The sequence below is a fragment of the Filicampus tigris genome, chromosome 5 (genome assembly GCF_054856515.1).
Source record: "Filicampus tigris isolate MCC_2025a chromosome 5, RoL_Ftig_1.0, whole genome shotgun sequence".
In the NCBI taxonomy this organism is placed as follows: domain Eukaryota; kingdom Metazoa; phylum Chordata; class Actinopteri; order Syngnathiformes; family Syngnathidae; genus Filicampus; species Filicampus tigris.
The window spans coordinates 1563993-1708171 of record NC_141221.1 but is presented as its reverse complement, the minus strand read 5'-3'; the positions used below and the strand labels follow the sequence as shown (position 1 = coordinate 1708171).

The 144179-nt window shown below is 42.4% G+C and overlaps 4 protein-coding genes and 2 long non-coding RNA genes across 8 annotated transcripts in view; 2 read left to right on the top strand and 4 right to left on the bottom strand.

Moving 5' to 3' along the window:
• cfap299 (cilia and flagella associated protein 299) overlaps nt 1-44329 on the bottom strand; it is a 48597-nt gene extending 4268 nt beyond the window's left edge. For both annotated transcript variants that reach the window (XM_086031514.1, XM_086031516.1), the window contains exons 1-4: nt 44146-44329; nt 42224-42348; nt 33218-33308; nt 7392-7534 (exon numbers count right to left, since the gene is read on the bottom strand). In XM_086031514.1, the coding sequence (XP_085887640.1) occupies nt 7392-7534; nt 33218-33308; nt 42224-42348; nt 44146-44253 (467 nt within the window). In that variant the 5' untranslated portion in view covers nt 44254-44329. The remainder of the gene's footprint in view (nt 1-7391; nt 7535-33217; nt 33309-42223; nt 42349-44145) is intronic.
• LOC147146805 (uncharacterized) lies at nt 44326-66565 on the top strand. Its single transcript, XR_015086921.1, has 3 exons — nt 44326-44436; nt 62885-63130; nt 66172-66565. It is a non-coding gene; the product is annotated as an uncharacterized LOC147146805 (long non-coding RNA).
• fgf5 (fibroblast growth factor 5) lies at nt 47062-52910 on the bottom strand. The gene is made up of 3 exons (XM_086031227.1): nt 52657-52910; nt 51263-51366; nt 47062-48584 (listed from the first exon to the last, which is right to left on the bottom strand). The coding sequence occupies exons 1-3, from the start codon at nt 52907-52909 to the stop codon at nt 48213-48215; spliced, it is 729 nt and encodes a 242-aa protein (XP_085887353.1). The 5' UTR covers nt 52910; the 3' UTR covers nt 47062-48212.
• Nucleotides 58188-65066, bottom strand: prdm8b (PR domain containing 8b). The gene is made up of 4 exons (XM_086031513.1): nt 64831-65066; nt 62878-63114; nt 60876-61104; nt 58188-60221 (listed from the first exon to the last, which is right to left on the bottom strand). The coding sequence occupies exons 2-4, from the start codon at nt 63100-63102 to the stop codon at nt 58975-58977; spliced, it is 1701 nt and encodes a 566-aa protein (XP_085887639.1). The 5' UTR covers nt 63103-63114; nt 64831-65066; the 3' UTR covers nt 58188-58974.
• Nucleotides 66566-83611: 17046 nt separating the features above from the next.
• Nucleotides 83612-143368, top strand: antxr2a (ANTXR cell adhesion molecule 2a). 2 transcript variants are annotated; one of them, XM_086031082.1, is made up of 18 exons: nt 83612-83651; nt 83741-84131; nt 86304-86375; nt 91741-91812; nt 91926-92007; nt 92092-92196; nt 92291-92359; nt 93458-93538; nt 96564-96624; nt 97925-98020; nt 99346-99415; nt 108354-108432; nt 109026-109121; nt 115093-115143; nt 115495-115584; nt 117850-118023; nt 118104-118184; nt 142434-143368. In XM_086031082.1, exons 2-18 carry the CDS (start codon nt 83938-83940, stop codon nt 142467-142469), a joined length of 1509 nt encoding a protein of 502 aa, XP_085887208.1. In that variant the 5' UTR covers nt 83612-83651; nt 83741-83937; the 3' UTR covers nt 142470-143368. The 2 variants fall into 2 exon arrangements, with proteins under 2 accessions (XP_085887208.1, XP_085887207.1); XM_086031081.1 differs by lacking the exon at nt 83612-83651 and having other exon boundaries at nt 83662-84131.
• On the bottom strand, nt 108950-112503 carry LOC147146804 (uncharacterized). The gene is made up of 3 exons (XR_015086848.1): nt 112035-112503; nt 110259-110351; nt 108950-109116 (listed from the first exon to the last, which is right to left on the bottom strand). It is a non-coding gene; the product is annotated as an uncharacterized LOC147146804 (long non-coding RNA).
• Nucleotides 143369-144179: the final 811 nt, after the last annotated feature.

Sequence of the window (144179 nt, the reverse complement as noted above, 5' to 3'; positions counted from 1 at the left end):
ACTAGCCAGAACGCTATTGATTTTGGATGAGGTCGCTGCCGCTGATTTTTGTCGACTAGAACAGAATCTGACGTCGTTACAAGCTTCTCACTGTCGCTCGGGTATCTTGCTCGCCTTGCTTGTGACCTTCATTTCAAAGCCTAACTTGAAACCCAAACCCTGTCTTAAAATTCTAAACCTGGTTTGAAACCCTATTTTGAAACCCTAGCCCTCACTTGAAATCCTAATTTCAAAACCTAATCATCTTCAAATCCTTACCCTGGCTCAAACCGAAGCCCTAACAAGAAACTCAGACTTGAGGCCCTAACTTCAAACACAAAGCCTGGTTTGAAACTGTTGTTTGAATCCCGAACCATATCTTGAATCCCAACTCAGGCTTGAAAGTCTAGCCCAGGGTTTAAACACTCAGTCTTGTTTGAAACCCTACTTTTAAACCCCATCCTTGACTTGAAACCCAGATCTAAAATCCTAAATCAAGACGCCAACTCTTGTTTCCAAACCCCAGTATGAAACCCGACACGCTAGGCTTGAAACAATAACTTGAAACCCTAATTCTGTCTTCAAATGACTTGGAATTAGGGATGTTTGATCCCACTTTTTTTTCCCCTGCCAAACGATACCAGTACGAGTATTCCCTCTTGCGCACTCACTGACACATTTGATACCTAAAATTGAGCTCAGCACAATGACACCCTGTCATTGTGAAGAGCATATTTCTTTCTTTCTGACACACATGACGATTCGCCGATGTGTCAAAGCGCCGCGGTGCTGCTGAGGAGGACTTAGCTGTCAGACTTTTTTGCCATTAGTATCGTGGCTGGTATCAGCAGCTCTCACGAGCACCCGATACCTTGAAATAAGGCTCGTATATGCCCGATAACTTTACCTGGTATCATCTGGCTTGAATTCCGACTATGCGGAGGTCGCTGGTATCAAAAATGACTTTTCAACGTTGATTCTGGAGATGACTGAGGAAATGTGTCAAATGATTTGAAATTGATTTGATCAATGTTATTGATCCTGAAGTCGGGGGAATTGTGAGGAAACGTTTAGTCGCCAATCCTTCTTTCTTCACCTTGTATTCGGTCCTCTTTCAATCGCTTCCGTGTCGACGTCGAAGAGACCCCCCCCCCCCCCCCTTGTGGGGAACAATAACAGCCAGTGTGGTTGCCGCTAAGAGGGAGCAGATGTTGCTGGATATGCTGGAGGTGCTGCCCACTCGCTGCAGTCAACTCCACCAAACCACACGCACTCGCAATCCTGTCCCTCCGCCTCCTCCTCCTGCAGCCACTAAGAACACAGAGCGAGAGTCGCACCGGCGGGCGCGGCGGAAGGCTGGATCGCTTCACCACTGACGGGCAGACGCCAGCTTGTTAGCCTGAGAAGCTAACGTAGCAGTCTACAACTTCACTTGCTGCCTTCTTGGACGAACATCACTGACGAGATGGACTCCAAATCACCATCAAGAACGAAATTGAAGTTCTTAAGTTTGCAAAAAGCTGATCCACAAAAGAGTCCAGTTGTAAGCGGCTAGCGCATCAAGCTAGCTTAGCAAGAAAAAAAAAACACTCCATACCAACAGTCTTTTCAAGACAACAGGTAGTAGAAATCTTCCAAAATAAAAGCAGTCACATCTTGAAGCTGACTAAATGACTAAACAAGGCGACTCGAATGCATAAAATCATCCGAAAACAACCCACAATCCAAGTCCCTTGTTCACCAAAAGCTGCGCCATATAGCGGCTGAGAATTCTGTGCTAGCATGAGAAGCCAACGTAGCACATCACAACGTCAATTGCTGCTCCTTCTCGAAAAACTTTACAGATGAGATGGACTGAAATGCGTCGAGACCCAAAGAAGTGTCTTTGAAAACCAGTCACGTGAGATCCAAGGTCTAGTGTTTTTGTTTTCTTTGCCAAATTGTGAACCTTTTTTTTCCGTTTGTAACCGTAAGCCATTTTGCCTCCAGCTTGCCAATCTTGTGTTGCTCTAACGACTTAGTACGTGTCTATCATCAGTGTTGTGTCTTTGGTGTTTTCTGACCATCTGTTTATGCACTCGCTGCCCACTAGCCAGCCAGTGAGCGAGCGGCGGGTCACGCCCACGTGGTTGCGTCGAACCTAAAACCGTTTCCTTCTGAGCAAACAATCGCCCCACCGAGTATTTTGGTCTCTCGCTGAATATTCCGCCAAGCAAGCAAAGCAAAGCAAAACAAAGCAAAGCAAAGCGAAGCGATTCCTCTGGCTTCTCTGGCTTGTCGGTAGTGGTGGGAAGTAACTAAGTACAAATACTTTGTTACTACGTAGAGGTACCTTGACTTACGACTCAAGCACATAACCGTTTTCATGAAACTCAAATCAATTTCCCCACTGAAATGAATTGAAATGCCATCGATCCGTTCCAGGCCTTAAAAACGTTGTTAGGTGTTTTACATAAGACCATTTAATTTGCTGGACAAATCCATCATGGGGAGACCAACAAACAAGTGTCAAGAATAGTATTTCGTTTCGGAAGTAGTTGGAAGTCACTTCTAGAACCCTCAATGTGATAGACAAACCCATCTAATTTTGCAGAAAAACGTAATTGAAATGAACATTACGCCTGTTTTGAGTTTCTGCTTCTGTTTGTTTGTATTTTGAGCTGAGATGATTAAAAAATCAAATAAAATACATTTAAAAAAGCAAGTATTTTTCAAGGTGAGGTGGCGTCACTGAAAAAGTGGTTGCTTTGAGCCAGTGGGGGGCGCAGCATTGACGGCTGTGCCAAAGATGAGAATGGTACCACCTCTGCCTCAAAGTGCTTGCTACTCTGTGTTACTGACAGTAAGAATTGGATGTCGCCCTCAAGTCTTTGTTACATTTACTCCATTTGATTTCGTCCAGTGGTTGCATGAAGTCAAATCATCAGATACATGTTTTAAGTAGACTAAACATTTACTTAAAACATGTATCTGGATTTAGATGATTTTATTTTGTGCAACCACTGGACGAAATCAAATGGAGTAATTTCAAGATGTCATTTTTTTTAGTGTAATGAAATGAGCTGAATCAATATTTCTACTTTTTTTTTTTTTTTTTTTTTACACAAGAAGCTTTACTTCTACTTAAGTATAGCGTGTGAGTACTTTTGCCACTTGTGGTGGTTGCGGTGGGAGGGATGGGGGTGAAAAAAAAAAGGAAGGAAGGCGGCTCGCTTGCTCGGCGTGAAACTTGGACGCTGACAAACAGCACATGGCTGCAGTGCACCTGCGTGCCTGACTTCATTCCGCGCTGTGAAAACATTTGCACCGCTGTCCTCTCGCATTAACTTTGCAAGCGATCTCGGGTCCCGCGGGACTCCGGCGTTGTGCCACGGCATTAATGGGAACTTGCGGCCCACTTTGCGGCCCCGGATTGATAAATATTTGCCGGGGAGGAGAAAATATTCCACATGCAGAGGAGCTTATGAGTTTTGTGTTTGAAGGCGAGTTATCAAACTTCACTGCCATGCTCTGTTTGCGTGCCAGGATGAAAAGTAAAACATTTTTGGGGTGTAATTTAGCATTGTCCATATGTGTAGTATACGAGGTTTCAATTTGCTAGCAGCCTTTGAAGGACACTTGGAAATAAGCCTAAAATGCCAGTTTCAAAGCAAAATGGCGGATGTCCTGTGTCTTTTTCAGCACGACACTTTCTTGTGGGTCTACTCATTCTGGACATGTCTACCAAATTTCATTTTCCTCAGAGAAAAGAGCTTTGGGGGCTGAATTTTCACTGTTTTTTTTAGGACCACCGGAAATGACCAGGTTAATGTAAAATGGCCACTTTAAACCGAAATGGTGGACTTCCTGTGTCTTTTCAGGCATGTCTTCCTGAGACTTTTATGTGAGTCTACTCATGATAGACAAATCTACCAAATTTCGTGGTGGTAACTGAAACTGGCTTCAGGGGCTGAATTTTCCAACATTGCGGCAGACACGAGAGAAGCAATTATTTCCAGGCACTGACAGCCTTGGCCGCACAGATCAAAAACCACACGAGCAATATGAACTGATCCATTTTTAGATAAGTATTTATTATAGAAAGGATGATTCAATTGATTGACACCAATCAAAAGTTGACTTTCATCTATCACGATGCTACATAAGCAGTAAACGCGCCCTAGCGTTGGGAACAAGAGAGCTTATCCTCTGCATCATTGCTTCCACCAAAACGGTCCTGTCACACTTTTTTTTTTGTAACTGGCGCATGTGTGCCGGGGTGCGGCGCTGCACAGCTGCCGGAGCGTTCCAGTGGTTACCATGGCAACACCCCGTCCGTGCAAATGCCTTGCAGGGCCAAAGCGGTTGACCGTAGCACAAAAGTAGTCCGCCAGAAGAAATGGGACATTTGAGTAAATTCAGATTCATTGTCAAAGTATGCGTGCATCCGTGGACCAGTCACAGACAATGTAATTTTCCTTCAAGGAGAAAAACCTTAATTAGTATTCCACAATTGGGCCAGTGCAGTGCAAGCATTCTATTCCCGAGCCACCCGAGCGAGTGCGCCGGCCGAGCCAACCTCTGCTAGCTTATAATTTAATGCATCAGTGTGCTGTGTCAGCATTCTGCTTCCTTGCCATGTTTTCACATTCTGTTTGAGCCTCCTTGGACTTCGGCTGGGTGGAGGAATTCGGTCAAGCACTGACCGTGTGGAGTGGCCTTGTTAGGGCTTGGTGTTTTATGGCAAGTCATCAAGCTTCGCCGACATGCTCCGCCCACAAACAATGAGGAAAACTCATTTTTCATAATCGAGCAATGTTTTAAGTTTGCTGGCAATTGAACAAAGGTCATGGCAGGATCACTGGAAAAGACCAAAATGACCGTAATATGGCCGCTTCAAACAAAAATGGCTGACCTCCTGTGTCTTTTCGGTAATGGCTTCCTGAGACCTTTTTTTGTGGGTCTACTCGTGATAGACATGGCAGCCAAATGTCATGCTGCCAAGTGAAACTGGCTTTGGAGGCTGGATAGACAAAAACGCTCTTTGAAAGATTCCCGGGAAAGTGTGACTCTAACTACCTTGATGAATTTTCCTAAACTCTCTTGGATGACCTCTGCAAATAGCCCAAAAATGACATTGAAATGAAGCAGAAACAAAAATGTCAGCTTCATACTAAAATGGCAGACTTTCCTTTGTGGATGTACTCATGAGGAGGAGTTTTTCTTTAAAGGGCTTCCAGGAAAAGAACACCTGAAATCTCGTACAGGGCCACTTCAAACCAAAATGGCGCTCTTTTTTGTGGGTCTACTTGGGATAGATGTGCCTACCAAATTTCACTTTGCTGAGTCAAAACTGGGTTTGAGAGCTGAATTTTCTCTCCCGGAGCCTCTGAATTGTGACCCAGCAAGCAGCAATGATGTGTCGCCAAATGATGGGAAGGGTCCAGAAACAAAAGCGCACATGAGAGAGAAGAAGCAGTTTTATCCTTTAATTGTCCCCCGAAGACTAATGAAGTTTGCTTGAAATGAATCAAGTTTGGGCGTAGACAAATGATGAAATGATGAAACGATGAAATGATGAAACAAGATGGCGACAGTCCAGAGAGCAGCAGGTCAGTTCTTTTACTGACAAAGTCGGACCGGTCACATGGACCTTCTCGTGGCCAACGGGGCTTTGTGGGAGTATTTTTAGGTGTTGTGATGATGTTTTCTGGGTTATTTTGGGAATGTTTTAGGGTGCTTTCAGAATGTTTGAGGGTGTTTGTGTTTTTAGGTGCTGTTGGGATGTCTTTAGGATGTTTGCGCTGTTATGGAATGTACAGGACCCCGCTATTCATAGGGTAAGACAGCCCGCGAAAAGCGAAAATGTGTATTTATAATTCCCAATGAAATGCGTTGAGGGGAAAAAGTATTTATTCACATATAACAATAATAGTAATAATTATATATATATATATATATATATAAAAGCCCTAATATGCCTTTTCTACCAGGTTAACCAAGGTACCCTAACTTTTGGTTAATTACAAAACAATATTGCAAACAAATCCGTGGCTTTATTCCTTCAACTTTTCATGTTTGCACTTCTTATGCACAACCTATGCAGCCACTACATAGAGAAATAAAATGATTGATACTAATATATCAAAAATGAAGCGTACATTCTTTCCCCCCCAAATTGCATTCAACGACACTGTGATGTCGATTTGAATTCGATGAATTGTTCATACCTACTATCACTTTTCCAGCGGTGGGCTGTAAAATCGGGGCGAGTTTATTTAGCAATGGGAGCCTTTCTTTGGTATCATGTGCTTATTAGCCGCAGCTTAGCTTTAATGCTCGCCGTGCTCCGGCACCAAATTGGAAGCAGACCAGGCTGTGACCTCTCCATGCAACCAAGCGACCTGCCGCTGCGCCGCGCCGTACCGCTGCGCCGCACCGCGCCGCTAGCTGCTTGAATGAAAAGAGCAACCAGCGGCGATGAGGTAACGGCGTCACGCTGAGACACGAGCGCTCCTTCGCTTTTACTGCTTCAAACAACCGTGAACTCGACATGAACTCACATGGGACTCCATTAAAAGAACGCGTACACATCCACACACAAGGTTTGAGTTTCGGAGTAGGGTTTCAAGCCAACGTTATGGTTTCGAACAAGGCAAGGATTTAGGGTCTGGGTTCCAAATGAAGGTTTCAGGAGATGGTAAAGGTCTCAAGTTAGGGTCAAGAGTCAGTTTTAAGTCCCAAATAACTTCAGGTTTCAACTTCAGGTTTGAAGACAGTGTTCGGTTTTCAAGTAGGGCAGCACGATATTGGAAAACCTTCCGATATGAGATACGAATGTTGCCTATAGTGATATGGATATTATTGCGGTATTAAGAAGTTACACTTTTTTAATCTAATGAAAGAAGTTCATTTTTTTCATGTGGTAAAATAAGCAAGCTCAATGTGTTCTTAGCCAATGAAAAGATTTCAAGCCAGACTTAGGGTTTTCATTTAGGATTTCAAATCTGTGTTTGGGTTTCAAACAAGGGTTTGAGTTTCAAATGTGCTTCCAAGACAGTGTTAGGGTTTCAAAGTAGGATTTCAAAACAGTTTAAGGGTTTGAAGTTACTGTTTCAAGACATGGTTAGAGGTACAAATAAAGTTTCAAGATAAAGCTTTCAAGCCAAGGTTAGGGTTTCAAGGTCGGGTTTAAAATTTGGGTGTCAAGAATGACTTTGAGTAATTTGCTTTATTTGGCTAACAAGAAGGTCAAATTATTAGGAACTCCCCTGTCTCATTTTCCTGAGTGCTGAGGCCTCGACAGTGGAGCTCCGTCCGATCCCTGCTCACATTGAATCTCCACTAATAAGATTTCCTTCCTTCCCTTCAAAGTCGGCGAGCCACCCACCGGCCCCTGCGGACCCCCCGATCCTCGTCCAAGCAGGACTCACCATAAATCCTGGGGTCCTGGCACCAGCTTCTTTCTCCCGCTGAAATACGGCGCAAAGTCCTGCATCTGCAGTCTGTGGGCGTAGTCGATATAGCCAGACACTTCCTGTCCCGCAGCGTTTACGTCCCGGATGAAGATCAGCGACTGCGGACACGCACGACAACAAAAGGTAAGAAGAGCAAGATGGGACAAGAAAAAGACAAAAGGATGAGACATGAAAGACAGGAAAACAACAGAAAAAAAAGAAGATGGAAGAAGAACATCAAAATGGAAGAAAGATGGGAGAAGATAAGGACAAAAGAAAAAAGATGGGGAAAAGGATAAAGGGAAGACAGAAGAAAGAAATGGATAAAAAGACTAAATATGGGAGGGTAAAAAGGATTACAAATAAAGACAGAAGTAGACAAAAAGGAGAATGAATATGGGAAAAGTAAAAAGAACAATGACAGAAGAAAATTAAGAAAGAAAAAAAAGGGGAAATGAGAAGAAAAAAAGAAAGATGGAAAAAATAATTAAAAGATGCAAAAAAAATGTGGAAGAAGAATTAAAGAAGACAAAAAACTAAGATGGGAGAAGAAAAGGAAAAAAATCAATGAGAGGAAAAATAAATATGAAAAAGAAAGATAGTGAAAAAGGATAAAAGGAAAGGTGGAAAGGAAAATGAAAAAAGAAGAATGTGGAAGAAGAGGAAAAAATAAGACAGGAGGAGAAAAGCAAGAACAGAACAAAAAAGAAGAAATGGTGAGAATGAAAAAAGAAAGCCAGGCTAAGTCAAATAAAAAAGAAACGTCATGAAGAAAAAGGACATAAGAAGACAGAAAAAGAAAAGAACAAAAAAGCCAGGACAAAAATCAAGATGGAAGAAGAAATGGGAGGAAAAAAGGACAAAAGAAGAAGAAAAATCATTAAAAAAAGACCACAGAAAGACGGAGCAAGGAGTGAACAAAGAAGAAATGTGCATGTTCCTATGGAGCCGTGCGAGGAAGGCCGCAAGAACCTGCCCACGATGGAACAACCTGAAGGACGCCGCTCGGAAAAAGATGCTTGCCTTCCTTCCAAGACGCCCACCAGCTCACAGCAACCAGTCCGTCGCTCGCCCAGGACACGTCGGACAAAACGGACCACCAAACGTCCATCACTGGACGCACATTCCCCCCAAAAAGTCCGGAATCAGCATTTAGTCATGCTGCCATTGGCCCTGGCCGTGATTACGCAGCAGGTTTCCAGTTTCCAGTCAAATTAGGGCTTCAAGCAAGGGAGAGGGTGTAAAGTTAGGGCTGCAAACAAAGGTCAGGCTTTCCAATTGAAACAATGAGAGTGGGCTAATTCCGTTTTTGGCTGGTGATTCTTTTACGCCGCAGCTTTATGAGTTAGTTCTCAGTCGTTCAATTTGTGTTTCAAAACAAATAGTTTGGTCATGTGACGTTCACGAGCTGAGCCGTGATTGGTCGTTACCTGAGCCCTGACGTCATTTACAGTTGACAGCAAGTGGCAAAATGGAAAGTGGTCCAAGTTTGTAGAGGGAAACGCAAACGGAAGCCCGTTTAAAACGATAGTCGGACCGGCCTATAGGCGATTACTATTTGTTCTGGCGGGACGAAAATGTTTTAAAAATGCCCAGCTCTGGTGTTTTCCGTATATTTCACTACATTTTTTATCTGAATTTGTGCTCATGTTTTTGTTATAAAAAGTCGCAATAAGAAGTTTGTGTTAACAATTCAAGCTTAGAAAAAGTGTACAATTAGGTCCTGATCCAAATTGGCATTTTCTTGGCCTTGGCTGGGGTCTGCAAAGCACAACAACAGGGTGGGATTTCTTTAAAAAAAAAATTTTGTTTAATTCCCAGCCTTGAGGGGGACCCCCGCCCGTCACCTTGGCAACAAGCCTAACGTCACCTGGCAGCAATTAACCCAAACAGGTGCAGTGACCTCACAACCTGCCCAGCCCCCGCCGAGGCGAAGGTCCCAGGTGGACTTCCTGCTCTTTGTGACACCCAATACAAGATGGCCGCTCGTCTTACACGCCACGGGGCCGTGACCTTCAAGATGAAGGTTACGTAAACCCCACAGACAGAAGGGAAACACTCGCTAACAGACACGGAAATACAACACTGTTGACTTGTGAGTGGGACTATCAAGACGTTGTACATTCAGATAACAGTCTTGTAAAAGCAGATTTGACATGAAAACTTGTAATGTTGATAAAAATTTGAGAGGGCAAATTTAGATGGATAAAAATTGGAAATTCAGATGAGAAATAAGCGTAAAAGTAGATAACAAAAGTTGTGAATTTAGATAACCGACTAACCAAAACAAAAGCTTAAATTGAAATAGATCAAATAAAATATAAAGCTCGATAAAGATTTGTGAGCGTGAATTTAGATAACCAAAATTTACTAAAACTTAAACTTAAACTTTAAAACTTTGAGCTCACAGGTTACTGTGACCTGAATTTACAAGTTTGTTATTGAAATGCACTTTTTGTGATCTAAACCTGGGCACCTAAATTAACATATTTTCACCTAATATTAACACACGGTTGATGTCTAAACTCACACTCACTGGTTTTCATGACTTTTTGTTATCTAAACTCGCCCGAGAGGAGGCTGGCGCTCTCGGGCTAACACAAGCGTCAGAAACCCAGAGTGAGTCTTTTGTCAACATCATGTTGTGTTACCCTGCACACGACTACATAAGCACGTTTATTTTTTACATATACAAACAAATACAAGAATGTGGTTTACATTGTTTCACCCGTGGCAAAAAAAATAAATAAATGGTCACAGTAAGAGAGAAAAAAAAATCAAGTGTTTGAACGACCATCGAAAGTATTCCGCCTTTGTGCGCTCGCCGGGAGAGTGGAAATAATGGGAGGCCATTTTTATCCGGGCATTGGTAATTACAGGGTGTGTCAGTAGACAGATGTCTTGGCAGCGTGCAGAAAAAATGCGGACGAAAAAAAAAATGGACGCTTCAAAAGAACCTTGCTGCTCACTGCACTGCGTTTGCCAAACGTTTTATCTGAACTCCACGCGCAGCGCACACACAAAAATACTCACACTTATTTTTACATAAAAATATTCTAATGTTCTCCTTTGATTTTGTGTAGCAAAAAACAAGCAACACGACTTTGTGCAGGGCTTTCAAAGTTTTTGGTGTCATATTTCACAAGTTTTTAATCAAAAATTCCGCTCACAAGTCTGCTATCTTCACTCATCTATAATTCACAACTTTTTGTGGGCTAAATTTGTTTTCGCAATTTTGTTAGCTGTAATTATGACATTTTTAATCATAAATCATGATCACAAATCTGTTTTCTAAATACACAACCTTTTGTGAGCCAAATTCACATTTTTAAAACTCTAAATTAGTGCTCACAAGTCAGGTTTTTGCAGTGTAAAATCTATTTTTTTGTTTACATTTTTCATGTGTCGCAGGTTTTTGTTTCCGCAATTCACAGCACATTCTCAAATTCTATTTCATTCTCAGGTTTTTGTGATCCAAATTGTTTAAATTGTGTTATCTCAATTTGCGAGTCTTGGCTATCTAAATTCAATTTTGAATCTAAATTCACAATACCGTCTTTGCTATCTAAACGCGCAAGTTTTTGTTGTCCGAATTTACTTGCATAAGTATAAATTTATTATCATCCAAATTTCAATTTAAAATTTTTTTTTTTTTAAACGTTTTCACACTGACAAGGTCTGGTCTAAATGCATGCTTACAAGTCTTTATCTAATTCACAGATCTTTGTTATCTAAATTCACATGTTTGTTATCTAAATTTGTACCTACAACTCTTTGTTGTCTAAATTTGTGATGAAAAGTTTACATTTGTGCTGACAAGCTTTTACCTAAATTGGCACTCACAACCTTTTATGGAAACGTACACTTATGCCTTTATATCTAAATTCTATCTAATCTAAATTCACACTGTTTTTACCTAAATTTGAGTTAGCAAGTTTTTATCTACATTTGTGCTGACAAGTTTGTCTCATCTAAATTCCCTCACTCACAAGCCTTCATCATGTAAATCCGCACTTTGAAGCTTTAACCAAAGTTCAATCTGCTCTAAATTCACACAGTAGTTTTTGTGATCGAAACTCAGCAAACGTCCACTTAGTGACAACATAATACTGTAGATGCGCCAACTTTAGATGAAGGTGTGTTTTGGGATCCTTGTGTTGTCCATGTGGGTGCGTGCATTGCATCTGGTGGGCAGGTGTCCTGCTGAGTTTCGTTAGCCTGCGGGGCCGCCGTGCACATACCAAAAAAAGCCATTCGGTGGATCGGGCCTCGCTCTTTGCCTTTGAGCTACCCATCAAGTCGCGGTGAGAAAATAAGAGACTTGAACCCACGCACTCCAAATTACAGGCCACTCGCAATCACTAATTTCAAGACGGCTTTTTTGGTTACTTTTTCCTGCTTTACAATTTCCATTAAAACTTATACAACTTCATCATCCACCTGTGTCACTTTTGTGGGTCCAATTTATGGACACTTAACAATGATTATAATGTCGTGAACACACTTGATCCCAACATAATAGATATGATAAATTCACTTTATGACAACATATGACAACCTTCAACATCAAAACGGTAACCATGTAGCTGACAGCATAATAGACAAGAGTAACCTCCTAAATTCATTTCACGACCCCCACATATCAATAGTTCACTTTATGTAAACATCGATATGATAACCACGTAAATCCACTTTGTGACTACCTAAAAAACTATGACAAAGCCACTTGACCACAATGACCATATTTGATATTTTTATGAATCCACCTCAAACATATTGATACGATCACGAAGTAAAACCACTTGCGGAAACATATCGACATGATAATCTCGTGAATCGACTTTAAGACAATTTAACCGATAGGGCAACTCTGTCAATCCACATCATTACCACATGTGATGAAGGTGGGCATTAGTGGTAGTGCTGTAGAGTTTAGATCCCACTGGGCAGGCAGTATCTTTTGTGTTAGCCTTGGTTGCTAAGAGTCCAGCTCTGCCCTACTGTCCTATGGTGTTCCACAGGGTTCAATTATGTGGACCCTTCTGTTTTCATTGTAATTGGTGCCCCTGGGTTCCGTCTTAAGAAAGCATGGTATTTCCTTTCACTTCTATGCGGATGACAGTCAGAGCTATGTCCTGCTGAGCAAAAAGGACACTTTCACTTTAAGGCCACTTTTATCCTGGATAGCACATTAAGGCCTTGATGGGACTGAACTTCTTGAATTTCTATGAAAAGAAAACAGACGTTATGGTGCTTGGTCCCAGTGGCCCTTGTGCATCCCGCTCTGTTGACTTGGGTCCCCCGGCGCCTTATCTAAAGCCAGCAGTCTTGAACTTGGGTTTTAAATTGGACCGGCAAATTGGTACTGTAGTTAGATCCATTTTTTTCCCCATCTTAGGAAGCTGCTAAAGACAAAACTTCTCTTTTCTTCATAGAAATAGTAATCCATGCCTTCATTACATCTCAGCTGGATTCATGTAATGCACTTTATGTTGGAGTCAGCCAGTCCTCCCTCAAGCATCTCGAGTTGGTCCCAAATCCTGCTACTTGCCTCTTAACTGGAGCTTGTAGGAGGGAGCACATATCACTGGCTCCCTGTACATTTTAGACATCATTTTAAGATTCTTTCATTTGTTTTTAAATCTTGAAATGGTCTTATCCCACCTTAGCTCTCTGAGCTCCTCCACCCCTAGGCACCTGCCCGGTGCCTCGGTCCAGCGGACTAGATGCTACTGGAGGACTAAGTGGAGGCTCAAAGGGGATCGAACTTTTTCCACTGCCGGCCCCTCCCCTTGGAATTAATTGCAGTTAAATGTTAATCAAGCCCCCTCTCTTTCCATTTTTAAAATGGTTTAAAGTGCGCTACTCTTGTTTTTGTGTGTCTGACTTTACGAGAAGTACAGCGCTTAGTATGCAGCAATGGATGTTTTTCAAGTGCTCTATAAATAAAGTTGAGTTAAATTGAGCATATGATAATCTGATATGAAAACTTGGTAAGTCCACATGTGTTTTTAGGTTTGCCAAATAAGCTGTCAGGGTGACAGGTGGCATCGTTTCCATTCCAGCACGGTAACAAAGACTGGGAGAAAACAGGGAGAAAGCAGTAAATGTGTGGCATGCCTGATTCGTCGGGAATAGCAGGCGACTCCGGCGCATGCGGTCCCTGCGCAAATGCGTCCTACGCCATTCGCCGCCGTATCTTTTTTTTTTTCCCGCCTCCGACAATCATTCCCACATTCCGCTGGCTTTTAAATTACCAGTGGGAAGCCGAATACAAGTCCAGGGACCAAAATACCCGCTCCGTGGACAAGGGAAGGGAATTATGGCGGATCTTTTCGATGGATTTTCCCGACGTGTGACGGGGCTGCGCCTTTTCCTTTGAACGCGGCGGAAAAAGAGCAGGAACCGTGCCTTCGTCCTGCATGTGTGTCTGCCACAAACATGCTGCGCAAATACCTCGGCCAAGGCCAATTGAAATACATGCAGTCCGTCACAGTTTTGGGGTCAAGAAAGGCCTTCGACTTAACGGGAACTGCCTTGTGATCACAAACATACAATTATTTACAGTTACTTGGAACAAGGAGCACAAAGATTTTTCTTGAAATTCAAATGTTTTTAGTTATTCAAATTCATGCTCCCAAGTTTGTACCTAATTCGCACTCATGTTTTTATCCCCCCAAAAAATGTTTACAGTGAGATTTTGCCATGTTCACAGAACTTGTGGGCAACAGTTGCCGTTTTCTGGCGCCTTCCACTCTGGTACACGCGTGTGAAAAAGGGGGCGTGCCAGGCAGGTGTCGCGCTGCGGTTTGATGCCGGCAAAGCGCCCGCGTTGGCCGACTCCAACGCCGCTTGTTTGCACGATGCCGCCAGAGGCGTCCATCATCCCGCGGGCCGAACTTCCCAGCACACGTGGATGACGGGAGCGGTCGCCCGCAGGAGAGAAAGAGAGAGGACGACTGGACCTCGGTCGTCTTTCCTGGCTCGCAAACTTTATTGACCCTGCGAGGGTTTCAAGTGGTCTTTTCCTACACATTCTTTCCTTGACGTGTGCTAAAGGGAGCTGCATTAGTTTCAGTGCTGTCTGTTTCCATGCGACTCATATACTCTCACTCAAAAGAAATCGTATTAAAAAGTAAGATCTCAACTCTTATTGACAGCATTATTTTCAACACTGTCTGGTATCAATAACCTTAACGGGCAACCCTCACCTCATACAACGATTGCACTGCGTCAATGGTCCTTGTGATCACTTATGGCATTATTACAACTTACAGTTTTTGTCGGACTGAATTCCAACACCGGCTGCTGGCAACTCCCATTCAACTCAACTAGTCCTGCAGATTTGAATATATGTATTTAAAAAACTAGACATAAAACTGAACTACTTGAATACACTGTGACTGGTCCTGGTGAGCCTCAAGTTTTTTAAAACATTTTTTATGACATCAAATAAAATAACTACTCTCATTGGAAGCATGAATTTCAACCACTGCTGCAAACAAAGACCTTCCCATGCAAGTCAACGACTCTCAGCCACTGCTATACACTTGAACTGGTCCTATCATGTATTTTATGATGTAGTTAAAACACAAGTGAAATACTCTTTTTGGGGGTTTTGAAACCATGTAACCTCTCAATTATTACATTTCAGAACTCAGACTAAATTTGGGCGGAAAGTCATAGAAAATTCAATGAACAATGTCACACTTTGGCTTTCTACGTCTTTTTTGGCGGTGACATTCCAGAAAGAAGTACCTTGAAATAACTTGTTTTTTACGCTTGTCAGTGTCACCTCGTGGACAACACACTCATAAAGCCATCAGTTGCACTTACCCACAATGCAGCTGGGCACAAATTACAAGGTGGCACCAACACACATGCATGCACACGCACACTCACACGCAGACACACACCACAAGCAGTGCACTCCCTTCCTGTTGTTGCAGCAGCAGATGTTTCAAGGCAGACCAATAGCTGCGAGATTGTTTGCCGCACTGCTAACACTCGCTAACTTAAAATGTAAACACATTCCAACCTGCGACCAAGAATCAATTTAAAAGGGTGACCTATCGAGTGTGGAACTCCAATTGGGAATGTCACCGCGAGTAGTCGCCGCAACTCAGGAAGATTGTCACTCGCGGGATGACTAAATTAAGTTGGCTATGTTGACACATCAAAGACGTCCATTAAAACCAGGAAGCTTTAGCCACCTAACAGATACAGTGCTCTTCTATTTTACATGCCGTACGTTAGCGTTAGCTTGAGCTTTAGCCAGCTCCCGTGACCAGGGTCTACCTCCATATTGCATACATACCTTTACATAAAGGTAAAGGTACATAGCTTTAGCCAACTCCATGAAAACTACACAAAACACCTCTATTTTCTGTCCACTGTTAGCGTTTCTGTCCACTGTTAGCGTTAGCCTTAGCTGCCCATCAGTGTGACCGTTCATCTCAGAAACACGATGACCTTGCACATTTGTGGCATGTTACAACGACGATGTTCTGTTGACATGATGTTATTACGATGACAGCACATTTTTTTGCCGTTTGCCATCTTGTAGTGGAGGTGCGAAAGCCTCCAAATGCTGGCCGCGCGTAGGCGGACCGCAACGGTTTGTGTGAGAAAATGTAGGACAAACAGCTCAACAACGCGAGGAAGGCAGCCAAGGTGTAAAAATCTTCCCTGGAGCTCAGGTGTGGAAAACAGAAGCAAAGAGAAAGCGGGGGGGAAAAAAAAGCAACAGTGATGGGAAGGGGATGACCCGCGGTTGACCCGTGGTTTACCTCTGCTCAAACACGGGCACTACAAAGCTCAGCAAGGTGCGCTTCTTTGTCTTGGACCACGTTGTGTGTCAGTCAAGACTTTCAGGATTTAAGGAATTGAGTTGACTTTGTAGATTACTTTGAAGCACCACATAGGCTTCCATGATTTTTCATTACACAGTGGTAGCTGGTATGAGTGGCCGGAGAGAAGCCAAACACCCAAGTACGAAATGAAAAGAACTGTAAGGAGCATGGAGCAGAGGAGGAAACTGGCCAACAGGATCTGAAGTCCGGGCTCCTGATGTCACACCCCGTAAAGGCAGAAAGCCAGTCTTGGTCTAAAGGCCTACGATCCAAAGACCAGCCACCAGGTCCAGTGAGAGACAGTTTGGTCCACAGACTGTCTATTTGGCTTAAACACCAATCCTGTAGTCCAAAAAATTGCCAGTTTTGTCCAAAGAGCAATCCTCCAGTTGGGATAATGATCCCCTAGATCCAAAGACCAAGTGTTGGGTTTGCAAATCCTGCCGTGACCCAAAACAAATCTGACTTCAAAGAATGTGGGCTTGGTCAAATTGCCAACTGAATATTTTGGAGATTATCCAGATGATCTCAAATTGACCAAAACATCATTAACACATCAAAGTGGTTAGCTTAGCACACGCTAACTTTTCACACTACAGAAAGTGTGTGTGTCCCTCACACACGCACGCACGCACCAATACACGTACAGTACCACCTCAAAATGAAGCATGGTGGCGGGACTGACATGACTTGGACACGTATGACTGCAAATGGAACTGGTTGTCTTGTATTTATTGATGATGTGACTGTTGACGAAAGAAGCAGGATGAATTCTCAAGTCTTTCAGGGAAAATGATCTGCTCATACTCAGCTAAATGCTTCAGAACTCATTGGAAGGCGCTTCACAGTGCAGATGGACAATGTCCCGTAATGTTTGTTTTTCTATATTTAAGCACAGTGTTCATGTTCAAAAAAGAAATATTTGTGGATGCCATAATATGTAAATTAATTCAAATAAAACTCACACTAGCAATATGCACTTGTACAATCACAAAAAATCATTAGCTTAGCATTGTTCCATTCAAATTAGGTCTTTGTAGGGTTTTTTAAATCTTGCAGTGTGACCTACAGTCTCCTGTGTTCAAACTTTATCGCAGATCATCATTGAGATTTATTGTCAATCCGCAAAGCTAATTAAAGGTTGGCGGTCGAGAGGGAGGGTTATGATTAAATGATTTGAAGGACGACGCATGAGGCGGTACGGGCCAGATGAACCGTGCACTTCAAAGTCGCGACGCGACCAATCGCCTCGTAATCGCTTCAGGATGTTTGTCTTTATCATCTATGTTTGAGTGACATTCACTGACCAAAAGACTACAAATAAATACATCTTTTAAAAAGAGGATAAACACACACACAAGAATACTGCATACTCTTTCAGATTAAAAATGTTCACTGAAATATAAAAGTAATAAAATAACTTAAAATCTGCCTTTTTTTTCAAAACCAAATATTGTTGAGCTTTAATTTTTTAAAAAAATAACTGAAGAATTTCACAATGATAGTGTTATTGCTTTGCTCAACATATTTGAAAACATGAAAATTTGGCAATAAATATATGATCAACATATTTGAAGAAGAGATCATGAAATTGCCCTTTTGAGGAAAAAATATGGACACCGAACTTGAATAAATGAGATTTTCATAGTTAAAGTGTCCTCATTATTGCAGGGTAAATACAGTCACCATTTAAAAAAAAAAAAAATCCACACAAAAGTGTTATGAATAAAAACAGAATATGGTCAATATATGTGAAAATTTTTTTGAAAACTTCACAACAAAAGGATCTGCATGCTTGCAAACCAAAATGTGGTCACCCCAGTTAAAAACAAGAATATTTCAGAATAAAAGCATTCTCTTTTTTTTGCCACACACCACCACTTGGTCACACTCGTCAAAGGAATGTGAGTTTCAAAATAAAAGTATGCGCTCTGTGAAACAGCCCGCAGCCCGGTGGCACTGGTGAAAGTGCAAAAACAAACAAAGCGTGAAAGAATGCTAAGTGTCCTTTTGTGGACAAACAAAGAAATGTCAAACATACCAAAGCGAGCTGCCCAAAATCAAGTCAAGTGTGGGCGGCACCTCAAAACAAAAGCGCTGAGCTCCAGGTTAATTCTTTTGACCCATCACTATGGTGACGCATGCACCTGCGTTGACAGAGGCTTTAGCTTTAGCCTTAGCATTGGCGGCGCTACGCAGCAAACAAGTTGCAACAATGACAAATATCCAAGCTTGGACCACCAACATGTGGAGGCCAAGAGCCCTTTATAGCACGCAACTGCAGATTCTGTGTGTAACGTATTACTGGAATAATATTCAACAATGTTAGCGGTATTGTGTTGGGAATTGTACATGATGTTCACAGTGCCTTTAGCTCGCTATCTTAGCATTTTTCATACATTGCCATGCTGGTCTAAAATCGTCTTTGATGTTCAAGACAAATGTAGGCTTGGTTCCACTTTCACATTGTCATTCGAGACAAAATTGTTCGAGATGTTTACACAAAAAAAGTATGTTTCGTTTCATCAGAGACTCAAAATAGACTTGGATGTTGACAAAAAATAAATTAAGGATGATCTTTGATGTTTAAAAAACATGTTAGGATCATTGAATATACAAAATTGTCTTTGAGAAGGTGTCATCAAAGACTGGGATATTTGTCTTTGATATTTCCAAAAACCAAAAATGTAAGGAAATTAATCCAATTTACTGCCGGCAACGAGGACCAAACCAACATTGGTCGTACAGGGATCCAGCTTTTTGCAGATGATGTGGAACTGTTGGCTTCATCAAGCCGTATGTCCAACCCTCACTGGAGCGGTTCGAAGCCGAGTGTGAAGCGCTTGGGATGAAAATCAACCCCTCCAAATCTGAGATGATGGTCCTCAGTCATAAAGGGTGGAGTGCCTTCTCCAGGTTGGGGATAGGATCCTGCCTGAAGTGGAGGAGTTCAAGCACGTGGGGGGTCTTGTTCTGTTTGTGAGGGCAGATCGGAGCGTGTGCAGTGATGGGGATTCTGTATCGTCCGTTGTGGTGAAGAAGTTGCGGAGCTGAAAGATCTCGATTTGCCTGTCGATCTACGTTCCTACCGCCACCTAGGGCCACGAGCTGTGGGTTGTGACTGAAAGAACAAGATTCCAGATACAAGAGGCTGAAATGAGTTTCCTTTGCAAGGTGTCCGGGCTCTCCCTTAGAGAAAGAGTGACAAGCTCTGTCATCCAGGAGTAGAGCCACTGCTCCTCCACATCGAAAGGAGCCAGATGAGGTGGCTCGGGCAGGCATTTGGCTAGGATGTTTCCTGGACGCCTCCCAGTTGAGGTGTTCTGGGCAGGTCCCACTGGGAGGAGGCCCTGATGTCAACACAGCACACCCTGGAGAAACTGTGTCTCCCGACTGGCCCGAGAACGCCTTGTGATTCCCATGGAAGAGCTGGGTGAAGTGGCTGGGAAGAGGGAAGTCTGGGCTTCCCTGATTAAAGCTGCTGCACCGCGACCCGACACCAGATAATAGGAAGAATGGACAGGTGTGGAAATGGATGGACATATGTGAGGTTCATTGGATGGAGACGTTGACATTTACAAAATACGTAGGTTGGCCCATCAAATTGATATTCTTTGATATTTAAGAAACAATTATGCTAGGTTCTTCTAAAGGCGTAAATACTGTTCTTCAGACTAAAATATCTTTGATATTAAAAAAACCCAACATATCTTTCAAGATTAAATTTGTTTAGGAAAGAAACATGTTAGGGTCTGACTTTTGAAGAAAACATTCATTGATCGATTGGATGTCTTTGATGTTTTCACTACTGCATACCTGTAGGCGGAGTGACGCTGCGCTTTAAAAACAACTTGACTTGAGTTACGTGAGCGTCTCGCAGGAGTTCACGCCAGTCAGATCTCCTTTTCGCTACGCCATTTTGTTTTAGAGCAGCAGAGTGTTTATTTGGAGTAGCCGCTATTAGCCGTGTTTACCCGAGAGGGCCCCCTCTTCTCCTCTTGCCCCTCCCGAGTTAAAACGTTACATGGCTGGTTGAGCTCCCTCTTAACACGGGGCTTAAGTTGCAGCGGAAACATTTGCGTAACAAACATTTGCGTAACGCGCTCCACGAGAGCAAAAACCAACTCGAGCTCTCCGGACGCCCTTGTTTATCTTAGCAGAGAGAAGTGAAAGCGGCCAATGACAAACATTTGCACATTCGAGTGATGGACGGCTCGCAGCTGAAGTCTGGAGAGAAAAAAACACCATCTCAAAAAAAAAAAAATTATCATAAATTGAAACAGTGAAAAGTAAATTATACTTGCTCGTTGGGTTTTAAGCTTCTAAGCTTTGTCAATTGAAGACTAGATTGCAATTGATGTTTTAAATAAAATCTTATGCTCAATGAAGACTAGATTTTCGCTGATGTTTGCAAAAATATCAACACATTTGTATTTGATTGTTGCAAAATGCACTAGATTCATTGCGATTGTCTTTACAAACGGCCCTAGATTTGACAAAAAAAAGCATAGGTTAGATTCAGTGAAGCCTCTAAATTGTGCTTTTTGATGCCAATAAATTGTATCTTTATTTTTAAATTTATTTAATGTTTCCAAAAAGGACCATCTTTGATGTAATCAACGAGCAACTTGTTGCTGAGTGACGTCCGCTGATGGACGGCCGTAAAGCGAGCGTAAACAAACGCGTGGCGGCCATTAATGAGCAGCTTAAAATTCTTGGGGGATTTGACCCGACGGTGCCGTGTCAAGTGGTCCCACCTCTTGAGCAAACACAAGATGGCCGCCCCGCAGCGTGACACAAAGCAGAGCGCCTCGACTGGACTTGACACCGCCACCCTCGTAAATTCTCCCGTCCGGCATCATTTTATGATCGGCTACGAGCCGGCTAATGAGTGTCAGCTACGAGTGTGTCGGGAAAGGAAACATGGCCTTTGCGGTGGGCCTGCTCAACGTAGCTTAGCGTCGCTCTTTGATGACCAGCGTCAGGAAGTGTCAGCTAATCCCGATTTTCCGTAATGACTCACAGGAATTTTTAATATTCACCTTGTATTAATCATCTTTGATGTTTACAAGTACGCTTCCATGAGCTTTGATTTGTGTAAACATTTAGATGACATTCATTGTTGACTGGTTTGTCTTATATTGTTTAGAAATCATGTAGGTTGGTTTCATTAGTAACAAAAATGTCTTGGGGATGGTCTTTGAAGATTACAATAATGCAGACATCATCTTTGTTGAGGAGTCTAGATTGTGTCATTGTTTACAAAAATGCACACGGGAAAGAAAGGGACAAGGAAGGTCGTCTCAATGAAAATGTTTGATAATCCTGATCAGACAAATGTCTTTGATGTTTACGAACACAAATATTAGCTACATCAAAGATCTTTACAAAAATGTATTTGGTTCACCGAAAATAAAATTGTCTTATATGATTAGAAAAAGACATACAATAGGCTCATTAAGGGCTTATGATTATCTTTCATGTTGGAAAAAAGGTTAATTCACGGCAAAATTCATCTTTTATGTTGACAAAAAACGTACGGTTTCTTGAGGCCTCCAGATCATCTTGGAGGTTTGGAAAATAATACATTCACACTTGAAGACCAAGTAGTCAGTTGATGTTTACAAAAAGGTGGAAATTATGTTAATTGGAGACAATTCTCTTTCATGTTTAAAACAACAATAAAATATAAATATAGGTTCATTTTTGACAGGGTTACCCGATGATTTCATAATCCACATTGGGATCTTTGAAGCAACATTGTCTTTGATGTTGACAAAAACATGCATGTTAGGTTTATTGATGACTAAAAAACATACATTAGGTTCATTGGAGACAATACAGTCGATGTTTACAAAAGCACGCGTTAGGGTCATTGATGAATATCAACTTTGATGTTTAGGTAAACATGGATATGAAGTTAATGAAAGCAATATTGATTTTTATGTTGAAACAAAATTTTTACGGTTTGCGAGAGACTAAATCAAATTTGATATTTGCAAAAATTGCTTTAAAAAGAAGCAAGGTTTGTTGAAGACTAAATCGCCATTGATGTTGGAAAAAAAAGAGTAATGTTGGGTTCATTTAAAACCTCATGTCTTAGAAAAAAAAGTTTGCATTTTGCTTTTCCATTAGCGTTGAGATGTGCGCAGTAGAACTTTGTTTTATCAAGTGCAGTGGGTGCAAGCACTTGTCAGCATTATTGCGGAGCACTCGGGCATGACGTGCCAGGCAGGAGGCCTGCAGCGGGGCCTCATCGCCCGGAACGCCGCCAAGGCAAATATTGTCGCCTTAACGGGACGGGAGGGCGGCAATGTCTCTGACCGATGATGGGCCGAGGAAGGGGAAGGACGTCTACTCCACTGGTTGCTTATCGGCAGTTCGTTGACACCCCGATAACGGAAAAGTTGCATCAAAGACGGAGACATAAGTGAGCCAGGAAGAGGATAGCGTCTTTATCTGAAGCCTGGCGTCCAAAAACGATTACCTCCGCTAAGCACACAGCGAGAGTATTACGCAACAATTACACAAACTGCTAGCAAGAACTAGCCAACTAGCCTGGCAAGAAGCCATTTCAGTCTAGTAGAAAATTCATCAAAGATCTGAAGTAATGTTTTTTGTTGTCTTTTATAAACATCACATAATTTAATTAGAACCAAACGTACACCTTTATGTGAAAACAAAACACTTTAGTTTCTACGTTCACCTTTTTGTAAACATTGAAGATGATTTGGTCCTCAACAGACCTAATGTGTTTTTGTAAACATCAAAATACATATTTTTGTAAATATCAAAGGTAAATATCAGTTGATGAACCAAACAGGCATTCATGTAAATGTCATTTTAGCAATTGATGAACGTAATAAATCATTTGGAATATATCAAAGACAATTTTGTCACCAATTGTTTTTTCAGTAAACATCGAAGTCTATTTTCAGTCTTTGATGAAATAAGTAATTTTAGAAAAAATCCCAAACAATTTTGCCCTGAGTGACCCTAATGCATGTTTTTTTGTAAACAAAGCAAATTAAAGAGGAAATCAACCCAAAACATGTCCTTACAAAAATATGTTCTATACAGTTGCTCAGGGCTCAGGAAACGACCTATCATGGGTTAGCTTCAGAAAGCAGGTGAGCCGAGATTGGTCCTTACCTGAGCCACTGTGAAGCCATTTTCAGTCGACAGAAAGTGGCAAAATGGCCGCCCCCCGAGACGGCTAAAAACAGGTGGGCTTTGCTGCTTAACTCATATTCCACAAACATAATATTAATCAGAATACCCTGTTTAGTCTAGTGGAGGCGCATAGAAGATTTTATAGCAAACAATTTTTGGGGGTTGACTTCTGAGACGATCATAGTAAAGAAAGAACCTAGCATAAATCTTTTAAAAGGCAATTAAGGTTTTTCAACAAAGCTAATCTTTTTTTTTTTTTTTTTTTTACATCAAACACAATTTGGCTTCTTTGAGCATATGTGATTTTCAAAGTGTAAATGTCTTTTTATCTGGTCTTGCCTGGTCTATCAGTGTTAGGACGGGGTGTGCATCGCGGTGAGATAAATGTTGGGATTTCCATGCGGTAAAACGGACGTCGCCGTTGTGCTATCAGCGAGCCCAGATGGCGTCTGGGGCTATGCCGCTGATAAACTAGATGGAAGCAGGATGGATGCGAGGCGGAGGGCGCTTGGAGCTTTATCTGGAGCGGCAGGTGGCTTGTGGAAGGGAAATTGGCAGCTTTTCGGTGTCAGAAGTGGGGAGACATCAAAGGTGCGCACAGAGCAGCGGTCCAAATATTCACGCGAATGTCCAAGATTACGCTAAAGTGCATGACTTCCTGTTTGAGGATTCCTGACAAGACGTGTTTGGAGCAACGCGTAAACACCACATGAGAGCATCTGGACACGCAGTCTCGACACAGCAAATACAAATAGATTTTTTTGTCATCTAATATAGACTTTTTGTGAAGAAACATGGTTTTAATGGCTAAATATGGCGTTACTTCCAGAAACTAGCCTGATCAGGGGTGGGGACTAACCCAAATCATTTTTAAATCACACAAGAGAGCCTTTCAAAGCTCATAGTGACATTTTGTGCGGTCAAATAAAACCCTTTTTGTGAATAAATAGTGTTTTAATGGCAAAACTGATTTTTGTTTTCAACGATGACGTGTACTAACCTATTACCATTTTTTTTAAAGGCAGATTCAATACACAGAAAACTACCACATATCAAATGTAGTATTTTAATGGAAATAATCTTGAAAAGTGAAATGTGTTTTTTGTGGTCAAATTAGACTTTACACTGACTCATCTTGTGATCAAATACTTTTTTAGACCATAAACTAGCGCAATATAACAAAAATCAAGCTTTGTCATAACAAAATCTGATTTTGGGGGGGCAGAACATAGTACATTGTCTTTTTTTTAATTGTCTAATAGAGCCTCCAGCCTTTTATGAGCAAACATTGTTCTATTTGTTCCATTTATTACCCTTTGCAACCACAGTGATTTTGTAACGTTAGCCTGGAAATCCAGACTCACTCATCGCCGTGCCAGCGATTGAGTCTGGTGAGTCGTCGCATCGAGAGCATTTCTGAGGCCAGGCCAACCTTTGCCGATGCTAAAAGTGGGGAATATGAGGCTAAAACCACAGCTAACACAGGCTAACAAAGGCTAATTAACTAATGAACTTTGGTCAACCAAGACAAAACACACGAAACAAAGAGAAAGGCTAACAGGCTAAACACATCTTAAAGCTAACAATAGATAACATGGGCTAAAAATACAGATATTGTTGTGATGGATTTTGAAGGTCAAGGGTTGAAGAAGTCAAACGTTGTGGCCAGACGTGATCGCCGACGAGCAACGCGTTCGTATGAGTGTGTCAATAAATCTGGACAATGTTTCTCGGCAGGAAGTCTTTCATGGCATCATCAAGGCCAGACCAGCACGTGCAGAACACAAACCAACTGTCTGTTTTAGCATATTATGCTAGCTTCCCTTAACTGTAGTATAATCAATGTTAAGAGTCTTATAAATGTGTTGAAGCCCATGTGTTGTAACCTATGTTAGCTTCTCTTAGTGATGTCTCAGCCTTTGTTAGCCTCTCTTAGCTGTGTTTTAGCCCGGTGTCGCTCTAGCATGGCCTGTGCTTGAGTCTCTGCCGGCTAAGGCAGTCCACTCTCATGAAGGAATCCATTTGGGGTGAAAACATTGAGATCCAATCTGCCACCTGAGCCGCCGCTGATTCGCTGTGGACAACATATGGAGTGCATTCTTGGGAATCCTCTTTTGTTTTATCACCGCACGCACACGCACTGGAGTGTATTATTCCACCTGAGTAAATAGTGCACAGCACCGCTCTCTCTTAAACACTCACTCACTCCCAACGCACATGTAAACACACACGCTGTCTCACACACTCAAACCACTCAAAACCACGCTCACACATACTCACCTCACTCAAGACACACTCACACACTCTTCTCACTGAAAACACACACACACACTCGCTTCACTTAAAATACACACTCATACGCTCATTTCACTAAAAAAACACACTTACTTATCTCACTCGAAAAACACACACACACACACGCAGCTCTCACACACTTACATTTCTCCAAACAAATACACACAATCGCACAAAAAAAACACACCAGATACTCACTTCAAGACACACACACTCACTCACCTCACTTGAAACACACACACTCTCACACACACGCAACCTTTACTCAAAACACACACCTCACATACATACTCATCTCATTAAATACACACACACACACACACTTACCTTACTCAAAACAAATACAATCTCACACTTTCTTCACACAAAGCACACGCATATCTCACTCAAGAGACACACACACTCATCTCACTGCAACACACAAACACACTCTCACACATTCTTCACACAAAACACACACTCACATTCATCTCAGTTGAAACAAACACACACCCACACACTCACCTCACTTAAAACACACACACACACACACACACACACACGAAAACGCTCTCACCCAGTTCGCTCATTCAAAACACACACACACACACACACACACACACACACACACACACACACACAAACACTACACTCATCTCACTTAAAACGCACACACGCTCTTAACACTCACCTCACTCAAAACACACACACTCATAACACACATGCCTGCACGCACACGCCTGCACGCACACACCTGCTACTGACGTTGGCAGGTGAACGTGGGTGCACTTGTGCTGGAATACCAAAGATTTGAGCTAATGGTTTAGCTTTCAGATTCCCGGCGTGTTTGCTGGTCACCGTCATGAATGCTAACATGTGGCCGCGAGGCAGATGGTTTCGCTCCGCTGATAAATAAAAGACATTCCTCCATTCAGGCTTTTTTTTTTTTCCGCTGTCATCTATTATGCACATCAACTCTTAATTATACTTAGCATTCAAAACAATCATTCCCCATAGAAAAAAAAAACTGGAAAAATCTGTTCAATCAGTGTCACTCAAGAGGTCAAAGGGTCACGCCCGGGAAGGAGCGCATAATGAGTGAGAGGCCTCATCGAGGAACGGCAAGTGGCATGCCGAGGAGCGTAAAGCGGTGCGTCAAGGATCGCAAAGTGGCACCCAAATCTCAAAAAAACGATGAGATTAGCACCACCGCCTTTAGCGGCAGATGCTAATCCGTCGAAGCAATGAACGTGAATGCAAGTGAACGTGAAGGCTAAAGATAACAAGAGGCTCAATGATGATGGATTGCAGCGGCGGAGGCTCCAAGATTACATCTGCACGCGACAATGATGCGTCCGAGCGGGGAAAACGTTCCACCCAAAAAAACATTCATTTGCACTTCCTGTCCTGAGGATACCTGAACTTGGTGGCCAGACACATGTCAAGTCGAGTGAAATCCCTCAAGGTGGAAACACGCGATCCACAATCACGGAACACTTTTTTGGGGTTTCCCCCCCTGTGGGACATCATGGAAATGGAAATAATTCAATCCATGGTCAAATTGTGGCCATCAGAACACCTGTATTCACTGTACAGTACAGGAAAGGATTGCAGCAGTCATGTTACAGTCATTAATTCAATACATACGTCCTAACTTAAAGCGGAAGTCAACCCAAACATTTTTTTTTTCAAGAATATGTTCTATGCAGGCCCACTAGATGAAACAGGGCATTCTGATAGATATTGCGTTTGTGGAATAAGAGTTATTCCACCCCTTTTCAGCCATCTCAAGGGGCGGCCATTTTGAAAATGACATCACAACTGCTCGGGGCTCGGGTAACCACCAATCACGGCTCAGCTTCAGAAAATAGGTGAGCTGTGATTGGTCGTTATTTGAGCGTTGAGCAACTGCGATGTCATTTCCAGTGGACAGAAGTGACTAAATAGCCGCCTCCTGAGATGGTGAAAAAAAATGATCAGAATGCCTTGTTTCAACTAGTGGGCTTGCATAGAACACATTCTTGAAAAAAAATTGTTTGGGTCGACTTCGTCTTTAAATCTTTTCATTTCTTTTGGACTTTTTGCCTTGAAAAATGCGACCTTGAATTTGACCTCATTGCAATTTTTTCCCCCAAAATGATGACTTGAGTCTTCCATTATTGTGACTTTTTCCATAAAAATGACTACTTTAATCTCAAAGTATTACAACATTTGTCTTGAAAAAAATGACTACTTTACTCTTGTAATGCTGTACTTTTACTAGAGAGATAATACTACTTTATTCTTGCAACATTACTTACTGGGATTACTCCAAAAATGTGATTTTAATCACAGTATTATGCTTTTAAATATTTTATTTTAATAGTATTTAAAAAATTACCTCATAAAATTATGACTATAATCTTGTATTATTTCTACGTCCCTCCCACAAAAACACACTTAACTTTTTAAATTAAAATTTAAAAAAATAATCAACTAAAATGTTAAAAAAATAGCTATTCTAAAAAACATCAAGTAAAATAAAAACGGAAACAAAAGAACATTCTAAAAAAATATGTATTCTGATTAAAATAGCATAATTACTTGGAAACAAAAAGAATCATTTTTTCCAAAAGTAAAAACACAAAAAATTCAAATCAAAGAAATGCAAAGTAAAAACCCTTAAAAAAAGAAATCTAGAAAAACGAAAATATAATTTTCTTAAAATATTTTTTTAATGAAAAATGAAAGTTATGATAAATTGAAAAATATTTGGATCCCACTATATTTCGCTCCCGCCCCCTCCAGGATGACTCCTCAATGCAATTCAAGTCAAGGTCACATGATAGCCCTGCACCTTTTTGCCTTTGAAATCAAACTTGCCATTGTTGTTTTTTTTACTGCCCGTGGCCACCACAAAGGACACACGCACACACACACACACGCACACACGCACACGGAGGGGCGTGTAATGCAATAGCGCTGGGAATTCCTCTTTAATTTCAATGCTACACTTGATCTGCGGGCCGCATGAGCGAGCAGCTTATTATCTATAGTGACAGGAGCTTATCAATACACGACTGGCCGCCGGGCGCACAACCTCCCCCTAAGACAAACACTTCCTTTATGCGCCGCGTCCCCTCAGGGCAAGGGACGCGCTGTGCATGCCCGGCTGACAAATTCCTCAACAGGAGATAAAAAAACAACAACAAAAAAAACCCACTCCAATGGTCAACGGTCCGAGCAAAACAAGATCGTGGACAAAGCTAAACTAAATTTTAACCACAGGAAAATTGGCTTGGTAGCACTAAGCAGGATTTTCAGAAAATTCATCCCCTGATGCCAGTTTCATTTAGCAACACGAAATTTGGTAGGCAGGTCTTTACATCTAAAATAAAGTCTCAAGAAGCCACGCCCAAAAGATGCACATAGTCTGTTATTTTGGTTCAAAGCTGACATTTTAGTTTCCAGGTGTCCTACAAAGTTGACTTCAACCAAGAGAAAATTCAGCCTCTGATGCCAGTTTCATTTAGCAACATGAAAGGAAAGTTGCCGCACAAAAAATTGTCAAGAAACCATGCCATAAAACCCACAGGAAGCCTTTTCAGTGGTCCTTGGATGAGAAACTGCTCAGAGACAACTTTTTTAAAATTCAGCCCCAGAATCCAGTCTTACTTGACTAGATGAATTTTGTTGGAATAAAAGTCTCAAAAAGCTCAGCCCAAGAAGTCTGCCATTTTTATTTGAAATTGCCATTTTCGATTCATTTTTAGTCCTCTCCAGGGGCTCTTCTAAGACAAAAAATTCACTTTGTGTAGAGCCCCTCACAAAAAAAGCATCAAGAAGCCTGGCCCCAATAAACACAGATGTGTCATTTTGGTTTGAAGCTGAGCTGTTATTTGTGTTTTTCAGAGAAAATCACAGATTTGAAAATGCAACCCCCAAAGCCCGTTGGACTAAGCCACAAGAAGTTTGGTGCGCAAGTCTGTCATGAGGAGACCCGCAAAAAAAGTCTCAAGAAGCCATAGAAAGGCAGCCATTTTCGGCTCAATTTACATGTGTTGACTAGACTTTACTGAGGCTATTCAGTGAAGCCTAACCAGCTTTGAATGTGTTGCTCTGTCCTGCTGGGAGGCGAGCACACCTTCAGTTTCACACGCGCACCCCCCGACCCCCCGATAACAATGAACACCCCCTCGGGCACCCTGTGCAGGTGCGACCTGAATTGATTTAAGAAGAGTTTAAATGTTTAAATGTATATGTGTGTGTGGTTTATAGATACTTTTTTTTTTTTAAATTCACCTCTTGTGCAAATAAAACCGATGCTTTCCAGGTGCAGCTTTTGTTTGTGTGCGAGTCAAAACAGTAGAGACCAAAGAGCATCAAATATGATGTCAATGTGTGCATAAGACTACGCACCATTGAATATGATGCATAAATGTACATTACAGATCATCGACGATAACAATGGTGCATACTATAGTGACCAGAGACCATAATTACGCTACATGTCAAAGCCCAAAATATGACCATAGAATCTTCATGTGTACGTCATGATAGACCATTAAATTGGATGTAAAGATGTACATTACAGATGACATGCCATTAATATCAAGTGGCTGTGTTTGTATGAAGCTTTTACGGAGGAGGTGGAAGAGGCAGGAGGGGGGGCTGCACTGGGGCGACAGGTGAACTGACAGGTGTAATTTCAAGCCAGCTTGTTGAAAGACGGCGGGACAAAAGCATGACGAATGACACGAAGCGGCACAATGGAAATGTCCTCTGCTGCGAGGAAAGACAATCATTGTGCCTCAAAGTCGTCCTTTGTGGACACTCGAATGGAGGCTTCATCTGGCTCTGTCAGTCCCGAGAGTGACGGATGGACTGGACACTAGACACGCTCGCCGGTTGGAGTTTACGGCACCCGCTACGAGTGACATGTAAAAATTGAAAGGAAAATTGCTTAAAAAAAAAAAAAAAAAAAAATTAAAAAGAAAATAAACTGATTTGAAAAAATTAAAACAAAATCGTGAAATAACAAAAAACAAAAAAAATCTACAAAATTTCAACAAAAAATAATTTAATGTAATTTTATAAAAAGTAAATTGTGAAAAAAAAAGCATATAAAATGTTCGTGTCAAAAAGTGATGTAAGAAGTGAACAAGAAAACACAAAAATGAAAACTGAAAATAGTAAAAAATAAAAACAATTTTTTTAAAACATTGAAAACCAAAGAAAAGCGTAAAAAAATGGTGGAAAAAAGAACATTCTTAAAAAAATGTAAATAGAAAATGGTAAAAAAAAAAGCTAATAAATAAATGAAACACAATGACAGTAAAAGATAATAAAAAAATAGAAAATTATACAAATGAATAAGGACAACTATTTTGCATTGGCACCACTCCAGGTGACAAGATGACCAAAGTCATCGTCTGTGGGCCCTAAAATGGAGGCTGCTTCTCCTTCCATTGTGACGGACGAAGCGACCACTCGACTTGCTCGCCCAACAGACGGACGGCCAAGTTTACAGCAGCCCCGTGCAAACAATCTCATTCGTTTGGAACAGCCGCAGTTGTGTCGCCGCCGCCGCTGCCGTGTGAAAAATGGTGGAAAAAGTGAGCGTGTGTGTTTGGTAGCGCATTAGGCCGCCGGGGAAGTTGGAGATGAGGAGCTGGAATGTGTGAGCGGGAACGCCGCGCACGGAGATAAGCAGCCCGGCTCAAGTGCTTCCAGACGGCTCGCTGATGACATTTCCAGGGAGAGCGACACGGGGAATAAAGAGCCCTCACAGACCATGTCAACATATATGTTTGACGAACTTCAGTTTGTAAAAGCGCTGTAGTGGCTAACAGATCACTGTAGATGGCGGCGGTGCATCGCTTTGGAGTAGAGATCAGCACCGTTTTTGAGTAGAAGATATAGGTTAGGGGGTGAATCTCGGCCTCTCACTTCGATTATGAGGGCGAGAAATGCCAACTCGTTGGAAATCTGAAAAGTTTCGGCACCAGACAGTCGAACAGAGTATGTATAACTACGGTATTAAAAGCGTATGTGTCGTAGTAGATAGCAGAAAGTACGTTTTGTGATGGACATTAGTGAACAAATAAGTACATTGCAATATTTTGCTTGTTTTCATACGCTCGTGAAGCGATGTTTTGCCCAGAGGTGTCGTGGAGCCCTGGGGAAAAAAAAAAGTCTATGAACGACAGCTTGTCCAATGGAAACAAACAACCACTACAAATGAGCCACTGAGTTAGAAAATAGAAATAGAAATAAACACACAGAGTAGCAATAATGCATAGAGTAAAACAATGTGCAACAATTTACAAGTCACACAATATCAGCTGCCTTGTGCAACAGAAATAAGTTAAAAACAACACTGAAAGAGAATCCACACAGTCAAAAAAGGTCTGAGGTAATCGCCACTTTACACAAGAAAAATGGAAAAAAATTACTAGAAATAATCCACTCCGTCAAAACACACACCTGGCACAGAGTAAAATGGACGCAAAAAATTAAATCAATTCACACAGTCAAAAAAGGTCTGTGGTAACTGTCAAAAAAAAAAAAAAAACACTGTCAAAAAAGCTCCTTGCACAACAGAAATGGAAAAACATATTGAAATGATCCATACAGTCCAAAGAAGTTTGTGAAAAATACCAGCTTGCACAATAAAAATGAAGAACTGGAAATAGTCAAATATGTTTGTTTATCACCAGCTGGACTAGAAATTGAAAAAAAAAAATCCACACAGTCAGAAAAAGTCTGTGGTAGCTGCCACCTTGGGGGAAAAATTAATCCATGCAGACAAATAATAAAAGAGATATAGATAATACAAAAAAAAAAAAATCACCTTGCAGAATAGAAAAGGAAAAATCATCCAGGCCAAAAAGGAAATCTCACTTGCTGAGTTAACAGCTACGCTCGACTTGCGTCAGGAAATCTCCCGCCACCCGGGAATGTTTCCGGAATGTGCGGCGCGCACCAATAAGTGGCAGGCGACCTCCAATGTCCCGCGGCTCGTCCTTGTCCCAACAGCAGCTTTCCAATGTTGTTACTGGCCACCTCTAAATATGCGACTCCCCCGCCTCTCGTGCCCGACATTCCGTCCGGGGCTTTTCCTCCACTTGGACGTGTCCCGGACATCCCGAGCGGCGCACCGGAAGCGGCGCGCCGCAAGCACTTCCTTTAACGGGACGGGAAGTTTGCGACCGCGAAGTGACGCCACCTCCTCACCAACACATTCCAACGCCAAGCTTGCACTAGTTAGCACTGAGGCTACGTAGGCTATTGGAACATAGCTTGAACCTTGCACATGCGTGTTGAACCAAAGTCAACATGGCGACAGGAAACTGCGTCACAGGGCGCCATTTTAGCCACGCCCTCCTCCCCAAAAACTCTGGAAAACTGAAATGGTGAAATACACTACCTCAACAATTCAGAGCTCCATCGTTGAAACTGTCAAAAGTTAATCCCCGTCCCCAAAAAAACTCCAGGAGACAATAATAACATGAATGCACTCACTGTCATTTTCCCAGTACGGTTGGCTTCCTCACGCTGGGCTAGCTCCCTGAGGAAGTTGTCCTGGATGCCACATCCCGAGCTCGCCAGCGTCCTGGAAAAAGCAGTTAGCAGGTTAGCACTTGATCAATTCTCCTCTTTGGAAACTTAAGCAGGTGTCGCAGCATGCGGTTGCTGACTCAAAGCAAAAGTTTACAAGCCAACAATTGCATGTTTGCGATCATGACATGGCGACGTGTATGTTTTCTGCACGCGTGCTACAGCTAAACTAGGTGGAAGGTGAGCTGCATTCCCTACATCGACTTATGCAATTTCAACTTGTTTAGTATGCCAAGTGGTTGATTATATTGATTATTGGTATTTTTGACACACACAGTATATGACCACAATATTTCCGTGATTTTGGTTGTTTGTTTATCTTTACAATGATTTACCGTACTCGTGGTTCTACATTGGCCATAGTTTGACCCTGACAGATGATTTTCATTACGCTTACTGGGAAAAGTTCAATAATGAATACATTGAATGTAAAATAGAAATTCAGTATTTTCAAAATGATGGCTCATGAATCCACTTTTTGCTCTCCTGAGTCTCCTTTAAAAAAATCTGCTGTATTTCAAGAACCGTAATAGATAGAGACATGCACTTGGTACCACAATATCGGCAATACCCAACTTTATATTCAACTTCAGTACATTTATGGGGCTTAAAAAGAACGCAAAAATAAAAATCACTTGTTTGAGATTTATTTGTATGTTGCGAGTCTCAGGCTGGTTTTAAAAAAAAGAAAAAAAAAGTGCAGTGGTAGCACATAGTTGCTGGCTGCACGCGCACGCCATCTTCTTGTGGGTCACACGGGGGGAGGGTGGGGGTGCGCCGGGTGGTGGTCCGGCGGCCCCAAAGTAAACACAGGTGTTGAGGAGGCAAGGTGGTGGGGGCGCCGGGGGGTACACAGTTACCCACAAACACACACACTTATAAAGTCATGGCCAGTGAACGTCAGTGGAGCTAAACACCCTGTTTTTCTTCTTCTCTTTTTTAGCCTCATTTAGCCTCGCTTCGTTGTTATTAGCATTATTAGCGGCTAACGACTTGCTAATTAGCTTGCACCGCTATGCCGTCAAAGCAGATGGCCCGTGAAATTATTACGAGAGGGGAGGGAAAGCAGCTGACGTCAACACCATCTGCAAGATGTCCCACAAGTGGGCCGCTGCTGTTCACCTTGAGGCCTGTTGGTGTCACCTGGACGGCTGCACCATATTGGAAAAAACATGCGGTACGGGTGGTGACTATAGAGATATCGATTTTATTGCGATATTTAGCATCTACCTAAAGAAATGACATTTTTATTATCTAATGAAAGAAGTATCGTACATCTTTTTCATGCGGAAAAATAAGCAAGCTCAATGTGTTCTTAGCTCATTATTAATTGTAATTCCCCCAGATAATGTCCAAATATTGGGTGGCAATGCACATTCCAGTGTGCATCTGACTGGTCAAATTCAGATAAAAGCATACAATTGCTTAAGAAAATTATTGCATGTCTTTTGCGATATGCAGATTGCATTGGCCGATATATATTGTGCAGTACTAGTCGCTAGTGAGAGTTTTCAACCGATGTACAATGTCAGAATTAATCAAGTAGATGACTTATGTTCTGTTCTCTGTGGACTACCTAACACTAATTTCAAACACTAACACAACTTTTGTTTAAAACGATATCCCAAGCTCAGAACTAAATTGAAAACTGACTTTTTTTAAAAATCCTGACTTTGGGTTCATTAGCCTTACTTGAAACACTGAACTCTCTTATAAAACCTTAAACCTGAAAACCTGACCCTGACATTTATTTTTGACAAGTCACATGGCTTGGGCAGGAAGTTGTGTCGGCAAGTGAGGCCCCGGGCTTCCAGCGCTGACATATCAACAACAGTGCTCGTCGGACTGGAACAACTTCAGAGCGTTTCTTTGATCTCTCCTTTTGAGTTCTTTGATCTGAATATTTTTGAAGAAACAAATCTGATTTTGAGCAGGTGTACGCAGCGTCCATTTTGTCTCAACACTGACAAGAAAATGAAAGACAAACAAAAATACATTTGACTTTGTAAATCAGACAACCAAATCAACCAACCGAACCAGCCAAGTTCTGATCCAAACAATCAAGCTCGAATCAAATTAAGCAACCGACCAACCCACCGACAAAACCAACCAAATGGCCAGACCACCCAACAAAATAAAATGTCCAGTCAATATCCAACCAACTAAACTAGCCAAGTTCTGATCCAAACAATCAAGCTACCAACCAACGGATCAAGAAATAAAAATAACTAACTGACCAACCAATCAACAAAATCAACCAAATGGCCAAACTACCCAACAAAACTAGCGGTCCAATTAAGCACCATTTGATCCAACCAACCACTAAACAAACAAATCAGCAAACTACCCAACCAATCAACAAACGCGATCAAATTGCCAAGCATCCAATAAAACAAACGGTCCAATCAACGCAATCTGATCCAACAATACCAACCAATCGATCACAACAACATCCAAGTAAAAGCAACCAAACCAAACCAATCAGAAAATGCAACCACCCAAAGCAATCAAATCAGAATATCCAACCAACAGCGGTGTAACGATGAATGGAAAATCAATTAAACATAGATTCAAACCGATTAATTGATTTGAATCGAGACGAATCGAACTCTGACATCCCATCACTCACAGCCTTTACATTTTTTTCCATTCCAGATGCATGCAACATTTTGAAGGTTGCAGGTCAAATTACGCGCTTGTGCCAAACATCATTGTTGTGGATGGCTGCAGCACCACACTAGCGCAAGAGAGACAAGCGTGGTAGTGAATTTTTTAAAAATCGGATCAAGTCGAAAATCGGGAACTGGAAATCGAATCGAATCGGGGCTTCAGTGAATCGGTTACGTCCCTACCGACCAAGCAAGCAAGCAACCAAACGACCAAAATCATACACCAAAACAAACCGTCCAATCAACACCGTCCGATCATCCAATCAACAGTTTTCTTGCTCTGGCGTTGAACAATTGTGCTTTTAAGACAAAAAAGAACAACTTCAAAAGTACACATTTCTTGAGATTTGATGAGATATTCGATGTTTTGTCTTTGTGGGAGCTTTCAAGAACCAAATAGGATTTAGGGCAGGTGCACAATACGGGAAGAAAGCAAACGAAAGGCCGTCAGATTTGAGTGTTTTCAAGTCAGGACTTGAAGTGTAAAGTGACAAAGTGACAAAGTGACGTGGCTCCACGGCAACGCGGAGGCTGCGTCACAGATGTTATCTTTGCGGTTTTGCTCTTCGTCAGCTCGTTATCTGCCGACACACATGATTTCATTTAGAGCCTGATTAAAACAAAAAGCTCTCTTTTATTGGCGGTCACCCCCACTCCTTTGCGCCCAAACGCCAACACTTGGAAACCAATAAAACAACAAGGTGGCAATAATTACACACGGCGTCAATCAGTCATACGCCATCGGCAGCACTTGAAAGACAAAACGCAGAAGAGGCCGCGAGCCGCTCGTCCGTTATAAAGATGTGGAAACCGCTTCCTGCCCTTCATCCAGACCACTGAGCCCGGCGCGGGGTTGCGGGGGCGCGCGGGGCTTTGGATTCTGCTGATTTAGGAGGCAGAAGGATTTGAGAGCCATAAAAATAATCCCTGCTAAATCACTACAGAAAAGGAGGGGGAGAAGAAATGGAGAAGGACAAGTGGAAACATGACAAAGAACCTTGAAGAAACACAGATGGAACAATCTTGCCGACCATTCAACATGGTCTTGTCAATCATGAGGAATCGGCTTCGGGAGCTGTGACAGATTTTCAGACCTGCTGCAGATTGGAGTGGAGCAGCTCCAGTTGAACCCGACGGAATATTTTGCGGCTCACAATTGGGACTTTGTGTCGAGGACGTAACGATTACAACTTGACTTCCACAGAAAACTGGACTAATTACACCAGTGCCTGTTTTACTGCCACTTCTCCCCCCGCCCCTCCGGCTCCTCTATAGGTGGTGAGGCTGTAAAGATTCCGCATCGACCGACTGGGACAGGATTTAAGGAGGACCGCTTCCCCAGAGGCATTGCTGTGGAGGAAAGCTGGACGGATTACACCAGGGCCTGTTTTACTGTTGCTTCTCCTTTCCTACCCGCCCCATGCTGCTTGAAGCCTGGTCATGCAGCTAACCAAAAAGTAACCAAAACCCCCCACAACCAACTGGGGATGTAACGATTCACTCAAGAGCCGATTCGATTCCATTTTCAGTTTCCGATTTTCGATTCAATTTGATTTTTTACAAATTGCTACCATGCTTGTCTCTGTGCACTAGTGTGGTTCTGCAGCCATCCACAAACGCAATACGCAATGATGTTTGGCGCAAAAGCATCATTTGATCTACACGTTCAAAATGTGCGATGCATCTGGAATGAAAAAAACGCTTCAAAAGAGCCAAACAACTAAGTATTCAACCAAAACCAAACCATCCAAATAAAATCTTAACGAAACAACCAGCCAGATAACCAAAGTACACATCCAAGCAACCAAACCAATTAAAAAGCTGGACCGAGCAACCAATCAACCATGGAATGAAACCCAAAAACCAAGCAGAGCCCACAAGCCAGAAACATCTTGTCAGTCACGTCAGCCACGCTGGTGGCCGCTTAACGTGCAGGCGGCGCGTGTTCACGCCGCTGCTTTTGCTTGGCACGACGAATGCTGGTGAATGGGAGAGAGACGGAATTCTGTAGGCGGATGGAAAGAAAACGAAAAGCGGACAAAGGAGCTTGCCTGCGGTTTGGACTCACGGGCGAGTCGTGATGGAAACCTTAGAAACCACGCCACGCTAGCTAGCCTACAAAAGAGGGATGGGCTCACGTTAGTCAAGTGGCAGTCTGGCTAATTTCATACCCCAACTCTAGTTTGAAAGCCTAATATGAAACTTCTAACTCTAACCCTGGCATGAAATCCTAACTTCACATTAGCTTGAAACCCTAACCCTTATTTGAAACTCGATCCCAGACTTCATAACCAAACCTGACACCCTAACCCTATCTTGAACCTAGCTTGAAACTAAAGTTAGGCTAGGTTAGTTAGCTAGCTTTAAAACCAAACTCGGTCAACACTCATTTGAAATCTTAATACTTGTCTCGACCCTAATTTCAAAGCATCACCCTTGGTTAAAACCCTAATTTGAAACAATGAGCCTGACTTGAAACCCTACTTTGAAACTCTAACCCTTGTTTGAACCTCGATCAAGGATCTTTCTTTCTGCCGAGGAGGACTTACCCCATGTCAGATTTTTTTGGGCCTCAAGTATCGGTGGCTGGTATCTGCAGCCTCCACGTGGACCCGATACCTTAAAATAAGGCCGTTTTCAGCCCGATACCGATTGCTGCTATCGGTACTAGCTCACCCCTACCTTGAACCGTGTTTGAAACTCCAGCTCAGGCTTGAAACCCTAACCCTGACTTGAAGCCCTATTTTGAAACCTTCACCTCAAATCATTTGAAACACTAATTCTTGTTTAAAACCCTAACCTGGTTTGAAATCCTCATTTAAAACCCTTCACTAGAATTGTTGTCAGTGTTGAACATTCCTCCAAAACAAAAGAAATGACGGCTCTGCTGTCACCCTTCTCTGTAGTCATTTTATGGTGTGGACACCATAGAATTGTTTATAGTGACTTGTCTAAAGACGTGAATATGCGATCCCATGTAGCGGCCTGCTGTACTCAATTTCCGTGACGCAGCAAAAAAAGCTACTGGGCAAGAAATGCGAAACGTCTGTCACGCTAGGTGGTCTCCAGGTTGAACGTGCCTGGATAAAAAGTCCCTGCTATTTATTTAATTCCGGCTCCATTTCGGGCTGACATCCCGAATCGAAACAGTGGATTCCCGTCGCAGCCCACCTCTTTTTTTTGCTAACCAAATAAGCACACAACGACGATTAAGCATCCCATTCATTCCCTGCTATTGAATTTCACTGCACTGGAAGCTTCTTTGTTTTGTCTTTTTTCTTCTTCTTCTTCCTCCTCCTTTCTTTAGCGTGCGAGGAAAAAAAAAAAAAAAAAAAAAAAAAGCGCGTCGTCCTTGAGCGGAGAGGAGAGCAGAGCCGGGCCAACGGCGGGGCAACGTCTCCACTCCCCCGCGTATTTTATTACCACAGGTGCAGGGGTAAAAAGAGGGAGGGAGGGGGCGCGCACGCATTGATCAGATGCACGCTACGGGCCGGCTTAATTGAAAACAGCTCTATTTATACACCTGCAGGCACTAAAGGTCTCCGGGAGAGCACGATGGATGGAAAGGGAGGAGGAGGAGGGGGAGGAGAAAGAAAAAACTGTGACAGAATGGTGAGAAAAGACACCAGGCTGGAAGGTGAAAGATGTTCCCCGAACAGCAGGGCGGAGGAGGGCGAGGAGGAGGGGGGTGGGGTGGGGTGGGGGGGGGGTCGGGGTGTTTGGGCTTTGGTGTTCGCAGGTGCAAAACGCTTTACAACAACAACAACGCGGACGCGCAGATCCGTCAGGAAAAAAGTTGTCTTTGTGTTGGAGTGCTTAGTGATCCACTTGGCAGGTGCTGCGAGGCAGCGTTGCTGGAAGGACAATGAAAAAAACAGCAGTTATTCCTGGTAAACGGCACCAAAGTCGCTGGTGTGGCCACTTTTTAGAGTGCCTTGTTGTCAGCCGTGAGTGCCCGCACGCCACCGTGAGGAAGGCGGAAGCGTGAGGCGGGGAATGAACGGGACAAGTAGCAAAAAAAAAAAAATCCTGACTTGACAGCCAGCGTGTGGACTTGGTGCGCTGGTGCGGCTGCTTTAGAGTGCCTCGTTGTCAATGAGTTGATGAATTTCCACAGCTCAAACATGCACTTACAGTAGTGTAGGCATAAGACAGATGCTCGACGAACTAGCATCCATTTTTTTCATAAACGGTATTTGAAAGCGGAGCGGGGTGTGGTTTCAGTGCATTCAGAGCAAACGGCTCGATTTTTCACAATTTTGAAGCCTCATTTCCCACACTTGACCATTTTGTTTTTAACCATTCCAATTTGACTATCGGCGGCATGTCAAATTCACAAGACATTAGGGCCCGACCAATATGTATTTTTTTACACCGGTGCCAATTCCGGTAAAATTCTGATCACCGATAAATTGGCCCATTAAAAAAAAAAAAAATCCATATAATTAATAAAATAATTTGCCTTACAGATTCCAACAATAAACATATGAATTACAGGAAAAACATTTGACTCTTTTACAATACTTTGTCCTTTAGTTTTTATTTAACTTTATAACGCAAGAATTGACCCGTTTTTAATTTGTGTGTGTGTGTTGTTTGAATATCATTCTTTGTCTTATTTTGTAATGTGTTAATGTGATTAAAAGAAAATTAAGAGAGCTAATACTGAGCGATTAAATCGCCTTGCCGATTAATCGGTCCTACAATTATTTATTTGATTTTTTATTAATTTTCACTTTACAAGGCCTTTAGGAAATCATTATTTATGGGTATATTTAGAGTATACAGTGGTATCGATGTACTCGATAACATTGACAAACATAAGGATTGTGCCAGTTTTTTCAAAAGCAGTGCTTCTCAAATTCTCTTAGTACCACCAAGAAAAAGACTTATCTCTCCAAGTACTACCATCATGACCAACATTCCAATAGGATAGGCCTAAGTGTTTTATTCCAAGAGAAACGGCCTGCAGACGCACGCGACGAACGGTGATCTGCAGCACTGTAAACAGAAAAACTAGAAAGTAATATAAAATATAAAAGTAAAATCGAGCAGTGACACGCGTCCGCGACAAGTGCACAGTTGTCTTTGGCTGGTTCAATGGTGACAAACTGGCGAGAGAGCGTCACGGCACGGGAAAGGTGCGTCGCGGCGGACCCCGTTGAACAAATCGTGCTAAAGGCTAATTGATGGCTAAGGTGCAGCTGTAAACCATCGCGCTGATTAAAGAAGCAATAAATTGACTTCCTGTGACGAGCGCGAGCATCTGGCGCTTCATCAGCCTGATTACAGTCATGGATCAGACGCAATGCATCGTGGGGGATGTCGGCTTCAACTCGCACGAACGCGGACAACTGTTGCCGTGATATGACTCTCAGATGCTTTTTGTATACAAAGGGCCTTGATGTGGATTTTGCGTGACTGGAATTTGTGCACATTTAATTGCGATGTTTGATGAGAAGGCGCACTAACTAACTCAATGACTATGTGCATCTCACGCCGCAAAAAGCTGTAGTCCTTGGAAAAATCTAATGGTTAACTAATTGCAAACCACATCTCTCTTTTCTAGACAGCTAGCCCAACTAACTGATTGAGTGACTAGCAATTTTTTTTCTAACAGTGAACAAAACCACATCTAAATATGTCATCTTCAAATAATTCTGCTAACTAACTAACTAACTAAAATGATAGACCGACTACCTTATTGAATGATTGAATTAAAAAACTGTTAACCACATATCACAAGGAAAATTAACTAACTGAACAAAACCATAACTAACTAACTAACTAACTAACTAACCAATCAGTCATCCAGCTTACTGACTGACTCAATTATTGGCTAACTATCTAACAAACAGACTGATTAACTGGCTGTCTGGCTGCGAAAAAAAACTTATCTGACTTTTCAAAAGGTTGTTTTTGGCGCATTCTGATAGCTAACTAACTAACTAGCTAACTAACAGTTTGGGCATACAAAAGGCCCACAGTCCAAGATTGTTTCGGGATATTTGTGTCAAAATCATTTTGTACTGTAAGTTTCCTGCCGTGCAACTGGATTTGGAAGTGAAACGGTTGCGGAAACTGATACCCGGCAGCTTCCTGCATCCACCGCCACACACAAATAGTCAGCCACAGCCACATAAAGATTTCAGAGCGTGTAAGCGCTTCCAGATATGTCGCGGGCGGTTTTCCGAGCGTTAGTCACAAGGCGGTCGACGCCTCGTGGGAGAGTAAAACTCACGTAGTCCGGTTCCGGTGGTAGCGGCCCGCCGATGCCAAGGCTGCTTTCCGCTGCTCAAATTCCTGCCGACTCAGCACAGTGCCCTTGTGTCCGTGCTCCACCAGCTTGCGAGCCGACTCCTTGCTCTGGAAGAGCGTAAAATTGCACATTCGGAGCTGCATTTACCAAAACATTAACATAAAAAAAAAAAAAAAAGATTCCGCTGAAGCTAAAGTCAGAACTTTCATTGACGAAAAAGATTGTGGTTTTATTAATTTATTGTGGGTTACAAGCGCCACGTTGGATGCTAGTGGAGCTCTACGATTTGTCTTCATTTCATTTTGTAATTCATTTTTGTTCCACAAGAGGTGACAGTGAGTCGCTGAGGCCTTATCATGCAAACTCAACTAACTAGCTGACTGGCTAACTAACTAGTCAACTGTGAACAACAACCACATCTCATCTCACAAATTGATCTATTATTGCATACATGTAAAAGCTCTACAAAGCCTTAACTATGCAAGATTATTAAATTCAAAGAAACTAGAAATCATCAGCAACGTCAAACATCCCGATTCGAAAGAATTTTACAAAAAAGTTTGATTAAATTTTTTTTTTTTTTTGTAGTGCTAGTTCTAATTAGTTTGCAAACTACTTTTACATACACATATTCTTTGGTTGATTGCCCTGGCTACGAAAACTTTTTTTTGAATAACATTCTGTCATTTTTGGCCAATTTCATAAGTGTGCTAAACACACTTTGAGTTTGACTAAAAAAAAAAAAAAGTTAGTTTTTTCAGAATACAAGCATTAACAGCTCTATTTTTCGCACAAACTGTACTTTCAAAACCTGAACGGAGCGCTTTGTTCGCCTTTTCGTGCAGGTGTTCTTGGGGTCGAAGCGTCATTGACGTCGGCGCCTAAACTGCAAACCGAGCTGTCAGTTCGTCCACTGCGGCCTGTCAGCTCGCCGCTCACGTCCGGAAACCCAGGATCTCCCCCCACCCGCCCCCCACTGCTCTTTTGATGCGGCTCGGCAGAAAGGATCCCCCAGTCCCAAATTTGGCCCCGAACCTCCTTCCCTTTACGCTGGACGCGTACCCGCAACATCCATCCTGGCGGCCGAGGTGATGACTTTGTAACGTGACCTCTCCCACCATCTCAAAAGCCCCAAACAGCGGCGGCCAGGAAAAACAGGTCCAGGCAGTGGGGCGACGTATCAGAGGCGGGCATTTGTCGGCGTGGTGGTGACCCGGCCCGACCCGAGCCAGTTAAACAGTGATTGACGACAGCTGATTAGCAGGTCAGATATGGCCTTTTGGTGCCCAGTGTGGACACAGGTGTTCAAACAAAGTCCACCATTATATCATTCACAAGTGTGCCATCTAGTGGCGTTGGGGATAAATGTACTACTAAAGGAGCCATGCTCTGCCGTTCTGTTGCAATTGTGCTTTGCTTCCCTCTGGTGTGTGATTCTAATGACTACATCAACAAAACAGAGTCTCGTAGCCAGATTAGGTTAAGAATCGGGGTGATTTTAAATTTAATTCCAAATTTGTAGCGTGTAACCAGTTTAGCGTGTACTGGTAAAATAATTCCAATATCTTCTGTAACTTTTTGTTCAATAAGACTTAAGCCATACATTACATGTTCAAATAGTAGCTAAGAATTATGTCAATAGTTCATGCCCGGGGCTTTAAGCACGATACTAGGCAACAAGAAGCACCTGACCTGAAAAGCTTTTTATAAATGTCTCATGTGTGAGTATTACCCACCGAATTTAAGTGGGTGCTTTCGTAAAATTTCCCATTAAATGTTATGGGTATAAGGTGTATGCTGCGTCATATTCTTCATTCCGAAGTTAAGTGAATTTAGTTTGGTTTATGCGAGCGAAACACAAACACACGCGACCAACTTAACACGACGAAGCGAATTAAACTCACTGTGAGGAAAAACAAATCCATCGGCGTCACTTTAGAGTCCAAATACTCTTCGTAGTCCTTGAAGCATCTCAACGGCTCTTGTATATTGTTAATTGTGTTTGACTCCATTTTCTAGGTGTGTTGTATAGTTGCCATGACCATCACTTTACTTTTTTACGACACTTTACCGGAAGCGGAAGTTGCACTCACCTGGAACAATCAGGAGGCCAGGTCAAGGATACGAGGTTTAAAAAAAATTAAAAACGGTCAGTCCAAATTTCGATTCCGACTGGATTGAAACACTTATGTTTGGTAAGTTTAATTAAACATGTATTTTTAGATATATTTTGCATTTTACTCTTATAAAACTTTTGATATAGTTGCAATGTGAAGCGTCTGAACATCTGAACTTTATTTGGGACCGATTGTTAGCTTGAATCCAGGCCTATATTGAAAATTATTATTTTATGTTTGTTGTTTGTATAATTGAATCCAAGAAAATCTTCACTCCAGCATGAAGAACAGCTTCCAACAGCCTTCATGTTTCTTATGTCTTGGCTACAAACCACAGAATCCATTTTGTTCGTTTTTGTTTTTAGCCTTAAGTCACTTAAGTTGTTACATTTCAGTTTTCTCAAATGATAATTCCTAGGTCACGTCCGTGCAAACACTGGTATTTTTGTTTTGGTTTTTAAATGCAAAAAGCTCCTCATACTTTAGTTTGTAAACGTTAAAATCACGTTTGATATTCAGTAACGAGTCCACTTAATCAGTCCATAAGTTGGAATCTGCTTGCTGGTGTTATTGGTGTTGCATCTTTTTCACAAGTAACTTTACTTTTTGGGGCCTTCCGATTGGCTAAAATTTTCATAGAGTAAATTGTGATAGTGCCAGTTTTTTCTCCCAAAACGTTACCTTTTTTTTCTTTGAATAAGTACAACTTAAAACTCATCATATTGCAACTTTATTTCCCTCAAATTATGACGTGATGTTGTAATGTCATTTTTTCCCTTAACTTTTTTCTTTTGAAACTGCAACTTTATTCTTGTAATGTTTTGATTTTTTTTCTCCAACAATTACAACCTTATTTTTGTAATATTACAACTTACAGAAACAACCTTTTTTGGTCCATGCTGTATTTGTTTCTAGCATTGCGCAACACCCAGTTTTTGGTGTTTGACCTTGCATATGTCAGTGTGTGGCAAACTGCCGGTTTAATAGACAAGCAAAAGGCTAATTACGATACATATGAAAAAGCAAAGACCAATTTTCCATGTGGCGGCGGCCACCCAAAACCTGGATTTTTGTTTTTTATGAAAGCCGTCATGCCTCATTTGGGCCATCTGCTGATTGATCTGTGGGAAACGTTTCCATCTTGACGCTCACGGTTATGATTATTATTTTTTGCGGGGTTGGCCACCATTGATGACAAACCAAAGATGTCGGTCAACATCATTAGTATGGTTTTATTTGTAATATCATTGTCACAAATGTTCCGTTTTCCCTATAAAAGTTGAGTACAAAAAATATTTCACATGCAGTCACAATGTGTTGACATCATGGCAGTGAGATTTTCACTTAAAAAATATAAAAGATCTAAAAAGGTTGCTTTTCTTCTTTCAGGAACAAGTTTTTGTTTTCTATGAAGGAGTATCAGGATCAAATGAAAAGAAAGAAAATAATGCGACGACAAGAATATAGTCATATTATATAGTCGTATTTCCTTAAGGAACAAAACCATTTTGAGAAGAAAAAAAATGTCTATTAATTTGGGCTATAGTGCACTAATGAGAAATTTTAGTGTTCTTTTCTTTATTTTTTCAACTTTTTTTCTGAAAAATTATTAGTTTAATCACATTTCACATTTTTGTCTCAACAAAATGCAACTTTAATAATAATTTTGTAATATTATGAGTTTTTCTAGAAAAATAGTACAACTCTAATCCTTCAATAGTTTGAATTCATTGAAATAAAAATAGCAATTTTATTTTATGACTCATTTTTTAAATATGAATTGATCTCATAGGATTGCAATTTTTTTTCCCCGCAACATATGACCTTAAACTTGCACTATTACATTTTTCTCAATAAATTTGATTTTGAACTCGTAATTTTACAACAGCTTTCTCAATCGTGACTTCAATCTTGTCTCATTACACCTTTCTTACAAATTGAACCTTGCAATATTCCAAAATATGCTCTAGAAATAATCTGACTTTAAAAACATACAACTAAATACTTTAATCACAAAAGTATGAAAAAAAAAAAAAATGAAAATTGTCGACAAAATACAACTTTAATCTTTTGTCAGATTTTTTTTTTTCAAATCTAATACTTTTGGCGTTTTCAGAATAAACAAATTTAACACATTATTACACCTGCGGCAGAATTCGACTTTAATCCCTGTAATATTCTGACTTTTTCCTGAAAACTCAAAGTTTTATGTCGTAATATTCCGACATTTTCCTGGGGGAAAATCCAACTTTCTTGGAAGCTGCAATTTTTCTGCGGGGAATCGGGCAAGGTGGTGACTCGGGATTATAGGAGGGGGACATCCGGTGGTAAAATGATCCACTTTTCTCCTGCAGGTGTTTTAGCCGCAAAGACACTAAACAATGTTTTTAAAAATGGTTGCGCACTTGACATTTTTACACTCAGTTAAGCAATAAAAATACTAACATAAAATATTAGTATATTACATAGACCAGGGGTCACCAAGTCCGGTCCTCAAGGGCATCTATCCTGCATGTTTTCCATCTCTCCCCGCTGCAACACACCTGTTTCAAATAATCTGTATCGTTATCAGGCTTCTGAAAAGTTTGCTGATGAGCTGATCATTTCTATCAGGTGTGTTGCAGCGGGGAGAGATGGAAAACATGCAGGATAGGTGCCCTTGAGGACTGGACTTGGTGACCCCTGATATAGAAAAAACAACACTTTTACTTATTGTGCAACACACAAAATCAAGTTGTTTTTTTTCCCTTTGAATGAGAAAAATCGTAAATTACAAGATTTCAGTTTTCGAGGGGAAAAAAGTTGTCGATTACAGGATTAGTCACATTTTTTTTCATGGAAAACGATCGTAATAGTACGGAAGAATATTGCTGCCACCCCAAAAAAGAAAAAGTTAAACATTATGTTAAACTTATTTTTTATTAAAAGTTTAGCTTGAACATTTGGCGAAAGAAATTGAAGCAATTCCTTCCGGTTCAGTTCACTGTCAAAACCTTATGTGTGTCTTCTTTTTAAAGCTAAAATCATTTTAAAGCTTTCTAAACATTTTTTGACAGTAATAGTTATTACGTTGCTAGTAATTTTTAATTTTTATGACACAAAAAGGAGTCTGCCGGTGGCCTGAACCAGAAGGAACTGCTTCTTCTTAGGCCGAATGCAGAAGTCAAATTGATCACGTTTTAATGTGATCAATTTCACGTTTTGACGTTATCGTAATTAGTCTTAGTAATAATTTTGACGTCATTTTTTACAAGCTAAAAAAATGTATTTAGTAAAAAAGGCATAGTAATCAGTAAAGTAAAGATTTGTTTTTAGATGCATTTTTAGGGATTTTTTTCAAACTTAGTCTCATTGTTAGATCTTTTTGGGGAAAACCTAAAGTGGTATTTTGGGGGGGAATAATTTGTTTTGAAAAATAAGTCATTAACTATAAGATTAAAATTGACGTTAAAAAAACGTATATTACAGTATTACAGGAGTTGTCATGTTTTTTTTAAGAAAACAATCACAGTTTTTTACCCCAAAGGAAAAAAGGTGTAACACTTGACAGATGAGAAATTTCCGACTTTCCCTGTTGGAATTTTTTTTTTTTGGGGGGGGTCGAAAAATGTAAGTATTAACCCATTTTTACAACCCCGGTTAGGATATTTCCGATTTGGCAATTTCCTGAAATACAGCAAAACACTAAAAAAACGTAGCTAGCATTGACACATCGGAAATCGTCAAAAAAACATAGCTAGCGTTGACACCGTTGAAATCGTCAATCCAAAGAAATGTTTTCCGAAATCTTTGAGTCTTTCCTCGAAGCTTGAGGATGTCGGGAATGCTATGAAGTTTTTCTGAAGCCGCGAGTTCTATCCAAAGCGATACTTGGGCCAGTACTTGACCTGTCTCGGCCGCGTCCCCTCCTGGAATTTTGGTTTGGGCGGCGGCGGTTTGGGTGGCGGCTTGGGCGGCGTCTCTTGCCGCTTGTCGCCTTTTATGCCTGTGACGGCGAATCCGTGTTCGCTACCGCCACCTCCGTCGTCAACCCTGGGCAGGAAGTGCGTGGAGACGTGCTGGGCTTTGACCCGCGGGCTGGAGCCCATCTTGGCTTTGCCTCGCTTGTTGAGAGCTACGAACCACTGGCGGCCGGTCCTGCGGTTCCAGTGGAGCACCGAGGCATACGTATTGTAGCTGTTCTCCTGGAAACGCTCGCGGAACTTGCAATCGTCCGTAAATGACACCTACGCAACAAGACAAAATGGGAGGCAAAGCTCTAAACAGAACACCATTGTAATCATGTTCTGTTTATAAAACAAGGCTAAACATGATAAGATGAAAATAGCTTTTTTACGGAATTTTTTTGACTTGTTGACATGTTGTGAAGTAAAAAGGTTGAAATCCTCAATTAAAGTCGTACTTTTAAAAAATAATTATTTTTTTCCAAGAATAACACAAATATTTTCACGATCATAAATAGCATTTTTTACTGCAAAAATCTTGAAAATTGCTAAAAATATTCCTCGATTATTGTAATATCACAACTCTGTGATATTAAAAGAATCAATTTTGAAATTTTACACTTGAAAAAAATAAAAACAATTACAAATAATAAAAATATAAAATTTAGACTTTTTCAATGTCCATTCATCCATTATCTCTATCGCTTCTCCTCACAAGGGTCGCGGGCGTGCTGGAGCCTTCTAATCCTCTAATATTCCAATTTACAATAAGAAATACAACTTTAATGTTGTAATTTCCCCACCCCCAACAATATGACTTTAATCTTGCCAAAAATTATCTAGAAAAATGCAACTTTCCGACTTTTTGCTCTCATCCTTATATAAACTTGTCTTGTTTTCGCGCCACCTCCGCCAAATTTACGAGGAAGCGTCTGTAAGCTAGCAGACACACTCGCAAACATTTCCCACGTAATCAACCCCATTGGGCAAATCATCTCAAATCGTAAACTGAAGCTAATTGCACACTGGGACATGTCAGTGACCCACTATTTGATGCTAAAGTGTGCTAACCGCTAACACAAACCGCTAGAATCAGGCTAAAAATAGCTCCGGTGGGAACCAAACCAAACTGTGGGTGTTCTTGCCATTTTGTGCCGGCGTTCCAAAACAAAGCAAACATGTGTCGCTCATGCGCAGCCTAGCGGAAACTGAAGCCGTGACGGCGGCGGGGAAACGCGGCCGTCACATGGCTACTAGCCTTTTGGCTACAAGTCAGCTATAAAGACAATAATAAGAGAATATTAGTTGCAGTTAGGAAAAAATGCCATATTTTTAATGAAAATGTTGTAAAATTACCTGATTAAAATACTTTTTTTTTTCACAACAAAAAAGATTTGTCTTTTTTTTTTTTTTTTTTTTTATGGAAAGGAAAAAGCCCTCAATAAGATTAAATGGTAGCATTACAAAAACGTATTACAAGATTAAAAATGTATTTACATCAAGAAAGTGTTATTTTGTATAATTAATCTTTTATTAAATATATTTTACAAAAAAGACTGAAGATTAAATAGATATGTTTTTTAAAAGGTGTGTAGTAAGACAAAATCAAGGTTACAGTGTTTGAAATTTAAAACGGTTAGTCATACTTTTGAATTAGGAACAATAAAAAACATAAAGTTTAAAGTTGTAATTTTTAGAATTTATAATTATATTACGATCGATCATACTATATTCGTAAAAAAAAAAAAGCTTGATCAGAAGCCTGATAACGATACAGATCATTTGAAAAAAAAAAAAAAAAAAAACTTTATAACAAACGTTTGAATTCAAAAGTAATTATGATAAAGAAGTCATAGTATTGCAAAGGTTTAGACAAGTCCTCGTAATTCAAGTTCATATTTTAGGAATATTACACAATAAAAAATATATTTGCTTCAGAAAATATACACAAATGCAGTATTACAAGATTTGAGACTGATATTTTGAAGAAAAAAAATTACAATACTGCATTTAAATTGTATTTCATAGGAAATAAATCATAATGGAGGATTAAAGTCCACAGTTTTTTTTTTTTTTTTAAACTTTCATTAATCTTAAAATCAGTTTTTGGGAGAAATGTTTTTTTTTTCAAAAAGCATCTTTAAAGCGTCATACTATTAGAAGATGAATGTCACATTCAATACTATGAGAAAAATAAAACAGTGGTGGCGTTCCATGAACTTTGCCCAGGTGGATTTGCAAGTCCAAATTCCAAGATGAATTGTGGGCTTCATTTCAACACTACGGATAACGTTGAATTGTCATTGACTAAACAAATGATTTGAATTCATGTCGGTTTGTGACCGGACTGGTCGTCTTTGAAGTGGCTGCTCGGCTCCCATCTGACAGGATTTGTTGAAACAAAAACGGTCCTCGGAAGAGCTCCTGGGAGCCCCCCGTAATCGCCTTTCCTCGTTGCGTATTGATTTCCACTTTAGCTGTGCGTTATCAACCATCCCAGACAGGACTTAATCTTCCTCGTCCGCTAATGCTCGCTAACTGGGGGACCGCTCGCCTGACAATGCTCCCGCCGCTATTCTATGCTATGCTATGCTATGCTATGCTATGTGATGCGAAGCTATGTTATGCTACATGAGGTTTGAACTTAAAGATATAATCATACATATTCATCAATTAGATGTGATGATTCTGCTTTTAAAAGTGTATATTTTTAATTTCCAGTGACAGTGTTAAAATAGGGTTGTGAGCTTGGTTTACAGTTTCAAGGCAGGATCAGGGTTTCAAAATAGGGTTTCAAGCCATAAATAGCACATTAGCGATCAATGTGTTTTCAGCGAATAACGGAGGATAGGTTCCAACATAAAAATGCAAATTCACTAATGCCGAACCGCGAACATACGAGGGGAGGTCACTGTACAAGCCAATGTAGCATGTTAGCGTAGCATCTTGATAGCACTCACAGTGGCATGGAGGCGTCCTTTCTTATTCATGGCCAGGAATCTGTTACTGTACACTCCTCGGATGCCAATCACGCCCTGGGACACGGCAAATAGCTCCAGGACACCTGCAAAAACAAACCATTGATGAATTGATTGATCGACTGAGTGATTGATTGGAGTCACATGACATTATTATTTCGAGTAGGACTGATGAAATGCCACTAGGTGGTGTACACCTTCCTGTTACCTCTCCCAATTCAAAGGGTGAGTAGTTTTGCTTTATTTTAATTTCATTATACAGATGAACGACTTTTGCGCTTTTATGCCAAGATACAGAGTACTGCTACCTCCTGCACCTTTGATATGTAAAATTTAACACAATGACAAAAACTTTGTGAGCAAAGACCTTTCTTTTTCTTTCTTTCTGAGGATGATGATGATTTGCCGATGTGTCAATCTGCCGCAGTATAGCGCCAACTATTGCTGAGGAGGACTTACTCCGTGTCATATTTGTTTTTGCCTAAAGTTTTGATGGCTGGTATCAGCAGCCTCCATGAGTGACCCGATACCTTAAAAAAAAAAGGGCAGTATCAGCCCGATTATGACAAGTCACCCGTCCCTACTTTAAAACATTGTCTGAAACGTTATTAAAGGTTTGTCGGTTTATAGGGTTAAAAATGAGTGTTTTGGTTTCAAGGCTGGGTGGGCAGTTGAAAAAAGGGTTAGAGTTTCAAATTAGCATTTCAAGGCAGAGTTTGGGCTTCAAAGTAAGGTTCAAGCCTGAATTTGCTGTTCATGAATTAAGGTAGAGTTTAAAACCACAATTAATGCTTCAAACAAGGGTTAGGGTTTCAAATTAGGGTTTCAAGGAAGGGTTTGGGCTTCAAAGTAATGTTTCAGGCCTGGATTAGTGGTTCAAAAATTGGGTTAGGGTTTCTAAACAGGGCTAGGGCTTCAAAGTAGGGTTTCAAGCCTTCAAACCCGCAATAGGGTTTCAGGCAAGGGTTTGGGTTTTAGTCTCGGGCTTGGATTTCAAATTAGGGTTTTGAGACATTAAGGGATTTGTAGTCGGGCTCCAAGTTGTTGTTAAGGTTTCAAAGTAAGATTTTCTGCCATGATAGGGGATTCAAACGATGGTTAGAATTTCAAATTTGGGTTTAAAACTTTGTTTCACGTCTCAAAGTCGGGTTTCCAGACAAGGTGAAGTAATGGTCTCTAGCCTGGATTAGGGTGCGATTCAGAAGTAGAACCCTATTTATAAATTAGTTTCATATTAGCGGTTCAAATCTGGATTATGTTTCGCCTCAACATATGCAGGAAAAAAAACTCACGTGGGCGCATGTCAGGCAAATTGACGCGCGTGCACGCCCGTTGCGCGTCACACGCCGTCGTAATGGACGTGCACGTCAACTTACTCAGACGGTCGGCCTCATGGCTGCCGTTGACTCTGCCGTCCGGGTGGATCTGGAGGTGGAAGCCGATGCCCACCCTGCAGTAGAGCCGGCACGTCCTGCGCCCCGAGCGGGCCTCCTCCTGCTCCTCCTGCTGCTCCTGCTGCTCCTGCCGCTCCTGCCGCTCCTGCCGCTGCTCCCCCTCGCCCGCCGCGCCCGGCCGACGCGCCGCGGCCACCAAGTGCGCGACGGTGAGCAGGCAAAGCGGGACGTTCATGCTCGACCACCCGCCTGCAGTAGAAGCCCTCTCGCATTCCCGGATGAAATCCTACACGCGCGCACGCACGCACGCACACTTGCCGAGCCGCCCGGGGATATTTATACCGCCGATGATCTCACCGCTCCGGGCATGCCTCCGATCGCGACCGCCACCACCACCTCCGCCGGCGGTCGCCGGAGCGCCGCGCGCCGCGCATGTGAAGCCTCCCGCGCGCAAACCGGGACGCACCGAGCGCGCGTTTTACGCACACGCCAGTGGGAAGGTGACGAGACCACGCCACTCTCTCTTTAATTCGGCCACCCCTCCGTGTGGGCTGTGTTAACTGTAAAGCGCATACTGCCAACAACTGCGCGCTCCATGCAGCAAAAGGTGTGAAGCGGTTGTCAGAAAAGGTTCTTTAACAACTTAGCTTTCAGAGATACAAAAAAATCGTCATGCATTTTCATTTTCTGCAGGAAATGTTCACGATTGTGAAGAAGCACAAGTTGACAAATTGACACCATGCAGCAGGTGTGAAACAGTTGTCAGAAACTATTTCTACAACTAAATATGACTTCACGTGCAGGAAAGAAAAACCATCAAGCTTTTTTTTTTTTTAGTTTATGCAGTAAATGTCTGAACCCAAATATCCTATAGGGCCCAAATTGTAGACGCCTGCATGCAACACAGGTGTGAAAAAGTTCTAAGAAACGATCTCATGCAACTAAACTTTAAATCAAACGAAACCAAAACCTTCAAGCGTTGCTCAATTCATGAGTTTAACGAAGCCATGATGACATGGATACGAGGACTCCATGGAACACAGATGTGAAGCAATCCCAAACTGTTCGCTCCCTGTTGTCAATTCTGGAATAATAGCAGTTTACGAAAAATTGTGGAATGTAGAGTCCAGTGTCTCTGGGTCTCTGATGGTAATTTGGAGACACCATGCAACACAGGTGTGAAGCAGTTCAGAAAAGAATGTGACAAACCACATCAAGTGATATCTCAAATTAAAGCCAGCGACGAATGCTTTCCAGATCTGCAATTAATTACACAATCTGGCCTTATATGATGACGCAATCACCCCAAAACGTGATTTTGTAACCATAGGATACAAACCACTATCATGTACTGTAGTTGTCACAAGTTCTTCAAAGTGGGTCACACTAGCGCTTTCACAGTTGTCAGCCAAGTTTCAATCTTCCCCCCCTGCGGTGGATTACGAGCCGCAAAGCTAAGATAATTGTCCGCGGCCGGCTGAGCTCGGGTCGGGCCGGGCCGGCATCGCCCGCTGTGTAAACAGCGCGCCACTGTTCCTAACGTAGCGCCATTCCGTTAGCCCCCAAGGTAATCCCTCCCCGTTCGTATAAACAAGGAGTGGCGTCCCCGCTTGATCTCCCGCCTTCTGCACCTGAGCCCCGGGATGATCATCCAGCTGTATTTTGCTTTTTCTTTAGCTTTTTAGGTGGTTGTTACTGTTGCAGCAGGCTCGTGTTGAGGAGCGCGTAAGGAAGAACTTTGGGAATATTGTCCAATGAGTTGAAACGGATTGATTTTGAAGGATGTTGATGCTAGCCCATTGAGCACACTTCTTCTCCCGCTCTGTCTTATTTATAAAAACCTCATCGTCGCAGGGTTGTCAGAAGTAACAGGTGTGACATAAATCTCCGGCTTTCAACACCACGCAAAGGAATTCCGGCGCGGGAAGTGCGGCGAAGACAGGTAGCATTCCCAACACTCGGGCAAGACGGCTACTGTATGTCTGTGAGTGGGCGACAGTTCACAGTCTGCAAGTAGAACACGGCCAGTCCATTTTCACTATTAAGAAAGATGACCTTGTCCAGTTAAAGCAATAAGAAAAGTATCTCGTGAAACTCAATAAACATTGCCATGTCATTATTAAGCCAAGCAGAAAACGTTTCATACCCAAGAAATTACTTATTTTTCACCTGAAGTGAGTTTTGTTGATTGAAAAATCTCTTAAACACAAGCAAATCCTCTTAACAAATGGTTGTATTACATTACTAAGCCAAGACAAAGTTTGATACCAAAAAATACAGGGTTTTTTTCGGGTTTTTTAAAGGGTCAGTTTGACCCAAGGCGTCTACAAATGTCTTCAAACCCCTATTCAAATTACACGTTTTTGTGATATAAAAATAGGACTCCAATATAAATAAAACTGGTCAACGGCAAATTTTAATCAGTGATGGCTTCATGTGTCCCTAAATGTATTTTTGACTGAGAATTAAAAAAAAGGCTTTACTTGTTTCTTGCACATAAGGTTTTTGAGATATTTTGAACAGTTAAGAAGTACTTGTACAAAAAAATACTTTTTGAACAGGGGTGTGTAGACTTTTTACAACCACTGTAGATTGAGTTTCATATTAGAAATATATTGTAAACTGAGTTTTTTTTTGTTGTTTTTTTTAATTAAAAGGGTAAGTCAAATCAGTTTTCGTTCCGATAATATGTTCTGTGCGCACCCACTAGTCCAAACACGGCATTCTGATGAATGTTTATTACTTTTGTGGAATATGAATTAACCCTCCTGCTGTCCTCGGGTCAAAATGACCCGCTACTGTGGGTGTATACAGAAAATGAGGACAACATTGATCCATCACAGGGTCGGCCATTTTGTCACTTGCTATCGCCTGAAAATGACATCGCGGTTGCTCAGGGCTCAGGTAACGACCAATTACGACGCACCTGTTTTCTGGGGTCTGGTCATGTGACGTTTGCAAGATGGGTGTAAACATTATATTGGCACGTCAAGTCCAATTTATTTCTATAGCCCTTAATCACACAAACGTGTCAAAGGGCTTCACATGACCACGGTGACAAATATTAACGAAAGAGAAAATCTTGAAGAAAATCTTTGAAGTGACTTCCATTTTAACTTTAAAGTGGGTCAACTCGTCCCGGGCCATGTGTCAGAATCGAAACGTGTCACTGTAAAAAAAATCCCAGCAAATGTTCATACTCAAAGATGACTTTGATACTATGACATCACAACAACAACAACTTCATAGTGTGACGTCATAACGCCTAACATTGTCGCATGTTTGACCGTAAAACGGGACTACAAAGCGGAACGCTTAAGTGCTACAAATGTATGCGTGTGTGTGTGTGTTGTATTTTTGGGTCTGGCTACCTGCTGGAGTGTAGCCGTTGGGCCGTGTCAGCAAAGTGGGGGTAAAAATGTAGCGTGAGTGGCCGGGGCCGGGGGCCAAATGGAAGTGCCAGCTTAGCGCAGATATAACGTGTCCTCGTGTTGGCGTGCCGAGGACGGACCATGACACAAGCCACAAAGCATGAGGTCACCAAATATCAGTCATGCGGGCGCGTCCAAGTGTGTGCGCGCGCGCGCGCTTGAAGTTGTGAGATTGTGTGTGTATGTATATGAGTGTGCATGTGTAAGGTCACTAAATATTGTGTGTGTGTGTGCATGCATATGAGAGGTCACAAAGAATTGAGCGAGAGTGAGTGCATGTGGTCACTAATGTGTGTGTGCGTGTGTATGAGAGTGTGGGAGTGTGTGGGAGTGCGTTTATGTATTGTAAATGTGTGTGTGAAGCTGGATGTATGTGGTCATTAAATACAGTCTTGAATGTGTGGGTGTGAGAGTGAGTGTATTTATGCAAGTGTGTCTTGAGGTCACTCAATAGCATGTGCACGTGGGATTGAGAGAGTGTGTGCCAGTGTGTGTGTGCGTGGTCGTGTGTGTGCAAGGTATGTGTCTGCAATTGTTTGTGAGGTTCAGAGTGTGCGCATGCGTGTGAGCAGCTTGGATTGCTGCCACGGTAGGCATGTGTTGATGACCGCGGCGACGTGCGCGCTACCGTAATTGATCATCACGTGACCGTCATGGCCTGGCCTCCTATTGGCCTCGTCAAGATGAGTTGAGTTCAGTTGAGTATCGGCGCTCGCCGACTGACAGAGGGAACACGTTAAGTGCTTCAAAGTCAAACAATCTGCAGTCATCAGATGCACATCTTGACAAAACATTATATAGTGTAATATCGGAATATATCAATATATCTCTATATCTATATATTTTATATGTATATATATATATATATATATATATATATATTTATTTATATATATATATATACATATATATATACATATACATATATATATACATATACATATATATATATACATATATATACGTGCACATTTTTACATTTGACTCCTTTCACCTCTTTTGCAGTACTTCCTTTTCTTGCCACGTGATGGCGCTGTTGATCTGTTTTTCCAAATCTCCCTTTCCTTCTGCTGTGCTCGTCACCAATGTCGGCACTTTTATATCTGAAATGTATGAAATGTCTTTAACGTGTCTTAAACGCTGTTTTTATACAGTGCATATAAAAAATGTTTATGGTATCATAATTACAGGATGCGAGCTTGCTTTTGTTTATAATCATACTAAGCGTCAGCTTTTTCATTATATTGCATGTTCGCTATAAATAAACATAAGATTCGAAATATTAATGCTATGCTGTATAACCTGCATTTTGCATTATTTTTACGAATACAAAACATAATAAACACGTTTAATAGTGTAATAAAGCCGTTTCACTCGTAGTGTTTTATTAGAAATATTTCATGATAAATGACGGCCTTTGTGTGCGATTAAAAAAAAGTGCTCTTAAATTATACCTACTTATAGCCAACGTAGGGATGTAGAATGTGATGTAACATTTTCCGCGAAGATTTCATTCTATCTTTAGATCCAAATTCACTGTTTAATTATGATCACATTTAATATTAATTTTAAGTTCTTATTTTTGATATTTTCAATTAACAAATTGACAAATGGTTGTTGCAACCTCACAATAATTGTCTTTGTATGCCAACTGTAGTGAATATCTTAAATGACTGAATATCGTAAACTGAACATCGTAAATGATTGTTTCAGCTGTGTGATTATACCTAATCTTTTTTTTTGGGGGGGGTGATAAAAACATTTGAAATTCCCTTTTTTTAAATACGAAATACATATCTCAAAATGCTTGAAGCTGTAGCTGTATAATAATCACACCTAATTATACATAATGAACAATTAAAATCCAATGTAACATTTTTCAATTAGTCCTGTAGACGTGCAGTATAATTAGCTATAATTATGCATCTACAATTATTGATTTTAGTCATTATGAATTTAATGGTTAACAACGGCAATAATTGTGTGTGTAATAAGTCAAAACGAAGGTGTCATAGGCAAACCAAATTTCTATTCCTTTGCATTATACAAAAAAATCACAAAAAAGAGGACAAAGGAGCAGAGTGCCATTTGAAAATAAAGCTATTTTTTTTATTGTCATTGCATTCAACATGATTAGATCAACTGTCATACGTAGTAAATTTTCCCGACAAACGGAAACGAAACACCGAAACCCCCCAACACACATGGACACAAAATATGATTATTATGATTAATATCGTCATCGCACTTTGTATTTCAAATCAGGACCCTTGGTAATATTTACACGTGGTCTGCATGTGGACTGGATCCGATTTGCCGTCGTTGCGCATGCACTCACTCACACGCACGGTGCCTATATTCGTGTCGGATATAAAATACAACTCACTGTACATTTACACATATTTCCATCTTCCCTTATTAGACGTGTAAGTGCTTCATAAATAGATTCATTTCAAAGGTGACATTTGCTTTTTGTACACAAAAAGGAGCCTTCCACAAAAGGAGTGCAAAGGGGAGAGGGGAGGCGGTCGGCCAGGGTCGCCGTCAGGGGGGTGCTGAAGTCAGTGATACTGGGTAAACTCTAAGGCAGTGGTTCTCAATTTGAAGTAACCCGTCCCCAACTTGACTTGACAAAATAATTTGCAGCGGGCCCCAAAAGCGGACACGCTCAACCAATTGCACGACATCTTCCTCCAACAATCCAGGCTGAATTAAGCTCCTCCCTGAATGCTAACGAACTCGTCTCGGATCGTTTTGGAAGTGTCTCTTTTGAAGATTTAGAGTTACTTTGTGGCTTTGCAGCTCCCCGCCCCCGTTCCCTGACGGCCCCCCCGCCCCCCCACACCGGCGTCAGGTCCCGGCCCCTGAGTCAGTTGTGTGAGGTCATGTGACGCGACAGGTGGTGGCGCTCTCGGAAGGACTCGTTGCAGATGGGACACTTGAGCTTCTCCTCCCGCCGCCGCTTGACCAGAGGCTCCATGGCGTACTCCTTCTTGTGGTGCGAGCGCATGTGGTAGACCAGGTCCGAAGTCATGCGGAAGGAGGCGTTGCACTTGGCGCACCAGTTCTGCGCCGGCAGGCACAGGGACGTGAAGGAGGGCGGCAGGAGGGTGAGCGCCGAGGGCATCTGCAGCTGGACGCCGCCCGAGTTCTTGGGCCAGAAGGTGGCGGCGGCGGCGGCGGCGGCGGCGGCGTACACGAAGGGGCCCTGCTTGGCCACGCCGCCCGGCACGGGGCAGTTGGCGCCCAGCTCGGCGCCCTGCAGTTTGGCGGCCAGATGGTCGGCCTGGTAGAGGCGACTGGACGAGATGGTGTCGCCCACCGCCGGGTGGCAGTCCAGCAGCTTGGGCGGCATCACCAGCGGGGAGATCTGGGAGTAGGCGGAGCGGGCCGGTTGGCTGAAGGCGCTCTTCCGCTCGCCGCCGCCCGCCTGGCCCACCGAGGTGAAGGCGCTGGCCATGGGCGGCGTTTGGGGCGGCTGCGTCTCCGACAGGACCTGCCGGATGTTCGGGTGCTTGTCCGAGGGGCTGCCGCCGGGACGGTCTTTGTTCTCCGAGTTGGCGGCCGACAAGCTTTTGCTGCCGCCGTGGTTCTTGAGAGTCTGCACCGACTTCTTGACTTCGGTGAAGGCGCTGCACTTGGTCTCCGAGGAACCGGATGTGGAAAGCGAGCGGTGGTTCTCCTCCAAGCCGTACACGCCTCGGTAGTTCTGCGCCGACGTCGCCAGCTCCTCCTTGGACTTGGACTGCGGCGGGCCCGGCCGTCGGCAATCCCGCTCATCCGCCGCCGAGAACTTTCTCTTCCCCGAGCTCTCGCTGCGCACCTCGGCTTCCCTGTCGCTCAGCGGGCTCCCGGTCCGGTTGTTCTCCATGTCCCGAGCCAGGTTGTGAAAGTCCGTGGAGGGTTTGCTGCCGTCGCCCTCGGAGCGCCCGTGCTTGGGGCTGCTCCTGCTCGCCGTTGTGTCGGGCCGGTCCGGGCTGCGCTCCCTGCCGGGCTCCTCGTCCGCTCCCGTCAAACTCTGCAGTCTTTTGGTGCAGCGGAAGCGCAGGTGCGCCAAAAATGGGAACTCAAACTGGAACCTTTGGCTGCAGTCCGGACACGAGTAGTGGGATGAACCTTTTGGGGCGGAAAAGACACAATCGTTAGTTCCTAATCATACTTTCACAGACCCAACCTGTCGTTTCTCCAAAAAAGAAACGCCGTCCTTTGCCAGAGGGACTTTCCCAAGAAATTGTGACCACCGCAAATCCTACAAATCCGAGATTAACTTCTTGTTTCGCTGCAGCTCCCAAATGTGCCGTGCTCACCCCAAAACATCGAAATTGTGGATGACGCTTTTCTTTCTGCTTGCGAAGACTTTGAAACGTGCAAACACGAGAAATAGAGAATGAGGCTCGAATTGATCTTTTGCCACTGAAGACCCGCCCAAACATGATGTATCCACCCTTGAAACCAGTGACCGCAAACACCAGAAACTCTACAACGGGGATCTTCAATCCTGTTCCTTGAGGTCAGCTGTGGCCTGTTGTCCATCCCTCCCTGCTGCAACGCGCCACAGAAGCCGGATAACAAGCGTGAGCATTTGAAGCATCGGGTGTGTTGCAGGAGGGAGACGTATAAAACAGGCAGGACGGCGGCTCTTGAGGACGGGGTTTGCGTTTCGACCTCCCAAATGGTTTGCGTTCAACTGACCGGAACCTACAACTCCAACCGTATTCTATGGCTGTCACTCTTTTCCCGCAAGAGATTTATGGTGGTTCCGTATCACACCTTTGCTCTTGGCGGTCACCCTGGCGGTGAGCAGCAGCAGCTCCACCAGGTCCTTGCCGTACCACACCAGCAGCTCCTCGTCCTTCTCGATGCGCCTGAGCGAGCGGTAGAAGAGTTGACCGTTCTTCACGTAGGCCTCCAGGTTCTGCTCATCCTTGTCGCGGGCCGACTGCACCAGGCGCAGCCACATCAGCCCCTCCGACGTGCTGTTGGCTGCCGACGTGTCCACCTGACAAAAGGGTCCCGGGCGCCGTATCGTTAGCAGCGTTAAGGTCGCCATTCGGCAAATTCACCTTTTGTTCATTTTGGGGGGGGGGAAATGGAACCCTATACCCTGCTTATTCGCATTTTTTAGACCAATCCCCCGCTTATTTGCATTTATTTTTCTTTACGGAGAATAATTTTCTTTGCAATGTGCACAAAATTCATGTAGCAAACTGGCAATTGAAAAACGAACGCCGAGTCAGAATTTCACCTTTCGAGTCAGAACGTGTTGTCATAGCATTATTGTCGTTCGGACGAATGTTTGGATGGCACGTTTCCATATGACTGACGTATTTGTGTGGGGGAGTGCACATGTGTGAAAGCTACATAAACGCTACCTTTAAACGGACACCCGGAATTAGTTATGGAAATATTTTTGGGCCGGCTGACGCTGTGCTAACAATAAACAAAAGGGAGTTTTCAAACTTGGACACGGGACCTGAAAGACGAACTAGCCTAAAATGAGGTTAGTAGTAACGTGGGTGATTATTGATTTGATTTTGATTTGTTCCCAGTGTTACAAAGAAGTCTCAAATAGTAACATATTTTAACTATCGCGGTTGGGTTTAATTATTATTTTCAAAATGCTGAATAATAAAGTTGGAATTTTGAGAAAATTTGAAACTTTTTTTTTTTTAATACATTTTTAGAAATGAGTACACAATTTTAGAAAATCTGAATTTAAAATACATTTTCCAACAACATTCAGGTTTTGAGCACAAAAGATTAAGTAGTGTAAAATGTAAAAACAAAAATGCGTAAAACATACAGTGTAACCCATTCTATAGTCCTCGTTCACTATTGCTACAGCACTTATTTGATTGTGAACTTTTCCTCAATGTTCAAAAATTGATCAGTGTTACTCGAAAATCTGAAATAACTTCAATGATGATCATGAGATGAGACGGTATTGTTCTCCTATCTAATTATCAGGATAGGCTATTATTTTTTTTCCTACATATTAAATATCACAGTATCACAAGTTCAATATTGGTAAAATAGCAACATATTGCAATAGTATTGTGGGTTAGTCTTCCATTCTTCCCTGGTGTTAAAATAGATTTTCCCCTCTTATGCCGTATCGTGAGAGCATGACTGGCAAAAATATAAACAATATCGCTCTTCCTATCCTATGGAAGCGTATTTGCCACAGCAGGAAAAATCAAGTTCAATATCGTGTTATAACATACATTTCATGTAACGCGGCGAGTTTCACGTTTTAACATTTTCACCATTTTCACATTTTACTTGTGATCAATTTGACTTCCGGTTGAGGTGACCGGCGGGGTCCATTTTGTGCTACTTAATCATTTTTGTGGTATTTGCTACTCTTCTATAATACTGTAAGAATACAAAAGATAATTGGAAAAAAAAAAGTCTTCAAAAAGATTCAACATTTCAAAAGACGACCTCCGCGAGTCACCTGAACCGGAAGCAATTGCTTCGTTTTGGTTAGCCAATGCGGAAGCGGACGTTTTAACGTGTGATCACGTGAGACTTATCACGTTAAAACGTGGAACCTATCATGTTCAAATGTGAATTGTATCACATATAATGTGATATTGAACTTGGTTTTCCCTGGCAAGCGACACGCTTTGTAGATGTTTTTGCACAACACGTCATCGCTATGAAGGGATCGGCGGAAAACTGCTTTTACCTGCTGTATGTATTAATAACTGTGTTTGGTTTGTTAATGCTAAAAAAAATCTCTATATATATTTTTTTTAACTGCTTGTACCCGGAAGATGTAGGGGGCGGTGCGCTTGTCGGTGGCCTTGAGCGCGATGAAGGCGATGCTGTCGTACATGGACGTGTGGCTGAGCACGCACGGCCCGAAGATGGCGCTCTCGGGCACGTCGCAGGTGGTGTACACGCTGGTGAAGATGTCGGTCAGACATTGCTGCACCGCCTTGGCGTCGCCGTCCCACAGCTGCGCCTTGTGCTGCGAGCTCGACTCCTCCATGGCCGCCGACCTCTGCAACGGCACACAGGTGCACGTTCACTTGCATTTAGGGGGCGCAAAATGAATAAGCAAACCAAAAGGCTCCTTTGCGCGTGCACGGACTCCGCAGAAGAGAAATAAATCATGTTTTGGGGTACACATAAACAGCTGAAAACCATTTCTGTTTCCCTTCATGATTAATAATGTTCATACAAACAATAGTATTGGTCATAAATGAGACATTTAAAGCGCTTTCCAAGAAACCCAAAGACGTTTTTTTTTACATTAACGTGAATGCAATTTCAACCTCATCACGGCATCGCCGTGTTTTATACGCATCGGCACGAATAAAGCAATTGTATAGATTATATAGTGTCTTTTTTTTAACCAACAACACAAGATGATGACATTGTTTTAAACGTTAATTAAAAAAAACACATCAATTAATTGTTCTTGTTCAAGCTGTTGTTTCCGTTTTTGCACGTTTAAAAAGTCAATTCAAAATACGCACTCGTACATACAAACAACTTCAATCGCTTTAATTGAGATTTGCATCACGTGTAACTTGTGTTGTAAATAACCCCATAAATAGCTGTTATAACTGTAATGCGCATTGGAGGCCCACGCACAGTACACATTTTGTACTCTATTCAGTACAGTATTCTTTTGTACAAGGCAAACTAATAATTGCATTGCGTAATTATAGCGTGAAATTTAAAATAAATTGCGTATAGTTGCAGTTAATGGCATCTTGAGTGTATTTTTGCAAGTGAAGCAAAAAAATAATTGAAATCACATTCCTGAATTTTTTTTCCATTTTAAATGTAATATAGATTTTTAATTATTGTAATATAGTAGGCTACGGGGTTCCGCGTGGCGTTACAAAAGCACGTCCGGGATTGTAATTCTTTTAGAATAATAAAAATAATACATCTTAATCCTGATCCCGTCATAAAGTCATCCATTCTCTTTTTTATCCTCTTTTCCTCGCCTCTTACGCCATGCAGCCTCATTTGCATAATCCGCCACTTCCCACCCGGCATGGGAGAGATGAGTAATTAAAGCAGCACCAACGCTTCATTATTATGATGATGATTTATTTCTTTTTCTTTCTCTCTCCCGCAGCGCGAACCCCCTCGCGTAAACTCGCAACCGACGCACGCGTAAAATGTCATCAAAACTAAAACACAAACAAACTAACGAAACATTTTTCACGTTTCAGAAGAAATAACAGTGATAGCTTTATTATTTGTTTGTTTATTTAAAATAAATTAAAACGCATTTGACTGGCGTTACGAGTGCACAAGTGATGCGGTTTTGTGTGAAAATGCCATCACAATTTGCAGTTTTGCGAGGATTTCGGTTCGGTAGAATGTTTGATTCAGCGGAAAATATGTCAATTTAAAATGCAATAAGGAAATAAAATACAGTCATTAAAAATGCTACTGAGATCGAAAACAAGGAAAAAGAAATAACGGAACCTCATTGCGTTTCTTGTCGATTTTACAAAAGCTTCCCTGGTACAGCGCAGCTGTGCTCGGCTTCACCGGTCTCGGGGTGCTCAGTGCTCGGGGACGAGCCGGACTCCAGTTCGGCCCATGTGCAAACACCGTACCAGGCTTTTAGCGCCCCCTCCAACACGACCCCCCCCCCCCCCCATCATCATCATCAGGATCATAACATTATTATTATTATTATTATTATTATTGTTATTATTGTTATTATTGTTATTGTGTTTCCAGCCCCTACCTCTTGCGCAGTTCGAAACCAAATAATCCACAACCCGGAGCGCAGCCACGAGAAGCGCCGAATAAGAAAGTAGAAAGCCAGCAAAAAGGAAGAGGCAAGGAGGAATGTTGCGGTCGCTTCCTCGGTGTGTCAGAAGCAGGACGCGTCCCTCTCCGTCCGGGATATGCGCGCGCGGACGACGTGTTCGAGTGCTGTGTGGACGACTCGCGGGGCGACGCGCGCGTTTTGTTGGCCGCACATAATCTCCCCAATGAGGCGTGTCACTCCGCGTCTCCTCCTTTTAACTCTTCACTGACCGACCGCCGCTTGACGACTCTTATTATGGGAACCTCCCATGCACGTCCCACCCGCGCGCGCCCCACCGCCACTCACCCATCAACCCACCTCCCAGCCCTCATTATTATTGTAATTCTCATCAAAAGCCTTGATGCTTACTAACCCACTTTGGGGAGATCAAATTTTAAGTCTAATTTCACCCGGGAAATGTCTTATTGCTCCTATTCATTTTCATAACATTGTCATAACTAATACAGAGCCAAATAGACCTTTTATCAAGTTACAACAACGCCCCCCCCCCCCCCCCCCATCGGCAGGTTCCACCTCCTTGCACCGGTGCCGCCCGCCAACGGAAGCCGGCTCAGGTGGCTCGTCAGCCGGCATGTTCGGTGGTGGTCCACTAACTCCGTTCTATATGTCAGTCACCCATGACACATTTCCTGACGTCAAAGCTCCAAGTTAAAGTCTTGTTATTGTATCAAGCTTATCCGCGTCCAGGTTCCATTTCCATTTGGACTCTTCCGGCGGTCCGTCTTGGCTCAACATCCCGCAGGAGTGGTAGGGTGGCGGCCTACTAGCCCGTACTGTTCATTTGTTTTCATGCATGCATGATAACTAGCATGGACCCTAATTGAAATGTTATTACGCTCAATTTGCCTCAAGTCACAATAATGTGCACCCCAAGTTTCCACCACCAAGCACCAATCCACCAGCCGGCCCAGGAGCCTCGCAATACAAGTCCAGGGCCGCGTTTTTTTGGGGGGGTCCAGTATCTTGCCCTGCGCAAAACCATAATTAATGTTAACCTACATTGATCTTTTATTACGCTCAAATTGGCTCAACCTTCCCCATCCCCAATAACGCGCAGGCAGGAGCCGACTCGGAGGCTCCTCAGACGGCCTCGCTCAGCATGCATCTCGATAGTTATGGTGGCCCGCTACCATGCACTATATATATTTATTTTCGCATATCATAGTAAATATATTGAAGCAAATTGAGCGTTTATGACCTTTATTACACACATCGATGCTCTAATTGCCAAACAACCTTCTCCTCCCTCCCCAGGTTCCACCTCCGCCCACCGGCCCCGCCCGCGAGCTGCAGCCGACTCGAGAGGCTCCTGACGCGGCCTTGCTCGGCTCAGCATCCCGCCGGAGTGGTGGAGGCGGCGGTCGGCTCTCTGGCAATACCCCGAGGCGCACTCAGGGGGCGCCAGCGTATAATGCTCCCGGCAGTGGCAGGCGAGTCAGGCTTTTTTCTTCTTCTTCTTTTTTTTTTTTTACCTTGATGTCAAGTGCATGATTCATAAGCACTTTTAAAGGCAGGAATATGATGACAAATTGATGATGGTATTAAAGTGTAATCACACACTTTTTTAGCTCAATAATTTCCACTCAAGATCCACTTGAGGCGACTAATGATACAATTTGAAGATGTCTCGTCCTTTTAGGTGTTTGCCCTTGTGCTCCATCATAAATCCATCAGATCAATGGCGGCGCCGCATAAACAAATAAGACCTTCATCTTTTTGGATTATTCTAAATAAATCAAAATGGCCAAACAAACAGAATGCTCCCGAAAGCGGCGCGTGTGGTTTTAATTATATGTAAAAAAAAACAAAAAACAACAACAACAACTTGTGCTGCTCAAGCATAGCTGTCATACTATTAAAAAAAATCACCCTATCTTACATACCAAGATTCTGTTAGGATCTTTATGTCACATTTATTTTCAAATAGTACATTTTCTCTGTAAACCAAAATAATTACAAATGTGAATATCTTCACCCAGGACTTTTTTTTTCACATATAAATTGTAATAGGCCTGTACAGTGTCGATGTAATGAAACGATATGTAAGGCCTATCACATTATTACCAATATTTGATACGTAATGCAATAATGTGAAAAACAACATAGACACATTGCAACACATAGACGCAACATACACTGTAGCCGCACGTACACCAGACACACGTCACCACAAACTGCACAATATGCTCATATACACCCACGCATAGCACACACATACCCACACAAGTATATACAAAATATATACATTCCGAAACACACCGTCACCACGCATACGTCAGACACATTCAACGCATTTAGCACACACATATACAACACAAATACATACTGTATATAACGTACAGAGGCAAAACACATACACGGGCCAACACATTGCACACGTCAACAACGCGCACATTCCACGCACATGCAAAGAAACATTCAAAAGACACACATAGACTAACACGCACGCAAGGATAACGATATGCATACAACACAACACAAATGCATACATCCCACACATGATGCATTCAATGCAAATGAGACTTTTTTTTTTGTATCTGAAAGACGCATATATAATAGAACACACATACAATATACAACACACCCACACAGCAGATATGGAGTACAACACATACACACAAAAAAACCCATTTGTACAGCACTCAAACCTCAAACCAACACCAAAAGTAAAAAAAAAAAAATCAATATAGAACACAAACACCTATGCAAATGTACAACACGCACACACAAATGCAGTGGCGAGACAATGTATTTGTTGTCTTCTGATATTCCTTTTTTTTTTTTTTTTTTCATAGTTTCACCACTTTAATGTGATTGCCAGACAAATGTAAATATCGGACAAAAATAACCCAAATAAACATAAAATGCTATTGGGGCCTTTTTTTTTTTTTATTCAGAAAAAAAACAAGTAAAGCTACCTGAATGAAAATAATACTTGCCTCCTAAACCTAAGTGCTGGTTGGGCCCGTCTCAGCAGTGACAAGTGAAATTTTCCATAAGTGCCAATGAGCCTTTCACATCTCGGCGGAGATGCAATATTTTGGCCCACTCGTCCTGGCAGGATTGCTTTAATTAAGCAACACCGCAGAGTTTTTCATCCTGAACGGCCATTTGAAGGTCATGCCACAGCATTTCAATTGGATTCAAGTCTTTGACTGGGCCACTCCAAAACCTTCATTAAAAAAAAAAAAAAAAAAAAAAAAAAAAAAAAGCCGTTCGGAAGTCGACTTGCTGGTGTGTTTTGTATGGTTGTCCAGCTGCAGAATCCAAGTTGATTTCACCTCGACGTCATGCACAAACTGATGGCCAAACATTCTTTGGTAAAGAGCAGAATTCCTGCTACCATCAATCGCAGCAAGTCATCCAGGTCCCGGAGTGCAAAAGCCGCCCCAGACCAATACACAGACCGCCACCATCTTTTCTTTTCCCTTAAAACACACGTACAAACAACAGACACCGTCACACACAAACAACGCTCCCCCAATGTAGAGGCCTTGTGCAATCAATTAGACAAGTACTAATTGGCCAAATGTGTAAAACTACAAATCAATGAAATAATGAGTTAATGTCAACGACGTAAAAGCAAATGGTTGCGTTTGTTGCGCGTACAAACAGGATGAACCGATCAAGGGTGACTGGCAGTCGTCCTGCATCGCGAAGCAAATAATAGAAATACCTCAGAGGGCAGGAAAAAAGGGGATTCAAAAGAAGTTGAATTAATAATGAGCCACTCGCAAGCCCCCCGCCCCACCCCACCCCCGTTTAAACCGACGATTTATCCAAAAGGGGGAACGTGGCCAAGAAATATTGTGTAGGGCACATATGGCACTTCAGCTGCCATATGTGCCACTTTTCACTAAAATTGGCAATGACGTCCGTGATGGTCAGTGGCAACTGCCAAAAACACAACCGGGCCCCAGTGGGGGGAGTGGGGGGGGGGGGGAGGAGCGGGGGGGGGGGTTGCAGGGTGGGGCGTCGATGCTTGAGGAGTGAGCAAGGCTGGCGAGGGTTCATATCGCCACCGAAGAAGAAGATACGGAGAAGGGGGCTGGTGAAAGACGGTCACTTGCGTGGCTCACCAACCTACAGGAAACACAGCAAACACGACACTCACGCTCGCACGCAAATGTATCGAGCACGTACAACACACAAGCATGCACAAATAAAATTTAAAAAAAGAAAGACATAAAATGAAAATGATGTGCACACTGTCACACTCACACACACATTCAACACATATTAAAATATAAATGTGTATTTATATATATATATGTATATATGTATATATATGTATATATGTATATATATATATATATATATATATATATATATATATATATATATATATGTATGTATATATATATATATATATATATATATGTATATATATATATATATATATATGTATGTATATATGTATATATATGTATGTATATATGTAGTATAACACACACACGCACGTGCACAGATTTCAAGGAATGTTCTCATTGGACGTAATCAACATGTCAAAATTAATCTGACATGATGTAAAAACCGTTGCCTAAAAAGGATGAAAATCCACAAAAATGGATCCAGCATATAAAAAAAAAATGGACTGCCTGAAGCAGAGAGTCTAAATTTGAAAACTATGAATATCTGGTATTTTTAAAGCAGATGTTGTGGCGCCTGATGCAAAATGATTGTGTGCTGTATAAAGTGAGTACACTGAAAAAAAAAAAAAAAAATGGCGTGTTGAATTCATTCACTTTTAATTTCATCAAGTGGCTGCACGAAATATAAGCATGTGGAATCAAGATACGTTTTCAAAGTCGATGTCTACTTCAAAATGTATCCGGCTCCAGATGCTTATATTTTGTGCAACCACTTCAAGAAATAAAATGGAGCAAATTTGACAGAAACTTTTTTTTATTTTTTTAGTGTACAGTGCATTCAAGGAGCTCCTTTGGAGTGCAAACCGAACCGAACCAAACCAAACATCGTCCTCTTTTTGCCTTTGTTTTCTTTCCTAAAAGCCCAGCCTCCATCCATCCCGTGCATCCCATCTTTCCCAGTCCGGCTGCCAGAGCGGCTCAAGGCTGAGGGGTGCACTGAGGCGCCGTGGCAACACTTAACGTCTCCGAGCCTCTCTGGCCCCGGGGCGTCCTCCACCAAGCACACCAAAACACACGCACGCGCCCGCACAAAACGCGCACGTCTGCCAACGTCGGGACCGCCCGGCCCATCGCCGCCGTCGACTCGTCCGGCGCAAGTGGGCCGATTCGCTCCGACTGCCTTCCAAAGTTTCTTCCTCAATGTCTTGTAAGGGGGCGCCAGCCCGCCGAGCGGTGGTGGGAAGTCGCCCAGTACGAGTAGATTCTGAAGGGGCGACATCGGCGTGAGGCCCTCGCCAACGTCAACGTTGGACCTTCAAAATAAAAACTCGGCACTTTCCCCATCTTTGATTTGGCCCTATGGGGCCTTGTTTAGCAGTCGCACCACTGCCCTTTTCATTGAGTGTGACTGTGACTGTGCAATATCATCCGCTTTATTGAGCCCAACTTCAAATTCTTCCTCACAGGGCCACAACGCTGCCCCAATTTTTCCATCCACTGATTGCTTAAGCAGAGCAAAGCTGTTCAACAGGTAAAACACATCTGCAGCAATCGGCACACATGAGTATACTCGCCGATACTTTGGTGAGTACGATGCACTGTCATCGGAGCTGTGAGCAGCAAAAAAAAAAAAACAACAAAAAAACCACAACAACTACTCAAACCCGCTAGCCTCTCATTGTCCCATTTTTTTTTTGTTTTTTTTTTTGCACGTCGAGTGTGGCGCTTCACGTGGCTGAGCTCATTTTCATGACAAAGCCGGTTTGAAGGTGTCCGGCAGGGCCCTTGTTTTGATGTTGCGGCGGGCCGCCGCCGCGACACGTGACGAGCCGGCCGGGCCTCCGGGAGGGGCCGGCGGCTCGGTGGCCCGGACGCCCCTCGCCCACAGCAACAACATCGGCTGCCCGACACACACTGCGCCGCCTCGTTCCAACCTGCCGCCCACCAAAACAACAAATCAAAGGCAGCGGATGCGCGCGCACGCACGCGCGCGCACACTAGCTGCTGGCTGTGTGTGTGCGCTAAGGGCTTCCTTTAAAGCAAACAGTGGGACACAGCTGTTAAGTGGGGGTCATGCAAAGTGTGTGCGCGTGTGTGTGTATACATGCAAAATAGGTTTGTGTACATGTGCAAAATCTATTTGTATTTGTGTGCGTGTAGCAAAATGTATGTTTGCGTGCGCACATGTGTGTTTGTGTGTGGTGTGCGCATGTGCAAATCATTTGTGAGCACGTGTGTGTCCATATGCAAAATGCGTTTTTGGGTGTGTGCGGTCCTTTGTGTGTCTGTGTGTGTGCCCAAAACATTTTGTGCATGTTTGTGTCTATGTGTGTATACGCGAATGCAACAAAAAAAAAGTGTGTGTGTGTGTGTGTGTGTGTGTGCGCGTGTGTTTGCGTGCGTGCATTTCCTCCCAGCCTCCCTGTGCTGGGCAGGTCTCGTCCTTCCACGAGCACTTTAGCAAGTTTGATCAGAAAGAGACCAGAAAAAAAGTGTGACTGTGAATACAAAAAAAATAATTAAAAGTAAAAGAAAGCAAAGCAAAAAAAAAAAAAAAATCATTAGGGAGGGAGGGCAGGTCAGTTCTCGAAAAAGTGACACACACACACACACACTCAGATTTGTGTTAAGCTTTTGCAACGGTTGTTTTGACATCGCTGCGTCGTCCACTGAGGGCCCGCATCGTTCTTGAGATGTCAGCGCGCACGCGAGCGCGAGCGCGCGCACGCACGCACACGCGCGGCTGCGTTAGCGTGGTCAGTGTGAGTCACGCTGCTGCGATTGGGAGCACATTTAACGAGCTAATTGTTGACGCGCTGACATGTTTTATTTGTCCATTGTACTCCACATGTGTTTCTATTCAGGCATCTGACATGACATTCCTCAGAGCTGTCCTATTTATCGCGCTTTTGACTCTTTGCCAACGATCATCATCATCTCTTCCAAACGGCCGACGAAAACATCGCGTACATTGCAAACATTACCCCTCCAATGTCCCCGAAAATGATCCTGAGCGATTATCCTGCGCCGTACGTTGACAGATGAACCTGAGGTGCGTTGAACTTTTTTTTTTGTCGATAGTGTGAGGCGTGTTGATCGATTATCCTGTGGTGTGGCAAGTGTTCAGATCAATTATCCTGTGTGTTGATCGCTAGGGTTAAACTTGATTATCTGGTGGTGTGGCTGGGGTGTGTTGCACTTGTTTATCCTCTAATGTGGGGTGCGGTAAAAGTGATTATCCTGTGGTCTGGGGTGTATCAAGAGGGATCATCCTGTAATGTCAGGTGCTGAGTTCTGATCAATTACTTTGTAGTGGGGAGTGTGTTACAATCGATTGTCCTGCGGTGTGGGAGAAAGACACGGAAAATGTATTCACTCTCTTGTTGTTTTTAAAGCAAACCTCGAGTAGATGATGGAGAAATGTGATTGTATCACGTAATCACGAGCAATCAAACTGAGGAAAAGCCAAATCATTTTGCAATTTTTGACAAAACGTGGTACAAGCATAAATCGAAAAAGGCCATGTAAACATTTTTAATGGGAATTATTTTTGATTTCCTGCTATTTCCATATTTGTTTTTGTTGAAATATGTCACAACTAAAAGTGTAAATATACATCTGGGGAAAAAAAAAATGTTTACAGTAGTCAAGATTCTCATGGAGTTCCAAAATTGCCAACAATGTCAAATCAACTTTAACAAGCTTGTGGTCGTTTTACCTTTTCTATCCTGAACCATTTGACCTTGTTAAAAAAAAAAAAGTTTTACTGGCCAGTAAAATTAAAAAAAACTTTTTTGTGTGGGGGACATCTTGAATTGGTTTGGTGTTAGCGCCGAGCCAAAAGTGTGAGCTGACACACTTTCCCGTCATGTTTTCCCGGCACGCGGCTGACGGGATTGTTGGATCGCGTTGAAGAGTAAGCGTAATCCTGAGGGATTCGGGGGCGTTGGCCGGTTGCTTTAATGGGGGCGAGCGAGGTTAGGTGGAGCGGGGGGTGCGCGCTCACCATCCCGGGACATGCCGGCAGTCACCAGGGATCCTTTAACTTCTGACCCTGGCCGACATGGATAGCGCCGGCTGATGATAATCGCTGTCGATTCCCGCCCACTTCTTTTCTTTGGCAGGGGCGGGGTAAGGGGGAGTGGGGGGGGGGGTTCCCGAGTGACCCCCCCCCCCTCCCCTCGAGTCTTAACGAACCCCGCAATAGCCCCGCGGCACTCAGGAGCCTCTGGGGGTCGGGCCTCCCGCGCTCGGGACCACCGCGACCTCATTCCGGGACAGATTTCACAGCAGATTTACCTCACGTGCCGCCGTCCCGCCTCCTGTCATGCCACCCTGCCGTCTCCTTTGTCCGGCTAAATGAGGCGCGCAGTGGCGAAGGATGTGTTAGCGGGAAGGACGCCAAACTCCGGGACCTGCTCCCGTTTTTTAATTGCCTGCATATTCTCAGCCTCCTTCGAGGAAAGTGTGTCAGGAAGGGACGCCTGGGAGTGAATGAGTGAGGCGGGAGATGTGATTCTTGCCATGTTATCAGAATGATAATTCAACTACAGAATAACAGTTGAGAAAAAAAAATCATCCACCAAAGCCGGTCTGATTTTGCAAACATGAAATTTGGACTCATGTCTGTCCATGAGTGGGCCCACTGAAAAGTCTCACAAAGACAGTGCTAAGACGCTGTCAGTCTGTCGTCTTGGTTTGAATTTGGGGTCATTTTGGCCACTTCCAGGTGTCCCTTTGGTAGGAATGTCTGTTGTGAGCAAACCCGCAAAAAAAGTCTCAACAAGCCATGCCCAAAAAGGCACAGGAATTCTCCCATTTTGCTTCGATTCCACCATTTCAGGGTCATTTTGACCATTTTTCAAAAATTCAGGAATGTCATGTATTTTGGTGAACATGTCTGCAACGAGAACCACAAAAAAATTCTCAATAGGCACGTTTGACGAGACACGGGAAGTCGGCCATTTTGGTTTGTTGTAGCCGTTTCAGGGTCATTGTGACCATTTCCGGTATTTAAAAAAAAAAAAAAAAAAAATCACACCACTAAGCCAGTTTCACAACATGAAATTTAGTGGGCATGCTGCACCTAGCGCAAGTAGACCCCCCAAAAAGTCGACAGAAGCAATGCACAGCAAGTGTGCAACGTTGATTTCAAGCAGCCACTTCAAGCTCGTTTTGGACGTTTCGATCTCGATGCAAAATATTGCGAAATATTTTGGTCTTTGTCATTGCGTGGGGTCGCAGCAAGGCGCCCAAATGGGATGACTCATCACAAACCACAAAAGTACCATTATTCAACAACTGTTTTTTGAGAATTCGGCCCTCAAAGCTTATTTGGTCAACATGTCCGTCAGGAATTAGTCCCGCAAAAAAGTCTCAAGAAGCAATGCCCGAAGACAAAGCAAGTCAGACATTTTACTTTGTATCATCTTTGCTTCAATTTCCAGAAAATGTTGAAGCATTTTCAACCTTTCAGATGTGTAGGTTGCGCAAATTTTTCCTATGGGCTAAATGCTTTGAAAACCAACTGAAAAGGGAGTTTGAGTAGCACCCTGAGTAGCACGCATTGTGTTCAACAAGTTTGCCGAGCATGTTTCCAAACTTGCTCCGCAAATCATAACGTGACAAAATCGATCCCTATTCATGAGCCAAAGTTCCCGCTCTACATCACGAAAGAAGGAGAAAGGACTGTGCGAGGCTAAAGTCGGAGGCTGTCGGACGCTCGCTTGTCTCCCGAGTGTCCTCCATCAGCTAACGAGCAGCCTCCCGTCCGACTTGGCTCACTTTTCTCCCATCTCGGTCAACTTTTAATGCGATTACGCACCGCCGAGGCTGACGCGAGCGAGGCCCGGGCGGCCGCGGCGGCCGTTTTCCCAAAAGCCAACATAAGAGCTTCGGATGGATGGATGGATGGTGGGTGGGCGGGCGAGAGCACCCGCCCTCCGTTGCCCCCCCCCCTGTGCCCCCCCCCCCCCCATTGGCTGGTCCTGCTCTCGTCTCCAAAGGCTCGCTAATGTCACATTAAGGGTCTGCGACAGTGCTGATGGCTGGGCCCGCGTGAGGGATTAATGGCCGCACTTAACGGTACCAGCACGCCCGGGCCAATCTCTGCAATATTTTGCTGGACGTTGAGCCGCCGCAGCGCACACTCAAGTCGCGTTAGCTCAACGACAAATGCCACTCCGCCACAGCCGGGGGGGGGGGGGGGGGTTACGTGTGTGTGCGGTGGGAGCATTTGCTACTTCCTAAAGTCCTCGGCTACAAGTTCCTCAGGCACTTTTGTTCTGTCTTCAGACTTTTGGCTCATCGCCGGAGGTCATTTTTCAACACCTTGTCCCGTAACTCCAAACAATTGTGTTTGTCGTCGTAAGGCGGAAGTATACGATTTTGTGTTTTATGGCGAGTCGTCAAATTGTGTTACAGAAGCTCAAGATATTTACATTTTAGTCTCCTCAAACCCCCTCGCCTGTTGAGACTTTCTTGTGGGTCTTCTTATGATCGACACGGCGATCAAATTTTATGTGGTTAAGTGAAGCTGACGGCGGGGCCTTGAAGTCGATCTTTAACTTGTAACTTCAAACCAACCTGGCCACCTTCTTGTGTCTTTTTGTCCATTGGTTTTTAGACTAATTTTAGCGGGTGTGCTCGTGGTGGACAAGTGTATCAAATTTTATGGCAAATTTCTCTTCTTGAAATGGGATTCAGTGGCTTCATTTCAAATACTCTTTGGGATTTGTCTCTGAAGGCCGCCCTAAAATTTCTGCTTCAAAGACTTCCTCTCTTTTTGCCCACAGCTTCTATAGACATTTTTTTGTGGGTCTACTCATGATAGACATTCATTCATTCATTCATTCATTCTCGGAACCATGTTGCAAAAATCGCAGGACCCCAGGAAACGACAAAAACGCAACTAAAACTGTCGCTTGAACTAATGACAGACGAGCCTACCAAATTTCACATTGCTAAGTCAATCTTGGTTCGGTGCATGGCTGAACTGCCCACATTTTTGTGGCCAAAATTCGCTTGGATTAGACGTTTCAAAACCAAATATCATATCAAACTATCATGTTTTCTTTCATCATATTCCATGTTGCGAAGTGAAACTAACTTTGGTGGCTGGATTTCCAAAACTTTCGAGGAGTAGTCTGTCTTTGGACAAACCCCGTAAATGGCAAAAAATCCCCCTAAAATGGTTGCTTCAAAGGAAAAATGCCAGACTTGATGTTAATTTTGAGCATGGCCTCTCGAGACTTTTCCGCGGCTCTGCTTCTAGACATGTCCACCAAATTTCATGCTAAGTGAACCCGGCTTTCAGGGCCGGCTTTTTGAAAAATCCTTAAGGGGGACACGTCTTTTGAAGGAGCCGTGCAAACAGTCAAAAGTAGCCTAAAATGGCCGCTTGGCAATAAAATGGTAGACTTCCGTGTCATGGCTTTTAGAGCCTTTTTTCGTTGTTCTACTCATGATAGACCAGCCTACCAAATTTCATGTTGCGAAGCGAAACAGGCTTCGGGGGCTGAATTTTGAAAAAAAAAAAAAGAAAAAGAAAATTCTTGGAGCTATCTATTTTTAAAGAACTCTTGGCAAGGCTAAAATGGCCACTTTCAAACAAAATGGTGGACTTCCTAGTCTTTGAAATGATTATATAGTCATCTGAATATCACGAAGGGTTCTTGCATGTGTTTAGTCAAGTGCAGCATAGCTGAAGATGAATGCGAGGTCACCCGGGAGAAGAACAATGCACCCATGCCGACTCGGTGACAGGCTGGCAAAAACATCGGCGAGATGAAGCTGGCCTGAGGCTCTCGCAATGGAGGTGACGAGCTTCCCAGGATTCTTTGCTGCCCGCCCATCCGAGCGCCTCAAAGACTTCCTGCTTCTACTCTCAAAAAAAAAAAAAAGTCCTGTGGGCCCCCCGGGGGACAGGAGGAGACGGCAGCGACGGCGGCGGTGGCGGCGGCGGCGGCGGTGGGCCTCCTCAGCAATCAGCCGCCATCAGCGCGCCGCGTTCTTGACACGTCAAGCCACAGCTCATCCGCTTTTTTTCCGCCCGCCAACTCCTCCGTACTCATTCAGTCAAACACACATTTGCGTTTAGCAAGCCCGCTCCAAAGTCTTCCCTTCTTGTGTGTCTGTAAGCCAACTTCAGGCCCGTCGAGGGATAAACCATGTTTCTGCCTTGGGTGCCTGGGGGGGGGGGGGGGGGCCACGTCGCTGCGCGTTAGTCGACTTACAACATCATACTCGGTATACGAAATGAGTTCATTTAGCCACAGCAGGAGGTCAAACTATTCGAAACTGCTTTGACCTGTCAATCAAAAGTGAACCGTGTTCCTAATGGAGCTAATGACGTGGAAGTAAAATGATAAATAATAACTTATTTCATATTCCAATAAGGTAATCAGTCATTTGAACTGAATAGTAAACAATAAAAAAGTTTTTAAAAAAGCAAAGATCTAGCTTTTTGCACTAGCATTTTTATTATCTAAGGGAAAAAAAATAGTTTTTATGCGATAAAATAAGCAGGCTCACTGAATTCTTTGCTAATTAATTGCCATAACTTACAATGCATTATACTGTGTATCTATTTTTTTTTTCAAGTTATTTAGTTGGTAATGCGTTCTTTAGTGTTAGTAATGCCTCTCGATACGATTCCCCTATTGGATGCTGATGCACATTTAAACGGGAAGTCAACCCAAACATCTTTTTCTCAAGAATATGTTCGATGCAGGCCCACTAGTTGAAACACGGCATTCTGATTAAAATTGCGTTTGTGAAATATAAGTTAAGCAGCAAAATGCACCCGTTTTTATCCATCTCAGGGGGCGGCCATTTTGTCACTTCTGTCGACTGAAAATGACATCACAGGGCTCAGGTAACGACCAGTCATAGCTCAGCTTCAGAAAACAGGTCAGCCGTGATTGGTCCTTACCTGAGCAGTTGTGATGTCATTAAAAACTTCACTAAAAACCAGTGCATTTTGCTGCTTAACGTAACGCAAAATTAATCGGAATGCCGCGCTTCTACAAGTGGGCTTGCATCCAACATATCCTTAAAGAATAATATGTTTGGGTCGACCTCCTCTTATAAGTATGCGTCTGATTGGTCAAAGTCAGATAAAATCATCCAATTCCATCGTCGGGCGGAATCCTCGTACCTCCAAAATCATCACTGTTCAGAAGACCCCGAAAACGACACGTTTGTTTGTTCAACCATTAAAATTGCATCGTCAAAGAGCGCCGGCCATTTTCAACAGGTTCGATTGCTCAATACGCCCTAAAAGTAACGCCCACTCCTGTAGACTGACCAATAGCACGGAGTTGTGAACAAATGTCAGATTTCACAAACTGTGACGCATGATTTTTTTTTTCTCGGCCCGACGTCAGCTATATGAAACTCATTGCAGCGTATTTGCGTATTGCACGGGGGGGGGCAAAATCCAAGAAAATCGTCAATTGTTGTTTTTCCCTCAATCGATCGTCGCCACGGCAACAAGTAAGACGGTAATTTGGCGACGACTTCATCACCCGTTCCCCCCCCCACCTCCGCCTTCGTCTCGTATTAAACGGCGCCGACTTCCCTCAAGTCCAATTTACGGCGAGCGCGGCTGTCACCGGCGTAGACGTGGGGCCGCAAAAAGAAGCTTCCAGACAGATTAAGGCAAAGTCCATCCTTAATTTGTTCATCACGAGGCGACCTGTCAGCGAGCGCGTCTTCATACGCCCGCCCGCCGCCACGTCAGGGGGGAGTCGAGCGTGAAACACAAAGGGGGAATCAAGAGCAATTACTGGAGGGCGGCGGCGAGGACGTCAAACGGGGACTTTAATGGACACCGTTTTAGCCCATTCTCCACGCAAATTAAAACACTTCCCAGGGTTCTTCCGGGGTCAAAATAGCACAAGGAGGAAGAATCGCAGCACATTTGTCACCCTCCGATCAGCCCGTTTTGTGGAGGCGGACTTGACTTGGCTCATGCAAATGAGCCACTGCTCACCCCGCCATCCTCCACTGCGGGGTGTGACAGACCAAACACGATGTTACTAAATGCAGAAATGGACGAATTTGGGATTTCTTTTATGATATTTTGTTACAGTTATTTTTGACACTGTTTTGGGCATTCCCCCATCGCAAAATGTGATTGTTTTTGTTTTCGATTGTTTTTTTCTTGTATTTTTCATCTAATTCTTTTGTTGTAATTGAAAAAAAAGATTTTCATCAAATGTTTTTTGTCCTTTGTAGTATTTTTGCATTGTTGCTGAATTTCCCCCCCAGTGGTTAATCGTTTAGCACTTTGCGTACTTTTGTAATTTTTTTCATTTATGTAATAATATTTTTGCATTTGTCATCTAATATTTTATCCTAATATTTTGTTCAGTACTTTTTTATTGAAAGCAACCTGTTTTTTTTTAAACAAATATTCTTTGTTTCCTAAATTTTTCCTACTCATTTTTTACTAAAAGTATTTGTATAATCAGTTAGCATTTTTGTATTGTATTATATTTTTTAACCCGATATATTTGTATTTTCAATATGTAGTTTTTTTAATTAAAAAGTTATATTGTTTATCCAATATTTGGGGATTTTTCATGTAGAGTTGTTTTTTAAAATATGTTCTTGTTTTGCTTATAGCTTTTATTGTGTAATATTAACTTGTCTTTTGTTCTTGTTGAGAATATAAAAATTTTTCGTTTCTGTGCTATTACTTTGCAGCTTTTTGTTGTTGTTGTAATTTTTCTATATCCAACATTTCTATACTTTTCCCTAAAATGATGTGTATTCCATTCCTAATATTTATTATTTCTAAATTGTAATCTTTTCTGGTCTAATATTTCATTTTGAGCCTTCTATATTATCGGATAGCTCCGATTACACTCTGCCAGCTCATGTGTGCATCCACCAACACTGCTGCTCTGCTCGGCTCTTTTACTGACTTATTTTACTTGACTATGGCTGGACTGTGCCCAGGCCAGGTGACAAAAAGTTCTCAGTTCACAAGTGGCGAGGAGTCGCAAAACAAATATTAGCGGTGAGGACAAACCATAATGACTTCCATGTTTCATAATTAGCCAAGTGGACGTTATTTGCCAAGCTCCTTGGAGGAAAACGCTTGTTTGTCGGTAACGACGTCTTTAGTTGAAACAGAAGAGGCCAGTCGACACATAAACGCCGTCCATCCATCATGTCCCTACGTGTGTGTGTGTGTGTGTGTGTGTGTATGCATGCCACTCATTAGCTGAGCTCATTGTTGGCTCTGCTGTGGTTAATGGTTCTTTTGCATTCAGCAGATGTTAGCGCTCCGCTAAGTAGCTTATCAGGCGCTCATGCTAATGTCAGGATGTGGAAAGCCAAGAGGCGTGGCTTAACACGGTGACATTTGATCATTATTTTCCCAAGTATTAATTCCCAAAATTGTCAAACTATACCTTTTTACGATTATGACCTATAGGATTTTTTTTTTCTCGAAGAAGAAATAGAAATCCAAACTGTTAATTTTTCTCCCGAAATAAATTCCTTCAGTTTATAAAAAAAAGTAAAAATACAATGTTTATTTGTTTTGGGGGGGCAAAGATATCAGACTGTTTTATACAGAAGCAAAAAAAACCAAAAAACACTGTTTTAATAAAGAAAGAAAAAATACAAAATGCTATTGTAACATAAAAAAATCTGCCTTTTTCACTTGAAAAAACACTTAATAAATGTGAAAATGTGTAACTCTAACTAACTAACTAAGCGTTCAGTTATTGTAATATTTTATAATACAAAATGTCATTCCCATAGGATTCCAACATTATTTTGGGGTTAAAAATAATAATCAGAGGTGGGGGAGTCAGTAAACGTTGCCGGTACTTCATTCGTCCGTCATCGTCAGACCATCACTCCATTATTGTTATTTTGACCGCACTTCTGTCATTGCTTAACTACAGTTCGTCACCACGAAACACGGCGGCGCGTGTTCCCATCAGTTGACAGCGAAAGGCGAGTCCGTCAGTGACAGACTGAGAAGGTCTGAGAAGCGATACTGACCCGGTTAGCGATGATTCCGGTGCTTGGACGAAAACCCGCTTCACTCAGCTCTTTTTCAAAGTTGCCTGTCATTCGTCATTCGTTAGCAAAACGGGACTGACGGACCTTCCGTCAATACTGATGCAATGCCCACTGCTGATACAAAAAAATGCTCAAAAATATGGTTTGAAATAAGGATTTTCCGCTCTACTGTAAATCAACAAGCTAATTATGTCCTGGCTACTCGGTCCAACACGGCTAAAGCTGGCTCTCAACAAACAAATGGCCGCGCTTGACCTTTAGCGCTGCATCGGCGATGCTTTTGATGACAACGAAACAACTTACAAACACAGAACGCTTCACTTTGAATTTTGCGTTTAAGCCAACTCATTTGGCCCGTCGAGTGACACACAAACACGCTTTCCGATTGTTCTTGTTGAATTTGCTGTTGTTTTTCCTTATCAACGAGTTTAATCGCTTCAGCACTCGCGGGGATGAGCAAAAACCGTAAGAAACGCACGCACACACACGGGCCACTTTGTACGGCGGCGCATCCCGCTGAAAGCAAACGGCGTGCAGAGGAATTAACATTGTAATTAACATCCAATTAGACTTTGATTTGCCAGATAATTATACTGCTGTGTTGATGTTCACATTTGATGAGGTGTGTTAGCCGTAATTAGCTGCGGTGGAGGTGTGTGTGTGTGTGTGTGTGCGTTTGACAACTCAGGCGCAGCCGAGAAGAAGAAAAAGACATTTGCAGTGGAGTGGAAGTGTTAAAAGGAGTTCAGCTAACTCAAAGCTTGCAAACTAATCACAAAGATGCAAGTTTAGCATCATGCATTCTTGTAAGATTTCTCGAAAAAATACCATTTTTAAAATTCCCTTATTTATGTAATTTTTCCAAGAAAAAAAATCCACCATATTCTCAACGGTCAACTTTTTTCTTGATTTTTTTTTTTTCCAAAAATCTGATTTTGTTGAAACATTAAAACTTGAAAAATTCTTCTAATATTCAATTTTTTTTCTTGTCATGTTATATACTTTAATGACTTTTTTCTCAACATTTTTCAACTGCCCTGAAACCAGACTTTATTCTGTAATATTTCACAATTTGAGATCTAAAACATGAGTAAAAAAAAACCCATATCTAATTCTTATGTTGGAATCTAAAGTTACAACTTTATTTCTTGAAAATCAATGACAAAATCAGATTCTCTTAAGATTCTGACTTTAAAAAAAGGGGGAGCTCACCCCAAATATTTATTTTTCAAGAATATGTTCTATGCAGGCCCACTAGTTGACACAAGGCTGATTAATGTTGCATTTGTGGAAAAAGAGTTTATCCACCTGTTTTTAGCCATCTGTGGGGGCGGCCATTTTGTCACTTTTTTTGACTGAAAATGACATCACAACTGCTCAGGGCTCAGGTAACGACCAATCACGGCTCACCTGTTTTCTGAAGCTGAGCCATGATTGGTCGTTATTTGAGCCCTGAGCAACCTTGATGTCATTTTCAGTCGACAGCAAGGGATAAAATGGCCGTCCCCTGAGGGGTGAATTTTGCTGCTTAACTCATTTTCCACAAAGGCAATATTAATTAGAATGCCTCATTTCAACGATTGGGCCTGCATAGAACATATTCTTGAAAAAAATATGTTTGGATTGACTTCCGCTTTAAATACATCCTTTTTACTTACTTTTCCCAAACAAAAATATCACTTTTTTATAAATATTATATATTTTTGTAAATTACGATTTTTTTCTTGCAAAAATTCTCGTAGGATTCCACCTTTTTATATTGTAATTTATTATTTTCTTAAGAAAAAAAAAAGACTGAATTCTATTACGTTCCACCAAATCTCTAAGAAAAAAATGTTTGAAGTTTCAAAAAGGTTGGTGAGCCCTGACATAGAGAATCCTTAACAGGTATGTTGAAATGTGTGTTTTGATTCCGTAGCCTGGGGTCACGTCTTCTTTTACCAGCATTGCCAACTCTTGTTTGAACAAGATGGACGAGTGATAACATTCTTGGAATTTCCTGTTTGAAAAACACCTGTGTGGAAAACTATCGGATAACCTGAGGCGATGTCATGCCATCCGTACGATAAAACACAATGCTACATAACATGTCTTGAAAAGTAAACAGGAAGCACATTCAACCCAATTTTTTTTCTTTGAAAAATACTTTTTTGCTTGAATACATAAAAATGCAATTATCCCCAAATATATGAATTTGCTCTTTTTAGATGTTTTTACTATTTGCTGTAAAATGTACTTTCTTAGTCGGAAAGATATATTTTTCCTCCCTGCTCCATAGTAAATGTCATACAATTCCGACTTTTCTAAAAATGTATTTGATTTGATTTTCTTCCTAAAAAGTTTAATTCTAAAAAAACGTTGTTTTCCCAGAAATAGAAGATTTCTGTAATATTGTTAGTTTTTCTTTGAAAAATATGACTGTCTGATTTATATTCTTAACTTCTCCTTAAAATACGTTACTTGGTGCCTTAAAAGTTGCTTCATAAATGTCATTATTTTTTGCATTTGAATGAAGATTTTTGTGATTCTTATATTTCCCAGCGTCCTCGAAGAGAGACGCTCACAATTCCGACCTTTTCCTGAACGCATCACAATTGAGTATGTTCGACTTCTTCCAAGTTTTGTTGTGTGTCGTAACGTCTCTTTTCCTCAATTTTCCTCTGCTTTTCTGACATTTTCTTTCAAAGTGGCGTCCGCGCGAATCTCAGACTCGGTTCGGAGTTTACCGAGGCTGCAAGTGAGCGACCTGTGAGTCAACAACGATGACGCCCGAGCGGTAATTTCCCCTATTTCACATGTCGCCGCGGACTTAAAATGCGGTGATTTGAGTTGACATGTAGCTTGGCACTCGTCATCGTCGTCGTCGTCGTCGTCTTGCACACAAATGTATCGAGACAAACGCTTGAAAATGTCCAAAAAGTCGCCTGACTTCTCCCCCGGGAGTCAACTTTTGACCGGGCAGCGTTGGTGGCGTGCGGCCGCCGTCGGAGCGCTCTTGCTGGGCGTTTTAGCCTCGACGGGCTGGGCGGAGGAAGCATCCTGCCACGGAGCCTACGACCTCTACTTCGTCCTCGACAAGTAAGACGCACGCACTTCATCGGGTCTCTTGCGTGATCAAATGAGCTTTCATGTCAGCACAAATGTGGTGATAACTCGCTCATACCATCAGAGTTCATCGCATCAACACCAGGTGTCATGTAAATATGCCCCAGAGTGGCTGTGGATGGCATAACAATATTGGTTTTTGTAATTTAAAAACTTCAATACAGTATTTTCCTTAGATTATGTGAGTGGACAACCAAAAGTAATAGCACACCTGTCCCGAACTCGCCATACTTTCTCAAATCTTTTCACATCTGTTAAAAGGTGCCGATGCGATTCATGGTAAATGACAATTTGTGCAAGAACTTAAAATTGTTTTGCTAATGCCGAAACACAAAATGAATGACTGGCTAATACATCACAACATATCAAAACAACCGCAAAGTAGCAGAAATGTGCCTGTGAAGAGCTATAGGCAGTGTAACGTTATGAAATGATACGTATATGGCATAACAAATTGAAATTTGTATGAGGGCAATTACTTCGCTTCCGTCAAGTGATTGAACTCCGAAGAATAATAGCACACCTGTCCCGGACAAGCTAGCAAGAGAACTAAAAATGCTAATTGCCCAAACAAGAATTTCATTGACTGAGTTATGCGGCTGTCACTAACAAATCTTTTTAGAATCCATTACTTCATCGATTATCCTGGTACTGGGACATACATGCGTACAGTCAGTCCTAGTTAAGTTATTACTTTTAATAGTGCGCTGACAGAGTGGCTTTGGGCTTTGTTACTTGGAATGAGTGATACAAAAGTGATGAGTAATTAATAATTAGTCACAGGACACAGTGACTTTGTGAGGTTTCTAGAAAACAAAATTGGCATGTGGTCTGCATTCCGGGCCGGGCGGCCAGCTGGCGCGCTGTGGACGGACGCTGGAGTGGGGTGGGCTGGAGTTTGGGGACACATGTTTCTGGTGGTGGAAGGCAGCAAAGCAAGTTCAAGTTATGATGCAAACGCAGGAAGGGGGAGTTGCCTCATCATGCCGAAAACTTCCTCTCCAAGAACATGAAATCTTTTTTTTTCATTTCATTTTATTGCAATCGCTTCTTCAAGTCTCCCCAGACTCTCTCCTGTTGACCCCTTTCGACAGAATGCTGACAGCATTTCTCGAGATTTTCGTCAGTGTGTTTCATCATCATGTGTCAGTCAGGTCCAGGTTGCGTTTGTTTTTTGTGTGGATTTTGCATAAAAGCACAAGTCGTACTTTTTCCCATATCGTCGCTGTACTGTGAAAAACAATTATGTTCTTTTTTTTGTTCTTATTTTTACGTGAATCGTGTTTCCGCCTTACAGACACCGCATTAACGTAAAAATGAAAAATATTCCAAAGTTGGACATACATGTTTTTCACAGGACAGCGACGATATGTAAATAATATCGTTCTTGTCAAATTATTTTTCTCAAAAATATACAACCTGTTGTTTGTGGATGCATATCTTCTTGAAAAAATAAACCTTTTTTACAAATCAAATTTAAAGTAAAAAAGTGTAAAAAATGTTTATAAATGCGATTTTTTTTTCCAAAAAGTGCCTTAATTTTTGTAAAAAAGAAAATCAGGAAAATGTATAGCTTTATTCTTGTAAGATTTTTTTTTTTTTAAAACAAAGGTTATTCTCAAACAATGTCTTTATTCTTGTAAGATTCGCTTTAAAATAACTTTTTTTCTGGGAACAACATAACTTTTTTTTCTGGTAAAATTACAACATGTTTTGAAAAAAAACTTTTTTTTCTTCAATACGAATTTTCACTGAAAAAGTATCAATATTTTCTTATTTGTTTTTAAAAGGATCTTTCCCTCAAAATGTGTCTTCATTCTTGTAAAACTGTCAAAAAGTTGTCCCTTTTTTCTTTTGAAATAAATTAAATATGATTTATTCTCATATGCTAAAAATGTGTCTTAAAAAATACAGGATTTTTTTTCTCTTAAAAAAAAAAAAAATCCCCAAAAATATGATTTTTGGTGTTTGTTAATGTTCCGATTTTTTTCCCGACGTGCTGCTTCATCAAAGCAAAAGGTGTCATTAGGTGAAATGTCGTGCCACTTCCTGTTGTGGTGAATTTCAGCCTCCCTCTCTTGGTCTCTTAGAATCGTTCCTGACATGTGCCACAAGATGAGCAGCAACTTTTTTGTGTCCTTTCAGGTCGGGAAGCGTCGCCACCGACTGGTTTGAGATCTACTCCTTTGTTAGGAATCTCACCGACAGATTTGTCAGGTGAGTGAGTGCACGCGTGACAAGCCTCCCAAGTGGACAAACTGGCACTTTGCAATAATATGGGTGGATGGATGGATAATAATAATGTTGACGATGACACAAGTCACACCTAAGCAGTGACCACCAAAATCAAAACGGAAAAAAAACAACGACTTGGTCTCATTCTCCATGAGAAAAGTTACACAATTACACAATTTGAACATCCATGTTGAACTCTGAGTCACAGGCCTTTCTATTCCACTTTTTGGGTTGTTAATAATTTATTTAAATGAAAAAGAGACTTTCATAAAAAAAGCCTGTGTGTCACAAAGAGGACTTGATGCAATGAATAAGAAATAAACCTGTTTATATGGAGGGGGGGGGGGGGGACAACTTTATTATAACCTACGAGAAACGTATTACTTAAGATGACAACTTTTTCTCTAATAAATAGACTTCATTCCCTCATAATTTTTCACCCTGAAAAACATCCAACTCTATCGTTAACTTTTCTCCTCCTACATAAGGTCTCGTGGACAATGCTAACCAATTGGAGGCTGCACAATCGGCACTTTTGTTCCCGGTTGGAACCCTGTCACGTTTTCGCACGTTCGCCGGCCTCGCGGCTCCGCTCTCGACTTTCGAAGGACGAGGCCGCGCGTCCTATTCAGACCAAAAAATTGTCTGTCTCCAAAGTGTTAGTGCCGCCGCCGCCGCCGCCGCCGGCGCCGGCTGCCAGCTCAGCTACAGGACAGACGGTGGTGGCCCCGCCAGAAGCGCCGCTTGCTTGCGCGCTCGCTCGCTCGCTTTGCCCGCCTGAAGAAAATAGCAAAGGCAGCAGGTGGGAGTGGGTGGCGGAGTCGGCCGCTCTTCTGGGCTGCGAGAACGGCCATTTGCCACGGGAGTGGCCGCCACACGTACACCCCCCGCCGATCGCGTACACCCCCCCCCCCCAACTCATGACTTCCACCATGTCGGGCTATGTACAGTAAGAACACGACTGGACAAGCTGTTGACTTTTTTCCATTATCTTATTCTAAAATTTTGAATAATTGTGACTTAATTTTCAAAAATGTCTCATCATTATTGGGTGGGGGAATTCCACTGGCGCCCCACGCAAAATTTGGACTCTTTTCCTTGGAAAACAATGTCTTTATTCCTCTAAATGTACTTGTAAATTGATTTTATTTTCAAATTTTTTTCAAATAAAAAAAAAAAAATCACTTTTTTCCTCCAAAAATAGTTTTCACTTTTTTTCATGGGATTATTACATTTTAAAAAATTCAATTTTCCCTCAAATACAATATGTCTTAATTCTCTTGAGTAACTTCCGAATCCCCCCTTCCCCCGACACACATACACACACACAGACACGGCACAACGTACACAATGTACAGCAAGACGGCCAGGAGGCGGCGAGGACAATCTGTCGAAGATCCCCGCACACGGCGAACGCTTCTGTTCCGCCGTGTGTGGCTAATGGCTACACTACGTCTGACCAATTTCGACAGGAAGCCATCCAACCCTCCCGCTGCGTGTATTGCCGCCAATTTCACGTATACAATCGCCGACGTCGTTTGCTTGATGTACACCGCGGCCGTTTTGTAGCATGCATTGGACAGATTACTTTGGACGGCGTCCGCGTGCAACTTGATGCCAAATTGAAGGCGTTTCTTGCCACATGCTCAGTTTAAAACACGTCTTGTCTTTCTCTTTGCACCCGGTCTGTCCCCTGTTGCAAATCAAGAGCAATTTAGGACAAAGGCACTCCAAATACACGTTGCTTGCGAAAAATTATGGAATGAATGCCTGGCATTGTTCCCCTATCTGTCACTGAAAAGCCCTGCAGGTGAAATGAATAATAATCATATTTTTATGGGATTGCTCATATTTTTGGGGGGGAAAAAGGTTCCTTTATTAAGACAAAATCAGATTTTTGGGGGAATACAAATCTTATGTTTGTTCTCACACTTTTTTTTTTTTTCAGATGAAATAAACTTTTTAATAGAAAAATTCATCTGACAAAAATGCAGTCATATGTTTTCGAGATAAAATGCTTAATTTCACTTCCCGCCGCCGCCTCCAACGTCTCACCATAGATTCATTGACGCTAAACTTGCGTGCAGCAGCGCGGTTTCCTTCCCGGATAGCAAGATCGATTGCCTTCAACTTAAAACTCGCATCATACGAACTCCTTATTCTTATTCTTCTTTGCATTGATTTTAGTTGTTATAGGGACAGAATGGGAGGAAAAAAATTTTTTTCAAGAAAAAGTCATCTGAGAACAAAAGGCATTTTTTTCCCAGGAAATGAGCAATACTTTTAAAGTTAGAAATTTCTTCAACTTTAAAAAAAAAAAAAGATAAAAATAAATATTTTGGAAATCGTAATCCCACAAGTCACCACACACTATTGTTATATTTTTAAATTGTCTTAAAAAAGGGTTTCCGCAGATCCTTAAAAAGTGTTTCTATGTGCTCTTCCAAAATCAAGGCCTTATTTATCCCTAAAAGTGACACTTTTGATCCTTCGATGCTAATGCAAAAATATTTTGATGTTGGGATGGTTGAGGAAAAATTGGATATGTTAAAAAAAGCCAAAACCCCCCCGGTGGATAACCCAAATGTCCAAACTTGAAATGGAAGAAGTTTGCAAAGTAAAACGGTGTGCCAAATATGGGTAGCTTATGCTCCCACAAAGGCCTGTGGGAACGCTGCAAGTTGGCCGCTGCGCTTTGCAACTTCACGCCCGGCCGGCGAAGCAAAAGTGTCACATTTTCTCTTTCCACCCAATATGTCCTCATTTGCAATTCCCTCTTACACTTTGAACACAAAGGAACAAAACATACAAATCAGACCGTACTTTCCAACATTTCCAAGATGATGATAATGATGATTCATTTTCAAGGCGACACTTTTAGTCTTTCAATCTGCCAGTCTGCACTCTAAAAACTGCACAAATTTGCTAGATTTTCTTCGGACACCCAAAATGATAACAGTGAAAATAATGTAGCACAGCATTTCTTCAAACATGACCGATATTGGAATATAATATTGAAACCCACATGACCCGCTCCTCGAAATTTGATCGACATGACCTTCAATAAAAAAAAAGGCAAAAAGCTGGCGCCCTCAAACTTGCTTATAATCTACATACAGCAACTAAAGATATATTTTAAACATCCACATGAATATACGAGCAACGGTTAAGCTTTAAATGAACAAAAATATAAAATATGTAAATGACTTTTTTCCTAAGTAAATTGACATTACCTTTTCAAATGTATTATGTACACTTGTAGACTATACATAATGTACACTTTTGCAGTATTATAATGCTGAATTCTATTTGGCCTTTTAACTCTTTTTTTTTTTTTTTCCTTCTACTACAATGTATGAATAACATCACGGTTATTTTGGTATAGGTAAGGCCATGGAAATGCTTTAATCCGATGGCAGAAAAGGTGCCGGAACAACTTAAGCTGCGTGATCTTAATTTGGCAAAAACCAAGATCCTCTTTCCAAGCAGAACATGCCACTTGTCAGCTTTCAATGTGTGAATGTTCTTTAAAAAGTGGTCAAAATGACATCAAAGTGGAGTATTTATGCATTTGAATGCAATGGACTTGATTTAAATTTCTACAATTTAGTCATCAAATGCAGCTAGCGTTGTCCTGTGCGGCGTTAAAAATGTCAGGTACATATTTGTGTCCATATTTCTGCCCTGCAGGACGTGACTCATATCACAGCAACAACATGTTAGCTGCGACTTCCTTCGGGCTGACAGAAGCTGCGTATAAAAAAAAAAAAAAATAAATAAATAAAAAAAACGGCTAAATTTAGTACTATGCTTCCACCACGTGTTGAAAATATATTGGATTCACATAGCCATCTGATACTCGTAGAAGCTTTAAGCAATTGTCCAAGTGACCACACTGCCTGATAATAATCATCATGATAATATGAAAGGACCATAACAAAGTGCTAACGTAATGTTTTAGCTCCCATCTGTTGTTAGTGACAGCTGTGCATGTTTGCAAGGATGAGCTTTGAACTATGGAAATCGAAAACCTGCTAAAAAAAAAAAGAAAAAAAAATACCCCCTAATATTTCCGCCATGAAAAATTTTTGCCTTCTTTTTTACCTCCCAAAAGTCGGTTCCCGCCCAAAATATATTTTGCCCTTATATTTCCCCCAAATTGTTTTTCCACAAAAACAAAACAAAGCAATTAAAATGATAAAACAATCCAAAAATACCCAACCATCAAATCCTCTATTTCTCAAATTAAGCACTATGAAATTTTAAGTTTAAAATGGCACAAATAATGTACAAAATCCACAATCACCTGCTCTGCTCTGCCACAACACTCAGAAGCTGTTCGAAATTAGAGGAAGTTGCTATGGTACAAGGGGCACAAGTCGCTACAAAAAAATCCAAAACACAAGAACAAACATTAGGCAAACGTGTATTTCTGTAACAGGTGTAAATTTGTGGAATAATTTTGAAAACGTGTGCATCACTTGCTGTGTTCAAAAGTAAAGTACAAAAAGACCATAGAAATCAGCTAAAAGTCAGTTAATTGCCCAAATGCCGTAATTTTTTGGAACGTGTTAAATTGAGTGTAATGTCATAAAATATTAATTATGAGTATGAGAGTATAATGACACACAAATGTGCCAGAGTGTGTGCTTAAATACTGCCTGTGTGTAGACTTATGCACGTAAAGGTGCAGGTGCAGTTGCATACATGAGTAGGTTTATTCATGGACTTTTTCCCTTTTCTTTTATTTTGAGACAAATTACATGAATGACCAATTACTATATTAATTTGAAACAAGTCAAAATACACAAAGAAAAAGGGGTGGGACTAGATGAGTTATTACTTCCTCCTACTCCCTTTTTAACATGTTTGGGAACATATTCTGGAAAAAAAAATGTTTGGGTTGACTTCCGCTTTAATGATGAGCAGTCTTCTCTCTTCTCTTTTATTATTATTTTTTTTTACTTCATACTTGATTCTTTTCTGTTATCTTTTGACATGTTCAATAAACAAAGAAACAAAACACAAATATTTGTACCAATTTTCTTTCATCTCCAAAAATCATCCCTCTTAGAAAACATAGTGTTCCACTTCAAGAAAATCTTGTTCTTCCTCCCAGAAAATGTCCCCGCAAAACCTTTTTTACCGACAAAAAAGGAGTTTCTCCCAAAGTATCATTTTTCGCACAGTCGGCCGAGCGCTAAAATAAATTGCCCAACCTAAAGTGTGATAAAGCACGTAAACAAAACGTTCACAGCAAAAATGCATTTAGCTCATTATTTTTTTCATAAAGTGAAATGAATATGTAATCCACTTAACAATGTTGTTCTTTTTTTTACCCCTTTAGTCCCAGAATGAGAGTTTCTTTCATCGTGTTCTCGGCCCAAGCTCACGTCCTCCTCCCGCTGACTGGGGATCGGTAAGTTAGCATTGTATCGCTAGTGTTAGCATTTCAAGCTTTCTGTAAGAAAACGGTGCCGTATTAGCGGTAGCTTAGCATACGAAAAAAACACCAGTTTTTTGTGTTATAAGATACGAGATCGAAGAAGGCCTGGAGAAGCTGCGTGCAGTCAATCCGGCCGGCGAGACGTACATGCACGAGGGCATCAAAGAAGTGAGCGGAGCCTTTGCCGTGGAGCTGCGAGAAATGAACCTGACTTTTTTTTTTTTTTTTTTTTGGCGCCTTTTCACCCCGTAGGCCACGGATCAGATCCAGAAGCAGACCAGCAAGTCGTCCAGCATCATCCTGGCGCTGACGGACGGGAAGCTGGAAGTGTTTGTTCACGAACTCACTGTCAAACAGGTCCCGTCCGTCCCTTGTGCGCTTCTTTTTCCCGGCTGAGATTTCGATTTTCCGGAATTGACGTTTGTTTTTTTTGTGTGTGTGTTTCTTAAAGGCAAAGGAAGCACGGAAGTACGGCGCGCGCGTCTACTGCGTGGGCGTCAAGGACTTTGACGAGCAGCAGGTGAGAGAAGACTTAGCTCAACGCTAACATAAAATGCCATAGACGAGCTAGGAATTAGCGTTGATGTCACTTGTTATCCTAAACCTTCGGAGGACAACTGCTACTTTACACACGTGGAGCAGCAACACGTCCAAAAGTGGGGGGCCCGCTGTGGGCTTGCTTCTTGGCCGCAAAACAAAATGGCCGCTTTAGGCTAGGGACCAGCTCCGTTCGAAAGACCCTCCAGTAGCCTTCATCCCTTGCCACTTGAGTGGCCTCCCTGACCCACTTTGACGCACCGCGCCCCCGTCTAAATGGGCTCAAATGACAGGATGTCACGTGAAATCAGGAAGGCTTGCTTTTTGTTGCATCCCATCGGGAGATGGCACAGAGGAGGAGCGAGGTCAAGGTTTCATTCACCCGTTAACTCGGGCATTGTCTTCGGGGATGCTCGGAAATTCTACATTTTCTCACACAACTCAGCGTTTGTTTCAAATGTCCTTCATTGTTTTGCTACATTTCTACCTACCGACTTACCTTCTTACCTACCTACCTACCTGCCTGATTACATGCCTACCTACTTAACCTAAAGACTGACCAACCAACCTGTTTTAGCTTCCTACCTTTGTCACTACTGACTGACCTACGTAACTACTTAGCTACGCACCTTACGTATATTTACCTAAGCCACCTAAGTACCTACTGATTCGCCTACTGACCCATTAACATAGCCAGTTACTTATCTACTCACTGACCGACCAACTGCCTGTGAATATATTCTTTTTTTAAGATGCCTGATTAATTCTGAATGGCAGCACATTTACAAAGTAGCAAACCCTGCTGGCCACATTTGGCCAACGTCGGGGCTCCAATGCGGCGTCCTGTACACCCCCCCCCCCCCCCAACCCCGCCCCCGGGTAACCATGGCGACCATTGCTAACCATCCGGAGCATGTTAAGTCCCAAACAAAGGCAACGTTAGTCTCCCTTTGCGCCACCGTCGAGCGTTTGCCACAGTTGGGCCATCTGCTGCGTCGCCTGCCGCCCGGCCGCTCCGGAGCCGAGGCTCAGTCCAAAGCGGAGCGCGCCGTTCTCAAAGCGTTTTTCTCCCACCCCGCAGCTCGCCGACATCGCCGACACCAGGGACCAGGTGTTTCCCGTCAAAGATGGCTTCCACGCGCTCAAAGGCATCGTCAATTCCGTAAGTGGGGCCTCCTCCTACATCTTCTTCTCTCTCGTTTCCGGTGTTTGATTTAAAAGTCGGAAACGGCTCATTTCCTGTAGCCGACTTCACTCGTGCCGCGAAGGGAAAAGCCAGAGTGAGGCGTCAAACGCACGCACACACACGCAGTGCGTGTGAGAGAACTTTAGTGGTGTGTGGCAGCGTTTCAGTGGTGCCTACATTATGTGTCAGCGTTTTAGTAGTTTGTGTGGGTTTCAATAGTGTTTGTGTCAGCTAATATTTTTTTTAAGAATGTGTGTCAGGCGTGGTGTGAGAGCCTTTAAGTGGTGTGTGTGTGTGACAGTGTTTCAGCAGTGTGTGAGTGTGTTTTGGTTGTGTGAGTGTCTCAGTATTGTGTGTGAGCGTTTTAGTAGTTTTTGTGTCTGAATAATTTTTCAGCAGTGTGCGAGTGTGTCAGGATGCGAGCATTTACTGTCTGTCTTGTGTATGTGAGAGTGTTTCAGTAGCGTGCGTGTCGCTTTACAGTATTGTTTGTGAGCATTTTAGAATTGCGTGTGATAATTTTCATAGTGTGTAAGAGGGTTTGTGTCAGTGAATAATTTTTCAGTAGCGTGTTTGTGAGGGTTTTAATAGCGTGTGTGAGAGCTTTCAGTAGTGTTAGAGTGTGACTGAGTAACGTGTGAGATACTTTTTGATATCGTGTGAGAGCATTCCATTCGTTTTGTGTGAGCAGATCATTTTTCAGTTGTGTGTGAAGCGTGAAAGCTCTTCCCGAGTGTTTGAGCGAGCAAATAATTTGTCAGTTGTGCATTCGAGAGTATTTGAGCAGAGCGTGAAAGCTAATACTTTTTCATTTGCTATGTGAGAGTTGTCTGAAGTTTAGAGCGTTTCAAAAGTGTGTATGTGATTGAGCATTTCACTAGCATGTGAGAGCTTTTCAGTAGTTAATGCGAGAGCGTTTCACTAGTTTTCGAACCAATTATTTTTCATTTGTTTTCGCCGGAGAGTACTTGAGCAGTGTTTGTGTGAGATCATTTTTCATTTGCCAGTAGTGTGAATCACTTTTCAGCATTTTGCGTGGGATCATTTCAATAATGTGTGCGTGCGTGTGTTTGAGAGCAAATTGGGGAACAATAAAATCCCGGCCACAGTATTTGGGGCCTGCAGAATTTGTCTTTTGCCTCATACACACGCGCACGCACGCATGCACACATACACGCGCGCGCACACACGGAGTTGGTTTACATGATGTGTGTAAGGCGAGGCCAGAAGGAACATCTGCTGGAGATGTTGCAGCTGTGTTGAGGCCAACACGGACGGACGGACGGACGGACGGACGGACAAACGGAGCTGCCACGTGTGCAGCCGGGAAGGACGCGAGGCCAAAAGCGCTCGTTTTCATTGTCGCCATCCAACGCGATCCGTCCACTTCTCGCTTTTCAAAACCATTTTTGTCCCACTGGAAGGAGAATCATTTGTTCCCAGGTGAAACTATGACGCCATACAGGAATTGTCAGTCAGACAAGTTTAAAAAAAGTGCAAATAATTTTATGCGACGTAATCGGTCACAAATCACTGTCATCACTTTAATGATGAAGCTGTCAGGCAAAGTTGATTGACAGAACACATTTTTGGGTCAAATGGAAATGTTGTCAAATACAGTTGGTATCAAAAACAAAACGATAAGCCAGTCTAAACTTTCATGACAAATGACGAAAAATATTATTTGTACATTTTTTTAAGAGTAATAGTTTTTAATGTAATTTACTGTCTTTTTTAAATTATATAAAAATATATATATTTTTTAAACAGTAATAATTTCAAAAATACTTAACTTTGGTCAGTTAAATTTTTCAATTTTTTTAGTTTAGTTTAGTTTTTTAGTTCGTTTAGGATTTTTTTTTCTGTATTTTTTGGAAAGTGAGTGATTTCTGGCATGTTTAGGAAAGGTGGAATTTCAGGAAAGTTTTGGATAGGCTTGTTGAATCTTTGGTGTAAATGTCAGAAAGTGAGTGATTTCTGACATGTTTAGGAAGGAGGATTGCTGGTAAATTGAGAAAAAAGGCCTGCTCACTGGCATATCTAGGAAAGGGAGGTTGCTAATATGTTAAGGCAAAATTAGCAAAAGTGGGTTGCTGTTAAGATTAGGTTAGGGGTGGTTGCTGGCAAGTTTTTGGGGGGAGGTAAATTTAGGAATGGGACACATTTGTGTTTAGGAAGGGTGCTGGTAAGGTTTATGAAAAGGAAACTGCTGGCATGTCTCGGAAAGTAGTTTGATAGTATGTTTAAGAACGGGGCATTGCTGGTAAATTTATGAAAGAAAAAAAGATTACGACGAGGGGCTGCTAGCAGGGGTTATTGGTAAATTTAGTAAACATGAGATTGCTGGCTTGTTTAGTAAAGTGGGTTAGCAAAGGGGTGATTGTTGTTACGTTAAGGAAAGCGAGGTAGCCGCTAAGTATTCCTGACAAATGCAGCGGGAAGCTTCGACCTGACGGCAAACAAGGCGGACATCTTTTGTCTTTATCTCCACTTTGCCAAGGAAGTCATTATCGGCGGATAAACGATGCACTTCCCTTTTCCTGTAGCCTCCCCCAAATCGTCTCATTTTTTTTTTTTTTTTAATGCTTCCATATCCCGCTGTCACATTTATTTCTCACACTTGGCAGTAAATACTTGCCGCTCGTCAGATGGAAGTCGCGCGCAACCTGCGCCGAAAGATGCGAGCGCGCCCCCGCCCGATGCACTTCTTTCCAACCACGCTCCATTTGCATACTTTGTCCTTTGTTGATTTATGGACTGGCGACAGTGGGACCCTCACAAGCCTCTTTATATGTTAATGCCGCATCGGCAGCGTTTTCAATACAAGCGGCGGATGTAATCGCCTCGCATAATTTGCCCATAAAAGCCGGCGTAGACCCCGGGTCGGACCCGAGACGTTTCTCAGGTGTTGCGCCTTCATCTTTTTTCCAAAGCTGACACGCTCGATAGGGAAGCGCCGACGTGACGATAACGTGTCACTGGCGTTCTTCTCTGTGTGCAGATTTTGAAGAGGTCCTGTACAGAGATCCTGAGTGTGGAGCCCTCCAGTGTCTGCGTCAACGGTGAGGGCATTTCAACACTCAAGTGCTGGTGACACCAACTCAGCTGGGAAAATTCAGCCTGTTCAAGTTGATCGTCAGGAGCATTTTCGGAAAGTTAGTCACGTTTCGGAAAAGGTGGAATGCTAGCCTGTTCACAAAAGGCGGATTCTGCTGGTACGTTTAGGAAAGTCGAGATTGTTTGGAAGTTTCAGAAAAGTGGAGAATTCTGGCATGTGTAAGGAAGGGCGGGTTGCTAGTCTGTTTAGAAGAGGTTTGTTGGTACGTTTAGGATAAGTATGATTGCTGGTAAGTTTAGGAAAGGGAGTGTTTTCTGATACGTATATGGAAGGGCAGGACTCTGGTATCTTTAGGAAAGGTTCGATTGTTAGTGAGTTTTGGAAAGGTGAGTTTTGTTCGCATGTTTCAACTGCGGGTTTAGGAAAGTCGAGAGGTAAGTTTGCGAAATTGCTGCAAGTTGGCAGGTTGTTGGTGCGTTTAGGATAGTGCAGGTCGCTGGTGCATTCGGGAAAGGGGAGATTGCTGGTAAGTTTAGGGAAACGGTGAAATACTGGAATGTTTACAGATTGCATGTTACTAGTGTAATTAGGAAAGTGGTTGTTAGTTGCTAGGTGTTGGATAAAAGAGTGCTGGTAAGTTTAGGAAAGGAGTGATTGCTGGTAAGTTTAGGGGATAGGGAAATGCTTTTAAGTTTAGGAAAAGCAAGGGTGGATGGTACATTTAGCAAAGAGTAAAATGCTGGTAAGTTTTAGGAAAGATATGGCTTGCTGGTTGGTGCATTTTGGAAAGTGTGTTTAGAAAGCGAGAGATTGCTGGTGAGTTTAGAAAATGGGGAGACTGGCATGTTTTAGGAGCAGCGGTTTGCTAGTATGTACAGAAAAGGGGAGATTGCAAATAAACATTTGAAAAGCGGGGATAATGGCATTTTCAAGGAAGGCTGTGTCATCTGTATGTTTAGGAAAGTGGGCGGATTGCTGGTGATTTTAGGAAAGAGCTCAGCTCAGCCTTGGAAATTCTGAAAAATTAAGACCATTCAAGATGCTTGATTTTGACGTTTTTTTGGAAAGCCAATACAAAATCAGCTCTGATGTCCAGTTCACAGATGGATGCGAAATTTGGTGAGAATGTATATTGTAACAGGACAGACGAAAAAGTCTCAAGGACCCATGGCCGAAATTGAACATGAGGTCAGCCATTTTGGTTTGAAGGGGACTATTTCTGCTATCCCGAGACTACGTCGATGGCTTCCAACTGGGGAATTGGCCCAGATGCTTCTACAATCTCTGAAATGTTCCCACTGCAGAGACCTTTGACATCGTCCTGCGCGGGAATGGCTTTGCGTTGGGCCACAGCAGCGAGAACGTGGTCTGCAGCTTCATCGTTGACCAGCAAACCTTCAGTAAGTGTCTCCAGCATACTGTGAACGTCTTCCGACAGCAGCACACCTCACTAGAAAAAAAAAATGCAAAAAATCGTCCTTTTTTGTTTTTTAAATGCCATTATATATGTCCTACGTTATTATGTGTTTATGTGTGGGGACAAAAAAAATCAGATGATTTTTGCCGATTTGAAAGGGGCTAATATCGACTCGTAAAATTGGCCGGCCGACTATTGGTTTCAGCACAATTACACACCAGACCAAACCAAATTTATTTTTCTAGCACTACAGAGATTTTGTTTGTTTGTCTTTGTCTTTTGTCGTAATGTGTTATTGTGGAAAAAGGAATCAGCAAAAATGAACGCATTATTTTATTTATTTATTCATTTTTGCCGATCTGGTTTGTTCATTGGAATCTTATCTTTGTCTTATGTTGTGATGTGTAATGTGGGGGCGGAAAAAAATCAGCCGATTTGTCAAGATTTGAAAAGTATTAACATCGTCGGTTGGGCCTAATACCACGCCATACCAAACCAACATCATTTTTCAAGCACCATGAATAGCAAAGTGCTGTAGTAAAAAAAAACAAAAAAAACAATCAAATAAGGCGATGTGATAAAGTACAATATGTAGCTGTCTGCAGGTCATTGTGCTTCTTATTTTGGGCTGCAATCTGTTTCCGCCACGTTTGGCTCATCTTCTCAAACACTCGTTTGGCGCGTGCCAACGCCAACAAGTTATTTTCTGACTCTTGACTGAAATACTTGTGCACCATATTTTCCCTGTTTTTCCTTCCTTCTTTTTTTTTTTTTTTTAAGACTCAACTTGTCGTCAGCAGATGTCCTCGTGCGTGTCCTTTCTCAGTTCCGTCGCCCACTCGGGGGAAGGTCCGCCGTTCCCTCATTTTTTCTTTTTTTGGCTCCCGCATGTGTTTCTGATGACCTTTTCGACGGCGGGGGCCACGTTTTTAATTACGGACGGTGATTGAGCACGTGGGGGGCGGGGGGGGGGGGTTTGTTTTGCGTCTTGACGGCTCTCGAACACGCGCCGCATATGCCGGGCAGATGTCGCCCGTCTTGTCTGTCACCCCGGCAGTTGGAGGGCCAAACAAACGACCTCGGTGGCCGGAGACTTAAACACACGCACACACGAAATGGAGCAATTAAGGTAGTGAAATGCCTGCCCTTGTGGGCAAGGAGAGCAAGCAAACAACTGCTACTTTACACACACGCAGCAGCAACACATTCAACAACAGAGCATGCAGCAAAATTCACAGGCATACTGTCTTTTTTCTTCCTTCTCAGTGTAACGTGAATGTATTTTTTTTGTGTTTGTTTTCTGTCCAGATCACAAGCCGAGCGTCGTGCGTAACGACTACCTGCTCTGTCCTGCGCCCAAGCTCTACGACGTGGGACAGTAAGTACACGCTCTTGTGACAAACAGCCACTATCCTTCATGGGAAATGCTTACAGCATATTTGATATTATTGCAAAATAATTCACGTTTTTCTATGTTGCGTAAGTCTAAAGGGGAAGTCAAGCCAAACATTTTACTTTACAAGAGTACTGTATGTTCTATGCAGGCCCACTAGTCAAAACACAGCATTCTGATTGATATTGCGTTTGTAGAATATGAGTTATGTAGTAAAATCTGTCTCAGGGGGCGGGCATTTTGCCACTTGCTGTTGACTGAAAAGGACATCAGGTAACGACCAATCATGGCTCAGCTTCAGAAAACAGGTCAGCCGTGATTGGTTGTTGACTGTGATGTCGTTTGCAGCCGACAGAAGTGTCAAAATGGCCGCCCCCTGAGATGGTAAAAGGGGTAGATTTTGCTGCTTGTTGCTCAAAAATAATCAGAATGCCATGTTTCAACTAGTAGGCCTGTATAGAACATATTCTTGAAAAAAAATATTTTTGGGTTGATTTGGATTTTTAAGTCATATTCCATTTTTAAGTCATATTCCATAAACCCAATAATCAGAATGCCGTGTTTCGACTAGTCGAGGCACAGAGAACATTTTCTTGGAAAGAAAATTTAGCGGTTTAAGTTATTTTTATTAACCAACTTGTTTCGGGTCAAATGAACTTTTTTTTGGACGAAATATGGGTGAAAAAAAGTTGATAAAACTTCATCTGCTACTCTGATTCTTTAAATGACATCTTTTTGTGAAAGATTACTAATATTTTTATGCAATCTATGCAGTGAGTCACATTGACCTAAAAACGTGTGTGTGTGTGTGTGTATATACATACATATACATACATATACATATATATATATATATATATATATATATATATATATATATATATATATATATATATATATATATATATATATATACATACATATACATACATATACATATATATATATATATATATATATATATATATATATATACATACATATACATATATATATATATATATATATATATATATATATATATGTATATGTATGTATATATATATATATATATATATATATATATGTATGTATATGTATGTATATATATATATATATATATATATATATATATATAAAAAAAGAGGTTTAATGCAAAATTTAGAAATTACATTAGAATACATTTAGAAAATCAGTTTTTAAAATGCATCAGTTTAACTTGCAGCATAAGAGGATGTCGCACATCATAGAAGTATTCAATGTGCTGTTGGCACGGTTAATAATAGAAGACGTTTTATCCAATTTTGTGACATCATTGTGATTTTTGTTTCCCTAAACTGCAAAAAAATAAAAATAATAAATTAAGAAAACAAAGGCATGTACTCCGTGAACGTAGTGATATTATAGAAAGCCGCAAAATCAACAGGGAATAGACGCGTTTTTTTTGGCGGTGTGGTTTTCGTAATCGCCAAACTCACCCCAGCACACGTTATACTGCAATCCAATCAAACGCGTACGATTGTAAGCAGCAGTGCCCGATTATCTATCATACTTACAGTATAAGCATTTATAGTATTACACCCTAATCCTTTGATCTTGAGGCCATCTGATTTGGAGACAAATGATTGGATAGAGGGGATTTATTGCAGCAAAGATATTTGTTTTCTCTTTAGAACACACGTTCCACTTTTAATCGAAATATGTTTGTGTAGTGTTTGCTCTCAACGTAGAACCAAAACAATTTCATTGTCTTATTGTTCAAGTAGTAAGACCAATGTATGACTTTTTGACAGTAAATTCACCTTAGTACACCCGCTGGAATGCACGTAATTCATTGTAAAATATTACTTACATAAATCTCAATAAAATGTGTATTAGTTAAATGCACAACAATTTTATTTAATTTTATAGATGTATTTGTTATGTTATCATTGGCTACAGGAATGAGTAGAAAGCAATAATCTATAACAATATAAATATATAATTTTATTTCATTTTAAATTAATGAAATGAAAATTAAATAAATTAAATTAAATTAAAAATAATACTTGATAAATGTTCATTCATTAAACTCGCAGTAATTCACATTTAATTTCATTTTCTTGAATAGGTATATTTATACAATAATATACATAAAATAATCATTTTAAATGAAAAAATATTAAATAAAATATTAGTTTACATTTTCTATTTTATTTACTTTTAAATAAATACATAAAAAGTAATAATGATATTAATAAGTTTGCATAAATTAAATGCATAATTGATATACAGTTATTTTCAATTTGTGTCAACTCTTTGTGTACGTAATGTACGCTACATGCTGTGATTGGATTTGTTTTCTATTTCTATATCGGTAACGTTTTATCAAAGGCATTTTCTATTGATACTGATCATGTGTCAATCGCTATGCATATTGATATTGAATTGTCGGTCCATCCCTAATTTGATTTCATATTACATACATCCAAATCTAGCAAAAATTCAACAACATTTAAAAAATGTATAAAAAAAACATATTTCCATTACATGCATCCAAACAGACACACACATAAAATGAAAACATACATTTTGATATGACTGTTTAAATCCGCAATAAAGTACATCTAATTGATCCTTCAATTGGATTGAAATGAGTATGGAACAAATTGGAGAAAGACATATGTGAAGGAATGAAAATGCCACAAAGATGGCGTAAGCAAACTTAAATGGTTTTCCATCCAAAGGTGTGCTCCAATTCGCACAAATCGAGTTGGCCATGCACATCGGGTAAACACCCATTTAGCAACCGCCTCCAACGTTGACACCGCGGCCCATCAAAGTAGCAAGCCAACATCTGCTGCTGCCGCACGCACTCGTCGTGCCGCTCGCGCCCGCCCCTCCTCGCTCGCTCGCTCGCCAAGGATGCCGTAAACCTTTTTTTTCCTGGAGCGCAGACATCTGTAAAGCCGCACTTGCCCGCCACGTCGCCGCCTGCCGCTTAATTAACCGCTCGCCGGCCCCATTAAGGTGCTAACTAGTTGGGGGGCTGGCGCTAAGCACATCTGCTGGTGGGGCTTGATAAGGTTGGGAGACAGATGTCAACACACACACACACACACATTCTCGACATTAGCTTGTTAGCATTGCTAACCGCTGACGTTCAACTACGTAGCTTTAACCACAGATGAATTTCAGATACACATGCAGGCAACCATGTATCAATACGCATGCACATGCGCTAAGCAGAAAACCGCTTAGCTTTATCCCAAGCCAAATGACGATCGCATAGCTTTATACAGAACCAAATGAAAACGCAGACAACCGCACAGACTATGTGGATGACCGCTTAGCTTTATTTGAAGCCAAATGTCGATGTGGATGTCCACGTAGCTTTATCAGAGCCAAATGACTATGCGGACAACAGCATAGCTTCGCAGAGCTTTGTCTAGTTCCAAAATGTTGAGGACCGCATCGTTTTATACAGAGCCAAATGACTATGGAGACGACCGCATAACTGTATCCAGAAAAAAAAATGACTATGCGGAGGGCTACAGCTAGCTAAGTGCTCCTGTTGTTAAATCGTAATAGGAGTTGAGTTGCCTGGCACAGATGCTTGGAATGAAGTTTCCGTGACAACAAAGGAGCGCACACATGAACGGGAAATGTCTTCACGTAGCAGATGCGAGCAGCTGCCCGTCCCACCAACCCCTCCGCCTAAAGCCGGCAGTCTTAATAATTGACGAGCTTTAGCATTAGCATCGTATGCGCTAGGTGTCAACGGGGCCCCTCTGTTATCTTTTACACTCTGCCCCCATTGTGAAAACACCGAGCAAGGGGCCCCTCCCTCCCAATGGGCACCCAGACGGGAGTCCCCGGACGGGAGGTTTCGGGATGGGGAGCAGGTGCCGGCGTTTGGGGGCCGCTGCTCCAGCTGTCGGAGCATGGACCCCGTCCCTGGAACGCGGGTTAAAAAGGGCGGGAGAAAATAGCCCGTTCCTTCACATGACTGGAGTCGAAGTTTACAGGCACTGGCGCCGCCCGGCTGACAGATGGGCGACAGCGGTGGCGGCAGGCAGGACGTTCCCACTGCCAGGATTGTCAAAGCGCTTAATTATTTAGAGAGCATGGGGTTAAAAAAAAGGGAACGGTTGGCATCTGGTAACTTTCTGAAAAGCTAACACTAGTTAGCTCGGCCGCATCGTCTTTTGGCTCAGCGTAAAGCTTTGCATTTATCGGCATTTGGCTCTGCCTAAAGTCGTCGCATAGTCGTTGAACTCCGGGTGACGCTAAGTGGTCATGCACAAAGTCATTTGGTTCGGGATAGATATAGGTGTTCACCAGAATTTTGCTATGCGAATGTCCACTTTGGCTAATGAAACAAGCTATGCGATCATTTGCATTTGGCTCCATCTAAAGCTATACAGTCACCCACATAGTCATTTGGCTCCAAATAAAGCTATAGGGCTTTCCACATTAGAGAAAGCTACGTGGTTATTCACGTAGTCTATACCATAGTACTGCAGATGACCACATGGCTTTATCCAGAGCTACAGTAAATGACCATGTGGACAACCACATAGCTTTTTTTTTTTCCAGCGCCAAACTATGCAGACAGCCGCATGGCTTTATCTGGAGCCCAATGGATGACTGGATAGCTTTAGCCACAGGCACATGACTATGCGGACGACTTTCTGGAACCAAATGACAATGCGGTCGACCACATAGCTTTTTCTGGTGTCAAATGACAATGCTTACGATAGCCTAGCTTTATGCTACATAGCTTTATCCAGAGCTAATGGTCCTGTGTTTTTGTCGTTCCAAGTGGTTTCTTTTCCCCCCGTTTGAAGCAGAGGCACTCCAAGTGTGGCGCATGTAAGACACTCGCGAACGCCGTACCATCTGTCAGGAGTCCAAAGCGCACGTCCATCAATCGGGAACACTCTGGAAGTTCTCCCAGCTGTCAGCAGAAGTCCCCGCCGAGTGACGCCTGCCGACGGCTCTCGCATATGCTCCGCTGTCAATTATTCAGCCTCCTCCATTTTCCCGTCTTTACGGGAAACTTTGGAAAGCCATTAGCGCGTCCCCGATCCCTCGCCGATGCGTCCAGATGGACGCGGCATCTCGATCCTCTCCTGTCGTCTTCTTGACGGATCCCTCGACGAGTCGACTTGCCCGCCGTCACGCAAAAACGCAATCTTGCAGCTGTCGTCTTCCTCGGGCCACTCTCAATTCTTGACGCTTTTTATAAAAACTATCTCAATATATTTATAAAACAAAACAAAACAAAAAAAAACCTTTCAGACAGTGTGCTTATTTTACATTCGGAACTGTCACAACAAATGTAAGACAATATGAAAACGATTTTTTTTTTTAAAAGTGGATTTTAACTGACTCACTGAAATCAAAACAATCCAAATTAAAGCTTACAAAGTCATAAGAGTGTGTTGAAGGTCACCAAACTTGAAGGAATACAGGCTAAAGCTCACAAAAATCAAAACAGTCTGCATTAAAGCTCACCGAAATTGGAGCAAAGTCTGCATTGAAGCTCACTAAACTTGAAAGAGTCCACATTAAAACTCACCCTAGTGGAAAGAGTCTGCATTGAAGCTCACCTTAATTCCAGCGTTCACATTAAAAATCACATTTAAAAAAAAAAAAGTTTTTTTTTAATTTGAGCATCATGTTAAAAAACTGTTTGCATCAAAGCTCACCGAAATTGGAAACCGTTTGCATTCAAGATCACTAAAATTAAAGCTGCCCAAATTGAAGCTCACACAAACCGTTGGAGTCATCATCAAAGCTCACGGAACTCGAAAGAGATTGTTTAATTCTTTTATTCCACTAATGCAATATTAATCAGAATATCGTGTTTAGACGTTTTTTTTTTTTTTTACAAAACAATAAATGTCAAAATAAATTTTAAATCGTGATTGTTTTTACTTTGTGTGTGTTTACTTTCAGTCAAGGAGCTTGTACGTCAGTACGTTCGTATTAATGACAGATTAAAAAAACAAAAAAATAGTAACCAGTGCTGCTGTTTTTCTTCTGCATTTTTAAGCATGATGCATGTCCAAATGTTGAAAGTGATTATCTTTGGACTTCATACAGCATGTCCTGCATCTCAGGAAGTTGAAGGAAAAATATGTTTTTCAGGTGACGCTTGCGTTTAGGATGTCCAGCTGTGATGGGAGGAGGTGAGGGGATGGCAGGGGTGGGGGCTGGAGGTGTTCATCAGTGTTTCTCGCATGGGAGCCCTCGTGCCTGATTAATAACCTGCCCGCCATTATCACCCATTCAGCTTAAATTGGCTAAATGAGCTTCTGCTGTCACGTCCAACACGGAGAGCTCACATTTGCTCTGCACACCACAAAGGCATGGACACCTTCCACACTCTTTAATATGCTCTGGATGTTGGCCAATTCAAACATAAAAACTAGCCCTTAAAAAGAAAGAGCAAACACAAGGCTAGCAGAACACGTTTTAACCTCAATCAAACATATGAGAAAAAGATTTTTTGGAACGTAGTAGGACGGTTAAATGAACAATAAAATGTATAGTAATTTCAAAATGAGTTATATTTAATAAAAATAGAAAACAGCGGTAGACGTTTTTGCCCTTGGGGTAAAATACATTTTAGATTATTTTTATTTATTTATTTTTTTTAAACTTGAGTTCAGTTCGACGCGCAACAAATAGTCATAGTCAAATATACTCTAAATATATACCGGTACTTACAAATTAAGAAATGTAAAAATCTTTAAACAAGGGAAAAAAATGTTTTATCCAATATGTTGATTTTTTTTTTTCAATACTCTTTCAATATTTGTACACTTTAAAATGAATGATTTCGACCCTCCTTAGCTGACAACTTGAATTCATGTACAGCATACTACTGTATATATATATCCAACCATCCATGATCTGATCTACAAATCCCAAACAGTGTTTGTGGGCTGTATATAATGTTAATAACAACCATAGATATCTTTATACAGTATATTGTACTATTTTTATTTTACATTTATTAAACTTCAATTTCAAAATACGAACATTTTTCAGTATGTTGAAATCTGTGATTTTTACCCACCTTGGTGCCATATTTAATATGCCATTTATGGATGTTGTATCTAATGGCATACCCGGTACACAAAATGTAATAAATGATGTTAAAAAATAGTTTATAATATATACAGTATAGTATATAATATAATACTATTTTTAACTTTTAGAACGGGTCATTTTGACCTGCATTGGCCACCATATGATATGCATTGTATATATGACATTTACAAATGTTAAAAATAAATACATAATTAATGTAAATAATACAAAAATGTGTCTAATAAAAATTTTTTTTTTAATTTCCCGTTGTTACATTAGTAAAAAAATATTCTATAAAAGCATTGGCATTTATGTTGCTTGTATACGTACATTCATTTGTACATTCATTCATTTCATTTGCATAGCGGAGTGCGTCCAAAAAGCCGGATGTTAACGTGGTGCGCGGTACCAAGCTTCACCAAGTACAATGACTTCTTGAGCTGGGCGGGAGGTGCGCGGCGTAATGGCCCGCAATTAAAACCCTAATGATGAACGGCACCGCAATTTCCATATGTCTATTACGGCCCGTCCAATTACCGCCGCCTTAATGAGAATTCCCGATCGCTCGGAAACGCCTCAAATCCTCTGCCTGACAAAAAAAAGGGCCGGTAGAAGAATGCGAAGGAGAAAGAAGGCGCGCTGTTGGGCGGCGATCCCCCGGCCTGCCTGGCGTGCCGAATACTAACAAGGAGAGGTCTCTTTGCTTTTGGATTTGGCCCGAGGCGGCCTATTCTCCCGTGGATCCCAACAGATGAGCGAGCAGACCGTGTGTCCATTACGCCCCCCATCAATATTCCACCTCCTTGGCACCTTACCCCTTATTTACCCGGTAAATATTTAATCAGCACGCGGCATCCCGACCCCCCCTGCCTTCACTTACCAATGCACTCTGATGAGGATGTTTTTTTTTCTTTTGCTCAACTTGTTGATGCTTCATCTCTCACTCAATACTTCCTATAAAATGAGCCTTCAAAAAATTCAATTTGTATTCACTTTACAGTGTTCCATGGCTATATTGCAGATTTTTAAGCCATCTATTTATTGATTTTTACAGTAGGCCCGTACATGTAATACCACGTTGTGCCACAGCATGCCGAGCAGCACTGAGCCCGATGGGAAGAAATGCTGCGTTATAAAAAAAAAGAAGCAGAGAGAATCTGTTTGTATGTGTTGCTGCTTCGTGCGTGTTGCGTAGCAGTTGTTTGAAGCTTTGGAATTACCATAACATCGATGCTAATTTTTGCCAGCCCGATATTTGCAGGGCATTCGGACCGAGCCTGCCAGCGAACAGCACAAATCCAGGAATAACTGATGTTCCTTTATCATTGCCATGAAAAAAAAATATTTGGGGGATTGGGTAAAAAAAATAAAATGCTAAAAGGTGTGCAATTGGGTAAAAGTAAATGCGAATAGAATAACGTAATAGTTACACCCCCCTTCCCCAATAAAAAATAAGTGCTTGCACTATAGGTACTGCTGTAGCGTCTATGAACTGATTTCATTACACCTAATACACATTTTTTTATTCTTACAAAAAAGATTAATTTAGCGTTAATTTTCCTCATAGATGTTTTTCACTTTTTTTTTTTTTTTTTTTTTTACTCAGAGATGGTGCTGAAAAAAATTAAATCATTGATTTTATTTTATCGGCTAAAATGAATTCAAAAATCTCAAATTACTCTCTTTTTCCTAGCATTGCAAAGGAATTTTAAAAAAGTAGACATTAGATGACCAATAATTTTCCTCATCGTAGAATGATGTCACTTTTTATTGTGGTGAAATGTTCTTTCTTACTTTCTTTTTTTTTTTTTTTTTTAAAGCATGAAATAATGTGTATGTGTAATTCTGTGTGTGTTTCCAGGAGCATGGACGTGCTCATCAGCTTGAACAACGGCAAGTCGTTCATCTCCAGCGCGTACACTATCACCGCCTCCACTTGTGTGAGTTTTCTCCTGTAAACATCTCTGCAATATGTAAACACTTTAACACAACAAGAAACTTTAAAACAAATGGACTTTGGAATGAATGATCAGTAATTAAAACAGAAGTCAAATCTATCTAAGAGTCTCGATTATTGAGGGCTAACGTAATAAATATGCTGTTATCCTGTTTAACGTCACTTGGCAAACTTAATGAGGACTTACCCGTGCGTCGCCCCCTGGTGGTTGGCTGACGACCAGTGGCAAAGGTTCTCGATTAGATATGTAGTTGTTGTTATCCTTTTGGCTTTTCCCCTCAGTAGAGCCTGCATATTAAATATAAAAACAGGTTAATTTTATCATGACTGCCAAAATTTGGATCATGACGAAAAAGTCGATTGAAATTCGATACTTGTGCAACACTTGGTTGGTTTTGCCCAAAAAATTGCTTTCTGACTAAAATGCGGAGAAAGGGAGTTTTGTTTTATTTGTGGTAAAAAAAAATTTAAAAAAAGAACGATGCATCGACTTAGCGCTTAGTGAGTTAGTAATGTTTTTGTCTTTTGTGACACGTGAAACTATGAAACAACAAATGGTCTGTGACGTGTTTGCAGTCCGACGGTCTGGTGGTGGCCATCGTGTTCCTGGTGCTTCTGGCTCTGGTGGCTCTGGCCCTCATGTGGTGGTTCTGGCCCCTCTGCTGCACTGTGGTGAGTCAAGAAAAGAACACAATTGTGGACTGATGGCATGAAAGGGGGTAACTATACCTGTATACTTAAAAGGAATTTTTCAATTCATGACGGTGCCTTTCACACAAAAGGAAAAAAAAAGGAACGCTCCATTCAACCACAACAGTGCACGACATGCAGGGGTTGAATGCGGAACTTAACACTCCTGTCCTGCCTTCCGGGCAGCACCTTACACACAAATGCTATTCTGCCTCTATTACTGCCTCCGAAGAAGGAAAATTGCCGGGTCGACTTCTTCCCCCATTCTGCATTGGTGCTGGTTTATACAGACACAGTCACACCAGAAAAATACGATCTTTTTCAGGCAGTGTAAAAGGGGATTTTTGCAAGGTCACATGTTGGTTCTGATCTCACACACACACAAAAAAAGGGCGCGACCGGGTGACTGTCAGGACACAATTGCTGGGGCGACTTCGTACCCCCAATTCATGCCATTCACACAGATCAGTGTCACGGGGAAAAACAAAGAAAAAAAAATCAAGTTTTTAAAGCGGAAATCAACCCAAACATATTATTTCTCAAGAATATGTTCCTAGCAGGTCCACAGGTTGAAACACTGCATTCTGATCAATATTTGTGGAATATGAGTTAAATATGAGTTAAACAGCAAAATGAACCTGTATTCAGCCATCTCAGGGGACGGCCATTTTGAAAATGACATCACAACTGCTCAGGGCTCAGGTAACGACCAATCACGGCTCAGCTTCAGAAAACAGGTCAGCTGTGATTGGTCGTTACCTGAGCCCTAAGCAGTTGTGATGTCATTTTCAAAATGGCCGCCCCCGGAGATGGCTAAAAACGGGTGGATTAACTCTTATTCCACAAACGCGATATTTATCAGAATGCAGAATGTTTCAACTAGTGGGCTTGCACAGAATATATTCTTGAAAAAAAATGTTTGGGTTGACTTCCACTTTAAGGCGGTGAAAAAGGGCCTTTTTCTCTGGGTCGCTTTGGTCTTACTATTCGGTGTGCTTTCAACTCAACAGGATATCCGTCAGCTCACAATTTCTGGGGCGACTTCATTTTCTAAAGTTCAAAAGAGCTTTCATAGGCAGCTTGAGTGGGTGGGGCTTTTCTGCGGGGTCACATTCGTACCAATATTCTATGTTGGTGCCTTTTCACAAAGAAAAGGACAACTGCTTTCAACAGGATGACAGTCGGTCAGTGACGTTTCCACCAATTAGTGACCTGAAACAAACAAAAAAAGTAAAAAAATGCTGACTTTTTAGAAGCAGCGTAAGAGTGTTTTTTTTTTTTTTCTATTTCCCTCACATTGTGACCGAAACGGTGCGAATGACGGGATTAGCAAACACACTAACAACAGGACAGCGTAGCGACGGCTGCAAAGCCGACAAAAAGCGCCACCAATCTCTGCGCTTATTATTAATCACGTTGGTCCCCCAGGTAGTGCCGTGACGCCGGTGCCTCGCAAACAAAAGATTTTGTTCACTTCCGCGCAATCTGTCGCCGGCGGGCCGCTGCCATCTTTTGGTCGCCGTCGCCGCTTCCTGTTTGAGCTTCTTTGTGTGCCGTTGCTAGGCGACGTCAGCGGCCAGCCGGCTGGGCTCCAAACAAGAGAAGCCATTTTGTTTCCGATGCGCCGCTTTAATGTGGTTATTGTGTTCGACTTGTGCCTCAGCCAATCAGCTCTCTCGCTGACCAAAATTTGGGGCGAAAGCGCAGTTTGGCTCGCAAAGGATTAACACGGCATGTGTGCTTGGTGTTTTGTCTTGGCCGGAAAATAATCTGGCAAATTCCTCACTTTTGAGGTGGTATCAGAGGCGGGGTTGAATCGATTCGGCGAGGTGTCGACTTCCCTGCAAAGACGGTCATGTCTTGAAGTCGATTAATTGGCAATCATGTGTTTATTAACAACACGGATGCCTCACTGAAATCAACATCTGGTTGGGCGGATGCCCGGGGTGCCGCCGCCCCGTTGCCCCCCGCCCTCTGCGCGCCCCTGAAGTCAAACCAGCTGCGACAGCGATAGATAAAGCCAACTTCAATCAAATTCAAATTCGAATAAAAGCTTGACAAATAATACGTGGGCTTCAATGCCTCGGGAGGTTTTTATTTTGAAGTTGGCCCTCGCAGAGCACGGCGGCGGGCTTGACACGTCTTCCCGACGGGAGGCGGACCTGAGCTCAGTTTACGATGATTTAGTATCTATCTCGATATATTTTGGTGCAACAATTTGATTCGGTTGGACTGGATGCCAAGCAGTTTTTGTTACAGCCCCAGATTCTAGACAAGAAAAGGTTGTTTTATGCAATGCACAATTCAAGAAAAAATGTTTATGATCTAAAAAAGAAAAACATTTGACCGCTCATTATGAAGTGGAATGTCTTATTTACTGTGTACTCATAATTTCTGTTTAAAGCGGAAGTCAACCCAAAAGTGTTCTTAACAAAAATATGTTCTGTCGCCCCACGAGGCTAAACACGGCATTCTGATGAATATTGCATTTGTGGAATATGAGTTAAGAAACAAAATCCCCGTTTTTGACCATATCGGGGGGGCGGCCATTTTGTCACTTCTGTCAACTGAAAATGACATCACAACTGTTCAGGTAACGACCAATCGCGGCTCACCTGTTTTCTGAAGCTGAGCCGTGATTGGTCGTTACCTGAGCGCTGACCAACTGTGATGTCATTTTCAGTTGGCAGAAGTGACAAAATGGCCGCCCCCTGAGATGGCTAAAAACAGCTGGATTTTGCTGCTTAACTCATATTGGACATATTTGACTCGTGGGCCTGCATAGAACATATTCTTGTCAAGAAAATGTTGGGGTTGTCTTTCTCTTTAACCAGGCCATAATATATTTCATCCGATGACTCGATTATTTGATAGGATTTCCAGTAAGGTACCTACCTGACTTCTATTGGTAAGTCATGTGTTACCGTCAACAAGAATAGCCAGTTGGGATGTCGAGAGCGATTCCGAGCTCTGCCGAGTACTGTCCCAACTCTCCCAAAGTCGCGAAATCTCGCAGCCCTCGTTTTGGGAAGCGTTCTCCTCACTTGTGTCGCTGTAATTTGTGCGGCCTCCTCCATTGTTCTCTTTGAGAGCGGCTTGTACTTTGTGCGAGAGTAAACTCAACACACCCTCGGGCCCTTTGGAAAACACTCGCAGCCACTTTAGAAAAATCCACAACAGATTAGCACAGATGGCGCTCTTTTTCCCCGCGTCCCTGCTTGTTTTTTTTTTTTTTTTCTTTTTCTTTTTTTTTTCCTTGCCGCCGACGCAAAGCCCCCTTCACCAGAAATGATCGACGTCACCTGGCGTGGCTGGAACCTGCAGGGACGGCGTCCGGCATGAGACGGAAGCATATTTTGGAGCGGCAACAAAGGCATTAAAATGTAAACCCCCTGCAGCATGTCTGGCTGCCGCCGTGTTTGTCTTGGTGCGGAGAGCTGCTGTCGCCTCGCACCCGGGGAACGCGGCACAAGAGGAGGGCCATGTGTGCCTTGTTAATATTTAAACTCCCGCCTGCCCCCCCCCCCCCCCCCCCTCTTTCCTTTATACCCCTCGCCAGTCTGCCAGGCTGCGGCGAGTCGGGATGAGGCGCAAAATCCCGGCTCGGCGCCGGGCCAGCCGAGGGGTCACGCGCACAAGCTACGGAGTGATGATTTTCTTTGGTTTATTTTGGGAAACGACAGGCAAAATGGCGGCGGGGTCAAAGGCTCTGTCCGCTCAGATCGCATTTGGAGATACTTTTGGAAATGTTTGAGTTGATAACGGTATTGCAATGCGCCGTTTGTATGCGTTGCTGCTCCGTGTGTGTTAAAGGGGGGACCGAAAGGTATACAACAGTGTTTTATGATGTACTTTTTCTTTGTTTGGCTGCGTGTCAGGAGTGCGGCACCTGCGTGTGACGTGGTGCCTCTTCAGTCCGTTCTCGACGGCGTTTGGCTGACTCGGACCATGGCTCGACTAGGTCCATGTGGGTCAGCTAAATATGCAGACGGGAACTTCGTGATGGTTAGGCGATGCCCAGCTCTGCTGATTATCGTTGTGCTGAATGAAAATAAAGCAACAACATTTTTGCCTATTTTCCGACATGTTATGAAGCAAACCAGTAACTGAATCACAATTTATTTTTACTTGTGCATTTTCTGTCAATTTGAAATAATGTCGTCCTTTTGAGTAAAAACATCAAAATTAAAATGTGTTTTTTTTAAAAATCCCATTCATCGGTTAGTTGACAAAATAATCAACAGATTAGTCGATTATTAAGATAATTGTTAGCAGCCCTAGTATTAATATTAATTTTCGATTTATATTTCAATTTCGGATCCAACATTTTTAAATAAATAGTATATATACACAATTTTATTTATAATATATAATCTATTGACATAATATATACATTTGTTAGGGATGTTTGATGGCACTTTTTTCCTTACGATACCAGTACAAGTATTGACTCGTGAGTGCTCACCGATACTGAGTATCAATACCACCAGAACTAATGATACATACACTTCGCATGAAGACAATGACAGATAACTGAGCAAATAAATAAATGAACAAAGTTTTTTTTTTTTTTTTTTCCCCCTCAGACGCACATGATGATTCGCCCAGAAGTCAAACTGCTGCGACAAAATAATTTGTGTACTGTATATTCAAAGGGCTTGGCTTGTAGAGGAATTTACAATTTTGAAAATTCCGTGCGTGCCTTGCATCTTTTTGTTGGATATTAATTGGGCGTCGCATCTGTCCAGCACGTATAGACGGGGAAAAGTCCCCTCTATTTATCCCACAATATGTCCCGAAAATCTGCTTGTGTAATTACTCGGGAGGAGCTAATCCGGCGAGCGTACGTCGGCGGTGGGAACGACGCCGGACAGCGTATGGAGAGGTCGTCGGATTTGCTGACGAGCGTGTCAAAGAGGAATTCATTAAGCCTAATTGATGACTTTGCTTCATTATGCTAATGAGCGCGCTGCCCCTGCGTTTTCAACGTGAACCGGGAAACAGCTGTTAGCGTCTATGCTAACATTGTGTTTTGTTGTTTTGTTTGGGAAATGATGTTTCTCGCGGGGAAGAATGGCTTGAAGTTCGTGTTTGGCTTTCAAGACAGGCATAGGGTTTCAAATTTCAGGGTTTTAAAATGAGGGTTTCTATTGATGGTTAGGATCCCACCTCCTTTGTTTCCTCTTCCTTCTCCTTCTCCTCTTTGTCTTCCTCACTCGCCTCCTCTTCCTCCTCCTTCTCATTTTACTCTTCTCCCTCCTCTTCCTCATTTTCCTCTCTCCAGCTCTTGCTCCCCTTCTTTATCGTCTTCCTCCTCAACACCCATTCTTCCTCGTCCTCATTCACCTCCTCTTCCTCCTCCATCTCTCTTCCTTCTTCTTTTCACACAGCGTGCTCCTTTTCCTCTGCCTCCTTCGTCTCCTCCTCCTTTTCGTCCTCCTTCTCCGCCTCAACAGCTCTTTTCCTCTTCTTCCTCCAACTCTTCAGTTTAGTTTTTCTTCTCCACAGCTTTCTCCTCCTCCTTTTCCTGCCCAACTTCCCCCACTTTATCCTTTCCTCCTCCTCCTCCTCCTCCTCCTCCTCCCCCCTCGGCGGTCTCCCGTCTTATTGGAGTTAATTAACTCATCAGGACTTCGGTCCGCTCGGGTGCGCTGAACCTCCGCCAATTAATTGAAGACTCTTCCCCCGCTGTCAACAAGTTGATTCTTCATTTTTCACGGGGGGCCCTCATGTTGCAAAACAGGAACACTCATCAGGAGTCAGCAGGTGGGGGTTGGGGGAGGGGGGCTGGACTATGGTATGGAGGAGAGGTGGGGGGCGTGGGGGGGATGATCTTTTTGACTCAGTGGCCTGTCAGCCGTCAAGCTCCCGTCACAACGTTGGTGGACATCATCTCCTGACAGACTTTCTGCTGACACTTTTTTTTTCTTTTTTTCTCGTCCGGTTTATCCAGGTCATCAAAGACCCCCCGCCACCGCCGCCCCCTTCAAGACCGCCGCCACCTGTGAGTACACTTTCAAACCGGAGTTCTGGCTTCAAATTAGGGTCCCAAACAAGTGTTACAAGTGGCATGGTTTCATCATTTGGGTTTCAAACCAGTTTTAGGGTTTTAAATGAGGGTTTTAGGTTCGGGTTTCACATCAGCCTTACGAGCGTTGGCCAGATGATCAAGGTAGGTTTTTCAAGACATCATGCAAGGGTTACAGTTAGGGTTTAAAGCCAAGGTTAAGGTTTCAAGTTAGGGTTTGGAGCACATGAATGGCTGCAAAATGAGTCTTTCAAGCCGTTAAGGTTTCAAGACAGTTTGGGTTTCAAACCAGAGTTAAGGTTTGAAATGACGCCGTTTCCATTTCAGGAGCCCGAGGCAGCCGGCAAGAAGAAATGGCCGACCGTGGACGCCTCCTACTACGGAGGAAGAGGCGCGGGAGGCATCAAACGCATGGAGGTCAAACGCCACGCACTTTGTCCGCAAACAGTGCCTGCCACCTCCTCTTCCTTCGCCTCCTCCTCTTGCATGTCCTCTTCTTCCTCATTTCCCTCCCTTCTTTTCCTCCTTCTCCTCTTGCTCTCTTCTCCCTCCGCCACCTCCCTTTTCCATCCTCCTCTTCTTCATCTCCCTCCTCCTCCTCTCTGTCCTCATCTGACTCGTCCTCTTCCTTCTCCTCCTTTTTCACTTCTCCTTCCTCGTTGTCATTTTGTTCTTACTCCTCCTCCTCCCATCTTCATTTGCTTCCTCCTTTTCTTCATCCACCTCTTCTTCATTCTTCTCTTCTTTCTTTTCCTCCTCCTCATCCTGTTTTCCCCTCCTTCTCTTCCTCCTCCCCGCTCTCCCTCCTGCCCTGCATTTTCTTCTTCTCGTTCCTCGTCTTTCTCCTCGCCTCCTTTTTCATGTTATCCTTTGTTCTTTTTTCCCTTCCTTCTTCCCATCTTCCTCCTCCTCCCCCTTTTCCTAGGTCCTCTCCTATCCTCATCTTGTTCTTTGTCTTCTTCCTCCTCATCATCTTTCTCCTCCTCCTCGTACTCCTCCTTTTTTTCTTTCCACCCTTTCATGTCCTCTTTCTGCTCCTTCTACTCATCTTCCCTGTTCTCCTCCACCTCCTTTTTCTTCTCCTCATCTTGTTCTTGCTCTTTTCCCCCTGCTCCTCCTCATTCTTCTCTTCCTTCAACCAGCCATTCAGACGTGTGTCTTCTCTTCAAAGAAGTGACCTCACCTAAAAGTCACACGGCCGAGCTGGAATGTTGTCGTGTAAACGCGTAGCGGGTCAACAGAAAAGCGCTTACGCTTGGTTATTTTTGGTTTTTTTTTGTCGTCCGTCCGTCTTCCTGTCCGTCAATCTTCGCCTTGACAACTCTGACGTGACAGGCTGTCCTTCGTCGTCCCGTCGCGATGCCGTCACGTCATCTTGGCTGTCAACATGTCCGCCATCCTCATCGCCGTACCTCAACCCCCTAACCCCCCCAGCCCCCCACCCCCCCATCATCTGTAAGTCATCACAGGGATTTCCCGGCATCCTTGGGGAGCGCGTACCTCTTTGCTCGTTTGGCGGCAGCGGGCGCTCCATGCCTCGCTCGCCTCATGTCTTAACATAGCTTCTCGATTAGCCTTGTCAGGCCACGTCCTCGCTTCGAAAGGAACCATCCCCCCCTGCCAAGGTCTCGAACATCTACCTTTCAAGTCCTCCAACAGTACTTTTAAACATAAAGATGACTATATTAGCTCACAGAAGTGTAATATTTACAAAGGTTGCATTCTGATCGACTGAATGTTGCAATCAGAACAGATTTGGTCACAAAAAAACTATGAAAATGTTACGTTTTGACACCAAGAATACTATTTGTTTAAATAATCCTCAATTAAACTAGAGAGACATTATATTTGGCTGTATTCGTACCTTAAAATGACACATGATGTGTCAAACGGGCTAGTTCCCTTTGCAAATGCAATCGTACCACACTATTTTGGACCAGTCTTAATGTTGTTGTTGAAACACGATATTACGTATTGAAACGAGCGCATCGCTCATCTAAGCATGGACCGATATTAGATTCTGACGGTATGAAAACGTGAGCAAAAATCTCGCAATTTCACAGTATTAAAATTTCAGCTCTAAAATCTCCTTTTTGGGAAATATTTGGCACTCAAAAATTGCATAATGAAGGAGAAAAAAGAACATACAAGTCGCTGCTGAGTTTTGAAGTAATTTGAATGTATTTGAATATAATAATTTGAATGTAAACAGGTCGCACCAGAATAAGTCGCACGAAAAAAACGTGAAAAGTGTCGAAATCTCCCCGTCTCCCTCTGTGCGGTGTGTGTAACTGCTCATCCTCCCCTCTCTGCTCAGCGGAGCAGGAGAGCAAAAAAAAAAAGCTGCTGGCCTCTCATGAAGTTGAGCGAGGCGGCTCATTTAGTCAACTCCGACACCAGCCAATCGCAGTCAATTACTGGTGGGGGGCAGTTTTAGTGCTTATTGAAACCCAGACTTTTTGAAAGCGCCGTAAACCGTCCAACCAGTAATTGGCCCACGCCTACGCTCGCCTTTAGTGCCGCAGATGGAGTTAAGGGACACAAAGGCTATTTTTTTCCTCAGATGAGCTACACGTTTTTGTGTGACGTGCATTGGCTTACAACGAAGCTTTTTGTTGTTGGCGCCGCTTCGCTCCGACGGAAAACTGATGCCGCCCCGTCCGCCTTACCTGGCCTGCGCAGGTGCGCTGGGGCGAGAAGGGCTCGACCGAAGAGGGCGCCCGTCTGGAGAAGGCCAAGAACGCCGTGGTGTCCATGCCCGAGGATGCCGAGGAGCCCATGGTGAAGCGGCCCTCCCCCAGGGCCGCCGCCGCCTCCTACCACCGCACGGACAACAAGTGGTACACGCCCATCAAGGTGAGGCGTCTTTAGCTCGGCTTTGGATTCAGCTTTGCAACTCAACTGCAAGAGTTAAGCGAGCGCTCCGTGTCCACCAGGGTCGTCTGGACGCTTTGTGGGCCTTGATGCGGCGGCAGTATGATCGAGTGTCCCTCATGAGGCCCACCTCTGCTGATAAGGTATGTGTGGGGGCTTTTGAGGGTTTGTGGTGGACACTGTTGATGTTCAGCGTTAGTCCTTTCAAAGCACTTGAGCCCGTTGGAATAAACAAAAAGAGCCAGAGGGGAGTGAGTCAGTCAGCTTTTTGTCTCCTAATATTGAACGCAGCAGTAAATAAATTCCGAACGAGTGAAGTTATGTCACATTAACCAAAAATGGCTTTAGGTCAATGTGACCCGCTGCATAAACAAACAAAAAGAAGTGCACAGTAAAAAGAAAAGACAAGAGTTATAAACCACACGGGTCAATATGACCCACAACATAACAGGAGGAGTTCAAAAGTGTCGGTGACGAGAAGGGAATCTCCCGCCATTTTGGTCAAACTGAAGACAAGACCAAATCCCATCAGAGCAACGAAAAACAAACCACACAAACCACACGACTTAACCAGATGGCCTTCGCCAATGTCGGCTGCGGCGGCTGCTTCCATCTTTCCTTGCTTTTTTTTCTTGTAGAAATCCTTTTCATGGCAAAACAGAAAATCTTGAGGTGGTCTAATTAAGCCACTTTGTAATATCAAACATACCATTTTGCTGATGACCTTTTGTGAAGGACTGTCGAGTTTTCAGATGGCAAAATGATCACATTGACACCAGCAAGTAGCCTGTCTGAGCAAAAGCGATTTTCCTTTTCTTGGCACCTCCTGCTCGCTTCATTCACATGCGTGTCGCCTCGCCAAAATCTGTGTGGGAACGCCACGGGATCAAACAGGTCGGAAACGGAACATCCAACACCTTGAGCTTGCAATCCAAACGGGAGAGGAACAAAGCAACAGGTCACAAAACTGAAGAAAAAAATGACAACCGCCTCAAGGATCCACCCGCCGGGGTGGGGGTCCAGTCTGACTTCACATAGTCAGCTGTGGCTGGTTGCCTTTTTTTTTTTTTTAGGGGGAGCCATTTTAGTTCAACGCGCACAAGGACCGTCTTGGGCAGCCACGTCCAAAGTCCGGCCCGGGGGCCAAATGCGGCCCGCGGTCAAATTTTATTCGGTCCGCACCCTCTGTCATAGAATTCCGCCCGTAGCCCAGTTGACAAGCTTATTAAATACACGCTAAATGCAATTTCACATTTAAACGCAAGAGGGCAGCAGCAGCACTCTGTCCAACTCCATAACCCTGTGTGACCCTTTTCGGAACGTTTCTAAAAAGGCGACAATGAATATAAAAGGGAAAGACGAGGGCCGAAATTGGACTATTTTCCCACTGAAATACACAATGTCATTTGTACTGGTGAATGCTTGTACTTATTTCCCAGTTTTAAATCGAAAGGTTTAGTGAACATTTATTGGCCAGTGAAATGTCACGTTTAAAAATGGAGCAAAAGATGTTTAAGGATCTTGAATTTAAATAAAAATTGTCAAAAAGAAATGACTGGTTTGCTAGAATGGCACTTGGATTCATTGGGTGTTCCATGTAAAAAAGAATGTCAGGCTAAATGGTCGGCCCCCCGCATTTTCACCTCACCAAATCTGGCCCTCTTTGCAAAAAGATTGGACACCCAGGCTCTTGGGTCATGAATATTTAAACGTTTCCCGGGTACTTGTACAGCTATAAGGAAGTCGATGGCTTTTTTGGGGGTCATTGTAGCGCCATCTACTGGATAGTGTGGCCGAGCTTATTTGTCGCGTCGTAACCGTCGTATTTTCAGTGTTTTTGGGCATACTACGTAGTTGCTCCATCTACATGATGGGGTGGCCCCCGCGCTTGATGCAAGGGAAGAATCAGTTTGGTAGTTTGTGTGTATTTACTTCAACCTGACAAATTTTAAAGGGTCCAGTTGTTGATGTGTGGCAAAAGTCAGCGGGTGCGGCCGGGGTGGGGGCGCGTTTACAAGACTTGCAAGGTTTCATTGTAGAGCTGCACTAAAATTCGGCTTGGTCTTGTGGTGAAGGTTTGTGAAATAACAGTTTAGTAGTTTTTGCAAGCAATTTGAAGTTTTGCCAGGGGCTGTCAAAGGTGTGGCTGGGGCGGGGGGGGGGGGGGGTTGTGGGCCTTTTGATGACGGACAGGAACCCCACCGGGTCATGAATGTTTCCCGGGTTACTTGTTAGAAAAGCAATTCTTTTGACAAACGATTCCTAGTGAATCGATTCCTTGCAGTCATTTATTTCCTTGCCTGACGATTCCACTTATCGATTCCAACCAGCGTTCTGACGGGCTCCGCCACTGAAAGGTCCCGGTTCTCGGGTGTGATTCAGCCGACGCAGTGGAGGGTAAAAGAAGGCAATGAAAGTAGGAGAGCAAACAAATCCATTTGTATTATTGAATCCCCCCCCACTCACTGAGAAACAATGAGAGAATCGATAAGGAATCAATTCAGTGTATGGAAAATTTAATCGGAATCGCAATATTCGTATCAATTTCCATCCCCGGTTGGTGTAAGGAAGCTCAGGGAGTCACTGCCTTTTTTTGGGAGCGAGTCGCCGCCCTCCAATTGGTCCCATTTGCGGTATGAACACCAAGCGCCGCACACCCACACCCACACACACGCACGCACTCATGAAGTTGATGGCGCGGGCTGGCACCGGGTGTCATCGGCTACCCTCTTGGGTCGTGACCCTTTCAAGTACCGATTGTTCCCTGGTAGTCAGAGATTCATCTACTGAATAGGTTGGCCCCCACTAGTTACCGATGATAATAGACCGGAAAAAAAAAAAAAAAGTGAACTGCCACAAAATGGCCTTCTTAGGAAGTTTTTGCGGAATACCACTTCATTAGTTTTGTTGAGTTTTTGCACTTTGTCACTCCAACATGACAATTCCAAAGCGACCCTTTGCAGGTGGCTGTCAAAGGTGAGACTGGGGGGGGGTGGCAGCTTTTGATGGCGGACAGGAACCCCCCTGGGTCATGAATGTTTCAGAGAATGTTTCCCGGGGTTTTCGTACAGGTGTAAGGAAGCAGGTTGTCACCGACATCTGTTTGGCACGGGTCACCGCCCTCCAACCGCTCCCGTGGCAGTATGATGCCCCCCCCCCCCACACACACACACAGACACGCACTCACATAGTCTAATTCCGTGCCGCCGCCCTGAGCCACTGTTGCATTTTCCAGCAGATGCAGACGAGCGAGACTGGCAAACTGTTGTTGTTTTTTTTTTTTCCTTTTTTTTTTTTTTTTTTGTCCGGGGGTCTCACATTTAGCGCCCGAGGGCTTTCGACACCAAAGGTAGGCAGTGGCGTTGGGGCGGGGGGGGGGGGGCGGCCACAGCTGCGGTGCCGAACTCGCCCCGGGCGCAAATAAAGAGATCTGATGCGTTTTGACTGTGTTGTCGGGCGAGCGCTGGGAACCGGGGAGGCACTTCAGAGCCAACTTGGCGCTCGCAACATCTGCCGCCAAGTTTTTGCCGGGATCGGCTGGGGACGGCAGGTAGAGCGAGATGGCGGGATGGGGGAGGGTTGATAGGAGTGCCGGTGGGAGGGGGCCTATTCTGGCAGCCCCTAGCAGCTGTGTGTTTAAACATGGCGGCTGGCTCGAGAGCGAAGCGACCCCCTCCCCAACGCCGTCCGACAGGAAGCCGAGCGCGAGTAGGCGAGCTGCGACGAAACAGGCGGTGGACTTGTTCTGCTGGTGTGTGCGTGCGTGTGTTTGTGCGTGTGTGAGTGGGCTTCCAGTTGGATTTCCATTTGTTCCTCTCGCTTCGCATCTGTTCCTCACCAGGGGGACGAGTGGGCCGAGTGCTGGTGGAGGTTAACAGTACGAGCTGCCGGACCTCCACGCTGACAAAATGTCGTTTTTGTGTGTGCGTTTGTGTCCGTACGTGGGAAAGCGCTTTATGTAATTGTCTTTTTGTTTTGTTTTTTAACCCAAAAAAAAAAGGACTCCTCAGGTCTTATTTTTTGGTGATTGTTTTGTTGATTGCTTGCGATTGCTTTGCTAGTGTGGGTCCTTGGTGAAGTTAAAATGAGACAGTGTGAAAGATGCCCGGCGTGATCGTAGTGACCAAAATTTGAAATAGCAAAAAACTGCCAACAATTGCCTATAGTAATAGTTGAACCGTAACTATAACACAAACTATGATCTCAAAACCCATTAAAATCATTTGAAAGTCATCTTGAAAATTGACCCTTTAAAAACATATCTTAAAGGTGGTGGGATCCCCCCCAAAATGCACTGGATTTGGATGAACCCCAAATAAAGTTCAGGTGCTCTAGTCAGCTTTTCATTTTTTGTAGTCCGATTTTCAAGCGTTGGTCTTCTCCTCGAAAGCATTCAGGGGTGTTAATCAGAGGCACAGCCACGTCCTCAATTACAAATGGGTGTGCACACTTGTGCAACCACATTGTCTCCGTTGCTGTTCTCTCTCTTTTTTTCCCAGTTCAGTTGTAAAGGTTATAGCTCACATTAATGACGACTTGGAAAGTACTTATCTTGCTCTCGTTTTTTTTTTTTTTGTTTTTTTTAAAGAAAACGTCTGGCATTTGAACATGGGTGTGTAGACTTTTTATATACAGTACATTGTAAACAGGTTGGTGTTAAAGTGAGCTGTATGTTGGTGGCCATGTTTACAGTGAAACTAAGACAATAATCCCCCAACGCGATGGAACGCTCCAAAGCCTGGAGACTTGATGGGAGACAGCTTCGAGACTTTTCTCATGCAAAGACTTCTGTTCTCTCTCAGAAAATATGTCCCGTGTTACGGCGGACCACAAGCTGTCGCCGGGATTTTGTCATCTGTTACGGACGTTCAAGTGTGGAGGGTTGAAATATGTAATATATGAATAATAGCGTAGCAACATGGGCATGCTAGTCAAGGGCTTTTTGTTGCCCTAATTAAAACAATACAGACTGTTGAGACTTTAGGCATAATATGAAGTAGGAATTGATCATTCATTAAACATGAGATCGTTTATTGGATTTTTCATTGTTTGCTTTGTGAATTGTGTTATCTGAAATCGTTTCATTATTTAATCAAATGAATAAAAATGCCATTGAATAGTTACTTGGGAAACAGGCACGACAGTGGCCCATGAAGACCGCTGCTGACATACCTGGTCTAGAAGATGGTCCTGGTGTCCTTGCCTACACAAGGACCAATTTTTTCATAACTCAATCATCTAGATCAGGACCATGGTCTCAAATTGGACCAAGGTGGTTTAGTACTTGACCAGGGCGTAGAACTGGCCCAAGACAAACAACCTAGGCCCAAACAAGCGGCTAGGCCAGTACCAAATGGGCGACCAAGACAATTTTTCAGGACATTTCCAGGACCAGGGGCTAGAAATGAACAGATCCTAGTCCTGGAGAAAGCCATAGACCAGTACCTAAGGAGCTGAAGGTCATAGACTAGGACAAAGGCCTAGACCGTGACCTGGGGCTAAACCTGGCCCAAGAATTAGAACAGCAAAGTTGCTAGAGCAGTCTACTCCATGTGATCAAATCCCCGTGTCTTTGTCTTGAGACTTGGTGAAGCAGCAAGTGGTTCATTGTTCACGGTTACAATTCAACACTTATATATTTGCTTTGACGTAAATTTTCCTCCTCTCTGTACTGGCCTGTGGTCTCCCGACGCTTTATTAGCTGCGCTGCTGCAGTTTAGTAGCAATTAGCCCGGTTAATTATGGGATGTCACGCTCTCTGATCCGTAGGTGCGTCATTAGCTAGCTTGTTTACTTCCCATTAAAAGCCTTTTATGGGGAAATTAGCGCTACGCGGGTTTCACGCGGAGGTGCGCACACTAAACACATCGCCGCCGCCACCACCTCTTGTGTTTTTGTTGTAGCTTAACTCTTTATTAGAGCATAAATTAGCGCCGCATTAGCATATTGTCTCCTCACACGTGTAGCTAGCTAGCTAAAGACGTGGGTGAAACCTTTAAGATGTGTCGTCTGAAACAATAGCGCCTTTGATTAGACAAAAGGCGTGAAAGGACCGCTACATCTGTTAGCGCTTGGTTCTAACCGTAGCCAGCAAATGTTTGCATTTGGAGTTGAGATCATTTACATCCAGGCGTTAAGATGCTGGTAGCGCTTGTAATGTTCACTCGGCTATAATTATTATTGTTATAATTAAGGGTGCTTTTATTAGCTATTCGGGTCAAACTGCGTAATTCGCTGTGAAATTGCTGTCCCAGTACCACACATTGTGGAATTCACAAATAGATACACTGGGACATTACTTTTATACAATGATCCTTTCAAATCTAACAAAGAATTCAGAAGTCAGGATAGCAATTCTAGGTGATCTTGGTCTAGCCCCATTGGACTTGAGCTAAGGACTAGGCTCTGCTATTGGTATAGACAACAGTCCTGGTCTGGACCTTGACGTAAAACAACTGTAATACAGTTACAGTTGCAGCTTACTCGCGACAGTCTTCGTGTTTCGCCATCATTCTACGTGTATTACTTTTTTTTTTTACGCACACCTGAAGCAGCAGCACAACGTCCATTGAATTGAAGCATGGTATCATGACGCAAAAACTGTTTCGGATTTTTTTTTTTTTTTTTTTTTAATTGTTATAACTGCATGTTTTTATGCAGTACAAAATAGTTTTGTTATTTTAAAAAATCATTATGACAAGAGTGTGTAAATTTGTCCTCCTTAAAGCTGCTATAAACAAAACCCGAATTGCTAATTGAGAAGGAAGTGCAAACGTGAGCGTTTGAGCCTTCAACTGTGGCTCTCGTTGCCACCCAATAATGCGGCTTGACCGGCTCGCCGTATCGCGGCGGCGTGCAAGCGCTGCGGCGAGCCCTGGGCCTCATTAGTTCTACGAGTGGACCTGGGCCTCATTAGTTCTATCAGCGGACGTCCTCGTTAGCGCTAACAAGTAGCCAGCTGACAGGTCCGTTCCGTCGCCCCCACCCTCGCCTGTGCCGTGTGACGGCTTTCACCGCGGCGGAAAAAGCAAGCGACCGTTTACGAGCGTCGACCGCTCTCTCTTAACCAGATGACTTCTTTTTACATGAAGCCAGCAAAAGTAGGGCAGATGTCTGTGTGACTGGTTGTAAATTTGATAATGACCGCCATGTTAATCCTCCCCTCGCGCCGCCCGCCTCCCCTGCCCTCCTTCTCTGGACCTGGCTGGTAACAGGATTAACCTCATAAAGCAGGAAGCTTTTTTTATTATCGCTGACTGCTGATTGGGCGACAGGACAATGCTTAGTGTAGCAAATTAAAATAATACAGCTAAAGCAAAAGCCAAGATGTTCCTGCCCAGGCTAATTAGCACTGATGCTAGCGGCTACTTTGTACCAAGTCAAGTCGGGTTGCTCTTGTATTTCGCCAAGTACGGACGAGCTGTGAGTTGCAACCCCGTTTCATAGCAGGTCGCTCTTGTGAATGTTAGCGCATATGCTGATGAGCACTAACGCTAGCAGCTACTTTGTATAAAATCAAGTCAGGTGGCTCTTGTAGTACGCTAAGAACGGGCTAGCTTTGAGTTGAACCTGAACCTGCTTACCACACAGTACATACTTTTTTCCCCCCCATTTCGTTTATTTCATTCAGACTTAATGTGCATTTTTACAGGCAGAAATTCAAATGAGTGAAATACAATTAAAAGTAAAACTTGAGAAATAAAATGGAAATAGAAAATGTTTTAAAGTTAAAAAAAAAATTCAAAAGTAAACTAATCAAAAATGAAATGGAAAAGAATCTAGTTTAAAATTAAAGTTCTATATTCTCGATAAGAATATTTAGGAATTAAATAAAAAGGTACATTAAAAACTGACAATTAAATGAAAACTTTACCACAAAATTCAAATATACTAAACGTGAAACTGCAAAATAAAATTAATTTATAAAAATAAAGTGAAATTCAAACTAAGTTAAAAACATCCGTCCGTTTTCTTAACCTCACTAGAAAGAAATAAAATAAAACTAAAGTGAGGCTCAAACAAAATTAAATTCAAAATGTAATTTGAATTAAAATGAATAGAAATATAATAGAGGTTACATTAAAAATAGATACAGCATTGTATCAAAATAAAATAGTCAATTAAAAAGTTAACCATTAAAATAAAATTAAAAATGATTAAAAAATGAAAATGAAATTAAAGCTTGAGTTAATGGTGCATTTAAAAGTAAACAAAAGATGAAGTCAAATTAAGTTTACTGAATACATTAACAACAATAAAGTCAAAAGGTTTCCTGTGCTCTCAAGTTTTGTTATTCCTTGTGATTTCCTTACTCTTGTGTATTTTATCATCAGCTTTGCGTCTTTCAACTTTGATTGTGCTTTTCTTTGAATATTTTGACAAAACATTCTTGTTTTTGTCGACTTGAGCGAGTGTTTTTCAAGTTCGGGGCAACAACAAACAAGTTTGATGGCTGCCTGTTTTAAATGTTACCATGTATCCAGACTTAATGTCATTTATTTGTGATCCCTTCTCGTGGAGTTTGGGATTACGTCTCTTAAACCTCATGGCTCGTTGCAGGACTTAATCCCAAATATGTTTTTGGCCTTCTCGTCGTTGTTGTTGCGGCGCTGTGCGGACGTGCCGACGCCACTCGTCTTTCCTCTCCATTAGCTGATGGCTCTTGTTGTATCTGGGTGGTCTGGGCTGGTACCTGCACCCCGGACAAAGGCGAGGGGAGGGCGCTCGGATCGGTGGGCTAGTTTGCCCCACCCCCCCGGCCTGATCCGATCTGACCTGATGTTCCCGCCGCCCCCACCCTCGTCCTCGCTCGGACCGCCGCTCCTCTCTTGGCTTCTTTTCTTCATCGCCTATTAAAATCAAAGCGAGGAGGAGAGGCGGCGGGATCTTGGCTTTAATTAAATTACATTATTGTTAACGTCAGCGTTGCAGGGGCCGACTCGGTCGCGTGCGCTCTGCCTTCCTCCTCTTCCTCGTTCACCTCCTGACAGACGTATAAAGGAGGAGGAGGCGGAAGAGGGGGGTGAGCGAAGGGGAGGGGGGGGGTGTCACACATCCTTGCCGTAATGTATTCTAATGCTCCCCTGCCTTGATTTGAATTTTTAAAAGGGTGGAAGCGGGGACGTCATGTTATGCGGGGAATATGTTCACAGTGAATATTCAATGAGCGCGTGCTTATTTTGTATACATGAATGTAACAAGGTGGTCGCGCCGCCTAATGCGGAGTGAAGGGCCCTCGCGTGCGCGCAAAAAAGCGTTTTGAACACCGCCGCCGACACGGCGTTATGAATACACATGCCGACGTCGACACGCTGCGTTCATTACCTTCGACAAGCTTCTGTTGACAAACTCAGTTTACCCCTCATTATGGGAGCAGAATGCCAAAGTAACATGAAATTTGCTAGGTGTGTCTATCATGAGTAGACGGTCAAAAAAGGATCAAGAAGCCATGCTCACCAAGACAATGGAATTGTGCCATTTTTTTTTTCAGTTTGTCTATATCCACGATCAACTCTTCCTAGAAAGTCTTGGAAAATTCAGCCCTCGAAGCCAGTTTCAGTTAGTGAGATGACATTTAGTATTTACGTCTATCATGAGCAGACCTACAAAATCTCCCCAGCCCATGCCTGAAAATACACTCTAAGTCTGACATTTTAGTTTGGAGCAGATATTGTAGAGTCATTTTGGCTCTTTCTGATGATCTTATGAAAGACCAGTCCAAGGGAGTTTTAGAAAAATCAGCCCTCATGCCCATTTTATTCAGCAACAGGAAATTTGGTTGGCAGGACTATCATGATTAGACCCACAAAAAAGTCCTATGAGGTCATGTTAGCCATGACACATGAAGTCTGCCACGCAGTTCTGGCCATTTCCACAAAGATGAACTCTGAGAGCGATTCTTAAGATAAAATTTCCCTGTTTCAGTTAGCATTATGAAATTTGGTATGCATGTCTGTCATGAATAGATCTGCAAAAAAGTTGATCCCATGCCCAAAAAGAAACTCTCATTTTGGTTTGAGCTTTAGGGTAATGTTCGCAGTTTCCAGATTTCCTGAGACGAACTGTTTAAAGATTTTTAAAATTCAGCCCCCTAAGCCTGTTTCATTTACTGGACGTAGCTATCATGAGTAGACGCACAAAAAAAGTCCATGGAACCCATGTCTGACAAGAAACGTGAAGTCTGCCATTTTGGTTAGAATTTTGAGGTTATGTTAAGGTTAAGACAAAATTCTCGAGAGATTGGAAATTCAGACTCTGAAGCTTGTTGAATTTAACACCATGAAATTTGGTCGGAATATCTGTAATGTGTAGACTCACCAAAAAAGAAATGGGAAGTCTGACATTTTGGTTTGAATTATGGGGTAATGTTGGCCGTCCGTGTCTGGAGAGTTTTTGAAAATCCAGCCCCCAAAGCGAGTTTTAGTTAACTACATGACATTTCGTGGACATGTCTATCATAAGTAGACCCACCAAAAAACCGCAAGAAGCCACTTCTTTAAAGACACAGGAAGGTGGCCATTTTGGTTTGAAGCAGCCATTATAGGTTCACGTCGGCCCATCAAAATTTCCGCATATTTGACGGTTAGCGCTACATGAAACGCCACTGGTGTTGCGCTCTCGTCCCGCAGCTCGCCGGCCGTCGCTTTTCTTTACAGCAAACAACCTCGTCGGCGTGGGGACTCGATGCTGGAGCAGATGTCGTCTTGAAGGATGTTTCTCTTCTTATGAATAAATCACCGCCTTCCATAATTGATGATGGAAAAAAGATGCAGATGTGACAATAGTTGGCGCGACCGCTCGTTTAAAACGCCCTTGGAGTCCTTCCAGATGTGCTTGTCTTCATTTTTTTTCTCCCCTCACTAAAACGCCGCATTCCAACTTTAATTCTCTCCATTTGCCTTCTTCTTTTTTTTTTTTTTTTTTTTTTATCTCTGATGGATGCTGGTGGAGTTAGTTAATAACGCAGCTTATTAACCTTAATGACAGTGTGATCTTTTACCATTGATAGCTTGTCTGGGACTTAATTAAAGATGATACACTTTTAATTAAGCGCTCTCGTCGCCGTCGTCACGACGACCTCTCCTCCTGCGGTTTGTCGTTAAAAAGCCGACGCGGCGAAATCAAGTCGAGCGCGACCAATGCGGTCCTCCAGGTGCCGTCTTTTGCGAGTTAGCCTGTCAGCTGGCTAGCGTCGACGCCGTTTTGGACTTTTTCTGCTCGACTCACTGTAGAGCTCATTTTGATTGGATTGACAGTCTACATTTAATAACTCATTTCATTTTTGTTTGTTTTTTAACGTAAAGGGTTAGCAACTAGTGTCACCCTGGACCGTGGACGTATTGCTGAAAACTAGCCATTGACTGATTTTTGAAGAATATTGTGTGTGCCAATATAAGCACCAAGCCTAGCAAAAGAAAGAGTGGACTCTTCTTTCAGCAGAAAAAAAAGTTGCTCTAGTTTTCTCCATTCATTAGTATTAGCAGCAGAACATGGGTTGGGTACGTCAAAAAAACGCTGCTTTCTGACCAAAAAGCAGAGAAAACAAGCATTTGGGGAGCTGAAAGATGTTAAGCAGAACATCATACATTGACGCTTAGATTCACCGCTTAATCTATATCTTCTTCTCAAAAGCTGCGCTGATCTCAAATCCAAAGCGATGAAACGCCGCCATCTGCGGGGATCAGTTAGTCATTACAGACCCTCTGAAAAATGTACGTGGCGAATATATGCCGTACGTCGGTGCCAGTAAAGGCTTGGGATCCAGTTGACCATCTGTGGAGTCAAGATTTGTCATTTTCATTTACATTGAGAGCACAAACTGACAAGGAACGCGACAATTGCAGGGATAAAAGACTGCACGTATAACAGTCAATAAGGTCAAATTAAATATGAAGATGGTGTAAAAAAAAAAAAAAAAATTAACGACAGAGTTGAAATTTTTTCCATCTATCAGCATTATCGGCGCCAGCTGCAAAGAAACCTGTCAACTTTGTGAGTTAGTTAATAGCAAAAAATGTCATATCAAAACGGCACAAGATAAATAACGGCATCAAATATTTCAGCATTCAGGACAAACGATCCATCAAATGAAATTCAATATGAAGCCTTGGCCAACGACAGACTGCTGCCTTGTTGCGTTTGCGGTGGCAAGTGATAAAGAATGGCCGCCCTGATGACATGTAACGTTTTCCCCACGTGGATGATACAAACTATTAAAGCCGCTGCGAAGGGGCACACGTGTGTGTGTGTGTGTGTGTGTGTGCGTGTGTGGGCGTGTGTAGGGTTAAACGTGTATTATATAGTGTGTGCGAAAATGAAACCGATTTCGTACAAGCAGTTTGGTTTGGTTGCCAGAGCTTCAAAGCTGTTAAATCTCACCCTCCAAACGCTAAAGTTGACAATCATTGCACAACTTGATTTTGGTGCGAGCATCTGAGCCCCAGTGTGACACCCGCACACACTCACACACACGCACGCACACACACACACACACACACACACACACACACACACAGACCAGGCCAGGCCATATGCAAGCTTTTTCAAGAAGCCCCAGAGCTGGGCATGGCCTAACCGCCCCCGCGTTCCGTCCTTCATATTTAATCGAGCGCGTGGTCCCGGTCCGTCCCTGGTCGGCGACAGCCAATCGGCATCGAGAACGTAATCTTCACGTCCTAAGCGGGCGACGCACGAGCAGAAATGGCGCCAAACAAAGAAAAAATATCAAACAAAAACAACAGACACACACGTGCGGCGTGGTGATCGGTGAATTCAAAACAATATGGGACACATGTCATTGCGTCTGTGGGACGGCAAGGTACACAACGCTGTTTGATTTTTGATTTTTTTTTTTTTCTTACTCGGCCGCGATTCAGGAGTGCGGCACCTGCCGATTTGTGTTTTTTGCCATTTTGTTCAAAATCAACCACAATACGTACATTCGATAAGATAATCATGTTCACCTTTTTAAAGATGTAATTGTGTGTAGTCACATTGTTACAATTAACCATGTCTTAGGATAACACACTCACACACACACACACACACACGCATGCACTGTATTTAATCTCCAGCATCACATTACAGCCAGCGTGCGTTATTAGCATGCGGCTGGAGGATAAGCATATTTGTATTTTTTCACGTTTCTCTCCCCCGCGCTCGCCAGTGTTACTTTACAACCTCGTAAATAACAACTTTGCTCCGCGTCGCAGATTTAAAGCTGTAACTTTTCCTTTTTTTTTTTGCCGGAAAATCACATTTAACGCTGATATATGACCATGCAAATGAAAAGTTAGACGCCAGTTAATAATGAATTTAATTGTGTTGCGCCTTCACTCAAGGGAATTTTACATTTAGATCAGTTCAATTTAAATTGTTGTAAAAATGTTAAGGAATAACTGAATATTTTTCAAATCAAATACTAATTTCATAATTTACATGTGTGGTTTTTGATTGGATTTTCTTAATATCCTTTTAAACTAATATAACTTTCATTTCAGGTCACAAAACAAATATGTTAAAAATATTTAAAAAGCAATACAACATTTTTTTTTTTTTTAATTTCACCACCAATAAAAATGAAAAAATACAAATGTTGAAAAAACGTTGAAAGATTTTTTTTTTAAATTTCACTTAATATCATTTATAAATATGCACATCATTTATTCCGTTATTTTCAAGTAGCCAAAAGGCGACGCTCTCGATTTACCAGTGGGAAGCTCGCTCATCTGGGAGGGACTCCGAGTCGAGCATTGAGAGGTGTCAGATGAGGTGGCTCGGGCATCTGGTTAGGATGCCTCCTCGACGCGTCCCTGGTGAGGTGTTCTGGGCACATCCCACCAGGAGGAGGCGCCGGGGGATGAGCCAGGACATGCTGGAGAGATGATGTCTCCCGGCGGGCCTGGGAACGCCTTTTGGAAATTCCCCTGGGAGAGCTGGATGAAGTGGCTGGGGAGAGGGAGGTTTGGGCTTCCTGCTAAAGCTGCAGCTAGCCCCCGCGACACAACCCCGTATAGGCAGAAGAAGATGGATGGATGAATTTTCAAGTAATTATCTCCCACTTACTAAAATTGTAATTCAGCCTCTAAAAACATTTGTTGCGTCATAACGTGTTGCTGTGTTCTGACTTGATGCCATTGAAAAGTTGAACTTGTGCGCTGATGAACGCTCGCAAATTCCTCATCACGGCCTTTGTGCGTGTGATGATGAGACAACAATGAGCTATTAACGCTTTTGTGCCCTACACAACCCCCCCCCCCCCTCCGGGGCCTCGTTTTCTGCCATTCTTTTCATGAGCTGATTGACTACACGCCGCTAATTGCGTCTTGGTTGGTAACACCCTCGCCGAGACGCTTCTTGTCGACGTCGACCTTTACATTTACTTCACTTAACTCGCTTACTTCTTCAGATATATTTTACTTGTCTGAGGAGTTTTAAAACAACGTACTATTTTTAAGAAGAACAATATCTTTCAATAGTAGTAGTCTTTATATAAAAAAAATACACAATCATGACATAATTTAATAAAATGGAAAGAGTAAATCAGTTTGTGCATCATGATAAGTAAATTAAATTTCTGTCAAACTAAAAATGTTATTTTACTCACCACCAGTAATACAGAAATATAGTTTTTGCAACTTAAATGAAAACAAATTTCATACGTGTTTTAATTGTAATCATCACAATTTTCTGCCCAAAACGGAATACTGTATCACAACGTTGCTTATCGGTAATACCGGAAACGTGTTCTAGGAAATTATTCATTATCCGTCATTTTCGCACATTGAAATAAAAACAATAGAATGTTTTGTAATGTATAAAAGTCCTTGAGTCATATTAACCGTTTGCCGTTTCTCATTCCAATTTCCAAAAGGAGCACATTAATGTCACATCTTTCCACTTGGCCGCGGTCTTGTATTCACGTACTTGTAAAGCTCTTTTATATTGCGCAGTACAGTATGCGGCTGCTAATTTTGGCAGCACATACGAATACTGGGCAGTGTTAAAGAGCTGCAATTGCTTGTAAAAGCTCGCCCAATGCTGAATTGCGTTGCGTGTTTTTATTAGCGTGCCGCCGCAAGACTTTTATGGCGCCCGCAGACATGCGAGCTTATGTTTTTTTGCTGCACTTCGGAAGCGCTTGTGACATCTCCGGCAGGGCCGCTTTGCGATGCCTACGCATAATTTAAAAGTACACATGAGCCCGGTGGCCCCCCGACAACGCCGCCACCCCCACCACCACCCTCGACGTTGATACGCCCTGGCACCCACAGGGGGGAATTAACAAAATGTCCGCCGCCGTGTGGGTTTTGTTGTTGTTGTTTGGAGTTGTGGCGTTTTGCGGACGGCGCGGCTTTGGCGACACTGAGCAGCTGCGTGACCTCTGGCTTCATTTCTTTGGGCCGGGGAAACAAATCGCAATGCTTTTAAAACACATTTGAATATATACGTTTGTACAAGTGGGGAAGCGGGAAAGTAAGTGCGGAAAAAAAAAATCTATTTTGATGCGAAGGTAGAAGTGATCGTTTGCAGGGTGTTGCCACATTTTTTAAATGGTGGTTTAAAGTAATATGAAATATTGCGATTTCATTCTCAGAAAATTATGACGACTTTTTTCTTCTTAATATTTCAACTTTACTGTCAGCAATCATGCCTTTTTTCTCTAAATTTTAGGACTTCATTATAGCAAAAAAACAAACAACTAAAATATTCTGAACTGTGTTCTTTTGGTATGACCACTTTTCCGCATTTTACAATTTTAATTTCCCTAAAATTAGGAAGTTTTGTTCTTCTTATTTTGACTTTTTTGTTGCAATGTTATGACTTTATTTTCTTAAAATGATCACTTTTGTCTTTTCTGCTCCGCTTCTGTAAGTAAAATCACTCACTTTGTCCTTTAAAAAAACACATTCAACTAAATTTAAATAGTCATTTAATACACTGCAATTCATTATATTAAATTCATTTAAAAAAAAAAAAGATTACATTTTTTAGTAAGCACCTATTTCTTGTTATAAGACCCAGGCTGTCACAATTGAATCTTTTTAGAATCGATTATCCTATTGAATAATCAACATCGAGTAATCAGATAAATTTGACTGTGTATCAACTTTCCCCCAATAGAGGGCGCTAAAGATGCTGTAACATGTCCCAAAAAATTATCCTTATCTTAGTCGACTTTTTTTCCCAGCCCAAAATGACATGATTCTATTCTAATTGATGTATAAGAATGATGCCTTTTTTAATCATGACGTGATGCGTTTTTCCTCAATAGTATGACTTTATTCTGTTGAAATTGTGACTTTATCTTGAAATTGTATTGCTTGTTTCCATTCCATTCAATTTTGAACCCTGAGTATTTTTTTTTTTTTTTTACAAACGGGCTAGCTAGCCCACTGCATAACGCTAATATACATTTGCTAGCCATTCAATTAGCCGCTAAGGTACTTGCACGAAGCAGAACAATCTTTTCTTGTCTGCATTGGCTCCACTCCACTCCGCTTATGATTATTTCATGCTCTTAAATTCTTGATGCGCGCCTCTGCGGCGAGCGAAGTGGGAGCATCCGAGTTGGCCTTACGCGGCGTTCACACCGCGCACCGATTTGGACGGCGCGGTGGCGCGGCTCCGCCCGGGTCCCCTCGGTTGGATCCCGCTCGTCCATTAGCGCCATCTGTGCTGTCCCCGCGCCGTCTGCGAGGGCCCCGCCGCCCGCGCCAAAACTATTGGCATTTCTCTGGAACAAGCGCAGGGACGGTGCCCAGAGTGCTTAGCTGCCAATGATGTGCACTTACTCGCACAGCAAAAAATAAATAAATAAAAGGAGGGAAGGGGAGGCTTCAACTCCAGGGAAGCAGATGGGCAGCGAACATCTGCAGCCACTACAAAATGGCGCCAACCCTCTACTAGCTTCGTGAGATGACGCTGATTTGGGCAGGTGGAAATTAGGTGATCCAGTTTGACTCTTCGCTAGACCCTGACCAAAATCTGCCAATCACGGATTAGCATATCAACTCTTGGCATGTTTGCAATTCTAATTGAAAATAATAGCCGACTACAAGACAAGATGTAAACTCCATCGATTGGCACTCAGTTTTGTTATTATGTTAGCATAATGATTGTTAGCATGTTCGCATTTTCAAATTTTTTTTCTAATAATACATCCATCCATTATCTGTACCGCTTCTCCTCACAAGGGTCGCGGGGCGTGCTGGAGCCTATCCCAGCTGTCTTTGGGCAGTAGGCAGGGGACACCCTGAACTGGTTGCCAGCCAATCGCAGGGCACAGAGAGACAAACATCCGCACTCACAATCACACCTAGGGGCAATTTAGAGTATCCAATCAACTTACCATGCATGTTTTTGGAATGTGGGAGGAAACCGGAGTGCCCGGAGAAAACCCACGCAGGCACGGGGAGAACATGCAAACTCCACACAGGGAGGCCGGAGCCGGGATCGAACCCACGACCTCTGAACTGTGAGGCGGACGTGCTAACCAGTCGACCACCGTGCCGCCCTCTAATAATACAGTTACTTTATTTTTATTCATTAGCACTCAGATGCCAAATATTTATCCTCACTTTTTTGTAATCCGGATGCTAATGCGTAGGTACAGCATGTATAGCAATTGTTTTATAAGGTCTCATTTGTTTCAAATCATAACTTACTTCAAAGCAAGATGTCACACTGCCTGTGTGTTGAGTATGGCTTTCCGAGACTTTTTTGTGGATCTACTCATGATAAACATGTCTACCAAATTCCATGTTGGGAAAAGGGGTTGAATTTTCAAAATCTCTCATGGGATAGTTTGTGTAGGATCACTGTTATCATCTAAAATAACCCTTAACCCATTAAGGACTAAACCGCCAGTCTCAACAGCTCCCCAAAACCGTCGTCGCCTTTGGAATTACCCTTGAAAACCTGAAGTTCTCCCGGAAATTCAACAATTACAAAATGATTAATATCTCAGCCCCTGTAGCAGACAGAAACATCATTCCAAAAGAATTAAAGGGCTTAGGCGTGTGGCTTTCACACAGGCAGAATTTATTATTTACTGTTTCAATCAAAGATGTAACAATACAGTGTTAGTGCAAGAGAAGCACTATATAATTTTTTTTTTTAAATCGAGTGGTAATTATCTGTAATCTATTCTGTTACAAAGACGTCAATATCGTCATTGTCTACAAACCATATCATACCACGTTCGACTGTTTCCACTGGTCGTGCGCGTCGTCTCTATAGCACTGCCGTTACTGATCAGAGCTCCGGGCGATCGACGGCGTCCGCCAAAAAATTCCATGACATCCTCCGCGGTCTCGCGACACCGTCACGTGTATATTCTGATGCATTAAATTGGCTAAGAGACGGAGAAATGGATTACAAAAAGACACCGACGTATCCGCTCTCCCGGCTTTAAAGGTAGAAAGACGCAACAGCGCTCCCGGCTCTAGTGGTAGAAACGCGGTTATGCGCTCCCGTCCTTAATGGGTTAACTGTCCGCTTCAAACCAAAATGGCTGACTTGTTCAGCTTCTCTTGCGGTTAAAAAAAAAGAAAAAAAGTCCACTATGAGCGATTGATTGGTGCAGACGCTGAAGTTCAGAGATGCTTTTTCCAGACTGCTCTGCATATGCTGCTGCCGTTTGCTAACTTTTTAGAGCAAGCTGTCGCAGCTGATCCCGGGTCAGCTGATTACAGCTCCGATGGCCACATTCCGCTCCGTCAGCTTCCCCCGTTTGGAGTGTTTGATACTCGCACACTGCATCACAGGCCGACGGTTTAATACCCTCCCGTAAATTGTGTCGCTAACTCGGGTGCCTGCATCAGCGCTATCTGTTTGTGGATGCATCTGTTTAGCATGACGCTAACTCAAAAATGACTGACACAAGGTCCTGCTTAGTACACGACCGATTTTGACTTCACTACGTGGTTTACACGTGAAAACCTTATTGGTCTGCCTCAGCACTTTTTTTTGTGGTGTAAGGGGGGGGGGGGGTTCAGGTTGTTAGCATGTTAGCCTTTGATAAGTTCTCATAAGAACTTTTACTTGACTTTAAGGGCATGATCTACTTTGTAAACTGCTCATCCTTAATCCTTTTTGTTTGCATTTTAGCTGTTAGCATTTTGTCAATTCTCATGATTTTAAGTCATTATCGATCTGCTTTAGCACTTGTTCTACTCAGGTTATCTCGCACATTTTCCCATTAGAATGTTAGCATTCTTTTCATTATTTGTTTGGAAGTTTACGTAACTGCAACCATCCACATACAGCAACAACAGTCTTTGAAAAGAAGAAATGTCCGAGTGGTCGCTGATCATCACGCGTTTGGCCGAGTCTCAGGTGGCTGCCATTTCCCAGCAGGCCAGATGGCAGCGCTGTGTGGGAAGCATGTGCGTGTGTGTGCGTGCGTGCGTGTGTGTGTGTGTGTGGTGGGGGGGTGTGCGTGTGTGTGTGTGTGTGTGTGTGTGTGTCTGTGTACGAGGGGCTAGCATCAAGATGGCCAGCAGTCTTGTGGACGAGGGAGGATTGCTCACACACTCTGTTCTTTGCAGCTGCGGTGTTTCTGTCTCCAATTTCTACTTTTAATGACCAAAGACAACCCTAAATTGGCGGATTGAAACCAAAATGGCAGCCTCCGTGTGTCTCTTCAGATGTGGATCTTTGAAACTTTAGTGTGGGTCTACTTGTGACAAACATGCCCATCAAATTTCATGTTGCTAAAGGGGGTCTCACACTGAGCGGCGAAGGCTTGCAAGTGTTAGCGAACGTAGCAAATGTTTTTTGTCAGGGTTCGTTAAAGGTGGCAAAAGTTTAAGTAGACGTTCGCCATACATTCGCAAATAGTTGTAACTCATTCACTGCCAGACATTTTCAGACCCTCTTTTACTCTAAAAAAAAATTGGAAAAAAAATATGAATAAATTCCTGGGTTTGAATGGCTGGACTGTGAAATGACAAGTCAATTTGTCAATGGCAGTGAATGAGTTGATGGTCCCAAACAATTTTTCTTGTCGCCATCAAATTTGAAACTTAATCAAAATGTCTTTATGGCTAGAAAAAGTGTTTGCAAAAGTCTTTTCAACCTTAACCAAACCCTGATGGAAAAACAACATTCGCTGCGCGCGCAAACACTCGCGAGCCTTCGGCGCTCAGTGGCATACGGGCTTAAGTGAACTTCAGGACTTCAGGGGCCCCGCTAAAGAAGTTTGTCTCTGTAGGAAATGGCCAAATTTACCCTCAAATTGGCAGTTTGAGACTTTTTTGTGGCTGTAGTCATGGTAGACATGTCTACCAAATTTCAGGTTACTGCGAGAAACGGGCTCCAGGGGCTGGATTTTCAAAAACAATGTCGAAGGAATTCTTTTTCAAAGGACCACAGAAAATTGCAAAAATGTCAGCTTTAAACCAAAACGGCAGGCTTCCTATGTCTTTACAGGTATGACTTCTTAACATATGTTGTAAGTGTACTCATGATAGACTAAATGTCATGTTCTGAAGTGAAACTGGCTTTGCAGGCTGAAGTTCCACATTTTCTCCAAAAGACAATTGACTTTAAAATGTCAATTTGAGCCAAAATGGCTGACTTCGTGTGTCTTTCCGTGCATGGCTTCGTGAGATTTTTTTTTCGTGGGTTTACTCATGCTTCCCAAATTTCATGCTGCTAAGAAAAACACGCTCCAGGGGCTGAATTTTCAAAAACTCACGAGTAAGTGTTTATCTTTGAGGTGACCAAAATGGTTCGCCTATGGTAGGCTTTTTTCAAACATGGCTTCGTGAGACATTTTTGTGGATCTGTTCAAAATAGACGCGTCTACCAAATGTCATGTTGCTAAGTGACACTGGCGTAGGGGGGCTCCATTTTCAAACATTTTGAAAGTTAGGATCCTAACAATTTGTCAGTCTTGAACTAAAATAGCAGGCTTGTTGTTTCTTTTTAGGCATGGCTTTTTGAGCATTTTTTGCGGGTGTACTCGTGAAGCCCATGTCAAACAAATTTTATTTTGCTAAGTCAAACTGGCTTTGGGGGCTGAATTTCCAAAAGAAAATCTTGTGGGTGAGTTAGTTTGCCTTTTGAAGAAGCACTGGAAATAAGCTTGGAACTGAAATGGTCGACTTCATAGGTCCATTTTGACATCGGGGATGGTAGTAAACCCGGGTCATGTTGGTCGATAATAGCGCAAAAACAGTGTTTGCAAAACCAAAAGCACGTTTAGTCAGAACGTTGCAGTCGGACACGCAAATTCCCAGATGAACGAAGCTGAAAAGTATCTGTGGTACTTGGTAAAGCCGGCAGCTTATCGCTGCAAAATAAACATCTTGCCACTGGATTACACGTCGACTTTTTCCGCGCCGCAGATGGACGATTGTTCCTCGATGATTCCGTCACACTTTGTTTTGCGCTCTTTTCAGTGGAAGTAAAGGCATCCATCAGTTCACTTGAGAAGCCAATAAGAAGAAGAAAAAAACAAATTGGATGGCGTCTAAGTCGCCATCAAGCTGTCAGTGCAGCAAGCAACACATGGCCGGCTAATTTACATTTGTACTTTTTCTTTGATTTGTAGAGCAGGCGGGATTTGTTCATTATTGACGAAAGCGTGCAAGGAAAGTAACTAAGTAACTACAGAAAGAATTTGACGCCAACGTCTCTGTGTGGTATCCTGGTCGGCGCATTTTGACATTGACCCTGATTAAAAATGTTTCATTTTGTTTTCATCACTTTATGTTAATGAAAGAGCACTTTATTATTTGGAATCTAAATATGTCATAAACATTTTAGCTGTTGTATTATTATTATTAGTTGTATTCATTTAAAATGTTTTTGTTGAATTGATTCTAGATGCTTGAGATGATCAAAGTGACTTAAATATTTTGGATTTTTCATTGTAAACAACTATTCATTCTTAATTCTTTTAATTTTAATTAACATTTTAGTGGACTACTTTATTATTGTTTTTATATATTTTATTATGTTTACAGTACAATACTTGTTGTTATTTTTTCATTAAGATAGCAGCCATAGTTTAAAATATCTTTTGGAGGACTTTGTAAATGTATTGAAATTGAGACTAAAAGTGATATTTCAAATGTAGATATTTTTCTAAAACAATCTGCAAAAATCTGGTTTATTCCTCCCTTTGCTGCTTTTCGTTCAGTTTGTGTTTTCGTACAAACATGTTTTTCTTCTGTGTAATGAACGCAACTAAACAAAAAGATTTATTTGATGTGTTTTGGTTGCTTCCCCCCCCATTTTGTTTTCAGTTAGCAGCCGCTTGTGTTCATTGGAGGTACACATTTCATTCATGATTGAATTCATCAGGAGCGCAGCCATTATAATTAATATTATTATTATTATTAATGTCATGTGTAATGTATTAAAAGAACAAATGAAGCTAAGCAGGGTGGTCCTGGACCCCTCGAGTCCCGTCAGCCGTCCATCTCCCGTCCTGACTCATCGTCCTGTCTCTCCTCCTGACGTTGCGTGCTGACGTGTTTGGATGTTTGAGGGTGGGGGGGTGGTTTTGGGGGAGGGGGGAGGGGGGGTCAGGGGTTTCTGGTGTCCGAGTGTGCCGTCACTTGGGCGATGCCAAAGCTCCACCAGTTCATCCCGACATCTGCACCATTAAACCCCCGTCTGATGGCATCTGATGTGCCTTATTTGTTGTTGACCTCGCGCCTGCCAAATAGTGAGCCAACCGTGGTGGAAGATTCCGGAGTGCAGCGAAAGCGCCAAAAGCCTCCGCCAAGGCTAAAGTCTCCTAATTTGTTTGAGGCTACAGTGACATTTGAGGTGTATATTTCCTGTATTTTTCAGACTGTGTCAAAGTGGAAGATGGAAACACTTGAAGCGTGAGCTGCCGATGGCTTTATTACATAAATTGGAAATTCATGGGAGGGGAGGCGTGCTTTTATAGCATTTATGGCACTTAGTTTTTTTTTTAATGGTCTTTAAATATATTTTTAAAATAATACGCAAGTCCAAAATATTGTACAATGTGCGAATCCCATTTTTTTCCAAATGAACAAACAAATCATCTGATGATATTCATCAAAAGTCATGCCCAAAGATGTAGGCCAAAAAAAAAAAAAAAAAAAAAAGACGCTACAGCCGTCACTTTCTGTTGGATGCAAAAGCAGGACTGAAGAGGATTTGACATTCACCAGTCTTCAGCAAAACTACACTGAGCTCAAATACTTCCTGTTTTCACTCTTCTTCTCTCAAATGTTCACCGTGTCAAACGAAACAGTTTCGAGTGCTCAACAGTGGAATTACACCCCAAGTGAATGGGAGGAGGAACAAAATAAGAATTAAAAAAAAAAATAAGCGTAATCGTGAGACTGCAAACACAGAACCTGCGATGGTGGGGGGGGGATTACTCGACTGTTTAGACAACTGGGGGCACATTTGATTTGATTTGTTTTTAAGTGCATTTAGTTCCCCCTTTAAGCGGTGTAACAAAGTATTTGTACTTGTTTCCTTGCCACCACTGGAGGTGATTCCACACCAAATGTCAGCTATGTGAACCGCCGCACGACACCATGCCGTTGATTTTCGGCTTTCAACACGTCTGGCTGCAGTCTGTCTGTGTGCGTGCGTGTGCGCGTGCTCGTGTGTGCGTGTGTGTGTGTGTGTGTGTGTGTGGGTGTGCGCGCGTGCATGCTTACATGCTGTTGAGGGATTCGCTGTGTGAGAGCTCCCTCTTGGTGTCGGCTGGACAACTGTTGGTGTGCACACACACGCACGCACACAGTCCGACATTCACACACTAAAAGGAAGACATTAGGACTTTTTTCCATCAAATATTGTTCAAATCTATTGTAGGCATAATTAATATTTTGGCTGTGTTTTCCATTGAAAACTATTTCAAATGTATTCTCAACCTTAGATTTGTTTATCAAGTATTTGAAATGAATTATTTATGATATTTATCTGTATCAGAGCGGCTTTATTGATTAAAATGTATCGCAGATGTCATTTGTTCATTCTTTGCTTGCCTTTTTTGTAGAACAAATGACCTTTTTTGTGAAATTGTTTTATAGACTGCATTAAGTATATGACAGATATGAATTTATGCTACTTAATTTGTGTTGTTACAAATGATCAGTTTTTAAATGTCCTCTAGATCTCAATAATGCACTTCTATATGTATTATAATAATAATGTATAAAATGGTATTTTGTGGACTAAATGAAGACGTGAATGAGAAATCGTGTGTTATTTTTCAAAAACGGTTTTATACAATACAATACAATACAGTTTTATTTATATAGCACATTCCATGACAGCTGGAGCTGTAACACATTGAAATTATGTTAACAATAATTTTGGTCTCTCCTATATGATAAATTTGTTTTTTGTTTTTTCTAATGATGTCATTTTGTTTGTGTTGTCTTCAGGGTCGCTGTGTAAATTTCAGCCGCGTTCGGCGTTAGAAGACGATGCAAATGACGACGAGGCGCCGCCGCCATGGACCAGAGAAGAATTTCACTCTTTTTCTATATTTATATTTACTTTGACATTGTTCTCGCCACTTTTATTGAGATGATTGTTTTGTTATTATTATTATTATCCCGCAATCTTTTCGGGACACTGAATGCATCGCGAGCATATTGAAGGAAAACAAAGAAGAGTTTTTCAGAACAATCCTGGCGGGGGGTGGGCAGGGGGGCGGGGCCTTCTGACAATCCTGCTCGTCTTCCTCTTGGCGACGTCTCGTCAATGTGGAACTCGCCCAACCGCCTGCCCGCGTCCGTTTTTTTTTTTTTCTTCCCCACACGTGACGGGTGGGCGACAGGACGGACAAGACGGACGCCCCCGAGGTTTTCGGAGCCCGGCGACACTTTGCCCTTCCCAAGATACCTTCCTGCCCGCCCGCCCGTCATCAGGGAATTAATAGAGCGTAGCCCCCACCCCACCGCGGGGGCTGCGACCATACCCGTCTAATTATTAGTCTTTGTTTTATCCATCGGCCCAAAATAATTTCACTTCAAATATTGCACTTTGTACAGACTTTTGCCTTGAAATATTTTCGCCACCAAAGATGAAATATTGACTGTTTTTTTGTATTTGCTTTGGCACACTTGAAGTCAGCTTACACATCGTTTAGTTGGCAATCAAATGAGCATGCGCTGTTATTTTAGGACATTATAATCCGCGTTTTAAACCGTTTTTATGGAGTTTTGTCATATTTTTATACTCAAAACATATTTTGGAAATATGTCTATTTAATTTCTTTTTAGTTTTTGTACAATACATAAAATGAAATATTTTTACATTCCGCATATATATCTTTATCCAGCAAATTACGAATAAAAAAACAAATTAAAAATGATTTTATGACAACATGACGATTATTTATGTTTGAATGTATTTGAAGACAAGACGTTTGGCCTCTCCGTTTGTCGCCAGGAAATTAATAGAGCATATTTGGGCCGCGGGGCCCGGCCTGCCTGGGCGGAGGGAGCGAGCAACACGGGCAGGGCCGTGGACGGACGGATGGACGGACTGTCGGATGGTTGGGGCTTTGAAGGATTGATGCCTTGAGTTTGCCTGACACGTGCTGGTGCTCAGCAAGGCATGAACTTCCTTTTTTTTTTTTTTTTTTTTTTTTTTTTAAGGATAACAAAGAATGGAAAGGTTCATTAATATAATTAGATGCTCGTGAAGTGACCCGTTGCCGAAAAACGGGGACAAGTGAGATAGAAAAAATAATCTTACCTACAGTTACACTATATAGTTGCACATATATATATATTTATATAGTATATATGTGTGTGTGTGTGTGTGTACCTACATATATGTATGTATTTAAGTATATTTTTACAAATGCACTTTTACAGATGTATATATATGTATATATATGTACATATATGTACATATATGTATATATATGTATATATGTATATATATATGTATATATATATATATATTGTTGCTGTAATGTGAAAAACACTTATCTCCATTTTTTTCATTTTATTTTTACAGGAATTCCGTTTCTGCATTACAGACATTGCATTAAAGTGAAATTTTAAAAAGTTTCTAAAATTGGAGATAAGTGTTTTTCACAGGGCAGCGACGATATATAATATCTATATATATATTTTTTTTCTTTTTTACATCTACATTTTAAGTTTATTTTTGTA

What these genes read in the sequence shown, in the direction of transcription:
- fgf5 (XM_086031227.1), bottom strand. Translation starts at nt 52,909, where the DNA reads ATGAACGTCCCGCTTTGCCTGCTCACCGTCGCGCACTTGGTGGCCGCG. An exon ending in CCATGAGGCCGACCGTCTGA is followed by an intron (nt 51,367 to 52,656) that starts GTAAGTTGACGT and finishes TTGTTTTTGCAG; the next exon opens with GTGTCCTGGAGCTATTTGCC. An exon ending in AAGGACGCCTCCATGCCACT is followed by an intron (nt 48,585 to 51,262) that starts GTGAGTGCTATC and finishes CTTGTTGCGTAG; the next exon opens with GTGTCATTTACGGACGATTG.
- prdm8b (XM_086031513.1), bottom strand. Translation starts at nt 63,102, where the DNA reads ATGGAGGAGTCGAGCTCGCAGCACAAGGCGCAGCTGTGGGACGGCGAC. An exon ending in CCGCCCCCTACATCTTCCGG is followed by an intron (nt 61,105 to 62,877) that starts GTACAAGCAGTT and finishes CCCTTTTGTCAG; the next exon opens with GTGGACACGTCGGCAGCCAA. An exon ending in GGTGACCGCCAAGAGCAAAG is followed by an intron (nt 60,222 to 60,875) that starts GTGTGATACGGA and finishes CCGCCCCAAAAG; the next exon opens with GTTCATCCCACTACTCGTGT.
- antxr2a (XM_086031082.1), top strand. Translation starts at nt 83,938, where the DNA reads ATGTATCGAGACAAACGCTTGAAAATGTCCAAAAAGTCGCCTGACTTC. An exon ending in CTCTACTTCGTCCTCGACAA is followed by an intron (nt 84,132 to 86,303) that starts GTAAGACGCACG and finishes GTGTCCTTTCAG; the next exon opens with GTCGGGAAGCGTCGCCACCG. An exon ending in GAGGCATCAAACGCATGGAG is followed by an intron (nt 115,585 to 117,849) that starts GTCAAACGCCAC and finishes TGGCCTGCGCAG; the next exon opens with GTGCGCTGGGGCGAGAAGGG.